General features: G+C 37.0%; 4 protein-coding genes across 6 annotated transcripts; 3 read left to right on the top strand and 1 right to left on the bottom strand.

Annotated features, from left to right (window-relative positions):
* Positions 1 to 17,957: 17,957 nt before the first annotated feature.
* On the bottom strand, positions 17,958 to 29,415 carry LOC126809884 (glutamyl-tRNA(Gln) amidotransferase subunit A, mitochondrial). The gene is made up of 10 exons (XM_050534748.1): positions 29,314 to 29,415; positions 28,691 to 28,850; positions 27,234 to 27,429; positions 25,972 to 26,166; positions 24,778 to 24,953; positions 23,417 to 23,529; positions 22,395 to 22,587; positions 21,278 to 21,395; positions 19,883 to 20,088; positions 17,958 to 19,085 (listed from the first exon to the last, which is right to left on the bottom strand). Exons 1-10 carry the CDS (start codon positions 29,335 to 29,337, stop codon positions 18,907 to 18,909), a joined length of 1,560 nt encoding a protein of 519 aa, XP_050390705.1. The 5' UTR covers positions 29,338 to 29,415; the 3' UTR covers positions 17,958 to 18,906.
* Positions 29,416 to 30,862: 1,447 nt separating this feature from the next.
* LOC126809889 (transaldolase) lies at positions 30,863 to 49,064 on the top strand. Of its 2 annotated transcripts, none has more exons than XM_050534755.2 (9): positions 30,863 to 31,192; positions 40,198 to 40,321; positions 40,926 to 41,033; positions 42,570 to 42,701; positions 43,216 to 43,276; positions 45,783 to 45,897; positions 47,096 to 47,225; positions 47,655 to 47,722; positions 48,336 to 49,064. In XM_050534755.2, exons 1-9 carry the CDS (start codon positions 31,120 to 31,122, stop codon positions 48,497 to 48,499), a joined length of 975 nt encoding a protein of 324 aa, XP_050390712.1. In that variant the 5' UTR covers positions 30,863 to 31,119; the 3' UTR covers positions 48,500 to 49,064. The 2 variants fall into 2 exon arrangements, with proteins under 2 accessions (XP_050390712.1, XP_050390711.1); XM_050534754.2 differs by lacking the exon at positions 30,863 to 31,192 and adding an exon at positions 34,889 to 35,065.
* Positions 49,065 to 56,542: 7,478 nt separating this feature from the next.
* On the top strand, positions 56,543 to 114,103 carry LOC126809877 (dentin sialophosphoprotein). Its single transcript, XM_050534718.1, has 6 exons — positions 56,543 to 56,965; positions 103,067 to 103,332; positions 105,263 to 106,085; positions 106,985 to 107,185; positions 108,028 to 108,160; positions 109,608 to 114,103. The coding sequence occupies exons 1-6, from the start codon at positions 56,683 to 56,685 to the stop codon at positions 112,705 to 112,707; spliced, it is 4,806 nt and encodes a 1,601-aa protein (XP_050390675.1). The 5' UTR covers positions 56,543 to 56,682; the 3' UTR covers positions 112,708 to 114,103.
* A 20,282-nt stretch (positions 114,104 to 134,385) lies between these two features.
* On the top strand, positions 134,386 to 141,515 carry LOC126809890 (stress-induced-phosphoprotein 1). 2 transcript variants are annotated; one of them, XR_007674974.2, is made up of 3 exons: positions 134,386 to 134,586; positions 138,489 to 139,489; positions 141,036 to 141,515. XR_007674974.2 is itself a non-coding variant. In XM_050534756.2 (2 exons), the coding sequence occupies exons 1-2, from the start codon at positions 134,421 to 134,423 to the stop codon at positions 139,292 to 139,294; spliced, it is 972 nt and encodes a 323-aa protein (XP_050390713.1). In that variant the 5' UTR covers positions 134,386 to 134,420; the 3' UTR covers positions 139,295 to 141,515. The 2 variants fall into 2 exon arrangements, 1 of the variants encoding a protein (XP_050390713.1); XM_050534756.2 differs by having other exon boundaries at positions 138,489 to 141,515.
* Positions 141,516 to 144,179: the final 2,664 nt, after the last annotated feature.

The following is a 144,179-nucleotide window of genomic DNA, read 5'->3' on the forward strand; positions in this document are numbered from 1 at the left end:
GCATCTCTCCTTGTCGAGAAATAACCAATGTTTAGGATTTTTTTACCTTTTAATTCCAGTTTATAGACTCTAGGTTAATTATTTATTGCTCGATATGAATAATACAAAGTTCATATGTTTTATGGTGCAAATTCTCAACTTTTTGTTGCCAATGAAATATTAATTTTTACAAATCTTATAGATCAAGAAGAATGCCCCTGTGACAGGCGAAAAAATGTCGAACTCAATTTTTTTAATTTTGATTCTGTGTTTGCGCCATTTCGATTTAAAGGGGAAAAAGAGTGTAAAATTAAGCAATTTACAACCCATTCAGGCTTTTCATATTTTTAATTATTTCTATGTAATGTTCATACTTCAGAAACTTGTAGCATATATCTGTACGAAGACAATCTATGCCGAAATTAGTTTGTAATATGAGCAGTTGCCGAGAAATGGGCAATTTGGCATGAGACACTTTTCACGTTATTTCGCCTGTAAAAGGGTCAATTATTAATGGCTTTCCATAAAAGTTATGTCATTTGATGCATAAAGCAAACGTACGTTAAATCAAATTGATTAGAATTTATAATTGACACCGCAAGTGACACCATTTTGTCCCAAATTGAATTTTAACCTTTAAAATCATTTTTTTTTTTTTAAATGATAATTTCTTGCTACGTATTGAAAATTTTAACTTTTAGTTTAAATCAACATATCAAATAAAGGGATACGGTCATATAGATATCACAAAATGGTTTCTACTTTCCAAAATTTTCACCCTGTAATGCTTATGCCATTTACGATCACATTACATAAATCCAAGATTATCATTATTACCGGCAGCAATGTCATTTTGGCAAAAACTGTATTATTAGCCTTAAAAACCAATCTTTGTTTGAAGTAAGAGATATTCATGATGATATTTGATTTCAATAGACAAACAGTATGAATCGATACGATCATATAGACATCAAAAAAGTGTTACCACACATTTCTTGTGGCACGAATGCAGACCGCAATTATGAACCGATATCCACGAAACTTACAAAATATGATAACATTAATAATATCTCAGAGTAGCCAAACTTTCGACCACTTGCGGTTAGCGGTTTCCGAGATATCAGCTTGACACACATTTCATGTGGCACGACGTGACTGTATTGTAATCATAATCTGCAAGTTTAATGGATATCGGTTGATAATTGCGGTCTACAGCCGTGGTCGAAACTTTGCCTAGTCTGAGATATTATTAATGTAATTGAAATGGGTTGATAATTGCGGCCTGCAGTCATGCAGCATGAAATGTGTGGTAAACTGACATCTCGGAAAACTGCTAACAGGAAGTGGTCAAAAATTTGGCAACTCTGAGATCTTATTATTGTAATCATAATTTGTAAGTTTCATTAAAATGGGTTGGTAATTGCGGTCCGTAGACGTGCCACATGAATTGTGTGGTAACCTGACATCTCGGAAACCGCTAACCGGAAGTTGTCGAAATATAGCTACTCTGGGATATTATTAATGTTATCATATTCAGTCAGTTTCATAGACATCGGCTGATAATTGCGGTCTGCAGTCGTGCCACATGAAACGTGTGGTTACTTGATACCTCGGAAACCGCTAACCGAAAGTGGTCGAACTTTTAAATATTATTAATGTTATTATAATCTGTGAGTTTATTGACATTATTTGATCATCAAGGACTGTAGCCATACCACATGAAATGTGTGGTAACCCGATATCATAATCTGTAAGTTTCATTAAAATCGGGTAATAATTGCAGTCTGTAGTCGTAAAGCTATTTTGAAATTCTTGCTTACGACATGTAGCAAATAGCCACTTCCTTTCCAAGTGTGAACGGTTTCTTCGGTATTTGTTTGTGGATTTGATCCCAAACAACTTGAAAACCAGTGAATTTAGTGAGGTAAATGTATTTGTTAATGTGCGGTTAGATACGGAAAGCTAACCCCATTTAGTATATATATGTAAGGGATAAAGGCCGAAAACTGTACTTTCTGTCAACAGAAGAAACAACTGAGGGGTGTTAACCCCGAAGTTGTTTTTTCTGTTGACAGAAAGTACAGTTTGTGGCCTTTATCTGTCTTAAAACATAGTATCTGCATTAAATGAGCATGCACACAGCTCACTACTGAATGTTGTTTTAAGACAGTTGTTACTTTAAGAATGTACACTTTTAAACATTCATGCATTCATTCATTGAATAGTTGATGCTTCAAGTGTCAAGATGTCAGGTTCTAGTGATGATGAAATATTTATTACCCAAACAAAGACTTGTGAAATAGATGATTATAATTTAGAAACGGATACTGTTCTTAGTGATGCTCTGAATTTGGAGGAAAATTATGTAAAAGAAGCCAAACAGTTACCAAACTTTGATTTGAACTACTCGGATATAAGCGATGTTCAAACATCAAATTTGCCAGAAAATGCCAAGACTTCACTGAGGTTTTCCAAGCCCCTGGACGATTCTGATCTAAAGAATTTGGTTAAAAGTGGTCTTAGTATTAAAACTGAAAATAAAACTAGATGGGCAGTTAATTTATTTAGTATGTGGAAGAAACACAGAAACAATAATAACTCTGAAGAAAAAGGTTTATTAAATCTTTCCAGTCAAGAATTGAATGAGGCACTTTCCTTTTTTATAGCCTGAAGTGCGTAAGAAATCCGGTGATAATTATAAACCAAATACTTTGTATGAGATTATTATATCTATACAGCACTACCTTCGTCAGAATGGACGTTTAATAGCCTTTATGGATGATCAAGAATATCAGGGTTTAAGAAGTGTTCTGAACAGTAAAATGAAGGAGTTGTCGAGACTTGGACTGGGTATTATAACAAGAAGTCAGAAGTTATTACAATAGAACAAGAAGAGATTTTATGGAGTAAAGGCTTGTTAGGTGAAAGTAACCCACAGCAGTTATTGGATACTCTTGTTTTCTTGTTTGGATTACATTTTGCACTGCGAGCTGCTCAAGAACACCGGAATTTAAGGTTTGGTATGAACACTCAATTGTCTGTTATGTATGACTTAGAAGGTAAAAAATATCTGCAGTTCATAGAAGATGTTTCAAAGACAAACCAAGGTGGTTTAGATCACAGGAAAGTCAGTCCTAAAATGACAAGAGCTTATGAAAATTCTAACCCATTAAGATGTCCAGTTAGATTATATGAAAAGTATATAGCTCTGCGTCCAAAAAACGGTACAGTAGATGCATTTTATCTGCGTCCCAAGAAGATGCCATGCTCTGATGTTTGGTACTGTGATTCTCCTGTAGGAATTCATACCATACAGTCCACTGTTAAACGTTTATGTCAGTCGGCTGGTATAATTGGATACTTTACTAATCATTCCCTTCGTGCCACAGCTGCTACTCGTTTATATCAAGCTGGAGTGGACGAGCAATTGATCACTGAAACGACTGGACACCGATCTAATGCTGTACGAGCATATAAAAGAACAAGTGATGCCCAGCAAGCCTCTGTGAGTTCAGTATTGCATAGTGGTTCCAAAAAACATAAATTGGAAGAATTGGTGGATACAAGCCCAACTAAATTTAAGCAAGAACGTTGCGTTAATGAGGAAACCAGTGACAAAGAACATAAGGAACTCAGAGAGTTCAAACTTTCAATGCCAGGAATGAACTTGTCCATGAAATTTTGATTCATTTGACTGTAGTATTGCTTCAAAAATTGCAATAAATATGTTTGTTCTAGTTATCTGAAAATCTGTTCTTTCTTAAGTTTAATAATGTACTATTTTTTCCAAAAACTGTACATTCTTAGGTCAAAGAAAGTACAGTTTTTGGAAGTTGTGAGTAGGTGTTCACAAAAACAGTACATTCTTTGAAATAATGGCCTAAAACAACAAAGGACTACTGTCTAACTATGTTTTAATGGTTGACTGTTTGAATTTCACTGTGTTTCATATATGAGATTGCGACCACCAGTTATTTTTAAAAACTTTGTTTTGACTTTAAATATACATGTACTGTGCAATTGGCACAAATGTATTTGGGAATAAATTTTAAGGGTATGGGAATATATGCGCGCATATATATTTCCAATTTCTAGATAAGTATGACAGTTATATAAATCGTTGTGTTGTTGAGGGTGGGGTCGATTACACAAAACACTGAGTTGTGTAATAAAGCAATTGTAAATTTTTCGTGATCATTTCGTCGGTGTCATCACTAAACCCAGAAATGATATAATTATTCATGACGTATTCAGAATTATTTATTCATAATGTCAATAAATAATCTAGTAAAAAAATGGCTGCTTTGTTGGACAATGTAAGAACGTTAGAAATGAAATGAAATGAAATGGGGTTTAACGTCCTACTGTTCTGCTCCTAAACTTGGCTGATGAAGACGGGCATACGCCATACAATGTGTTATGAGGGAAATTTTGCCCGGGCAGCGGCGCTACGGCCTACTCTTATATCGAATTCCATCTGCCAAGGGATCTTTTACGTGAATACATAATCATATTCATTTCAATCATTTGTGTTTAGCCAAGAATTTTATGCGATAGTTTTAAAGTCGAAAATGTAATGTAAATTTATCATATCATTATATCAATACATCAACTGTATGATCGAGAGACATACTAATAATATAGACTGATATTGGACTACCCCTCGCTGACGTTTACACCATTTATTTCATTATAAAAGGTCTTGTTTATTAATCAAATAGTTGTACGAGCCGGCAGTGGGGGGGAGGGCAGATGGTCCCCTATCTTTCGGGCAATCTGACTTTTCGGGTAAACGGGTAAAGTGAAAAAAATTATTTCATCTAGTTGGCAAAATAAGATGCCCGAAGTCTAAAAAAAACCTCTCATTTTACTTTTCTTTTAATTGAATACCACGGATTTGTACTGAGTTGTCTATGGATTAAAACATTTTGCCTGGCGCCACTCTACTTGTGCGTCTTAAAGAGCGTGATCGTATCTTAAGACGCCTTGAGAATCACCCTTCTATGGAGAATATTGCAGCATACCAAATGGTCCGGGCGAAGGCTCGTAGAACCATACGCCAAGCAAAGAAGTCTTCATGGCAATGTTATGTCTCAAGGATCAATTCCCGTACCACTTCCAAATCGGTATGGGATAGGATTCGTAGGATTAAAGGTAAAAGTAGTGCATTATAAGTTAACCATCTAAATGTTGATAATACCACCCTAACAAGATTTCCTGATATTGCTAATTCTCTGGCCAGTACTTTCTCATTCAATTCATCATCCAATTTCTCCTCGGATGCCTTTCGGGCCATTAAACATCAACAGGAGAAAAGGCGACTTAATTTCAAGTCCCGTAATGATGAATGTTATAATGACAAGTTTTCTATTACAGAACTTCGGGATTCGCTAAAGCGAGCTCGAGATACTGCAACTGGTCCAGATGAAATACACTACCAAATTCTAAAACATTTACCTTTTTCTACCCTCTTAATATTATTAGATCATTACAATCGGATTTGGGTTGATGGGATTTTCCCCCCTTCGTGTCATGAAGCCACCATAATTCCCATCCCTAAACCTGGTAAAGATTCTACGAATCCTACCAATTATCGCCCGATCGCTTTAACTAGCTGCATTTTCAAAACCATGGAGAGATTGATCAATCGAAGGCTTGTTTGGTACCTTGAGTCCAACAACCTCATTACAGATCTCCAATGTGGATTTCGGTCCCAAAGGAGCACTCTTGATCATCTCGTTAGATTTGAAACGTTTGTCAGGGATGCTTTCATCCAGAAACAACATTTAGTTGCTATATTTTTTGATCTGGAGAAAGCATAAGATACCACATGGAAATATGGTATCATGCGCGACCTGCATAACCTCGGTCTGCGGGGTCGCTTACCTATCTTCATTAAAAACTTCTTAGAAGATAGGTCGTTTAAGGTACGTTTGGGATCAATATTCTCTGACCCATTTCCCGAGGAAATGGGAGTTCCCCAGGGAAGTATATTGTCTCCCACACTTTTTTCTATCAAAATAAATACGATACCGACGTGCCTTAAACGCGGGGTCGACGGCTCTCATTATGTTGATGACTTTCAGATGTGTTACGGATCGACAAGCATGCAGACAATCGAACGTCAGACAATCACACCATCTGGAATCATTTCTGTAAGACTTCCACCTGCTGCTTCCATATTTACTGCTGAACTTCAGGCCATCTTTCAGGCTTTGGAGTTCATTCAATCATCTTCTATTTTAAAACACGTTATATTTACTGATCCTCTGTCCTCTTTACAAGCAATAAACAATAAACAGCTTGTACACCCATTAGTAGCAGACATTTATCGTCTGCTACTATCACACGAGTTTATCGGCAAGGACACAGTTCTTTGCTGGCTGCCCAGTCACGTTGATATTAAAGGGAATGATCAGGCAGACTTAGCTGCCAAGTCTGCTTTAGATCTCCCCATATCAAAATTCCTTTTATCATTCACCGATTTTAAATCCCTCATTAATTCTTTTATATATGGCCACTGGCAACGGTCTTGGGATCTTGCAGGCACAAACAAACTTCATCACATTAAGCCTCTCCTAGGAGACTGGCCCAACTCCTATAGAACCAACAGGAGGGATGAAGTTGTTTTGTGTCGTTCTCGCATTGGTCATACCTTTTTAACACACATTTTCATTTTGAAGCGAGAGCCTCAACCGGAATGTGTTCACTGTCATGTTCCTTTGACTGTGAAGCACATTTTGATTGAGTGCAATCATCTCAGGAACATAAGATCGAAATATTACCGTTGTCAGTCTCTATGTCATCTATTTGCCCAACCGGGTTTATATTGTAACATACTAGACTTTTTAAAGGAGACAGAATTTTATCATAAATTTTAATTGTGTATATATATATATATATATATCATTTCATTTTTGTATTTAATATTTATATGCATAAAAGTTGTATTTTATTTTTAATTTTACTAACTGTGATATTGTTTTTTTGGGGGTTTTTTTTGGTTTTTTTTTAAAAAAATCTTTATTTCAAATAATCAAATAACAGCATAGTACATAGTTCACATATTACAATCACAGTGTGTAGCATCATACAGATAGCGTCGGTTTAATGTTGAAGGCTATACTATATTACATTGAGTAGAACAAATATATTCACAAAGAAAATAAAATCTAATAAAAAAACTAAACAAAAAAAAACAAAAAAATACAAAGATAGCAACAGGTATTAAGGGGTTGGAATACTAGGAATGGAATACTAGAGGTATGCATAATATTCATATGGTATAATCCCATTTATTTACTAAGGTTTCGTTTAATTCATTTTCTATCTGTTGTTTACCTTTCAGGTAGTTTCGATAATTAATAATTGTCGGTCTGATATTTTCTATTTTCGATTTGTAGAGGTAGTATTTTGTTAAAAATATTAAATGATTTACAAATAAGAATTCACGATATGATTTAAAAACTGTTTCTTTCAGAAAACCGAAATGAATGTTCGTAAGTTGTAATTGTAATGAAATGTCATTAGTTGAGAAGATTTCATGTAAATCATTCCATATTACCTGGGCGTAATTGCAGTATATAAAAAGGTGTTCCGGGGTTTCTATATTTGAATAACAAAAATCGCACAATGAAGACTCCTTTAATTGGACTTTAAATAAACGGTCGTTTGTATATATAATTTTATGGAGGTATTTAAATTGAAAATTTTGTAATCTAGTATCAGTGCTCGTTTTATAGACCAAATTGAATATACATGAGGTTTCACGTTCTTCAAGTATAAAACTATTCTCTTCTTCCCATTTACTTATTGCTAATGGTTTACTGTATTTAGAATCTACTCGTATTGAGTAAATGTCTTTTGTTTTTATTTATGCATATAATGTTTTTCTGTGATATAATGTAGCCTGTCTTGTAATATTCACCATATGTTTGGCGCATATAGCCCGGTTGGAGCTGACGTGCCATAAAACCACATTTCATTTCATTTCTACTTGTGCGACATTTTTTCGGGCATCGGTTATTATTTGTGACTGCAGCTGCAGCAGTGTGATTGGGTAGATGGAATTCAGGTCGGATACAAGCCATTAGAGAACTTTACAGTTGCTTAACTCACGGAATAGAGGAGCAGAAAAACGCATTTGCTCCGGGAGGACGAGGCCCCCATACCACAAGACGATTGATTTGTTGTTTTTCAGCTATGTGATTTAACAAGTCGACAGTGAGGTTGATGTCCCCCGCCGAAATACTAAAATAAATAGATGACATTCTACTCAATTAAAAGCAGAGTTTTTATGTTCCAAAGTCTTAACCAATCAAATTGCTTATCGCTCCTTAGTCTAAACAGAAAATTCTCACCATCGAACTTAGTCAAGGTAATGATATAATGGATCCATATTCAGAGTTTCATCATTATAACCAAAGTTATCGTGCCTCAAAGCATCAACCAATTAGGTTTCTTATCTCTGCTTACCGTAAGCAGACAGTGTTCATCATCGGACTCCATTAAGGCATTCACCTAATGAACGCCTACACCAAGTTTGAACATTCTACCTCATTTAGATAGAGACGAGAGTTATTGCGTTCTAAAGTTTCAGCCAATCAAAAGGCTTATCGCTCTGTTTACCATCAGCAGAAAATGTTCATTATCGAGTAACTCGGAATTCAGTCTTGTCACAGTTCTGTCAGTCCCGACCACGGATGAGGTGTGAGTAGAATCGTGACGTAATTAAACACAACGAATATGTTTCGGCTGCATGTTTGGTTGAGATATTTACTTATTATGTCGACGCATGCGTTGTAGCCCGAAATCCCTCTACTTGGGGTGTCACTTTTGCATCCACATCAGATGAGCCACAGGAGCAAGTTTACCGGTTGTAATATTCTCAATTTAGTGTCCTTAACCCAACAATACAATTCCGGATCAAGTTCCGGCGGATCTTCCAATGAACGCCACACAATAGCATGGTGGTGACATCTTTTTACATTCCCTGCAAATGCACGACTACATGCTTTAGGTGGGGTGATGACGATATATTTTCAGTTTTGGATGCCTATACCCCCAGCGTTTTGCAAGAGCTCTGTCCATAACAAGCTGACAAGAATCGCGTTACAATGGAATCATCTATCAAAGAAAGAACAACTGTTGACATTGAAATCCTGTCAACTTATACACTTAGTCGATATAACACGATTACATGCTGATACGTTGTTGGGAACGGAACAGCTTTGGAAGTGGCGAGAGCTTGATTGTATTCTCTCTCACTCGTCGGAGTAGTAGAATCAGTGCTTACACGCCCGACTGTATTTATGTCAGCTTGTTATGGACAGGGTTCTGGCAAATCGATATATGGACATCCATAACTGGAAATGTATCGTCATCATCCCACCATAGCCATGTAGGCTTGCTCAATGAATGATGCATTTGCAGGGAACGTAAAGGGAGCTCATCACCGAGCTATTGGGTGTTGTTCACTGGAAGATCGTAATCCATCGGAACTGTATTGCTGAGTGAAGGATACTAAATTGAGAACATTACAACAGGACAATTCCTCCGGAGTCTGCCATGTGGCTCATCAGATGCAGATGCAAGAGTGACACCCCATGCAGTACGCTTGCTTGTAGATGCACTAGGGGTGGCTTAGAATGTACAGTCGTTTGGGCGTGTGCTGCCGTAGGTTGCAGCAGAAACATGCCCAAAGGATTAAACTGAACATTGCTAGTTTTGTGGGGTTATTTTCGTGCTTTGTGGATCGAATTTGCTTTTTTAAAACAGCTTGTACCCCCCTTTTCAGGGCCGGCCCATGTGGCCCCGGAGCCCCTGAGAGGCATGTATGGGATGTTATCGTATCACTCATGTTCCTATGTCCATAAATATATAGTTTGTCTCTACATATAGTATGGTTTGGTGAAACAATGGCCCTCAACCGACAATAAAGGGCCATATTGTCTGGAATTTTTTTTTTACTATCATCTAATCACCCCACGACATAATGAATGATTTCAGCGAATTCCTTGGCCCCCAGAACATACGGTTAGACACCAAAATTATCATCCTAGACAAAATACTATGGGAGTTATAGAGGATTATATGAAAGGGTGAGCGTATCTTGAATTTCTCAAAGCGCTAAAGGGTGACCGAGGTTCAACCGGCAGATTCTGAAAGAGGACGCCATAGGCTACTAAAATCAATCATAAAAAAAACTTTGTAGACAATTTCCAGGTTCACTCGAACTGTTGGGTTTGGTGACTTGAATATGAGGCTAAGGAGCGATAAGCAATTTAATCGGTCAAGACTTTGGAACATAACAACTCTGCTTTTAATTGAGGTGTAATATTTCCCGCGAGAGCGAAGCAGAGCTAAGCAATTTCTTTGATTTTGATTCTATCTGACAGAGAGTGGGGAAACTTAGTGTATAGTTGATAATCAGTTTGATTGCTCGATACTTTGAAAAAGATAAACGTGCGTCACTGTTGACTTGTTATTATTACTTAGTCGTTTGTGAATCAGCCATTAATAATAATTTCCGCATTGTCTTGTAGGACGTGTTTGTCTTTGTTCAACACAAATTATGATTATTATGAGTCAAGTAGGGTACTAACCCCTGCGTCTCCACCATTATATGTCCCCATTCAATGATATGAATCACTGCTTTCCATTATTTATCCATTCATTTATTCATTGATTTATTTATTTCAGATAACCACCACAACAGCACCACAGACAACAACACCACAGACAACCACCACAACAGCACCACAGACAACCACCACAACAGCAACAACAACAGCAGCAACAACAGCACCACAGACAACAACCACAACAGCAACAGCAGTAACACCACAGACAACAGCCACAGCAGCAACAACTTGTATTCAATTTAAAAAAAAAAGGTTTAAATATATCACCGTTACACATCAATGAATGTTGAGTTCAAATTTCGTAAAAATCTGACCAAACTGTCGGACAAAATGGTCGCTCCTTATCCATCGTCTGGTACGGCGAGTTCTAGGCCTTCGATTCACAAAACTGTGGGTAAACTACTAGAAACGTCAACGCTGATTGATTAATCAATTTCTGACGTCATAGGGTCAAAAACCGCTCGTAAGACCCCTGACGCGACCTTCCAGTACAACCGGTTAGATCTTCATGTAGTGTAGGCCATCGAAAAAGCTATATCTAGTAGGGTAGAAAAAGGGATGAATGGAGTTTAATGTCTCGTAAACATAATACATGTACTTCAGAAGGAACCCTTGACAGTTGGAATTCGATACAAGAATAGATCATAGTGCCACTGTCCGAGCAAAATTCCCCTTATAGCACACTGTATGGTGTATGCCTTTCTTTATTAGACCAGTTGGTGCAGAGCAGTAGGACGTTAAACCCCATTTCATTTTTATACGCCCACATTTTCATGTGGACGTATATTGTCGTCCCTCTGTCCGCCAACAATTGTTTTTGAACACTCTAAAGGTCACAATTTTTATCCGATTTCAATGAAACTTGACATATAGGTTTATCACCCTAAGTTGTCGGTTCCTTTCGATATTTGCATGTATCGGACTGTAATTTCATGGATTATGGCCCCTGGTTGTACGAAAAATCACGGTTTTAGCTTGTGAACACTGTAGAGGTCACAATTTTTTGATCCGATTTGGTTTAAACTTGAAATGTATGTTTATAACCCACAGATATCGGTTCCTGAATTATGGCCCCTGATTGTACGAAAAATCGCGTTTTTAGCGTGTGGACCCCATAGAGGTCACAATTTTTATCTGATTTAAAAAAAAGCGTTTGAATATATCACCGTTACACCCTTTAAGGATGGTTGAGTTCCAATTTCGTAAAAATCAGACCCAAACTGACGGACAAAATGGCCGCCCCTCATTCGCAAATAGTGTCACAATATTGTGTATCAGGGTTTTGTGGACCCTCTGGGGGTCACAATTTTCATCTGATTTTGATGAAACTTGAAATGCATGTTTATAACCCATTTATCTTTATATCAAAACGATCTCGGTTCCTTTCGATATTCGCGCATATCGGGCCATCACTTGCTGAATTATGGCCCTTGGTTGTACGAAAAATAACTTTTTTAGCTTGTGGACCCCAAAGAGGTCACAATTTTTATCAGATTGAAACGAACGTTTGAATATATCACCGTTACACCCTAGGGATGGTTGAGTTCGAATTTCGTAAAGACCGGTCCCAAACTGACGGACAAAATGGCCGCCCCTCATTCGCAAATAGTGCAAACCACTGGTATATCAAAGTTGTGGGCCCTCTAGAGGCCACAATTTTGAACCCATTTTGATGAAACTTGAAATGCAAGTTTACAACCCAAAGATCTCGTTTCTTTCAATATTCGCGCATATCGGATCGTAACTTCCTGAATTATGGCCTCTGATTGTACGCAAAATCGCGTTTTGGGCTTATGGTCCTTCCAGGGGTCAAAATTATTATTCGATTTAAAAAAAAACCTTCGAATATATCACCGTTACACTGTAATGTTTGTTGAGTTCAAATTTCGTGAAAATCGGGCCAAAACTGTCGGACAAAATGGCCGCCCCTCGTACGCAAATAATGTAAACATCTGGTAAATCAAGGTTGTGGCCCCCCTAGAGGTCACAATTTTGATCCGATTTTTATCCGTTTTTAGCGTGTGACAATTTTTATCCGATTTAAAAAAGAAACATGTGAATATATATTTATTACACACTAAGATCTTGCTTCCTTTTGATAATAGCGGATACCCGAACTTAACTTTCAGGATTATGGCCCCTGATTGTTCGAAAAATCGCATTTTTAGCTTGCGGATTCTCTAGAGTCACAATTTTTTTCCAATTTTAAAAACCGTTTAAATACATCACCATTACACCATAATGAAGTTTGGATTTGTATTTCGGTAAAATCGAAATGAAACTTCCGACAAAATGGCCGCTCTTTGTATTCAAATTGTGTAAAGTGTGTAATACGAAGGTTGTGGGCCCTCTAGAGGTCACAATTTTTATCGGATTTTGATCAAACTTAAAACATATCTTTATATCGAAAAGATCTCTGTCCCTTTTCATATGTGCACATTTCAGGCCATAACTTTCTGGATTATTGCCCCTGATTGTACAAAAATCACGTTTGTTTTTAGCTTGTTCTCTTTCCATCTCTTGCAAAATGTGGGCGTATCCTGCCTGGCAGCCGCTGGTATAATGCTGCAATCATTATCTGGGAACAATCTGGCAATGTTAGGAACGGAGGGGTGATTTTGCCCAGATAATGGCGTTTCGTTTTCTAATTGGCAGGTTGCAACTAAATTAAAACCAAAGTCCACTGGTGTGACAGTAATGAAATGAAATAGTGGCTGGCGTCCCATTTCGCTGCACCATTCAGACTAACAAATACGGACAGTGTGTTATGAAAAGATTTTGTCCTGGCGCTACGGCGTAGTTTTATTTGGAGTTACACCCGCCCCCCTTCCCTACAACCCCGATGGTCTCACATTGGCCTAGGTAGTGTCAATGTTCTTTTTTTTCTTCTGATTTTCCAAATATATATATTTTAAAATCATTTTCATGTCAATTTTGTTTTTATTTATTTGCTAAATAATCAATTTGACACCTTTTTCAGATACTTCCACTCTTTTGATACCCACAACTCGGATTTTTCCTATCAACATGATAATTTTTCGATCTTGATAAAGTATAAAGTTTACTGGGAATGCATCCTGACCATTAAAGAATTAAAGAAATACTGAAGAACTGGATAGAAACCAATTGAACGAGAATCATTTATTTAAATCTATGTGTAATCCTAGTAACTGTCAATGTAAACGCATAATATTTAATAAGTTATGAGCAGCTATTTTACAAAACAAAAAGCCCAAAACATGTGGGCCAAACTTTGGTATATCAATGTTAAGAGATTTTGGAGTGATAACTTGTGCTAATTCATTGATCTTTTGTGGAATTCGGTTTTTAAAGGCTCAATACCACTCTTGTTGTAACTGAATAATATGTCCCAATCTTTATTCTGGTCAACAAATTGTAATATTATACAATATTCCAATTAATTGATGACACAAATTTCATCTTAACACACCTCATTTGAAAAAAAAATGGAAAAATTCAACTAAATGATTTGAAAAGCCTGACTTAAAGCTTTTCAAATGTGACTTGGATTTTAAAATATTTTTGAACCCTCTGGACAAGTAAAATAGGATTTAATGGATAATTACACAACAGGTAAGACAGTAACCCATCTAGTACTTAAAATAAGGCTATTTTTTATTTCCCTTTAAAGATTTAAATATTTTAGATTTTCTCGGGATATCAGCTTTATATTAAAGATGCCTTCCTGCGAACAAACTGTGTGATTTGATGATATATTTGGACTGACAACATATTCAAACTAATTTATCCATCAAAAATTTGCTTCAAATCCCTCTGAAACATTTTAATCGGAAGGAAAGTACCCCAATCTATTTTAAGTAATCGCGTGTCACGTGACGTGACTTGGAGAGAATCCATTTTCGTGGGAAGGTATCTTTCAAGTCTTATGTGATACTTTTATTTATATCTGTGCTTTTAATTAAACAATGCTGCAGTATTTTAAATTTAAAGTTGCTGACCGTCATTTGCACATTTCAACCAAAAATAATATGTCGCCGCTTAAATACACGGTAACATGTACTCAATTTGATCATTCTTAAACCTAACCTACAATCTCGTCAAAAATCACGTGCCCTAACTTTATTTACATCTCAACGACCATTACAAAAATTGAGCTGGTCTTAACAAGAAGAGTTAGCCTATCTTATAGATCAGCTGGCCTTAACAAGTAGATATAGCCTATCTTATAGATCAGCTGGCCTTAACAAGTAGATATAGCCTATCTTATAGATCAGCTGGCCTTAACAAGTAGATATAGGCTATCTTATAGATCAGCTGATATGGATGTCGAATGTTGACAATTTTCACAATACCAAATGACGATCAGAGACCTTACTTTTTACACTGTTCTTTTTTTCTTTTTTTTTTGGGGGGGGGGGGGGTATCTCGTAAAATCAAATGTTTCCCAGGCCATTGAAGGAGTTATAATACGCCTGCAGCATTATTGAATTATTGTGCCTAGAAAAAAAAACAATTATGCATATGTGTGTGGGTTTTTTTTGTTTTTTGTTGTTTTTTTTAAATGCTCAATTTCAAAATCCAGCCATTATTGATTCAATCTGATTAAAACACAGATCCTTTTTCGTTTCGTTTTTTAAAGTTCAACATTGCGTTTTACTTGTCTTGACTACACTAGGATCTGGAAGAGTTGTTATTTTACCGGTGTTTTGGGTGAAGTGAGGGATACGCGAATGAAACAGTCTGTTAGGGTGACTTCTTGGCGTGCGAGCACGGAACTGTGGGTAAATCACTAGAAACGCCAATGTTGATCGATTAATCAATGTCTGACGTCATAGGGTCAAAAGCCGCTCGTACGTTCCCTGACATGACCTTCGAGTACAACTTGTCAGTTCTTCATGTAAGTGTAGGCCATCGAAAGTATAAAAAAAAACGAAACAAAATATAGATCTGTATTTTAATTAAATTGTTATTGATCCATTAAAAAAATTAAAATTATTTTATGCACAACAACAAATTTTCGAGAGGCTCAAACTTCTTGTTTTCACTCGCTTTTGTAGTTCCAAATGTTGAAATCAATGAGAGATTTCTGTTTTTAGAAATTTCTCTAAAATGGCTTATTATGACGAAACAAACACATCATGGGTTTGTTTTAGGGGCTTTTATGATGAAACAAATTCATAATTTCTCGAATTATTCTTCTATTCGGACATTTGAAATTTTTCTGAAGAGATTTCAATGCTCGACATAAAATTTGCTGAGTAGAGGTAGGTAAAGTTTTTGCCTCATGAAAAGAAAGTTTATAGTGTTTGGGGTTTTTTTGTTTAGGTATATTTTTTTAAAATAAAAGAGGGATAATGAATTTGATAAGTTTATCTTGTTTACTTGTTTAAAGCATATTTATATCCTTGTGTGTGGGTTACTATATAATAAACTATAATATTTATGTGTGTGTTTGTTTTTTTGGGGTTTTTTTAATTCGGAATCGGTTATTGCCTGGATTGTGGAAAGCCATAAACCGAGTGAAAGGCGGATCGGGGTGGGGGGGGGGGGGGTCTTAAAGAAACCTTGTGGGTTAAGGTGACAAATCCCTTGGACGATGCTAATGCTAGAGATGAACCAAACCGATCTATTACAAAGTTACGAGGAAAACATTCCTGGAGACTTGGTTATTACCCGAGTGACAACGCCTTCCTTGTATTTATAGCTATGGTGACAATGCCTACATTCAATAACCCTTTGACCCACTTGATAGCTTACAACGATTGCCATACCCCCAACTTGTACTTTTTTATGATTCCCTCCGTGCCCTCGGACAGGTTGCAGTGAAGAATACGTGGTATGATGAGAAATCAAAACTAGCTTGATTCACGTTACCCGTGCCCCACTCATAGACTATTTTTTCAACTTCACAATTGCAGAACATACAGACCTACATATTACTAAATCAACGACCTCGAAATTTACAATATCCAGCTTGAGTTAAAGCAAGATCAGACCTTCTGTTGAATATGATAGACATGGGGCCTTATTCACTAAAAGAATTTAAGAATACAGTATTTGCATTGGTCAAGAACTATCAGACACTATCCTTGTCTGGCTCTCCTCCCTGCACCGCAGAAAAGGTGAAACAGGAAAGAAATCCCGAGGAGCTATCTCGGCCAACACCGGAAGCGAACCCCGAGACCTCCTGGTTAGAGAGCCAGTGTCTTACTCAATGAGCCACCGTGGCTTGAACAGGGGAGAATTATCAGTGTTCACAGTAGAAAAGCGATTACTCTTACAACAACAAAAATCAACAAATTTTAAGGCATTTAAATGACCTAAAATAATTTACCATATAAGGAATTTTGAAAAGTTGCAAAGTTCAAGTGAACCCTCCACGATCAGCTTGATGAACTAATAAGAAGTAGGTCTAGATAAAGCACAAGATTTCTTCCACTTAGTTTAGAACCAATTGAACTTCTGTACGTGAGGACTGCGCTATCTGGACTGCTTGGAATTCTCTACATAAAGATTCGCCCTCTTTATATCCTGGACGGCCTAGTGTGTTGCACTTCTAGCGTTATCTGGCCGTTCACCTTGCGATCGTGGTTTCTAGCGTATGTGGAATCTTCTCAATCTCATGAGTTTACTCTGAATACTTCGGTTTCCTCCCAAAGAAAAGACCCTTGCACCTGTTCTACGATAACAAGCCAACAGTGAGGCTGGTGTCCCCCTCCGAAATCCCCAAATAAATAGATGACACATATTAATCGCAAATCTATTTTTTTCAAAAGTATCGAGCAATCAAACTGATTATCAACTATACACTAGCTCGATATGTTAATCATTGAACTCATATCTACATAAATTTTAAACATTCTACCGCAATTAGAAGCAGAGTTGTTATGTTCCAAAGTTTTGACCAATCAAAATGCTTATTGCTCCTTAGCCTAAGCAGACAATTCCCATTATCGAACTTCGTCAAGGTATTGATGTAATGAAGCTATACACCAAGTTTCATCAATCTCACTTAATCGGAAATAAAGTTATAGTGTCCCAAAGCATCAACCAATCAAATTGCTTATCTCTGCTTACCCTGCGCAGAAAATGCTCATCTTCAAACTCCATCAAGGCATTGACCTAATAAACACCTACACCAAGTTTGAACATTCTAGGTCAATTAGAAGGAGAGTTATTGTGTCCCAAAAAGTGTGACGGACAGACATGAACGGACGGACAGACAGACATTTGGAATAAAATCTGTTGAAACCGATAGATTCTTATCGTGTTCACACAGTTTACGGCAAATGAAGACAAATTTTCGGCAAAGGGGGGAATAACCCCAATACTTCAAGACAAATATGAAAAAGATCCATTAAAAACTAGTCTTTATTGCGTTCACAAGGTACAGAAGGTTTTTCGAGCATTACTCCTGAACGGAAAATCGAAGGATGCTTAATATCGATAGGGTCCATCCTCTCATTGCCTAAGTTCACATTAATATTTTATCTGCAAGGGATTCCTCAATGACATTCACAGAATTAAAATGTAAAAATTTGATTTGGCATTGATAATATCATTGTGACATCAAAATCTCTTTTTAAAAGTGGCTCCAAATCTGAAATTGTTCAGGCATAATTTGCAATGCGATTTTAACGAGACACACTAGTGTACTCAAGTACCACAGTTCCCCAAAAAGCAGGTGTTATAAATAAAGTGATTGTATCCATAACACAAAAAAAATTTGCAAATCAAATTAATATTTCATGTTTTATATTTATGGTACCCTATTCTGAATTCATCTGTCTTTACCACTTAACGCAGAAAAAATATTCTAGAATTAAATTAACAATCACATTTGCTAATTAAAATGACTCTCAAAAAGTCCTAAAACTGTTCTCATGATAACTGTTCTCATAATAGCTGCTCATCATCCATAATAACTGCTCATCATCTAAAACTATTCTCATAATAGCTGCTCATCATCCATAATAACTGCTCATCATCTAAAACTATTCTCATAATAGTTGCTCATCATCCAAAACTATTCTCATAATAGCTGCTCATCATCCAAAACTTTTATCATAATAACTGCTCATCATGCATAATAACTGCTCATCATGCATAATGACTGCTCATCACGTAAAACTTTTATCATAATAACTGCTCATCATGCATAATGACTGCTCATCACGTAAAACTTTTATCATAATAACTGCTCATAATCCATAATATACTAACTGCTCATCATCTAAAACTGTTCTCATAATAACTGCTCATTTTCCATAATATAATAACTGCTCATCATCTAAAACTTTTATCATAATAACTGCTCATTATCTAAAAAATCTAGATTTAAATAGGGAAAGTTGACTTGTTGTTCTATCCACTTTCCTAAACTGAGAATAGATTGTTCGTGTAGATGTGGACCTAGTATCTGTAATCCTATTGGTAAACAATCTCTAGACAAACCCGCAGGTACTGTTAATGCAGGAATACCTGAAAGAAACAAAAATGAAATGAAATGGGGTTTAACGTTCTACTGTTCTGCTCCGAACTGGGCTAATGAAGACGGGCATAAGCCACACAGTGTGCTATGAGGGAAATTTTGCCCGGACAGTGGCACAACTGCCTACTTTTATATCGAATTTAAACTGTCAAGGGATCTTTTACGTGCATGCCAATGTGTACACGGGACCTCGGTTTTTCGTCCCACCCGAACGACTAGACAGCTGTCCTTGTCAGGCCCTCCGTCCTGTATCACTGACAAGGGAGAACCACGGCGGAAAATCTGGATGAACTTTCTCGGCCACTGCAGGGATTGAACACCCGACCTCCAGGCTATAGCGGGCCAGCGTCTTACCCACTTAGCCACCGTGATACCCCTGACGATAAATAATTGGATGGGCCGACATCTTTTTATTTTGAAGATGGTGGGTCGGTCCTGTGAGCCGACTTTGTTTGTGGCATGGATATTTTGTTCATGGTTCTATCAAAATGACTGTAGAAGACACATACGGAACTTCGAAATTTAAGGCATTTTGGGTGGGGTAGTGTGTGTGTTTTGTTAATATTTATTGGGCCCACAAGTTAATGTTAAGACCTACAACTTTCATGAATGGCGTCTACCAGCAGGTCCTGTTGGCTTGCAACTTTTCCTGTCGAATTTTAAACACTGTGAATGTTCCTTTTTCATAAGTCTGACTGGTGCTTTTTTTTTTTAACCCCTTTTCGCTTCTAGCCATGAGATCTATTCCTTACCACTCAACCACGCACACACACTTCCGAGTACTTACCTACTAAATTAGAGGGTTGGGTATATACATCGAATTCAATGGAGCGTGACTGATTATCAGCCTTCGTAAAGTCCTCATATGTTACGGCTGGACCAATGGTGGTCGGCGTTAGAAGTAAATCAACACCAGAAGAAAAAACTCGGTTAAAATCGTCACTGATTAGTCGTCTGACTTTCTGAGCTTTGATAAAATAACGTTCATAATTCCTGAAATTATATAAAATGAGATGAAATGAAATGAAATAGGGGTTTATCGATATGACCAGCTGAACCACAAGATGTAGTTCATTGTTCAGTCCTCCATTCGAGAAAAGGCGATAAAGTAAGGGAATTTTAACGTGCTTCCAATGGTATAGACCGGACCATCCTAGAAAGGGAAATCCTGTAAGGGTATCAATAACGTGCTGCCAATCGTATAGACCGGACCATCCTAGAAAGGGAAATCCAGTAAGGGAATAATTAACGTGCTTCCAATGGTATAGATCGGACCATCCTAGAAAGGGAAATCCTGTAAGGGAATCAATAACCTGCTGCGAATCGTATAGACCGGACCATCCTAGAAAGGGAAATCCAGTAAGGGAATTATTAACGTGCTTCCAATGGTATAGACAGGACCATCCTAGAAAGGGAAATCCAGTAAGGGAATTATTAACGTGCTTCTAATGGTATAGACCATCCTAGAAAGGGAAATCCAGTAAAGGGAATTGTTAACGTGCTTCCAATGGTATAGACCGGACCATCCTAGAAAGGGAAATCCTGTAAGGGGATTGTTAACGTGCTTCCAATGATATAGACAGGACCATCCTAGAAAGGAAAATCCAGTAAGGGAAATATTAACGTGCTTCCAATGATATAGACAGGACCATCCTAGAAAGGGAAATCCAGTAAAGGGAATTATTAACGTGCTTCTAATGGTATATACAGGACCATCCTAGAAAGGGAAATCCAGTAAAGAGAATTATTAACGTGCTTCTAATGGTATAGACCGGACCATCCTAGAAAGGGAAATCCAGTAAGTGAATTATTAACGTGCTTCTAATGGTATAGACCGGACCATCCTAGAAAGGGAAATCCAGTAAGGGAATTATTAACGTGCTTCTAATGGTATAGACCGGACCATCCTAAAAAGGGAAATCCAGTAAGGGAATTATTAACGTGCTTCCAATGGTATAGACCGGACCATCCTAGAAAGGGAAATCCAGTAAAGAGAATTGTTAACGTGCTTCTAATGGTATAGACAGGACCATCCTAGAAAGGGAAATCAAGCTGGGAAATCTGGAGGTACTTTCTCCGCCAACACCCCAGGAACAAGCCCAGGACCTTACTCACTGAGCCCCTGTGACTTCACGGTGACAAGCTTCAAGGTTTTATCTCCCCTACCTACAGATCTACTTACTCTTTTAAAAGGTAATAATTTCCAGCCATTATTCTACTACGAACAACATCGTTAAAACCATGATGCCTCGTGCCAGCAAACATCTCTTCTGTAGACACATCATTGTTGTCACGGTAACCTGGAAAACGTTAAATGGCGTTTGTTATTTTGTTGATTGACAAAGTAAAATACTTACTCTTTGAGACACTTCTGATCAGGGCTCGATATTAATGGTTGCCCAGAGGAACAAACACTTATTTTCAGACAAGTTGTTTTCTTTCATGCCACTCCATGGGTAATACACATACTCAAATTATCTACCCTTGATATCGTGCTATTTTTATCGACCAATCAAAAAAATCGTTAAATACACAAGAACTGACATAAAAACATCTGTCCCATCAAAAAGATGTTTTAGGACATCTTTTTGTGTGCATGTCACTTCTGTTATACTAAATTTCTTGCAAACTTTCTCACAATCAAGAGAACAAGCCGCCATATTGTTGTGAATATAGAATCAGATTTGATCAAGGGCAGTTAATTTGAATATGTGAATGATGAATCCAGGGGTTAGTGGAGTGGAATAGAATGAGAACACTGGGGATACCGAGGATGGCCAACCATATATATACATAGGACCTCAGTTATCTGTTCCATCTACCAACTGAATGCTTTTCTTGCCCTGTACCACTGACCAGTAGAAACCAAGCTGAACAAGCGGTTGCCAGGCAAGACACGCCCACATTTTGCACGAGATGCTCAGAGAACAAACTAAAAAAAAGCAATTTTTCAGACAATCAGCGGCCATTCACTAGTGAGTTACAGTCCCATATGCGCAAATAATGAAAGGGACCTAGGTCTTTGGGATATAAATATATATTTTTTAAGTTTCATCAAAATTGGATCAAAACTGTGACCACTAGAGGGTGCACAACCTTGGTATTACATACTTTTACACGGATGGACAGGGGTGACAACATATACGTCCACATGAAAACTAGCACAGGCATCGAAGCTGGGACCAGTGCCATGCCACAGGCTTTAAAAGAAGTTTATTGAAAGTGCAACAGTATTTGAATCTATATATCTAAATGGGAAAAACATTAAAAATTTTATGAGAATTTCTGAAGAAACTTACCAAATTCGATTCCATCATATCTGGCCATATTGGACGCTACTTCGCAACAACATAAAACAGAGTACACTAATATAGAATACTGGGTATGAGGTAACGATACAGATGTCACTTTCGCTCCAGCATCATCTAACATGTCTGCTACTTGCTGCCATGTCTCTGTGACATCTTTTGTTGTTCCTGGAGCAAGATATTCCTGAAATACAGAGTAAATAGCAGTTTGACATCAAGGATGTTCCAAAGGGCTAATGAAGACAAGCATATGTCATACAGTGTGTTATGAAGACAATTTTGCCAGGACAGTGGCACTACGGCCTACTCCTATTTCGAACTCCAACTGTGAAGGATGTTTTTACGAGCATACCAATGTGCACACGGGCCCTTGGTTTTTCGTCCCATCTGAATGACTATATTTTGTTCCTTGCTCTCTGTCCTGCACCATCAACAAGGCAGAACCACACAGGAAAAAGAGAAATATACATATTTGTGTACTACTTATAATCTGTGGAAGATCCACAAGTATTAATGATTACCTGTGATAGAGCTAATCAGTATTAATTATTACCTGAGTGGTTGACCTATATAAGTATTAATCATTACCTGTGGCAGACCTATATCATTATTACCCATGGTAGACCTATATTAATTATTACCTGTGATAGAGCTAATTAGTATTAATTATTACCCGAGTGGTAGACCTATATAAATATTAATTATTACCTGTGGTAGACCTATATAATTATTACTTGTGGTAGACCTATATAAGTATTAATTATTGCCCATGATAGACCTATATATGTATTATTACCTGTGGTAGACCTATATAAGTATTATTTTTATCTGTAGTAGACATATATAATTATTACTTGTGGTAGACCTATATAAGTATTAATTATTACCCTTGATAGACCTATATATGTTATTACCTGTGGTAGACCTATATAAATATGAATTATTGCCCGTGGTAGACCTATATAAGTATGAATTATTACCTGTGGTAGACCTATGTAAGTATTAATTATTACCTGTGGTATTCCTATATGTAAATGTTTTACATCAGGTCTATCTGGTAGATTTATAGGTTTATGAGGACCAGGTAACGTTGTAGAATCTTTCATATCAAAACCTGACACACCATCTAAATATATAAATAAACAGAAATGAAATGTAATGTGGTTTAACTTCCTACTTTTCTGCACCGCCTGGGTTAATGAAGACAAGCATGCAGTGTGCAATGAAGGAAATTGTGTCTGGACAGTAGCATTACGGCTTACTCTTATATCGAATATCAAATGTCATAGGTTCTTTTACATGTACTCAAATGTGTACACAGGACCTTGATTTTTTATCCCATCCGGACGACTAGACAGCTGTCAAAAAAACACTACTTGCAAGGGGAAATCCCCGGAAAATCCTGAGGAACTTTCTCAGCCAACTCCGAGAGTTTTCTATGATTACGTGTGCAATGCTATGGAGGAGAATTTTGCCCAACTGTACTTAAAGATGGGTTCCCGCGTACAAACTGGGCGATTTAATGGTATATATGGACTAAAAGCATATTCAAACTAATTAATTTGTCATAATTATGCTTCAAATCCTTCTCAAACATTGTAATTGCCAAGGAATGTCCTGCTATAAAATTCGATCAAAGCAGGTCATGTTTACGTCACGTCCTGGAAATCAGAGGAGAATTCATTGCATAAATAAGACGATGTTGTCTTTAATCGCTTACTATTTATTACAAATATTGAATCCTAATTAAATTCTCGGATTATCCACTACCCGCGTCTTTTTCTGTCATTTTTTATCTCAGAAAGTGTTGTACGTCTAACTCTTCATAAAGTTTATCAACTTGTACATCAAGCGCTCAATGTTTGCGTGTGACCTTTGACATTATGCGTGCAGAAATTCTTAATCGTCAGGCTGTTGATTAGGTTAACCCTTACATTTTTTTTCTGTATACGCTCAATGAGTGTTTTTCGGGGAATCCAATATTTTTCTAGTAAGGTTGGATATCTCTACTTTTCATATATACCAAAATTGCCATACTTTTATTGGAAATAACCACCCGATAAATACTTTTCTGGGAACACATCTTTAAGACATTACTCTGTAATCAAAACATGCTTCAGTTTTTGCCTTGATGCATACAGAAAGGATTCAATCTCTGCCAAAAATCGACTGATGAGAGAGAAATAGGCTTTAACATCCACTCAACACAAACTAGGTCATTTTGGGACTAACATATGGTTCAATTTTTTTTCAATAATTTGCATGTGCGTAGGGATCTTTAGCAGTGGGAGGAAACCGGAGGACCCGACGAAAACCCACGAGGTTGGACAGTGGACCCTACTTGGGCAAAATATAACAAAGACTGATAACTTACTAAGTATGACAGCAACATCGTCTGTTGTTTTACCCATAATTCCTGGTACATCCATAGAATTAACCAATGGTATCAACCCATGACGAGACAGACGACCATACGTTGGTTTCAATCCAGCCACACCACAAAATGCTGCTGGGATACGAGTAGAGCCACCTGTATCAGAGCCAAATGCACTACGGAATAGAAACATTTATAAATACTAAACATATGAGAGAGAGAGAGAGAGAGAGAGAGAGAGAGAGAGATGGGGTTTAAAGTCCACTCCACACAAACTAGGTCATTTCGGGACTAACATATGGATCAATTTTTTTTCAACAATTCGCTTGCGTGCAGGGTCTTTAGCAGTGGGAGGAAACCGGTGGACCCGGAGAAAACCCAGGAGGTTGGACAGGCGACCCTACTTTTTGTCACGTACAACCAGAGAATCAAAACCACGTCAGTTGACTCAATGACTGACCTTATGGCACAACACGCACACGCTAACCATTCGCACACGCTAACCATTCAGCCACCCTTCTTCCCCCCCCCCCCCCTAAAAATATAAACAGGCTGATGAAGATGGGCATACTCCAGTCAGCAACCTATGAGGGAAATGTTGTTGTTTGGACAATGGTGCTGCAGCCTACTCTATTTCAGATTCCTACTGTCAAGGGGGGGGGGGGGGTCGGAATGGTTAGCATGTGCGTGCTGTATCATAATGTCTGTCATTGAGTCAACTGCCACGGTTTTGATTCCCAGGTTATATACGTGACAAGGAGTAGGATCGCTTGTCCGATCTTGTGGGTTTTCTTCTTCTTCTCCAGATTCCTCCCACTGCTAAAGAACCCTACGCGCAAGTGAATTACTGAAATAAAATAGAACCATAGTTTAGTCCCAAAACGACCTAGTTTGTGTCGAGTGGACCTTAAACCCCATCTCTCTCTCTCTCCTGTCAAGGAGGGTTTGTTTAGGTGCACACCAACATATAGATAGCACCTTGTTTTTTCATCCCATCTGAAAAACTAGACACTGTTCCTTGCCAGGCCCTCTATCATGCTCCACTGACAACAGGAAACCAACACTGAAAAATCCTGACATACTTTTTTGGTCAACACATGGATTGAATCCTGGATTAAAGCGTTGGTTATTTATTTGAAAGTATTTACTTAAAACAATCTATTGTCAGGTTTGGTAAATTACAGTAAAACCTACCCAAAACATGCACCTGTTGCTATGGCAGCAGCACTACCACCAGAACTTCCACCAGTAATAAACCAATCATTGTAGTTATTGTCAGTCACATGACTCTCACTTCTCTCTGATTGGTTAGATTTCTTATTTGATTTTTTAAATTTGTATCTCCAAGGATTTCGAACTGGACCAGCAGCACTGTCCACACTCCCCGCTCTAAAAAAAAAAATTCAAATCAAAATCATAGGATAAAATTATGTTATGCAGTTGTAATAAGTAGGTTGCCATTCTTGCCTGCCAGATAATTTTACATAAATGAAATCCCACTGGCATTGTTTCGATTCCCCACTTAAACGTAACAAAGAGTAGGGTCACTTGTTCATACTGATGGGTTTTTTCTGGGTCCTTAGGTTTCCTCCCACTGCTAAAGATCCCTATGCGCAAACAAATTAGTGAAATAAAATTGAACCATATGTTAGTCCCGAAATGACCTAGTTTGTGTTGAGTTGAAGTTAAACCCCATTTTGCTCTCCCTCCCTCCAACCGGGTTACTGGCAGACCTTATGAAACAGTGCGCATGTGCCAACTATTCAGCCATCCAACCCCCCCCTGTGTTATTACCAATTTTAATATACATGTTCTTCCTATTGACATCATCATGGGGAATCCCCTTTTGTTCACTCTATAGAAAAAAAGAAAATAACTTGTCATTTGACAAGATAACAAATGCAAAAAGGGGAGCAACTCTTGTTTTGGGTCTTTTATTTAAAGGCAAACCAATGGTTGAAATGAAATGAAATGAAATGAAATGGGGTTTAACGTCCTACTGTTCTGCTCCTAAACTGGGCTAATGAAGACGGGCATACACCATACAGTGTGCTATGATGGAAATTTTGCCCGGGCAGCGGCACTATCGCCTACTCTTATATCGAATTCCAACTGCCAAGGGATCTTTTACGTGCATTCCAATGTATACACGGGACCTCGGTTTTTCGTCCCATCCGAAGGACTAGACAGCTCTCCTTGTCAGGCCCTCCGTCCTGCATCACTGACAAGGGTGAACCACGCCGGAAAATCTGGATGAACTTTCTCAGCCAATGCAGGGATCGATCCAATGGTTGAATGAATGGATGAAATAGTTTTAACTTCCTATATGAAGACACAGATGTACCATACAGTGTGCACACCAACAAATACATGGATAGAACTCATTTCTTTTTTTTGTCCCATCCAAATGACTAGATCCTTTTTCTAAATTTCTTCTCAAATATACATGCCATTACCCCATAGCAAATTCATCCATATTGGCTTTCCCCATTAGAACTCCACCATGTTGCAATATTTTTTCCACCATTGTAGCGTTGTAAGGTGGTTGAAAGTTTGCCAGCATTCTTGACCCACATGTTGTCTTTACAGCAGTTGTACAAAAATTATCTTTAAATGCAACAGGAATTCCTTCTAATAGTCTCTGCTCTTCTCCTAAAGATCATAATAATAAAAAAAAATTAATAATAATAATAATACATTTGATAGCGCCTCATAAAATCCAACTACTTTTCGTTGCTTGGTGGTGAGATTAAAATATACATATTACAACATACCACAGTTAGAACTAGGTAATTTCGGGACTAACATATGGTTTAATATTATTTTAACAATTCGCTTGCGTGTAGGGGTCTTTAGCGAGGGAGGAAACCGGAGGACCTGAAGAAAACCCACAAGGTTATACAGGCAACCTTACTCCTTGTCACGTACAATCAGGATTTCGAAACCCTGCCAGTTGACTCAATGACAGGCCGTATGATACAGCACGCACGTGCTAATCATTCGGCCATCCACCCCCACCCCTTTTTTAGCAGAGGGAGGAAACAGGAGGACCCGAAGAAAACCCACAAGGTTGGATAAGAAACCTTACTCCTTGTCACGTACAACCAGGGAATCAAAACCATGAAAAACAATTGAGGCATAAATCTGACCGATTCACATTTTAGAAATATACAGAGAGAGAGAGAAAGGTGGTTTAACGGATACTTGACACTCGGGGCTAATATATGGTGAAATTTTAGGTCAATAATTCCATTTGCACGTACAGGTCTTTAAGTCTTTAGCTTTAGCAGTGGGAGGAAATCAGAGGACCCACGTAAAACCCATGAGGTTGGACAGGCGACCCTACTCCATGTCATTTGACTCAATGACAGACCTTATGGTTCCACATGCATGCGTTAAACCAATAGACCCCCACCCCACCATTTATAATCTACTTTCACTTTACTAAAAAAGAAAAACTTTGATAAATAAAGAAAAATATGCAATTCAGTGCAACAAATACCTATTAAACAAACATAAGGCAAGAGATAACTCTGCCTAATGCAGGTCTTTCTTTAGGCCTGAAATGTTATCTAAATTATTAAGAAGTATCAAGACCATAATAATCAACTCTCCATGTCATCACTATCCTGCGATATTTTAATACTGGATTAGTATCCGATTTGCTGCTCAACTTTCATTCGTGATTAAATCATGAAATGGATAAATGAGACTTGGTTTTTTATTGTACCGACTTTAGTAATGATGATGGAGGCTAGGCCGAAAATTCAATCTCTAAATTCTCGGTTCAGAGTGGATCAATTTGATTGAAATTTTCAGCAAATTCCCTTAACATTATTTAGTTTTTAACTATTATAGTGAGAACTTCCAGCTCTTTATCTAATCTCCCATAATGTATCTTTAATATCATCACCTTGTTTCGTTCTGTTTGTTGAGATTTCAGCCAACTGTTGGGAATATTCTGGTGTTTCACTGATATAAATATTCAAGTCTTTCAACCTTTTTGCTCGTTTAATACTAAGATTACACAATTCTGACGCAGTTATCTTTCCTTCTTTTAAATGTTTTAAAACCTGAAAACAGCAAAAATAATAGATACCGGTACTGATGTGTTTATAATTTGGGGGATACAAGTAAAATGTTCTGTAGTCCTTCGGATGAAAAGAAAAACAAAAGTTCACTCGACTAAGGTTTAATATACATTCAACCCTTCTGTTGTTATTATTTTTGTAGCCAAATACTTCCAATGAAATCACGGCCTACCAAAGCAAAGAAAACTATATGTAATGCAGTATCTGTACAGACAAAATAAACATGAATATATTGGAAAATCATGGTAATAATTATATCGGTAATGGTTAGGAATATATATGGTGATGTTGTGCATGATTGCATGGCATGTGCCATGTAGACTGATAATAATTGTAATCCGAATGATATGCCTCGGGTGATAAACGTAAGTACAATTCGTAATCATATAATCAAATCAACTGACAAACACATAACAATAAAAACATGTCAAAACTATTAAATCACCTCTCTGATCTGCAATGAAAGCATGACTAGTTTAGAAGAAAGGTCATAGTTAAAGGGTCAATTAAGGTCAATTATTTAGAGTTATCTCCCCTATTTATCAAATCGGTCTGTAGAGTTAATTTTTGTGCCTCGAAACTATTCAAAAACGCCCGAAGCTAGACTTGTACTCGGATAAAGATGTCTATTTTAATGTTTGCGTTGATTGTCGAGAAAGGGGTATAAACTCAGCTGCTTGTATAAAGAACTTCCAAGTCCTCTGGTTCTTCTAGATATTCCAGCGTGGTTTCTCCTTGTCAGTGGTGCTGGACGGAGGGCCTTAGAAGCTCGGATGGGAAGAAAACAGAAGTTTCGTGTACATTGTCCAGTAAAAATTTCCCTCATTGCACACTGCATGTAGTGCAGGAAATTAGGGCATTAAACCCCATTTCGTTTCATTTCACATAAGAAAAACTCAAACAGTTCAGAGACTTGAAAGATTAGTGACATATCAATTCAGTTGAGTTGAGACAGGGTGCCCTGTTCGCGTGGTCTAATATCTAGGCCTACATCACACTACACTTAAAAAAGTTGTTGATCCTAAAAGAAAGGAATTTATATAGGCGATGAAGAAAATTGTGGGTAGCATAAATAAGGAACTCATTAAAATATACATATTATGTAAAACGTGAATGGATTATGTTGTTTTGTTTGGGGTTTTTTAATCAGCATTAAACCAAAAGTTAAATATATGAATTGGATCAGCGTACAATATATTAAATAAGGCTAGAGCTAAATTTGCCTATTTCAGGTCTTTCTTTTGGCCTCAATTGTTACATAAGTTATTGATTGGACATTATTAATCAACTCTCTAGAACAATGGATGGTTTTGATTTTGAACGGCTTAACACACGACCGCCACTTTTAAATTTAATTTAAAAATCTATAATCGATACTTTATTTATTATCGTAACAACATTAGCAATGAAAATCAAGGGGTGTCGTTAGTGGGATATCCTTGGGCCTCTCTTCATCAAAATCTGGCCCTTCACGTTAAAATTGTAATACACGCGACATGTACAGTTTTCCGACGTGGATTCCCCTTGTAAGTGGTGCAGGAAGGAGGGTCTGACAAGGACAGCTCTCTAGTCATTCGGATGGGACGAAAAACCCAGGCCCCGTGTACACATTGGATTGCACGTAAAAGATCTCTTGGCAGTTGGCCATAGTGCCGCTGCCCGGGCAAAATTTCCCTCATAGAACACTGTATGGCTTATGCTCGTCTTCATTAGCCCAGTCGGAGCAAAACAGTAGGACGTTAAACCCCATTCCATTTCATTTATATTGTAACGTCTTGTAAATGTTCGATTTTGGGGTAGAAAATGGTCCCCAGGCGCTCCTCATCTTGTTCTTGGGAGTGTCCGGGCAAAATTTCCCTCATATAGAACACTTTATGGTGAATGCCCGTGTCTTCATCAGCCCAAACACCGCCTCTTTAAATCAGCATGCAACGAGCACGCTTGAAACTCATTTGCGTTGTTATAATAATGATGATATAGTTTGTAGATTTCATTCGGTCTCAGCCAGTGTATAGACAGTTGTGTTATCACCCTGCCTGATCATTTTGTTGTTTCCGCCAGACGACCCGGTCGCTGTGTGTAGTGGGTTTTTGATCGCCAATTTGTGCTACATCATTCATATCGGCCGACACGTTTACATACTGCGTATAATATAGGATTAACACGAGCTAGTAATAGCATATTCAAACAAACAGGCAAACAGTGGAGAGATCAATTTTCCTACACAGGACATATTATTTCATCATACAAGATGGCAGGGAAGAGTGTTTTGGATCAGCTGAAGGATGTCACGGTGGTCGTGGCGGATACTGGTGATTTTGAAGGTAAATAATCCATAGTGGGATGAGGGCACGGTCGAATCACTTTCATGTCCTAGGTTTCTATGGCAATGTTATTCTAATGTCGGACATTTCTTGTCGGAGGGCTGGGGTAAAGTTCAATCTATTCACAGCCTATACCGATATATATCTATGAATCAATTGGTGTTTAAATGGCGTGTCAGCTCCAACTGGGCCCTCAAACTAAGTCTAGGAACCCAATGTTTCACGGGGTCGTCTTTGTTCATTGCGTGTCCTCTTTGGTCATTGCGTGGTTTCCCCTTGTCAGTGGTGCAGAACGGAGGACTGACAAGGACAGCTGTCTAGTCCTTCGGATGAGACGAAAAACTCAGGTCCCGTGTATATATTGGAATGCACTAAAAGATCCCTTAATTGGCAGTTGGAATTCGATATAAGAGTAGGCGATAGTGCCGCTGCCCGGGCAAAATTTCCCTCATAGCACACTGTATAGGCGTATGCCCGTCTTCATTAGCCCAGTATAGGAGCAGAACAGTAGGACGTTAAACCCCATTTCATTTCATATCTTTGGTCATTGCAGATATATCATTGTCACTTTTGTCGACTATATCGCTTCTGCACGTGACATGTGTAAAATACTCGACAAGAGACTTGACCTTAACACATTTATCATATCAGTTCCTGATCAACTCAACATCTGTGACAAGGTTATATTATAATTTATAACGATATTAGACTATTCAGGTCCCGGTTGGTTGGATGGCCGAATGGTTAGCACGTGCGTGCGCTGTATCATAATAAGGCCTGTCATTGAGTCAACTGGCGTGGTTTCGAATCCCAAATTGTACGTGACAAGGAGTAGGGTTGCCTGTCCAACCTCGTGGTTTTTTTCCGGGTCCTCCGGTTTCCTCCCACTGCTAAAGACCCCTACGCGCAAGCGAATTATTGAAATAAAATTAAACCATATGTTAGTCCCGAAATGACCCCATTTCTCTCTCTCTCTCTCTCTCTCTCTCTCTCTCTATTCTGGCCCCGTCGTGGATGAGCAAAACCCTGTCAATGGTGCAGGACGGGGGGCTAGCAAGGAGCAGCGTCTAGTCGTTCGGATGGAACGTACAAACTGAGGTCCCATGACAGTTGGAATTCAATTGCAAAATTTCCTTTACAGCACACTGAATGTCGCATGTCCGTCTCATTTGCCGGGTAGACGCAGAAATGCAGGACGTTAAACCCTATTTCATTCCTTTTTTACAAGAAAAATCTTCACTTATTGTAATGTGGCGACTGTGGAGGTGACAAAGGTGGGACGAAAAACTGTGCATGTGTTTGTCGCTTTTTCGCCGTATACGCCAGAAGGGCGTTTTGTATTTAAATGTTCTTAATTGCGTAATGACATCAAAACTATATTGACCGATCGAACTTGTTGTGCCTTTTAAAACATTTTATCCAAAAGATTGGCAATTATCCCAGTACTGTTATAATTAATCGATCATATTGATAATGAAGTGGTGTACATTGGTCATATAAAGTAGCTGATTATAACAGAATAAGTCAGCAACCTCTAGCCCTTCCTCTATATCCGTGGAAATGAAATGAAATAAAAGGGGGTTTAACGTCCTACTTTCCTGCACCAACCCGGCAAATGAAGACGGGCATTCCCCAGAGAGTGTGCTATAGGGGTAAATTGAATGGACCGCGTTTTCGCCGACTCTCTGTAGAATTCTATCACGACCTCGGCTTTTCTTCCTTTCCTGTAAATGACAAGGAACAGGGTCTAGTCGAAAAGATGTTAAGAAGTGAAATGAAATGGGGTTTAACGTCCTACTGTTCTGCTCCGAATTAAATGAAATAAAATTGGGTTTAACGTCCTACTGTTTTGCTCCTAATTGGGATAATGAAGACGGGCATACGCCATACAGTGTGCTGTGAGGGAAATTTTGCCCGGACAGCCGCACTACGCCTACTCTTATATCGAATTCCATCTGTCAAGGGATCTTTTACGTGCACGCCAATGTGTACACGGGACCTCGGTTTTTCGTCCCATCCGAAAGACTAGACAGCTGTCCTTGTCAGACCCTCCTTCCTGCATCACTGTTAAAGGCGAACCACGCCGGAAAATCTGGATGAACTTTCTCGGCCAATGCCGGGATCGAACATGTGCATGGCAGTCTGAATTCGACAAAAAGTAGGCAATTTCCCTCTCATCTATTTAGCACAACGTGGCGTTAGCCCGTCTTCATTTTCCCGTTTGATACAGAAGGGTGGACAGTTACAACTTTATTTAATCAACTATTAAGTAGGTCGCATGCATCGATGATTGACAATACGTACATAATACAATGTTATGATATGTCTGAATAAATATTATTTCTGCAGATTATTTTATTAGCGCGACTGCAATAAAAAAAAAAAAAATCTATTATTTATTAGAATTTACTCTCTATATTTTGTTCTCAACACAAAAGCGAAATGATATTAAACGTCTCACAACAAATCGCTGCACCAATGGTTAGCGCGTGCGCGCTGTATCATAAGGTCTGTCATGAGTCAACTGGCGTGGTTCCGATTCCCGGGTTGTACGGGACAAGGAGTAGGATCGCCTGTCCAACCTCGTGAGTTTTGTCCGGGTCCTACAGTTTCCTCCCATGGCTAAAGACCCCTACGCGCAAGCGAATTATTGAAATAGAATTGAACCACATTAGTCCCGAAATGACCTAGTGTGTGTGGAGTGGACGTTAAACTCTCTCTCTCTCCCTCTCTCTCTGCACCAACTGTTCTATAGGATAATTTTGACCAGCATGGGAAATGAAATGAAATGGGGTTTAAAGTCCTACTGTTCTGCTCCTAACCTGGGCTAATGAAGACGGGACTAGCATGGGGATCTCGGTTTTCGTCTCTCCGTCCTGCACCCCTGCCAGGAAGTCAGTCTAGATATGCAATGGTGTTTAGCGTCCTTTTTTCTGCACGCCATGTAGTGTGCTATGAGGGATATTTTTTTCCAGGAAAGTGGCATTACGGCTTCCTCATATTTCGAATTTCGACCGCCAAGGGTTCGTTTACATTCACGCCAATGGGTTAAATGGTAAATTGAGGGTTTTCTTGCAGTGAAGATCCACATGTTTTATAAAACTGGACAATTTTTCAATCGAGAAACACGCGTCAGTAATGGGAGTTGCTAAACGGTGCATCGCACGAAAATTTGTGTTTTTGAAAGAAATTTAAAATACTAAAACAATATTAGGACACGTGCCAAAATCGTAACTCGCAATGGTAGGCTTACGTGTCTCATGCTTAACCTTATGGTTTTTCTCCGGTTCCCTGCTAAAGACCCCGACATGCAAGCGAATTATTTAAATAAATTTGAACAATATGTTAGTCCTGAAATAATCCTATTATAGTCCTAAATCTAATTCTGTTTATCAGAATCTATCTCCTAAGGCTTTCAAGTGATATAGAGATTAATTAATTGTTATTGGTCTAATGTTCCGTCGGTCACGAGGGAAACCTCTATCCACTTTTAATCAGCTATGACTTTTTTGGTAGTGAATCCCGTCTATATTGCCCCAATCGATTCCGAAAAGTAGGACGTAAAACCCTATTGCATTGCCATTGGGTAGCAACAAAAGTTGTCCTATTTACTAAACGCCCGATGGTTACCCGATGACTGCCACTGGTTAAAAGTAACTGTAGTTTGTCCAATCACAATGCGTATGTATGGCCGGATATAGTAATTCACAACTTGCAAGAAATTTGCGAACCGACAAGGCAACAGGAAAGTGTTATTGAAAGTAAAATACTTATATAATTTCAAAATGTCTGATGCCAAAAAGCTGGCGAGGTCTGCATTAGACCAACTGAAAGACGTGACGACTGTTGTCGCGGATACGGGAGATTTTGAAGGTAGAAAAACTTAATCATTTCGTTTGGCTTTTCCACAAATTTTCTAATACTATGTTTGCCAAGTTCTTTTTGATCTATGCCGGCAGTTTGTAGTCTTGATTATCAAAAGTGACTATTTATTGCGATAAGACAGGGTTTATGTACAATGTATGTCTGGATGAATATGAATATGAATATGCAAGTAGATTATCTAAAAGTGTATTTTGTAGAACAAAACTAAAGTGAATAAAAAAAAAGTCATGTCTTTTCTATAATAGATCTGACAATTGTGCACATAATGGTATTTTTAAATAGACTGACCATTTATTATTCAATTGTCACTAATGTCACTGTCAGTGTGACTGTTGCAGAAAAGGTCCGGCAAGGGACAATGTATATCTATTTATTTTATGATCAATAGTGGAATACCGCGTTTTATCAGTGAAATAAAAGTGTTGTTTTTACCTAAAATGATTGTAAAATCATAAAATAAATAGAACATTTGTCGTTTTGTCGTGAATAACATATTTTATTTCATTTCTAAGCAAGAAAACGTAATAGTTATTCACTCTTAAACGACAAATATCCTCTATATAGTCGTTCGGATGGAACAAAAAATACGAGGTCCTGTTTACACATTGGCATGCACATGAAAGATCCCTTGACAGCTGAAATTCGATATAAATATAAGAGTAGGCAGTAGCGCTGGGCAAAATTTCCCCCATAGCACACTTTATGGCGCATGCCCATCTTCATTAGCGTAGGACATGATTTCATTTCTGTTGCTTACAATGAAAGGTTAGAGACGAGTGAGAGTAAAGGATTATGAAATTCCATGATAACTGAAATATTTGACAGTTATTTTTTCACCTAGTTTTTTTATAATAGTGGTTACATAAATATTATTGCTGTGTCATTATGACTATATACATATTAGAAGCACTGAACATTTTTAAATCAATATTTTTGTGGGTGGAATAGGGAAATGCATTAATTAAAGATTACATAAAACTAAAATCAATGTTTTGCTTATTATGTTAGTTTAAAGGGTAGTGGCATTAAAGGGCATATATAGCTCTATTCTTTAAAAAATTATAGTAGACAAAATGCATAATTAAAAATAATTGAGCTTTTCCTCGCGAATGATCCTGATAGTGACAGTGACAGCATGATGCCATAAGAAATGTCTTTGAATTCAAATGGATTCACACTCTAATAATAAACTTTCATTTAATGATAAGATTGAGTTGAAAAGGTACACTTTGACTTTCACAATACAAATACACAGCTCTCTCTCTCTCTCTCTCAAATACAATTACTGAGTGACCTTTCAACCAGCATTCATTATGACTTGTCTTTATCAAGATTTCTAAATCCTAGTCAAAACATGACTCACTAATAAAACAGTAAGTCTGTTTGATAGAACCATGTCCTCCATTTTTCCATTTCAATTACTCAATACCATTGAAACAAAATACATATCCTCTTTCTCAGTCATCTGGAACTTAAACTCGCGTAAATAGAGAACCTGTTAAATGAACAAAGGATTAGTTTTATCTCTTTGTCATCCTAATCCTGCTGTAAAGTATACAGATCTCAATCGTCAAAAATATTAATAAAGTCACATCCTGCTGTTATTAATATTATAGATATCCCTAAAATCTTTACCTGAATAATTTAGGGTTATATCTTCCTTCTTTTCGCAACCAAAACAAATAATAGTTGTCACATCCTGCTATTAGCAATATTGTCCTTTAAAGATACATTAGCCTCGCTTGAATGGCCTTTCATCACCAGTTTCCGGTAGTGACATCAGCGACTAACGGTAAACATTAGCTTGTTCCACCATTTATTGATTTAATTTTAAATGAACAACTGTTTAAATCCAAATTGTATCCTACCCATTGAGCTTGTCGTGTAAATAAAGGTCTAATAAATCATTTCTATAACATCTGAAGTCTAAATAAAGACTTGCAATAGGCAGATTTAGCTCTTGCATAATGTAGGTTTAAATCTGTGTTACTTAAAACTTGACCCACAAAACCTCAGTTTTTTTTGTAGAATGCAGTTCGACATTTTTTACTTAAATATCTGTGTTACCATTTAAAATGTGACCCACAAAACCTGATATATTGATGGGTTTTACTATCTTTACTACATGTAACATGTCCTGTGTCAATTATGATTAAAGAAGACATGTCTTTAACTCAATATCGTCCAAAGTCTTCGACATTGCAAACACGACTTGTTGGTAAATATAAATCAACATTGATGTTGTTATCTTACCGTGTGAAGATGGGCTTCTGATATCCAATATTTAAGACAAAATGAAAATTTTAAAATTGGCACATAAATCGCGTGCCAGAATGCTTTTGACCGCCATTTGTAATGAAGCGACTCAATGAACGTGGCTAAACATGTCCCACACAAGAATACTATCAGTGTAGACAGGAATAACCAGACGCCAAAGACTGCCATTCAATTTGGACACTAAGGATATTTCGCCGAATATAACAGATTAGAAATTTCTAGGTGCCAAAGAATAGCAATTTATCTCCATTAAAATTATGCTATCAAGTATACAGGAATAACATGTGCACCTCAGTCTTACTTAAATCTGTGTTACTTAAAGTTTGACCCACAAAACCTCAGTTTTTAATAACACATACCGTAGTTCAACTTTTTTTACTTACATTGGCTCACTAGCCTGGAGGTGTCAGGTTTGCCGCCGGTGTTAGGCTGTTGGGCAAGAAAGATCATCTGGATTTTCCGGCATGATTTCCCCTTCTCAGTGGTTCAGGGCGGACAAGGACAGCTGTCATGTCATTCAGATGATATGAAAAAACCGAGGTCACGTGTACACATTGAAAAAAAAAAACCTTGGCCGTTAAAATTGGATATACATGTAGTGCTGCTGTCCGGGCAAAATTTCCCATCTTTATTATCCCAGTCAGTGCAGAACAGTAGAACATTAAACCCCATTTCATTTCATTTCTCTGGCTGTAAAACTGGTTTGGAAATGAAATGAAATGAAATGGGATTTAACATCCTACTGTTTACTCTGACTGGGCTAATGAAAATGGGTATACGCCATACCATGTACTATGAGGGAGATTTTGCCCAGACAGCGGCACTATGGCCTACTCTTATATCGAATTCCAACTGCCAGTGGATCTTTTACATGCACACTAATGTATACACGGGTCCTCAGGTTTTTCATTCCCTCCAAACAACTAGACATCTGTCCTTGTCAGTCCCTCCATCCTGCACCCCTGGCAAGGGGGAAACCACACCGGAAAATTCTGATGAACTTTCTCGGCCAATCCAGGGATTGAACATGCAACCTCCAGGCTAGCGAGCCATTTAGCCACCGTGGCTCCCAAAATGGTTTGGAACCCTGAACAAAATGTTATATCTTCTGTATGAGAAACCGATCATCGTAAATAACTGTAGTATTTCTTCAAGTATTTCTGTTCACGGTTCAGATACCGTGGCTCCCAAAATGGTTTGGAACCCTGAACAAAATGTTATATCTTCTGTATGAGAAACCGATCATCGTAAATAACTGTAGTATTTCTTCAAGTATTTCTGTTCACGGTTCAGATAAACATTTCATGGTTGGATAACTACAGACAGATTCAATCCACCAAATCAATAAAGACTTTTCCTGTGGACTTGTGATTTGATCTGCATCGATAAATAAAAAGATAATCAATTCATGTCACATTTCGATTTATTCGCTCATCTGAAATAATGGAGACCAAAACTTAAAGATAAATTATAGAAGATTTTTACAGAGAATTGGCCATTCTTGCTATAGCAGTTCAAAATTAGATGATGAAAGAAGAATATTTTGAAAATTTCAGTCAAATTACTTTATTCTGAACATAGTTATCATCGTTGTAATATTTGACTAGAAATGGTAGTGAAATGTGCCTTCACCGTGGCTGATCGTTTGATTGACAGGCGTTAACTCCACCTACATATCTCGATTATCAAGTAAAGTTTTCAATGGCATGCGGAAACGCTCTACAGCGGCCTCACTAAGTACACTCTATCATTTAGCCTCAATCTAACTGACGTATTCTCATCAGGATGCGCCATATTTGAATTAATTGATAAGTGAAATCCTATTTAAATCCGAGCTGTAGCCGAGCCATCCGTGGGTCTACAGAGTTGATTTTGGGCTTGTTGTTTAAATAAAGATCTAATTTATAATTTCTATAACATCTGAAACCTAAATTAAGACTTGCAATAATTAGATTTTGCTCTTGCATATTGTATGTTTAATAAGTTGCTCTTAGTTTATAGCTGGGTTATGCGACTAGCGGGGAAACCCACTGTCATCGATTTCGCACATAATTTGTTCATGGAAGTGTTGCTTTATGAAATGTCTCGATCCCAAATATTTTCCAAAAATTCTGACTATTAAAGATTTTGTAGACATTTTTCCGAAGTTGGGTGTTTCTAAACCGGTGCACCCAGAAAAATGAAAAAATGTCAACAATTTCCAAATTACTTAAAGTATCAAGTTGAAATTTGGTACTTATATGTAAACCTATAAGCTGTCAAGTCATTCGGATGTGACGAAAAACTGAGGTTCTGTGTAAACATTGGCATGCACGTAAAAGATCACTTGGCAGTTGGAATTCGATACAAGAGTAGGTGATGGGGTCGCTGCCCGGGCAAAATTTTCCTCATAGCAAACTGTATGGCATATACCAGTCTTTATTAGCCCAGTATAGGAGCAGAACAGTCGGACGTTAAACCCCATTTCATTTTCATTTCATTTCGTACATCGCATGTTGTCCATGGTCCTATAATGGCAGGGAGGTTGGATTGGATGGTCGAATAGTTAGCACGTGCACGCTGTGTCATAAGGCCTGTCATTGAGTCAACTGGCGTGGTTTCGAATCCCCGATTGTACGTGACAAGGAGTAGGGTCGCCTGTCCAACCTTGTGGGTTTTCTCCGGGTCCTCCCACTGCTAAAGACCCCTACACGCAAGCGAATTATTGAAATAAAATTAAACCATATGTAAGTCCTGAAATGACCTCGTTTGTGGACGTTAAACCCCATTTCTCTCTCTCCTATTATGGCAATTAATATCATAATTCTTGTAAGGTGATTGATTAATAACATTTTATGTTTCAGCAATGGTTAAATTTAAACCAACTGATGCAACCACCAACCCATCCCTGATTCTGGCAGCTGCTTCCATGCCTGCCTACCAATCTCTGATAGATGAAGCTGTGTCTTACGGCAAAGAAAATGGAAAGTAGGTTGTTCTATTTGCCTGGGACAATGTATTTAAATTTTGATTAAATGAGAAAAATTTTTAATAATTTTTCTAGAGCCTATACAAGTTAGGAAGTCAAGTGGGAGGGCTTTAACTCTGTCCAAACTTATGTAACATATCTGTTAAAATTTACTGCTATGTATCATAGTAACTCAAACCATGTCTCTCAATTCTATACGCAAATTGTGAGAAGGTGATTAGTAATTGTTCCTCCATAATGAATTGTTATATTTTTTTGCTCTATCCCATCCATTACTAAATAAATAGAAATCGTTCTCCTATTAGTAGGGGGATGCAGAATGGTTAATACACTGTATCATTAGGTCTGTCATTGAGTCAAGTAGCGTGGTTTCAATTCCCCATTTGTACGTGACAAGGAGTAGGGTTGCCTGTCCAACCGCGCAAGCTTTTCTGTCCCACTGCTAAAGACTCCTACATGCAAGCGAATGATTGAAATGAAATTTGACTATATTATGTTAGTCCTGCAATGACCTAGTTTGTGTCGAGTGGACATTAAACCCCATTTGTTAGATGCAACTTTCCGTATTCTAGTTAATTTTAAATGGATATTTGATTTTTAAAGAACAACCGAAGAACAACTGAATACCGCTATGGATAAAGTTTGTATAAATTTTGGAATGGAAATATTGAAGATAATTCCTGGTCGAGTTTCAACAGAGGTAGACGCTAGGTAAGGGGAAAAAAAACATTTTGCTTGCAGAAAACAAAACGTCAATCTGGTTAAAACACAGATCCTATTTCGTTACGTTTTTATAGTTCAAAATTTCGTTTTACTTGTCTTTACTACACTAGGATCTGGGAGAGTTGTTATCATTGACGTCTTCTGAATGGTGTGAGGACTTAGCCAATGAAACGGTCTTTTACGGCTAGCTTTAGGCAAGTTTTGCACAGAACTGTGGGTAACCCACTAGTAACATAAATGCTGATTCGTTAATCAAATGTCTGACATCATAGGGCCAAAAGCCGCTGGTATGACCTCAGGGCGACCTATCACTACAACTGGTCAGATCTTCATGTAGTGTAGGCCATCAAAAGTATAAAAAAATGAAACGAAATATAGATCTGTATTTTAATCAGATTGACAAAACGTTAGAGTTTGTGATGGTGTGATTCCCGTGCACGCCTGCTAAGCCTGTAACAATATTCCAAAGTCCAAACATGTAATTTCTGAATGGCATTTTGTTGTGCAGGGCTGGAGTAAAACCTTGGGGAGCGCTCCAGATCACTTCCAAGTTCAGGGGCCCCTCAGCATCGAAATGAAATTACATGATGACTAAAAAAAAGGTGAACTCAAATGTATGATTAGCTGCAATTGTTCGAGGAAAAAATTACATGTTCAGCTCTGAAGAAGACGTCATATTTTATTTTTCTTATTTTTATAAAGAAGGACTTTGAGCCCCTCTTCGAATTCTTTAGAATGTACGAAAAACCATGTTCCAGCAACAATATGCTAAATGAACTTGTCCCAACACGACTGGAAATAACACATCTGGCCCCGAGTTCACAAGCATTCCCAAACTTAAGTTAAGAATTTACTCAAAATTGTTCACCTTATTTTAACTAAAATATACCCCTTTATAAAACTTTTGTTGTTTTAATGTATCAAATACATCAATACGAAACTATGTACAAAGTTTTATGTTTCTGGATCAAAGATATTTCCCATAAACAGTGATTGAAAGTTGAGTAAATTCTTAAGTCTAAGAATACTTTGTGAACTCAGGGCCAGAGCTCCCAATTCATAAATTTATATTGACGTAAATCAAATCGGTAATATGTCGTCAATTACTTACACTAAGAAGTCATTGATTTACTATTTTGGGGGGATCACGGTGGCTGAGGGGGCAAGATGCTGGCTCGTTAGCCTGGAGGCCGGGTGTTTGATCCCTACATTGGCCGAGAAAGTTCACCAGGATTTTCCGTCATGGTTCCCCCTTGTCAGTGATGCTAGACGGAGGGCCTGACAAGGACAGCTGTCTAGTCATTCGGATGGGCCAAAAAGTTGAGGTCCCGTGTACACATTTGCATGCACGTAAAAGAAATCTTGACGTTGGAATTCGATATAAGAGTAGGCCGTAGTGCCGCTGTCAGGCAAAATTTCTCTCATACCATACTGTATGGTGTATGCCCATCTTCATTAGCCAAGTTCAGAGCAGAACAGTTGGACGTTAAATCCCATTTCATTTCATTTCTATTATTTTTTCAGATTATCGTTTGATAAGAATGCAATGGTGGATAAAGCAAAGCAATTGATTGCCTTATATAAAGCTAATGGAATCAGTAAAGACAGAATTTTAATCAAATTATCATCAACATGGGAAGGTATTCAAGCCGCCAAGTAAGATATTTTTGTTTTACCCCCTAGCACCTAGACCATCTCCTCCGAGGAGTGTCTCAAACAGCCTGATCACATGAATAGCTGTGAACTATTTGAATGAAATTTTCAAATTATTCATTCTACATGATCTATTTTCGAATTATTATAGCAAGAATGGCTAGCTCTTTATCTAAATATCAAAAAAGAGAATCCCCAGCAACAGACTTCACAACACTGTGTAGATGGTTTTTAAAAATTATATTCTAAGTCCAAACATGTACTGGACTTAGAATATAATTTTTAAAAACCATCTACACAGTGTTGTGAAGTCTGTTGCTGGGGATTCTCTTTTTTGATATATTTCACGGCTTGGTTCCTGCTCCTCCCCGGATGCATCACTGAGATCCAGACTTGCCTGCACTGTTCTAGGGAATCTTCCGCCCTCCTTAATTATCGAGTGTGGGGCTTTTATCGTCCTCTACTTGGATTTTCTTTATCTAAATCTTACATAATGTATCTTTAATATTTGTTTCAGGATTCTAGAAGCTGAATACGGTATCCATGTTAATATGACTTTAATATTCAATTTCTATCAGGTTAGTATTCATGTAATCCATCGAGAGGGGGGTTGGATGGCTGAATGGTTAGCGGCCGCGCGCTGTATCATAAAGTGTGTCATTGAGTCGACTGGCGTGGTTTCGAATCCCTGGTTGTCCACGCGACACAGACTAGGTCACCCAGGGATCAACACATAGTTCAATCTTATTCAATAATTCGCTTGCGGGTACGGGTCTTTAGAAGTGGGAGGAAACCGGAGGAACCGGAGAAAACCCACGAGGTTGAACAGGCGATCCTACTCTTTGTCATGTACAACCAGGAGTCGAAACCACGCCAGTTGACTCAATGACAGACCTTATGATAAAGCACGCACACCCTAACCATTCGGCCATCTAATCCACTGAAGAATACAGTATTTATCTTTTTTTTTTATTATTCCACCCATAGCGAATCTTGGTGGCTTGATTAACTTGGCGCTGTAGTCAAGTGGTTAGGGTATTGGACCATCAAGCAGAATGTTCTGGATTCAAATCTGGAAATTAAAGCTGGAAACTGACGATTTGGTAGTCACAGGGCTCTATAAAAGTTGAGTGTGCCTGCGCACACACTTGAAAATGTGCCTGCAGGGTCATACTGAAACACAGGGATGTAGCCAGGATTTGGTGAGTGGTGTAAAAATATATTTGGCGAGCGGAGCGAGGCAAAAAACAATTTGGGAGGGGGCGTGGTCTTTTATGAAAATAAAACCCTTCTTGGTGTATTTTCAGAGCATCTGCTGCCTTTTGTATTTGGTTCAGTGCAAATCAAATTTCCATTGATATATTCAAATTTTACCAAATTCACTTAATTTTCATCAATGATACAGGGATCTAAAAACTTTTTGACACCACCCGACCGAGCATAAAATTGTCCCGCCTCACTCTGTTTCTCTGGATAGATAAGTTGAGGACCTTTCGGTATTTGTTGTTTTGTTGGGGTTTTTTCAAATATTACTTTATAACTTTGAGATTAGAAATTAAAACGATTCTTAAAACGATGTTTTATTTGAGTACAACGAATTATGACAACAGGTAGATATTTATAATTAAAACACGTTGTATTATTTGACTTGTTTCAATGTCTGTAAAGTTGTTGTACGTGTCTCACGAATATTATTATTATTATGGTGGAATGAGAATCAGGTCAGGCAGAAACTGAGAAAGCTCTCATCGTCCTCCTAGTCCTACTCTCGGGCAGTAGCAAATCCACGGTCAACACAGGTAAGAAATAAAATAAGAAACATCGTGAAAATTTGCAGGCACGTGTTGGACAATTACGACATTCAAACCTTTAACATTGGAGTGCGGTAAATTGGTCTGGGTGACCTAATTACGGCAAATAAACAAATATAAAGACCGTAGAATAAATGTAAAATGAATAGACCTAGGCCTACACATCTTCTAAGTATAAATAAACAAAATACCAATACATCTTTCTTTAAACTAATTTGGGATGATAGGGTCTACTACGGCACACAAAAATAAATTATGCCGTGACAGACATGGTTTGCGTACGTTGGCTTTTACCATGGCTTTGCCGTTTAATTGCCGTGGTAAATTTCGAGTGCCAAGTTTGTGTACAGAGAAGGACGAAGGGGTTTAAATACGACTGGGCGGCTTCCTTCGATTTTTTCTTTGTGCTGGGCGGCAAAAAATAGTGCCGGGCGCAGGTGCCACCTGGCGTGGCTACATCTTTTAAAATGTGCCTGCAAAAAAGTTTTTTAAAGCAAATGTGCCTGCGCATGTGCGCGGAAATGTCGATGCCTGGGTAGTCACACTGCTGTTCAGGCAAAATTCTCATTGAGTCAAGTGGCGTGGTTTCGATTCTCCGCTTGTATGTGACATGGAGTAGGGTTGCCTGCCCAAACTCATGGGTTTTCTCCGTGTTCTTCAGTTTCCTCCCACTGTTAATGATTCGTACCCACAAGCGAATTATTGAAATAAAATGGAACCATGTGTTAATCCCGAAATGACCTAGTTTGTATCTGTAGACATTAAAACCCATTCCTCTCTCTCTCTCTCTCTCTCTATCTCTATCTCTCTCTCTCTTACCTTTCATCCAGCATAATCACAGAAATGTAAATGACCATATGTTAGTCTCAAAGTGACCTACGTATTCTCTTGACAAAGAGTTTAATCTGCATTCCATTCCTGATCCACCCCTGTTTCTATTGTTATAGAACCAGCTCAATGATACATATGTATATTATTATTGAAACAGACTATAGCATGTGGTGATTATTTTATTTTTGTTATTGAAACAGACTATAGCATTTTATTTTTATTATTGAAACAGACTATAGCATGTGGTGATTATTTTATTTTTGTTATTGAAACAGACTATAGCATGTGATTATTTTATTTTTGTTATTGAAACAAACTATAGCATGTGGTGATTATTTTATTTTTGTTATTGAAAAAGTCTATAACATGTGATTATTTTATTTTTGTTATTGAAACGAGCTATATCTTGAGGTGATGTATTTTATTTTTGTTATTGAAACAGGCTATAGCATGTGGTGACGTAAAAGCAACTTTAATCTCACCATTTGTTGGTAGAATATTTGATTGGTTCGTCAAAAATACAGATAAAAAAACATATGAACCTCTTGAAGATCCAGGTTAGTAGACCTCTGATACGCGACGTCCCCATTAACTAGGAGGTTCTGATACGCGACGTCCCCATTAACTAGGAGGTTCTGATATGCGACGTCCCCATTAACTAGGAGGTTCTGATACGCGACGTCCCATTAACTAGGAGGTTCTGATACGCGACGTCCCCATTAACTAGGAGGTTCTGATACGCGACGTCCCATTAACTAGGAGGTTCTGATACGCGACGTCCCCATTAGCTAGGAGATTCTGGGTTCAATCCCACTGTTGTCCAAGATAGTTTTGGGGAATTTTAAAGTCCTCTTTCCCATCTCAGTGGTGCAGGATTGAATGCCCAGCAAGGCCCAGAATATAGTGAAATGATCATAGCACATTAAAGATGCTGTGACTGTTGGAAATCGATATAAGAGTAGGCTTGACACCTTGTCTGGTCAAAATGTTCCCCATCGTTACTCCATGACATATGTCCATATTCATTAGCCTAGTTGATGGAGAAAAAGATCAACACCATTTCATTTATAGCTTAGGGGGTGTCACGGTGGCTAAGTGGGTAAGACGCAGGCTCGCTAACCTGGAGGTCTGGTGTTCGATCTCTGCATTGGTCGAGAAAGTTTTCCAGATTTTTCGGCGTGGTTCCCCCTTGTTAGTGATGGCCTCACAAGGACAGCTGTCTAGATGTTCAGATGGGATGAAAAACCGAGGTCCTATGTACACATTGACGTGCACATTAAAGATCCTTCGACAGTTGGAATTCAATATAAGAGTAGGACATAGTGTCGGTACCCGGGCAAAATTTCTAATATAGCACACTGTATGGCGTATGCCTGTCTTCATTAGCCCAGTCGGAGATGAACAGTAGGATGTTAAGCCCCATTTCATTTGATTTCAACTCCTGTTAATTTTTATATTGTGTTACTATTGATTTTCAGCGATTTTCGATAATTACTGCCAGAGTTATGGCCCTTGATCACTTCAAAAAATCTTGTTACATTTTGTTAGTGGACAACTCTTGTTATTTCTTTCATTTTGTTGGTGACTTATTCTTGTTGACCAATTCTTGTTAATTCTTTCATTTTTTTGGTGACCAACTCTTGTTAATTCTTACATTTTGTTAGTGACCAACTCCTGGTTTTGTATTGTGTTAATGACCGGCTCCTGGTTTTGTATTGTGTTAGCGACCAACTCCTGTTAATTTTGTATTTATAGGTGTTAAGAGTGTAACAAGTATTTATAATTATTATAAGAAATATGACTATAAGACAGTTGTAATGGGTGCATCATTCCGAAACACAGGTCAGATTACTGGATTGGCTGGTTGCGATCTTCTCACCATATCGTAAGTTGGTAACAAATTTTATATTTACTCACATGTCCTAGTCAACTGACATGGTTACGATTCCCTAGTTGTATGTGACTAGGAGTATGGGTTTTCTCCGGGTCCTCCGGTTTCCTCCAACTACTGAAGACCAATATGCGCACGCCAATTATTGAAATAAAATTAAACCATATGTTAGTCCCAAAATAACCTAGCCTGTGTCAAGTGTACGTTAAACCCCATTTCTCTCTCTCTTGTGTCAAGTGGACATTAAACCCCATTTCACTCTCTCTCTCTCTCTCTCTCTCAAACATAATGTAGATGTTCATTAGGTGAATGTCTTTGAATGAGTTTGGTGATGATTGTTTTCTGCTAAGAAAAAGCTAAGATGCTTTTAAATTTGCAATGTCGCTTATGATTGGTTTAATTGATTATTTTCTTAATTTTCAGGCCAGGTTTATTAGATCAACTGTCGAAATCCACTGATACGTTAAAAACACAGCTAGATGTTGAAGCTGGTACGTAGAATACAACTTTCTCGGTCCATATTAAGTCAAGAGATCAGGGACCATAATCTTTTTAGGATTTCTAACAAATAATGGTGCCAAGTCAAACGTCTATGTCATTTTTTGTCTCCCAGGTTACGTGTGCAAGTAGAACAAACCTTCCCCCAGGTTAAATCATGCCTTTAGAACACACTTTCCCCAGGATAAGTCTGACAGAAAAACTTCCCCCAGGTTAAGTCTGAAAGAAAAACTTCCCCCAGGTTAAGTCTAACAGTAGAACAAACTTCACCCAGGTTAAGTCTGACAAAACAAACTAACCCTAGGTTAAGTCTGGCAGTAGAACAAACTTCACCCAGGTTAGGTCTGGCAGTAGAACAAACTTCCCCCAAGTTAAGTCTGACTGTAGAACAAACTTCCCCCAGGTTAAGTCTAACAGTAGAACAAACTTTCCCCAGGTTAAGTCTGACAGAAAAACTTCACCCAGGTTAAGTCTAACAGTAGTACAAACTTCACCCAGGTTAAGTCTGACAAAACAAACTAATCCCAGGTTAAGTCTGGCAATAGAACAAAACCTCATTTCATTTCTTTTTGTTTATTATAAAAGATTGTCTTTATCCATTTTCAGCTAAAGGACTGGATATCCCTAAAGTCACCGTTGATGAAAATACATTCAGATGGCAAATGAATGAAGATGCTATGGCAACAGAAAAGTTAGCAGAGGGTATTCGTAAATTTGGAATTGATGCTGTCAAACTTGAAAATCTTCTGCGTGAAAGATTACTGAATTAGAATGTCTCTAATTATCTCCCTTGCTTTCTATAACAAGATGACTCAGCATTTAATGAAAAAAATGAAGAAATATGTTTATTTTAATATATTAATAAAAATATAATTTAATACGAATAATATCTATGGTGATCATTTTAATGTTGTTACGTATATTTTGTTGATAAGGTCGTATATTTGTTTGTTTTTGTGAAATCGTGGGTCTCTTTCTTTTTTTGTTATTGTTAATGATATTTCAAATTATGCAAAGTCATTAAGAAAATGAAATGAAATGGGGTTTAACATCCTACTCGGTTAATGAAGACGGCCATACACCACACAGTGTGCTATGAGGGAAATTCTGCCTTAACAGCGCCACTACAGCCTGCTCTCTAATGAACAGGAAATGGAAGTGCCAATGTCCGAGAAAGTATTTTCCCCTTGTATTTCACACATAACCATTCAAATTAAAATTGAAAATTAACTACAGCAATAATTTTTTCCATGAAAGAGGATTTTTTTACATAAAATGTTTTTTTTGTTATTTTCTGCTGATAATAAATGACAAAATAAACAAAAATAATGTCAATTTTTCTGTTGCTTATTGTAAGTGGAGTTTGTTTTTCTTCTTTTAAGTGCTGGGGGGGGGGGGGGCGGCGAATGGGTAGAATGTGCGCGCTGTATCATAAGGTCTGTCATTGAGTCAGTTGGGGTGGTTTCGATTCCCTGGTTGTACATGACAAGGAGTAGGGTCATCTGTCCAACCTTGTGGGTTTTCTCTGGGTCTTCCGATTTCCTCCCATTGCTAAAGACCCTTACACGCAAGCAAATTATTGAAATAAAATTGAACCATGTGTTAGTCCCGAAATGACTGGTTTCTGACATTTTGAGTGGATGGAGTAGAAGTAGTAGGACTGAAATGAAATGGGGTACATGCATAATGTCCTACTCCACTGGACTAATGAAGACACGATTACACCATACAGTGTGCTACAAGGGAAATTCTGCTTGGACAGCGGTGCAATGACGTACACAGGAGCGTGGTTTTTCTATCCCATTGGAACGACTATACATTGTCCTTTGCGAGGCCCCCTGTCCTGCACCACTTAAGTTGGGGAACTATAAACTTTCTCAGCCATCACTGGGAATGGAACACGGGACCTCCAGGTTAGCATGCCAATGTCTTAACTCAATGAGCCAATGCAGCTGCTTAAAATAAAATGGTCTAAAGACGGACATCGCAGTGAGCTATAAGAGAATTTTGGTGTGTCTCTTATTTATGTTTCAAACCATGAGGGGATCTAACATGCTGTCATCCAAATGACTCGATGTTTTTCTTTCATATGCTGCCATTACAATGATTAGACATTTTCCTTGCCAGCTTGGTTTTCCCCCCTTACCACTGATAAGGGGAAACCTAACTGGAAAATCTTAAGGAAATCATATGACTATAAAAGGGGAGGTCCCAGTTTTTACTCAGTTACCAAACAAATAGTTTGTAGAAATTTGCAAAGAACCAGTGAGAGGGATTGGGTTTAACATGCATTCGTCACAAACTAGATCATTTTTGGACTCACATATGATACATTTATATTTCAATAATTTGCTTGTCCATAGAGGATCTTTAGCCGTTGTGGAAAACCTACAAGGTTTGTCAGACGACCTTATTCCTTGTCAATTACAAGTGTGGATATAAACATCCCAAAACACGCCCCTGAAATCCATAGAAATGAAATGAAATGGGGTTTAACGTCCTACTGTTCTGTCCGAACTGGGCTTATGAAGACGGGCATACGCCATACAGTGTGCTTTGAGGGACATTTTGCCCCGACAGCGGCACTACGGCCTACTCTTATATAGAATTCCAACTGTCAAGGGATCTTTTACGTGCATGCCAATGTGTACATGGGACCTTGTGTTTCATCCCATCTGAACGACTAGACACCTGTCCTTGTCAGACCCTTTGTCCTGCATCACTGACAAGGGGGAACCACGCCAGAAAATCTGGATGAACTTTCATGACCAATGCAGGGATGAACACCCGACTTCCAGGTTAGCGAGCCAGCGTCTTACCCACTTAGCCACCGTGACCGCTCCGAAAACCATAGAGTAGCCACAACTAAATAAGTACAACAGTACTAGAACCATTCTCCTTTTTTTTCAAACAAAAAAAAACAATTTCAATAAGTTTATTTCATGAAAGAAAAAAAAACAACATAATATGATAATATGTATTTAATAAAAGTATAAAAGATAATTTTAATTTCAGTCCAGGATTCTTCTTTGTGACCAGTATTGCTAGTAATGAAGCTCTATACCTTGTCTCTTCTAAGCCTGTACTTCAATTTTCATAAAATAATTTCATTTTGCAGAATGATCATTTGAGATTTTAATATTGTAGAGATTGTCTTAACATTCACAGAAAGTTCATCATCGTGGCTAACATACAATAAATAGTACACCATATACCGATCATCCCTGACACTAACTAGATTTATCCCACATTCCACTGAAAGAAAGAAATAAAATAGGATAAATTAAAGATACATTATGTAAGATTTAGATAAAGAGCTGGCGGTTCTGGCTATCATAGTTCAAAAATAGATAATGCAAAATAAATAAATCGAAAATTTTATTCAAATGACTGTATTCTGAGCCAAGTTATCAATGTTTGTAGTTTTGACCAGAGATGGAAACAAGTCACGGGAGTCTTGAGTCGAGTCCAAAGTTGCTGCACCTCGAGTAAGAGTCCAGTCCCCAAGTCACTGACTTGAGTGTCGACTAAGTCCCAAGTCTACACAATGCCCAAGTCCGGTTCAAGTCGCCAGTTCATTAAATAGTCAGCAATTCATGGTGAATAAGGTAATTAAGAGTTATGCCCCCTGCCACGACTTGATTTCTAAGCTCTTTCAAGTCACCAGTTATCAAGTCACAAGTCGGGTCATTGGTGTAACTTAAAGATACATTATGGGAGATTCGATAACGAATTGGCAGTTCTCACTATAATAATTAAAAACTAGATAACGTAAAGGCAATTTGCTGAAAATTTCATTCAAATTGATCCACTATGAACCGAGAACTAAGCGAATGAAATTTCTGCCTATCCTCGGTCATCATTACTAAAGTCAGTACGATAAATGTCATAGTCTCGATTATCCATTTAATTGTTTAATCGAGAAGGAAAGTTATGCAGTAAATCGGCTCACAATCCACTTAAGATCGCAGGCTAGCGATGCCATCTAGAGTTGATTATGGTCTGGATAAGTTAATTAATGTCTAATTAATAATTTAGATAACATTTCAGGCCTAAAGAAAGACCTGCAATAGGCAGATTTAGCTCTTGCATAATGTATTAGGCAGATTTAGCTCTTGCATAATGTATGTTTAAGTCACATTGATTTTTTATTATCATTTGTTATCGTTTTGTTTAATCTCTCTTCTCCATTTTTAAATTATATCATTAAATGGCCGAATCGTTCTAATTGAGTTAAATACTGAAGCATGTGATGGCATCAAGGGTTGATTATAGTCTTGTTATGTTTATAAATGTTTAATTAATAATTTATATAACACTTAAGGCAGATTTAGCTTTTGCATAATGCATGTTTAATACATGAAATGAAATTTGGGTATAAGGCTCAGTGTGTATGTATGCCTACATGATGGCATTATGTATTGTCAACTGTCAAATTTCTTTAACAGGAACCTGGCAAACCCCCTTCTGCAAAAATTCCCGGATCCGCCCCTGTAGTGAGCTAGCACCTGACTCACTGAGTCACCGTGGTTCCCTGTATAGATGTATGAATAATTAAAGAGATGTTCACCTTTAACCCCTCTCCACCACCTCCACTACGTTCCTGTAGTGCTGCCTCGGTTTCAAGCTTTTCTCTTTCTTGTTGTTTACGTTTCAAAGCTTCTGGATTCTTCACTCCTCGACCTTCCTCGGCTTTCACCCTTTTTTCCGCAGCAGCAGCCTGTTGTCGCCTTCTTTCTTCCTAAAAACAATTTTAAAAACAAGAATAAGAGAGAGAGAGAGAGAAATGGGGTTTAACGTCCACTCAACATAAACTAGGTTGTTTCAGGACTAACATATGGTTCAATTTTATTTCAATAATTCGCTTGTGCATAGGGGTCTTTAGCAGTGGGAGGAAACCGGAAGGACCCGGAGAAAACCTACGAGTTTGGACAGACGACCCTACTCCTTGTCACGTACAACCAGGGAATCGAAACCCTGCCAGTTGACTCAATGACAGACCTTATGATACAGCGCGCACGTGCTAACTATTCGGCCATCCAACCCCCCAAAAAGAGAATAAAGGAGGTTATACATCATGTCTGGCAATAAAGCACCTGGTGAAGATTTCGAATAAAAATTATTATTATTATTATGTCACAGATGTAATCTGGTTTTGAGTGGCACAAGTTAGTGTGCCACATACATCTGTCAAATTTAGTGTAACACTGTATGCTAATATCTTTTAATAAAACAGTAAATACATGTCTAAACCCATAATTAGGTGTGTAATCACCCAATATCTCACAGTCCATATACCTCTACTACCTAAACTTTATAACACACAATATCTCACAAGTCAAAAATATCTACTACCCATATAGTCAACTGTATAATACACAATATCTCACAGTAAACATACCAACTATAGCATAATACATAATATTTCACAGTCTGTATGCCCATAAAGTCAACTGTACAATACACAATATCTCACAGTCCATACACCTACTACCCATAATACACAATATCTCACAGTCAATATACCAACTACCCATAAAGTCAACTGTATGATACACAATATCTCACAGTCCATACTGTAGAATACACAATATCTCACAGTAAATACATCTATACTGTATAATACACAATATCTCACAGTAAATACATCTATACTGTAGAATATACAATATCTCACAGTAAATCTACCTATACCGTAGAATATACAATATCGTACAGTAAATATACTGTATAATACACAAATACAATATGCCTATACTGTATTGTATAATACATAATATCGCACAGTAAATATACATCATTATTATACTTTATAAAATTGATACAGATCTTCTGTTACTATTCGAATGATTCTGTTTTATGCATAAACAAATACTTAGCTGGCTTTAGGAAATAATATAATAATATATAGTGATTCATTATAGTGGTCCAATGGGCAGATTTGGATTAATGGCTCAATACCACGTACTCTTGTTGTAACTGAATAATATATCCCAATCTTTATTCTGGTCAACAAATTGTACTATTTTACAATATTCCAATTAATTGATGATACAAATTTCATCTTAACACACCTAATTTAAAAAAATGGAAAAATTCAACTAAATGATTTGAAAAGCCTGACGTAAAGCTTTTCAAATGTGACTTGGATTTAAAAATATTTTTGAACCCTCTGGACAAGTAAAATAGGATTTAATCTATAATTTACACAACAGGTAGGACACTAACACATCTAGTACTTAGAATAAGGCTATTTTTTTATTTTCTGCAGCTGTCAAGCCAGCAAGAGTGTTATTGTCCCTTTAAGACCAACAGAGGCCCTAAGCATATAAAAGATTTTTGTGTCCCATATATGTACATGTAATTCAAAATATAAACCAATAAACCACAAACAAACACCAAGCATGTGATTAAAGTTTTTCTGGGATTTTATACACATTAATTATTGATATTAATTGCCACAAAACAGGTAACAGTATAAAAAGATAAAAGATTGAAAGTTCTTAAATATTTTAAATTTGACATCTAACACAGCAGACATTCTGTGGTGCACCGTCCCCTTTACCACGACGCCCTATAAGCACAAGCTTTTAATCCAGCACTGTCCAGCGACAGCGGTGACTAACCTATGACAGAATTAATTAAGTGCCACATATTTGACCGTTCATGATTTACATCACCATTGACAAAGTGAGATTTTATCAAATTCAAGGTCAGTATTTACCGGATCAGGCTGTTCAAGGTCTTCTTCGGGTCCATTTAAACAAGGCAAACACAACCCCATATTTTATAACCACACCTGTTAACACAGGGTGACAGTTCCTTTATTCTTCTTCCAGCAAGATTGAAGACCAGTCTTGTTGCTTTTGGTTCTAGTTTTACTTTAGCGTTACTCAAGGTCATGGTCGTTTACCATTCGAAACTATTCCGGGTTTTTTTTTGTATATCGTGATAGTTTCTAGCGTTACACGAAACCTTTGACCAGAATATTCGAAAATTAAATGAAATGAAATGGGCTTTAATGTCCTAATTTTCAGCACTAATTTTCTGGGCTAATCTAGACGGACATACGCCATACAGTGTGCTGTGAGAAATTTTATCCGATTTGGCCGAGAAAGTTCGTCGGTATTTTCGACGCGTGGTTGACCCTTTATTCCCTTTTCACTGTTGATACAAGGGTCCAAGTGACATTTTCAGTCAGAAGCTCCATTAAAGCTTAGTCAAGTCGTGGTTGTTCGTTACGAACCTTCATTAACGATCGAACGCTGAGTCTCAATTTGTTGAACTTTCCAGGGTAGGGTTTTTAAACAGAGTTATCTCCCTTCACGAACAAATCCTTTCAACGCGGAAAGCATAGCGTACAACTTTTGTTTCCGGGGTTAATCCTATCGCCTATCCTATCGCATGTAATTTTTATTCGATTGAGAGCTTGCCATATTCAAGCTCCGTGGGCCAATGTTCTACGTTTTGATTGCAAGGAACAGTGCGGCGTCTAGTCATTCGGATGGAACAAAAAATCGAGGTCCCATGTACACATTCGTTTGCACTTAAAAGAACTCTTGGACAGTTGGCCGTAGCGACACTGTCCAGGCAAAATTATCCTCGTACGTAGGACACTGAATGACGTTTTCTCGTCTGCATTATCCCGGGTGGAGCAGAAATCCCATTTCCTTTTTGATCGATGCTAAGATTGTGGGAGGGGGGGGGGCCTCCCTTCAGGGAAATCCTGGTGCCACCATCGCTACCTTAACCAAATTCACCGCACACACTACAGCTGATGTGGATTGTCCAACCCCGTGGGTTTTCTATGAGCCCTCCGGTTTCCTTCCACTGCTAAAGACATCTACCCTCAGGCGATTATTGAAATAAAATTGAACCATATGTTAGTCCCGAAATGTCGAAATGACCTAGTTTGTGTCGAGTGGACGTTAAACCCCATTTCTCTCTCTGATGTTGATTGTTGTCATTCTGATACGATTTTCCATTTTTTTTTGGTTTTCATTTGTGAACTGCAGACCTTATCATCTGAAAAAGCGCACGCGTTATACCCCCAGCAACTCTTGATGAATAAATCTATTATATCAATTTATTTGAGCCCATTTACGTTTATTTTAAAGAAATTGGTCAATTTGGGATCAATTACATATCATTTTGTAGTAATGACCACAAATGACTCGATTTCTTGTACGCACCCAAGCACGGGAATCTTATTGTTTAAAGTGAATTTTGAAATATTGCGCCAAATATTATCCTACTCATTTGCGTAATTAATTAATGAAGGGTGATAGCGCGGGAAAGATAAAAGGACAGAAAATCGAGATGTTTTTAATACCAAATAACTGAATTTTGTGACACGTGCTGTATCATTATTTCATATAAGAACGTAAAGGTACAAAATGGAGTCATGGAGAACAAAATATTCGGGTGAAAATCTGCTTATTTTGAAATTTTAAATAGCGATCCGATAATCTCAATGATAGCCTTTCTAATCATACACGGTTTATCGATTTCTTGCTTGGCGTTCTGATTGGTCAAATCTAACAAGAAGCCAACGAGGCGTTTCATATACCTGGCTGTTCCGTTATGGCTACTTTTAAAATTAAATTAACAAAGGGTGATAATTAAAAGTGACGCTCGGCCCTTTGTTTCATTCGCACCTCCTTAACACTACAAAAATCAGGGATAGACGCGGAATCTTTATACACGCTATACACGGGACATGTGGAATATTCGCGCGTGCCTCCCGAGAAACACGGTAAATCAGTGCTTAACAGAGGGAGTGAGTTTATTTACTATAACGGTAGATACCTGTACAACACTGTCAAACGCGTGTGTGTGTGTGTTTGTGAATGATCATGGAGTAATAAGCGGTTAACCCGAGGGTTCAAAGTTTCCCGGTTTTTTACTGGAATATTTTAGCAGAAACATGTGAGAATAGTGAAATTAAGGAATTATGCCACTTGGGATGCGAATTGTTGAGCCTTTTCGGCTCGGTAGAAAACCTTTACGACCCGAGGAGAGGGACGAGGGGCCGAATGCCGAAAGGGCTGTCATTCATAATGCGGTATTAGGGGCTATGTTACAACTAGCCAGTTTAATTCGACATGCAGATGATATATTTTGTGATTTAGCAGAAGAGTGTCAGAAAATTTGTGAAAAATCCGAAAAAATCTCAAGGAAAGTTGCACATATAGAAGACCTAACTCGAAAATTAGACTCGAAGAAAGTTCAAATCCGTAAGTTAAAATTTTTCACTCTATAGCTGGGTCTTGTTTACTTTTGAAATGTTTACTTGGCGTTCCCAAACCTTGGTTGAAGATTATTTCAATAAACCCCAGTTCAATGTATGCCAAGTATTTTGCTTGCTTTACAGTTTGATCCAGTGAAAGGGAAATTTGAAGCACAAATTAGTACAGCGAGTCTCCCCCTACACTTAAAATCACTGTGTCGAAAATACATTGTAGCGAACTTTTCGATCAGATTTATTTGTATCTTGAATTGATAGGTAGGCCTGCTGTTTATCAATAAGACATGGTCTTTATTGTTTTCCTACCATGGGTGCCTATTTATTTTTTTTATACAGAAGACAATGTACCCATTTTAAAAATTAATAGGTACATTTCTGGGCTGTTACATTTCCTTCCTACCAATTAATTGTACGTATATAATTTGATTAATTCCATTAAAAACAGGAATTCTTTTATAAATCTGGATATGATTTATTTCGGCAACAAAAGCATACATGTAACAAGAATTTCAATGTAATGTTTGGTTATAATATCACAATGATTTTCCCCATCTCTCCCCCCCCCCCCCACTCCCCCTCCCCCTCCCCCTCCACTCCACTCCACTCATATATAAAATGTATCACTGCATCGATCAACATTGGAAATCACAATTATCTTTGTCATGATTAGTTATAATCTGTACTGAAAAACAACCAAAGTCTAGATTCAAACTTTTTTTTAAAATTGGAATTATTATTATGTTATAGTTTTAGTGTTGATACAACCCAAACTTATTTTCATTCTTTAGCAAATTTCCTTGAAAATTTCTTATACATGTACTTCTAGAATAATACCCCTGTCAACATTTTGACTAAGTTTTTTTCTTAGGGGAATTATTATTTTATGATATTTTTAGGGTAAGATATTTAATATAACCCAAAATTAATTTCATTCCTTAGAAAATATCTTATACATGTACCTTTAGAATAATACTCCTGTCAACAATTTGACAGACAAGGTTTTTTAACGGGAATTATATGATATTTTTAGTGTAATACCGTTACCCAAAACTAATTTCATTCCTAAAAAAATATGTTGAAAAACTTTGTGTACTTGTAGAGTAACTACTCATGTCAACATTTTGACAGACAAGTTACGAAATAATCCTAGAAGTAAAAACTGACAATTAATTTCTAAATATAATCTTTAACTTGTCAAGCTGCCGTAATGAAAATTGTCATTGTGTAATATTTTTAGCCACACAGTTTCACTCAAGCCTGAAGAGTTCACAAATAAGAACGAAACTAGTAGCTTTAATGAGAGAAATCTGGGACGGCTACCCTCCACTTAAACATACATTATGCAAGAGCTATTTCTGCCTATTGCAGGTCTTTCTTTAGGCCTGAAATGTTATCTAAATTATTAATTAGACATTAATTGACTTATCCATACCTTAATCAACCTTCGATGTCATCGCTAGACTGCGTTATTTACTGGATTTGAATCCGGTCTGCTGCTCAATGCTCATTGATGATTAAATCCAAAATTGGATAATCGAGACTTTGTTTTTTATCGGACCGATTTTAGTAATTACGATCAAGGCTACGTCTAAAATTCAATTGCTAAATTCTTGGTTCAGAGTGGATCTGTTTGACTTAAATTTTCAGCAAATTCCCTATACATTATCTAGTTTTTAATTCTTATAATGAGAACTGCCAGCTCTTTATCTAATCTCTCATAATGCCACTTTAAATAGATTTCCAATTGTAATACATGTATATTTAATTTAACCCAAAACTAATTTCATTCCTGAAAGAATTCAGAGACAGAAAAGTTCTTGTACTTCTGTCAACATTTTGACGGACAAGTTACAAAAAAATCCTAACAATGAATTACTAAATATAATCTTTAACTTGTCAAGCTGCTGTGATGGAAATTATCATTATGTAATATTTTAGCGTAATATATTTAATTTAACCCAAGAGTAATTTCATTCCTTTAAAATTCCCTGAAACTTTCTTGAACTTCTTGAATTACTAAATATAATCTTTAACTTGTCAAGCTGCTGTGATGGGAATGATCATTATGTAATATTTTAGCGTAATATATTTAATTTAAACCCAAAATTAATTTCATTCCTTAAAAAATTCCCTGAAAATTTCTTGTACTTCTATCAACACGACAGGTTACGAAATAATCCTGACAATTAATTTCTAAGTGAAATCTTCAGCTTGTCAAACTGCTGTAACTACTGTCCACCCAAATATTTACCTGTTTGGATGTGGAGGAAAGTTAATCTAACATGGTGTTAGGCCAAAGCAATTTATTTCTTAGTTCACCAGGGCTCCTGATAAATAAAAAGTCACTCGATTCTCGTAAAAAATTATTTCTTTTGAATTTCGAAACTTGAAAATGTGGAACTAAGAGCTGTTGAGAATGGTTTTTAAATTATAATTTTTTCCCCCCAAAATAGAGGACATTGAATTTTAATAAATGTTCCTGAAGAACAACAGTTGAAATTGATGTGGCCTTAATGTGACATTAGTGGGGGATAGGGCCCTATATTTATGATCACCCATTACATAATACCTGGTTAATATATTACAACATTGTATAACATTGTATAAGTTTATTAAATATACCACACTTTGATAATATACAGTATACAGAAGATGATTTACAATACATCAGAGTCAAGCGATTATTTAATTGTAAATGGTAATAATCTCTTTGATGCTACCATATTATGTACTTACAGTGACAGTGATTAGTGCTAAATGACAAGGCCAGCTCAATTTTTCGTCATAGGTCACGAGATTTAAACAGGGCTAGCGCTAATCCCAAACTTAACCCTGGACCTAGTCCTAATGCTTACCAACCCTAACTTACAGTCTCGCCAACAATCACATGCCCAAAGCTTATTTACATCTTAGCGACCGTGACAAAAATTGAGCTGGCCTTAACAAATAGATTTAGCCCTAATTTAGCTTGGAAATAAGGGCAATAAGTCCATTTCATTTCTGGAGCGCTTGTTGCACATGTACATGTATGTATTGTTGAGCAGTTGTCCATTATTGTCTTGGGTGCCACGTGGGTAAGATGTTGGGTTGCTATCCTGGAGGTCCCTTGTTTGAACCTTGCGTTGGCCAGATTGTTCATCAGGATTTTCTAGCGTGGTTCCAACTAGTCAGTGGTGTAGGATGGAGGGCCTGGCAAAGGACAAGTAATATAGTCATTCGGATGGGACGAAAAACTGAGGTCTGGTGTACACATTGACAGCTGGAATTCGAAATAAGAATAGGCCATACCGCTGCTGTCTGGGCAATATTTCCCTCTTAGCACACTGCCCGTCTTCATTAGCCCAATATGAACAGAACAGTAGGATGTTAAACCCCATTTCATTTCATTTCATTATTGTCTTGATTCATTTTGTTCATTAGTTGAGATTGCACAAGATTGTATAATATTATATAAAGTTATATATCTCTTCCAGCTCCACTTACATTTCTTCAGACAACATCTTTAGTTCTCTTTCAACAAATCTCTTCACTTCAATGAAATTCTAAGCATCAAATATTTGTTTGGCCTATTTATACAAAAGGTGAAACTTTCACACCGATTTCTTTCAATTTAACAAAAGTTAAAACGACTAGCTGCTGGCTATGTAACAGTTCTAAACAATTGGATTTTAATATGAACATGTACATTAAGACCTTCACGCTACATTTGTTTAAACCGAAAGCCGTTCTTTTACTTTCAAAGGATTGTACTTGTTAGCTGTGTTATGTGAAGATCAAAATGATACAATTGGTTTATTATTAAAAGTCTTTCATCTTTTTTGGAGATAGTTTTTTTTTGGAGAAATTGTTTGTGATATTGATGTTTTCTTTATCTGAAAATGTGATTACAGGTATACGGTGTATTTAGATACATTCTTACATGTACTTTAAAGTTGTAAAAGTTCACCTTTTGGAGCACACTTACGTGTAAATAATTACCGTCGGACACACTCATATTCTTTTTGCCTATATTCAACACAGACAAAAATTGTTTGTAGACAACAAAAAAGATTCACATACAGTTTCAAAAGAAGAGAGAGAGAGAAAGAGAGAGAGAGAGAGAAATGGGGTTTAATATATAACCACTCAACACAAACTAGGTCATTTCGGGACTAACATATGGTTCAATTTTATTTCAATAATTCGCTTGCGCATAGGGGTCTTTAGCAGTGGGAGGAAACCAAAGGACCCAGAGAAGACCCACGAGGTTGGACAGGCGACCTTACTCCTCGTCACTTTTAATACAACTGGTGTATTGAAAGTTGGTGTGCACGTAAAAGAACCCTTGAAAGTTGCAATTCATCCCACATATCATACTTTGTGGGGGCATATGCCCGTCACATGTCTTCATTACCCCTGGTTGGTGCAGAATAGTAGGACGCTAAGTCGCATTTCATTTCGAAAAACATTGGGTTAGGTTAAGTTTACATGCATGGTTTCCCCCTTCTCAGTGCTGCAGGATGGGACGAAAAACCGAGGTCCCGTGTACACATTGGCGTGCACATAAAAGATCCCTTGGCAGTTGGAATTCGATATAAGAGTAGGCCGTAGCGCTGCTGTCCGGGCAAAATTTCCCTCATAGCTCACTGTATGGCGTATGCCCGTCTTCAATTAGCCCGGGTTAGGTGCAGAAGCGTAGGACGTTAAACCCCATTTCATTTCATTTCCCCTTCTCAGTGCTGCGGGACGGAGGGCCTGACAAGGACAGGTGTCTGGTCATTTGGATGGGACAAAAAACCAAGGTCTCATGTGCATACTGACATGCACATAAAAGATCCCTTGACAGTTAGAATTCGATATAAGGGTAGGCAATAGCGCCGCTGTCTGGGCCAAAATTACCTGTATGGTGAGTCAGAGCAGAACAGTATGACATTAAACCCCATTTCATTTTTTTTCGCAAACACTGGGTTGGGTTAAGGTTAAACATGCAGTTAAAATTTGTCCGATTCTGAAATCACCAGAGGAAATTAATAGAGATTGATTTTGAGATAGGGTATTATTTTTATCAGCTGATTGAAAGTGTCAGCTAGATAGTGTCGTGTGTCAATCAAAAACATGTCATGTGACATTTGACATGTCGCAAAGATCTTTACGATATCAAAATAATTTAGTTACATGTACATGTACTAGGACATACCTGTATCAAAAACATGAAATGCCCAAATAGTTACTTAATGAATGTAGGAATTCCGATAGGGTGGGGTGGACATAAAATTATGTAATTACAGAAATTGTTTGTACGGTGTCTGATTTCATAGCAGAATTTTTTAAAATATGCCTTGCAGGGTTTGTTTACAGTGATTTTAGAGATACTTGGGAGTTGTTGGTGCTAGGGGCATGTTAGAGTCCCTAACAAGTCCCTGTCTATGTTTCAAATTCCCCCAAAAGATCAGCATTTGGTTGATGAATGTGTCTGTTGGAATTAATTTCTGCAACAGAAAAAAAACATATCTTTACCCTGCATAGCTATAGAGGGGGTCACGGTGGCTAAATGGGTAAGACGCTGGCTCATTATCATGGAGTTCGGGTGTTTTCGATCCCTGACAAGGACAGCTGTCTAGTCATTCGGATGGGATGAAAAACTGAGGTCTCTGTACACATTGACAAGAATGCAAAAGATCCCTTGGCAGTTGGAATTTGATATACATGTAAGAGTTGGCCGTAGTGCCACTGTCAGGGCAAAATTTACCTCAAAGCACACTGTATGGCATATGCCCTGTTCGTAGCAGGACGTAAAACCCCATTTCATTTCAACATACATGTACCTATAGAGTATGTTTGGAAACAGATGTTAAATAACCCTGTGATGTGTAATGTATATTAATTTGTAATTACAAGCAGTTCAACTTTACACACCCAAGTTATATTGATTCTTCAACATTCACTTATTTTTGAATTTGACAATCTACATGTAGTACCAGTAGGTTTTTATGTGTTTTGTTATAGAGTTGACACTGCTTAATGTATAGTGTGTAGTTTATGCTATAAACAGTGCTTATACATGTACAATTGACATTAACTAAAGCATACTAAACTAAAATCGACATTGGTCTCTTATAAAATTTTAAATTTGGCACTGGAAAAAAATATTTGGTGCCAGATCACCCACCTTCCCTTGGTATCCCCCACCTTTCCTTGGTGTCCCCCAACCCTCCCTTTGGTGCCCTCTCCTTTTGGTGCCTACCCTTTCTGTGGCATCCCTCACCTTTTCTTGGTGTCTCCCAACCCTCCCGTGGTCTCCCAACTTCCCTTGGTGTCCCCAACTCTCCCTTTTTGTGCCCATCTTTCCCTTTGGTGCCCCACCTTCCGCTGGTGTACATGTACCACACCTACATGAACCTCCCCTTGGAATCTCCCACCTTTCCTTGGTGCTCTCTTCCCTTGGCATCACCAACCTTCCTTTGGTGCTCCCTCCCCTTGGCATTGCCCACCTTCCCTTGGTGCTCCCTCCCCTTAGCATCCGCCATCTTCCCTTGGTGTATCCCCACCTTAGTGCCCCCTTCACTTGGTACCCCAACCTAGTTTGGTTATTTCGATTAATCTGGTTACTGATTAATTCACGGCCGTGTATACACTTACATATATACATGTACGTCACTTTTTATGTACCGTACATGTGATTTTCTATTATCCATTCAATAAAAAAACAAACACATGGATAAAATATTTAATTGATCTTATATCAAACTGTATTAACTTTATTTAACCTTTAATACAACTAAATCAACTTCAACACCACAAATTATTAAATTTATTCAGGTAGATATTGATATTAGACAAGTTGAACACATTGACAGAATAAAATAAGTGATTTTTTATTGATCGGATGATATAAGCTGTAGCCAGCCTTCTGGGGTTTTAGTCTTCATCTGTAACCAAGAACCTGTATTAATCTTTCCAAGACGATTATATAAAATAAAGACATTAAGATACCGTACCCTCGGAGGTGAGAATGGCTATATTGCTTGTTGGCTATTGCCAAAGGATATTAGACTGACTCACCAGACTAAAACTATTTTATTAAATTATCTGGAATTTTCTTAATATGATCCAGATTATGACATAATTAAAGTACAGTGGCTAATTAAGTCTCTAACTCAAATATCATCTACAGTCTTCGACATTGACAATCTGATTATAAAATACAGATCTATATTTCGTTTGGGTTTTTTTTTTATACTTTCGATGGCCTCTACTACACAAAGATCTGACTGGTTGTAGTGGAAGGTGGTGTCAGAGGTCATACAAGTGACTTTTGACCCTATGGCATCAAACATTCGATTAACCAATCAGCGTTGATGTTTCTAGTGGGTTACTCGCTGTAGCTGACCGTTAATGTTTCTAGTGGGTTAATCGCTGTAGCTGATCGTTTCATTGCGCTCCGTCCTGCATCACTGACAAGGGGGAAACACGCTGGAAAATCTGGATGAACTTTCTCAACCAATGCAGGGTATTAGACACCCGACCTCCAGACTTGCGAGCCAGCGAATTAGCCGCTTAGCCGCCATAAAAGAATTTAGTTGACAGTATATTGAGTCATATTCTGTTTGACGCGTGGAGATACTGTGGTATATAACTTTTAATATCCATGTGTAATTTTATTGTCTAGTGTGGGTAGATTATATATCAATATGTCTGGAACGTGAAATAGATTATTATATAGGATAATAATATACACCATTGTCCCGTGTTATAGTTTATTTATTCTATGAATAAAAGTCAATAATAATTAACCTACCTGGTCTAATAGGTAAATAGGTAAATATAGAAATGAATGAATGAATGAAAGGTGTGCTATGTGTTATATATATATGTGTGTATGTAGGTAGGTGTATAAGTGATTTGTGTAATTGTTATTAAATTGGTTTACACCACTACAATGTATATTCTCTAAGGTTAGAAGTACAATTATAGTTGATTAGTCTATATTTGGGTGCGAGGGCAATAAAATGAAATGAAATGAAATAAAATAAATCAACTACGCTAAAGAAGACAGGCATACACCATGCAGTGTGCTATGAATAAAAATTTTTCCTGGACAGCAGTGTTATGACCTACTTTTATTTCAAATTCCAACTGGTTTGTCGGGGACGGGTCCAGAGAGGGGGAAGCCACGGTCATCGGCGTACGAGCTGGGGGGGGGGGTGGAGGAGGCGGCCGTCCCCCCATTTCGGGCACCAAATGCTGGGAAAATTTGGGCACACAATTGTACTTTGTACAAAATATTGCATTCTTGAATGTGTCCAATTTAACAGCGGATTTATTATTATTATGTAACATACTAAGAACCTAACTACATTTTTTGGGCACCAACCACCACCGCCTCCCCCCCAGTCAAAAATTTCCCTGTACGCCTATGGCCAAAATTATGTGTACCTGTACATGTCACAGGAGCATGTACATGTATAAATAAGGCTTGTTTTCCTGGTTGATATATAGATATACTATATAGTTTATGAATCATTGACGAATGTGAATGATTTAGTTGCATCCTCTTTCCTGTCTTGAAGAAGATAAATACAGGTATCTGTCATTCTCATCTTTTTTATTGTTTATCATGTCCGTGAGTCTGCATTAATTAATCTTCTTTCAATTTATCTAAATGTCAGTTTAGTTTGCATAATACGTGACAAAATATGCTCAAAATGAACGGAAATGAAAATCCTAGGGAAGTGAAAATGAAATGAGGATAAAATGGAATGGAGTTCAATACCCTACTTTTTTGCACCAATCGATTCGATGACAGAAATATTTTATGTCCATGAAAGCTAGTAATATTATAGAACTGTAATAGCAAAACAGGTTCAAAATCGCAAAAATTTTCACTTCGCGGCTTTACAATGCTTCCCAGACCCCAGCTGGTTCACATGCTTGAAATGGCACTTCCTGAACCAATCGATCACAGAGACATTATTGGATGATTTTTATACAGTTGGTAAATAGAAATTATCAATATTGAAAGATTTGACTGCATGAAATTCAGTTGTCTTGAAGTACAAGCAGTCAGCCCTAGTTTCCACATTGCCACTTCAAGGTTTTAAGACAACAAATTTCAAGATTTTTACGACAATTTGTAGAGTTTCCACATTGTCACTTCAATGTTTCAGGACAAATTGTAGAGTTTCTATATTGCTGTTTCTGCAGGGTTTTACAACAAATTGTAGAGTTTCCACATTGCCATTTCAATGTTTTAGCATGAATAAATTGTAGAGTTTCCACATAACCATTTCAGGGGTTTTACAACAAATTGTAGAGTTTCCACATTGCAATTTCAGGGGTTTAGGATGAATTGTAGAGTTTCTACCCCCTGTGTTGTTTAAAGAATGTAATGACCTTTGTGTAACCTGACTCTGTGTGTAGTTTTTGTATTGTAATAATTACATCCCGCTGATCTACTAGAAACAGTTATTAACATAATAACATCCATATTGTTGAATTCATTGTCATCTTCCATTAGGTTCATCACTACATGTAAAAACTATTTGGGGAAGTACGTACCATATTGTTGAATTCACTGTCATCTTCCATTAGATTCATATGTAAATACGTTTTGGGGAAGTACGTACCATATTGTTGAATTCACAGTCTTCTTCCATTAGGTTCATCACTACATGTAAATACGTTAGGTTCACCACTACATGTAAATATGTTTTGGGGAAGTACATACATGTACCATATTGTTGAATTCACTGTCATCTTCCATTAGATTCATCACTACATGTAAAATGTAAAAACTTTTTGGGGAAGTACATGTACAATGTACGTACTGTAAAATTAGAAGAATTGTTAGTTAATAACTACATCTATATTGCATCAATTATCCAGAGTTGTGCACTAGGCAGTGTATTTACTATTGCTACACTGTAATACAATGTACATGCTACCAGTGTAAGGGGGTTTGGATGGCCGAATGTTAGCATGTGTGCGCTGGTGTGATTTCAATTCCCTGGTTGTACGTGACAAGGAGTTGGGTCGCCTGTCTAACCTCATGGGTTTTCTCCAGGTCCTCCAATTTCCTCCCACTGCTAAAGACCCCTACACGCCAACAAATTATTGAAATAAAATTGAAACATACATGTATGCTAGTACCAAAATGACCTAGTTTGTGTCAAGTCGAGGTTAAACCCATCTCTCTCTCTCTCTCTCTCTCTCTCTCAGTGTAATGTCAATCAGTTAGTACCAAACCAGAAAAAAAAATATGAAATGCAATACATGTGCCTACATGTATCAAACATGTACATGCACATGCACTTTCCAACAGTAAACAGTGGTTTCATGGTAAAATAACATGTGTGTCTGGTGGCTGTGTATTCATCTGTTTTTCAATAGATCAAAGTGCCCCCCCCCCCTACACTCCCCCTCCCCACACCCCACCTCTCATCTACGCTGCTGAATATTGGAAAATATCCATGTATGATTTATTACGAACCAATTTGATTATTCATGACGGTAATCTGTTATACACCACCTGTGCCCATGTCAAAGGCATAAACCTGTTTACCTGTTCTTAACGAGTTTAACTCTACAGGTAGCTCGTTAATTCTCCTTCCTACCTGTAAATAATGACAAATATTAATTAACAATGAAATATGAAAAGGTACATTGAGTTATTTAGAACAATAAAATCAATGGGAGACGTTGTTAAATGTTAATACAATATATTTTATTGACTGTGTTTTCTGGTTTCAGAATTCAATATGTATAATATTTATTCCACTAATTCAACATTGTTTTTTTTCCTCAATATTTACAGAGTTGTGATGATAAAACATGCAATTTTTATTCTATTTCAAGCTGTTTTCTTGTCAGTACGCAATTCTTTTATAACTCTTTAACATGAAATAAAAATGAATTTGACAACAGTAGTGCACCTATTTGGATGTCATGATGGTGGTGGTGGGGGGGGGGACTTTTGATCTACTGCGTGGGTAAAAGAAAAGTTGTTTTTCTGTCAGGACAGTAAAAGGATAATTTTTATTTTATCGTGGTCCTCTTTGCTGTTCCACGGATTCCCATAATGCTGTTGATATACTTGTCTGTATTTTACTTACTTGTAGTAATGAACACTTGCTTGTTGTTAGAGAGAGAAAGATGGGGTTTATTGTCTACTCGACACAAACTAGGTGATTCCGGGACTAACATATGGTCCAATTTAATAAGGGGTCTATAGCAGTGAACAGTCGACCCTACTCCTTGTCATATACAAGCTAAGCTGGGAATCAAGGTTTAACAGCCTACTGTTCTGCTCCAACTGGGCTAATGAAGACGGCATTCGCCATATAGTGTACTGCAGCCTACTCTTATATCAAATTCAAACTGCCAAGGGTTCTTTTACGTGCACACCAATGTTTCTCGTCCCATCCCAATGACTATATGTTGTCTCTCGTATTCAATGATAGACCTTACATGGACATGTAGGATCTAAAATGGATGCATTAGATCATCCCCCCCCCCTTTCATCCCCCAGTTTGACTGAATAATGTATACTAGCTTGTTTTAAGAGTAGTTGATACAACAGGATATATTTAATGATATAAACAATTCAATTTATTAGTCGTGTCAAATGTCTCCATGGATGACTCTGAGGTAAAAAATTACAGGTGTCTTCTGCTCGTGAAATTGATTATAGTACACTGTCCTAGGTTTAACTCTTGGTCTAATAATTTTTAAATTTATCTGACTAGAATCCATCTACTGTACATGTATATGTATATATTTGTGACTATCATTTGTCTGTTTGGGCTTGGCAGCTACACTAAGCCCCTAGAGCTGTCCTAAGGCTGAAATTTGAGGTATACTGTAAGGGCAGCTCGAGCAAGGAAGTGACAAGGGCCTGGTGGCGTTGCACTACCATTTCTGATTTCAGAATTATATTAAGGGCAGCTCAAGCAGGGAAGTGACAAGGGCCTGGTGGCGTTGCACTACCATTTCTGATTTCAGAATTATATTAAGGGAAGCTCGTGCAGGAGAGTTACAAAGGCCTGTCTGGTTTCAAAATTACATGTGTACTACATCTGGTTCAGGGCTCTATCACTACAACTCCGGGTAAATCGCTAGTTATTACTATTAGTCTCTAATCTTAAGATTAAACCAGAGTTCAGTCGAGTCTAATAAAAGGTGTAAAACCAATAAACTGTGACCTAGAGTAGGACAGTTAAACCCATTCATTCATTATTACCACCTTTATTATAATCCTTTATAAAACTAGGTCTACTTTTGTTAAAGAGACATTATAAACAATATTAATATATGTTATACAAATCTAACAGGATGTATCATCAGGTCTGTCATTGAGTCAACTGGCATGGTTTCAAATCCCCGGTTGTACGTGACCAGGAGTAGGGTCACCTGTCCAACCTCGTGGGTTTTCTGAAGGTCCTCAGGTTTATCCCACTGCTAGAGACCCCTACGCACAAGCGAATTATTGAAATAAAATTGAACCATATGTTAGTCCGGAAACGGTTTGGATCAAGTGGAAGTTAAACTCTCTCTCTCTCTCTCTCTCTCTAACAGGATGTTTGTTCTCAGTAATCCAAAACGAAACCATGCTCCCAGTCCTCCTGCTCAACAACATTTCGTTGAGATGAAAACCTGATGAAAAGTAAGCGTACATATTTCTCTTCTCTGAAGAAGATCAAGTCCACCCAGTCATGTGCATGCTTATATTGTTGAAAGTGATATCTGATGGTCTGAAGATCCAAGTCCACCCAGTCTTGTACATGTACATCCCAGTAGAACTGTTGTTAAAAGTGATATCTGATGGTCTGAAAATTAATCACATCCATCCTTCCTATTTATAAATGAATTGTCCCTTGAAGTCGTATAATATTTTTATAGTGGCTAGCTGACATAATGACAGCGGAAATAGCCATAGGATTACACAGCTGATAAAAAGAAAAGCTAAATACACCCCTAACGTCAACTAGTCCTCGTGTGAATATCCTTGCGTTAAATCCATGAGTATTTTTATAGTAACCTTATGAAAAGAGGTGAAATAATTACATTTTTTTATTTCGCCCGGTAAGAAAAGACTTGGTGACCCATGGCGTATTATTACACATCCATTCACCACATAGTTATATCCATCAACCAATTATATCTAAATCTTCGGCGGATCAAAGATATTTTTTTAAATAAATAAAACCACTTGAGCCATGTATTTGCTGACTCATTTATTGTACATACACCTTTAGTGGGTCGCGTCCTGCGTGTACCAAAGTTTACTTACAGTAACTTGATAATCATGACATAAACTTTTAAAAAAAGAACCACTATTTAAGACCTGGGCTTGAGGTCATAAATTGTTTTTTGGCTTGAATTTCAATTGAGAGAGTGAGAGATAGAGAGAGGGAGTCCACAGAGAGAGAGAGAGAGAGAGAGAGAGAGAGAGGGGATCCTGAAAAGAGAGAGAGAGCCTCCAGAGAGTAAGAGAGAGTCCAGGGTTTGAATCTTGATGTACATGTACCTGTAGGCTGAATTAATTTCAGGCAAAATTCTAATCCCTGGCTTTTCACATATCAAATAACTGCATGTGAGGCTCAAAATGACCAAGATATTGTGTTAAATTCCTTTACTTCAGCAATTTAAAAATATTGTGTTAAATTCCTTTAAAGGAGCTAAATCGCTAACATTTGGGACCTAGAAATTGACACAAGTGGGTCGCAACTCATATAATACTGTAATATGAATGTTTATAAACTGATATACATTCAATGGTTTCCGTTTTTACTCTAATTTCAAATCAATTATGTTCCACGAAATAAGCCAGCAGTCTCAATCGAATGCAAATTTCTAGCGCCTGGTTATTCCAGTCTCCATATACGCAGTTTGGTTTGGTGCAATATGTCTAGCCTCGTTCCTCAAGTCTCTTGCTAGAACTGGGGCTGAAACGCAATATGGTACACGATTCGTGTACCAATGTTAAAATATTTATTTTGTCTTAAATATTGGATATCAGAAGCCCATCTTTTTCCGGTAAGATCACAGCATCAATGTTGATTTAAATTGACAAATAATTTGTGTTTTCAATGTTGAAGATTTTGGATGATATTGAGTTAGAGACTTAGCTACTTTAATATCAACTTTAGCAATTTAAAAATATTGTGTTAAATTCCTTTAATATCAACTTAATCAATTTAAAAAATGTGTGCCCCCATCTACTTCCCCTATTTGGAACCCTGCATAAAGCATTCATTTACCTCAGCCTCAAGAGCAATGTACAAGTAAAGATACATTCAAATTCATTTTCAAAAGATTCACAAATTAGTCCTCATTCAAAGTCCTACACGCATTCCACAAATTATTGAAATGAATTGAATCAAATCTTGGTTTGTAAGAAGTGAAAAGTAAATAAAAGGGATCATGACCGTCTCGTTAGAAAGTTTGAATCAACTCTCACATCTGTACATGTATATATTTGTACTATATTAGATTATCCGTGCTAAATGTGATTAAAGCCACTTATTGCCATTGTCATTTCTCGGACAAGATGCTAAATTTTCAGAGTGTAATCAATTGTAGTCTCCTCTATAATGTACTCAAACTGATTACGCGTATTTAACAAATTTATTAAGAAAACAAAATCAAAATATTGATGGCACATGTAGATGTACATGTAGTCGATGGATTATTAAGAGGCCTATCAAAATATTGATGGTAGATAGTCGATGGATTATTAAGAGGCCCGTCAAAATATTGATGGTAGATGGTCGATGGATTATTAAGAGGCCCATCAAAAAATTTTAGCCAACATTTAATGCATGGATGTGACGCTGGTTTGTTTAAGAGAGAGAGAAATGGGGTTTAACGCCCACTCGACACAACTAGGTCATTTCGGGACTAACATAACATAATTCACCTGCGCATAGGGGTCTTTAGCAGTGGGAGGAAACCGGAGGACCCGGAGAAAACCCACGAGGTTGGACAGGCAATCCTACTCCTTGTCACGTACAACCAGGGATTCAAAACCACGCCAGTCGACTCAATGACAGACTTTATGATACAGCGCGCGCACGCACGCTAACCATTCAGCCATCCAAACCCCCCTCTATTAAAAGAGATGTTTTTGTACATTTATTAGACTATAAAAGTAAATTTATTTGTGTAACAGTCAAAATATGCCTACATACATGTACAAACCAGTCTGCACAAAGAATTTGTTTGAACCAAATGTAATAAAACTATTTAAAAACATGTCAGATAAAACCTATTCAAAATTTAAAAATTTACATATACAATTTTACATCCGTATTACCAAACATAAGAGGCCCTGTTATGTAAAAAGACTGGGGTTTATTTTACCTGTACAGTATGTAGGCGTTAAATATTTGCGATTTAATCTAGAAGGATTTACGAGGATTACCTGCGTACGATTGTGCGTGAGGTAACCAGGAAACAGGATACCATAGAATTAAACTATAAATCATGATTATCTTGTCTTGTATTTCACAGGAAATTAAATTTTATTGCGTTGTGCATTGTGTTTTATATTAAAGCTAGGTTTATTGGGTTGTAAGGGGGGGGGGGGTGTACTCTTTACAAGGTTTGTCATTGAGTCAAGAGAGAGAGAGAGAGAGAGAGAGAGAGATGGGGTTTAAGGTCCACTCGACACAAACTAGGTCATTTCGGGACTAACACATGGTTTAATTTAATTTCAATAATTCACTTGCACGTAGGGGTCTTTAGCAGTGGGAGGAAACCGGAGGACCCGGAGAAAACCCACCATTGAGTCAAGTGGCATGGTTTCCACTCAATGCTAAAGAACCCTAGGCTCGGGTGAATTGTTGAAGTAAATGTGGTTTAATGTCCTAATGATCATCACTGAATGGACTTATGAAGATGAGCATGTGCCATACAGTGTGCTATGGGGGCAATTTTGCCCGGACGGCGGCACTACATGTACATGATACTCTCAAAGGTTCTTTTACGTGCACGTCAATGTATACACAGTACATGCACCTCAGTTTTTCCAGGACAGTTGGAATTTAAAGAGGTATAGATCAAACCTTTTCTGTACGGACAAAATTCTCTGACATGTACATGTCATGCAGATTGGACATTAAACTCCCATTTTCACAGAAGGACTAGCTAGTAGATACACCATTTTTTCTGATCATGGGTGGCCCTTGAGTTTTATCCAAAATAAGGGTGTGTCTTTTTTTGATGGTGTTAGACATGTTTATTTCAAAATATAACTGACATAGACTGATAAGATCCAGTTTGAATGGCCTACAAATAATTTGAAGCTGTCTGTCCAGATCCTACACGTTGATAAATCTCTCCTCAACAAATTATAAATTAAAATGTCATTTTATGAGAATAATGTGAAAGATTTTAACATACAATCATTTATCATCTTGTCACCTAGCAACATAAAAAAAATTCATAGTCCAGCTCAAAACAGGTAGTTTGACCACCGGAATACTGGAATATTTAAACCCTTAAAGATGGTTCAAATAAATCAAAACAAAATGAGATATTCATAAAATGAGGATGAATATAAAAAGGTCTGACCACCGGAATACTGCAATATTTAAAACCCGTATTAATGGTTCAATTAAATCAAAACAAAATGAGATAGTCATAAAATTAGGATGGATATAAAAAGGTCTGACCACCGGAATACTGGAAAATTTAAAACCCTTAATAATAGTTCAAATAAATGAAAACAAAATGAAATATTCAGGATGAATATAAAAAGGTCTATGGATTCTCGGCAGATTATACTCAAGGTGAATATAAAAAGGAAATAAAGATTGAAATGAAATGTGGTTTAACAACCTACTTTTCTGCAATAACTTTGCTAATGAAGATGGGATATGGATATATAAATGACATAAACCCTTTATGGAGTGCCAAATTTACCTAGGGCCTTTAAGACCTAGGGGGTGGCCTCCGACCAAGGTGCGTAATATTTTTAAAACTGTCATAAACCTTATTCTTAAAATCCCATGATCCTCAGCTTTACTTTATTGTGTTTAAAACACACATTCATCTTCGTGTAGACGTAAGGGTGGGGGATTGGGAAGGGCCTCTCTTCGTGGCACTAACTTTATGATTATCTACCCAAATCTTTATTCAAATTACTTGAGTTCCTAAAAGATCAGACAGTGGTAATGATACAAGCTTTATAAGATCCTGTGTGTTGTTTATTTTGTAAAGCTTTATAAGTTCATATATGTATTTTATAAAAGATGAGAAAGTTGTAACAATACAAGCTTTATATGTATTTAATAAAAGATCAGACAGTCATAATGATATGAGCTTTATAAGATCCTACATGTATTTTATTTTGTATAAGATCAGGTGGTCGTAATGATACGAGTTTTATCAGATCCTGGTGTAGGTCCAGTAATTATAGTAAATATAAGCTTTCACATACTTGTGGGTTTTATGTAGCGTGAGATAGCCACAGATCTGGAGATTGACTTTTTCTCTCCGACAAGCCCTCGTGAAGGTTAAGTAGAAAAGAGACGAGAATTAAGATATGATCCTATCCCAGTTGGAAGCCAGTCAGCACACATTCGACCATGTTTACAATACAATCCAACGTACAATAGACCCGAACGGACCCAAGAGTCCCTTTTTCACTGACCATTCAAGCCTTTCAAATAAAGACATAGAGATCGTTATTGTTTACGGGAGTCTGTCCATTAAGGGTTTATAATATAAAAGGGCTGTATTTCATCCTTGATATATCACGTATTAGTTTTATAGAGTTGTTCGTCTTCATTCAGTCGACATGATCTTTTATTTATGTGTAAGAATAAAAAGATAATTAACATTATTGACATTTTATTCAAACCCCACAAACTGTCAAGTACCTTTTATAAATTTGACTGGTCAGATATACCATACATGTACATGTACAATCATGTGGTTGATGTCCTTTTATATTGAAGTTCCGCAGGATTTTCCCACGTAGTTTCCCCCTTGTCATTGGAAGAAATGAAATGAAATGGGGTTTAACGTCCTACTGTTCTGCTCGAACGCCATACAGTGTACTATGAGGCAAATTTTGCCTGGACAGCGGCACTACGGCCTACTCTTATATCAAATTCCTACTGTCAAGGGATCTTTTACATGCATACCAATGTGTACATGGGATCTCTGTTTTTCATCCCATCCGAATGACTAGACAGCTGTCCTTGTCAGTCCCTCTGTCCTGAATCACTGACAAGGGGGGGGAACCATGTCAGAAAATCTGGATGAACTTTCTCGGCCAATGCAGGGATCGAGCACCCGACCTCCAGGCTGGTGAGCCAGCGTCTTACCCACTAAGCCACCGTGACCCCCACCTTGTCATTGGTACAGGACGGGATGTTGTGGCAAAGACATGGCCTAGTTGTTTGGATGATATGAAAAACCAAGTTCCTGTGAACATATTGGCTTGCACATAATATGGCATAATATGCTTGTCTTTATTAGCCCCATTGGGGGGATCACCTTTAACATATGAGGCCCTTAGCTGCAGCTAAGTTAGCCCAAACCCCCTTTTAATCTGACCCTTGGGTTAACACAGTAAACAATATACATAAACACATCATTTCTCATTTTTGTAGTTTTTACCAAAGTCAACAAAACTCTCGTCAAGTGTTTTTTTTTCTTAAATTTTTGTGGCTTTTAACAAAAGTAAATAAATCTCTTCAAGGGATTTCTGTAATCTGATGTAACACGGGTAAACCCTTAGATCTAGTCTCAGATTTCTCCCGACCCTGCGTTTTTTAAACACACCATGTTACTATGGTGATAACATGTTGTGTAAATCACCACAGAAGTACATGTAAACCAAACTTAGAGGTGTTAATTCAACTCTGACATGAAAGCATGACCCCCGGGTGTTTCAACAGATTCAGTTCTTATACGTACAATGCACAACTGTTGTATGTTTCTTGTTGTCTGGGTAGATTTTGATTAAGATTTAACTTACATAAGGTTGTTAGATCTGTGAACTAGTTCCAAAATTCACGTAGGGAGATCTGTGAGGGTGTCGGAGAGGGGTGGGTAGAATCGGGGAAAACAGTATAGCCAACTATTTCGTTTCATTTTTTTATACTTTCGATGGCCTACACTGCATGTAGATCTGACAAGTCATAGCGATAGGTCACGTCAGGGGTCAAAAGACCGACTTATGACCCTATGACGTCAGATATTTGATTAACCAATCAGCATTGATGTTACTAGTGGATTACCCACAGTTCCGTGAAAAATAAGCCTAAAGCTCGCCGTAACAGACCGTTTCATTGGCTTATCTCGGACACTATTCAGAACACGAGTTAAATAACAACTCTTCCAGATCCAAGTGTAGTAAAGACAAGTAAAACGAAATTTTGTACTGTAAAAACGAAACGAAATAGGATCTGTGTTTTAACCAGATTGGCCAACTATGTAATTTAGTAGATAATTAGATATTACATAGATTTATGCCAAGTCCCCACTATCACGATTCGTGCTGCAACTGAAATCATGGTTTAATCGTGAAGTTATCTTGGTGATCCTATCAGGTCTTACATTATCATACATTGAGGTCAGTTGTAGCATTAGGGAGATGTGAGGGTGTCGCAAGGGGGGTGGGTAGGATCAGTGAAAAACAGAATAGCCAACTATGAAATTCAGCATGCTGGCATTGCACAATGGGTTCTTTGGGTTGTATTCCTAATTGTTTTTAAATTTGAGTGAAGTCTGTGTCACTACAGACCTGGGACTGTACAGCGCAGTCGACGCTTACGGCTAGCCCCCGGATCCATTCACTTTTTTTGAATTGTCTCTATGTTTGTGTTTTCCGGAGTATGATGTCCTGTCCATGTATTTGTTTTTATGTAAATTTTGTGTGGTGCAGTCCCCCTGCACTTACTATTAGATATTAGATAGATTTATTTCATAAAACACCCTTTTTGGGCAGCATGTAAATTATACATTACGGTATACATGATAAATACATTAAAGGAATTAGATGAAAAATCAATAAAAAATGGATAAAAAATACAAAAAAAAGATGGATGAAAAATATATAAAAAGTGGATGAAAATTATATAAAAAGTGGATGAAATGTACATTAATATATGGAATTGAATTGTTGGTATTCGTACATTGAATTGCAGATGCTTTAATCAGAGTCACATCGTGCTGTATCCACTTGATATTTGTTTGTAATGGAAAAGGGATTTCCTTTGAAAATCAAGGATACATGTAGGCAAGATTTATATTGTAAATGTAGGCTTCTTTAGCTGAAATGCACATCTCATGAACCTTAACCCTCCATGACTGGGAAATATTGCATCTGGGGTGGTCTCTTTTTTCCAATAAAAGTATGGCATATTTAGTATATAGAGAAAGTAGAGACACCTAATCTTATACTAGAAAAATGCTGGATTCCCTGGAAAACACCCATGGGGTGTGGGCAAGACAAAAATGTGAGGATATCTCTAAAGGCATCTTTGAGGTATTTGTGACAACTGCTGTACATAATACAGTTGTTATGGTATTATGTTGATGGTGGTACAGCTTTCTTTGTTGATATATAAGATAACGTTCAGTGGCTGTCAAGGTATTTTTTTGTCTGATATTAAGACATCAATGATTGTTTGTACGGGTATTATGAATATTTATCGCTGGGAACTGTCACACATTGATCATTGTCCAAGTTGGTTTTTTTTATTATGATGTATCGTATTAAAGAGATGTACTGTAACTCCGGAGGGTTCTCCTTGTATTGAAATAGAAAAACATTTATTTGTCCAAGATTTCATAGAGTGAAAGAGAAGAGAAATGGGGTTTAAAATCCACTTGACAGAAACCAGTTCATTTCGGGACTAACATATGGTTCTATTTTATTTCAATAAATTGCTTGTGTGTAAAGGTCTTTAGCAGTGGGAGGAACCCGGAGAAAACTCACGAGATTGGACAGGCGGCCCTAATCCTTGTCACGTACAACCGGGGAATCAAAATCACGCCAGTTGACTCAATGACAGACCTTATGATACAACGTGCACACGCTAACCATTCGGCCATCCAACCCTCTATTTCATAGAGTATCTGTTGATAAGTGTGTTTTAATTAAGGGATCAAAAATATATTATGTAAGAGCTAAATCTGCCTATTGCAAGGTTGTTTTTTTTTTAAATTCAAATGTTATATAAATTATTATATACATGTAGACATTAATTCACATAAAAAGCCCATAATCAACTCTCCAGATCATCAGATGGCCGTGATTTTGAATGGATTGAAACATGATCGCCATTTAATAATTTGAATTAAAAAAGGATAATCGAGACTTTGTTTTTTATCGTTAAAAATGGTAATTGACAATCAAGACTATATCGTGAATCTTTCACTCAGAATAAGGTAATTTGACTGATTTAGATAAAGAGTTGACAGTTCTCACTATAATAGTTGAAAAATAGATAATGAAAAGGGAATATGTTGAACATTTCAGTCAAATACTTCATTCTGAGCAGTGTTGTGGTCATTTGAAGAACATTGTACTCTTGATTGTCATTGCTACTGTTGTTACCATAAAAAACAAAGTCTTGATTATCCAGTTTTTAATTAAATTGTAACTGCCAATCGTGTTTAAATACGTGGAAAATCAAAACCATCCGATGATTTAGAGAGTTGATTATGGGCTTGGCATATGAATAAATGTCTAATTAATGATTTGTACAATATTTGAGGCCAATCGAAAGATCTGCTTTAAGTTGTGTGGTTTTGATTCCCGAGTTGTACATGTACATGACAGCCAGTAGGGGTGCCAAGTGAATTATTGAAATTAAATTGAACCATGTGTTCGTCTCAAAAAGACCTATGTAGTTCTCTCTCTTCTCTCTCTCAACACACACCAAGTTATTTGTAAATTAAAATCAATGTCCCTTTAATGAAAAACATTTGAATATTTATGGTGTCAAGATACTTTGATAAGAAAGGATTATAGAAACGTCAATATTGAGAGAGAGGAAACAGGTGATGAATATTAATATTATAAAAAGGAAATAAATCTGATAATATTAGCATAACTATAGTATTGATAAAGCCTGGACAACTGTAGCTATATCCCCTCATTAATAAATCATACCATAGTCAACCAAACAAAATAAACACCAAATGTCAGAGTCAACCACAAAAGAAAAAACAAATGTCAGAATCAATCAAAAAAGCAAAAACAAATGTCAGAGTCAACCAAAAAAAAAAAAAAAATGTCAGAGTCAACCAAAAAAGCAAAAACAAATGTCAGAGTCAGCCAAAAAAGAAAAAACAAATGTCAGATTTAACTAAACAAAATAAACACTAAATGTTGCCCCCATAGACAGACCCCCCGTCTTCATTAGCCCAGTTCAGAGTAGAACAGTAGGACATTAAACCCCATTTCATTTTCATTTCATATACAGATCCATGGACACTGCAAGGAGCAGAGCAAACATTGGATCCAATTTCAACCATCTGTTGCATTAAAATCATTAAAAATAACAACAAATTTTTAGTGTCCAAGGGTTCTGTAAGAACCAGTTAGATTTCTTGAGACCCAAGTACATGTATGTCCACTGAGATAATACGGTAAATATTTATAGTAGACAGTAGCTAGACAATGTACATGTGTGTGCACTTATTTAGTACAATATGGTAAATGTTTATAGTGGACAATAGGTAGACAATGAAAGGATAATAAAATAATATAACAGATTGAGATAATATAAAAGATTAAAACCAATAAAATATGGAAATATGACCATGGTTGATTTAATCTCTACTATAAAACTTGTTATCAATGGTGAAACATTTGTTGTAGATAATCTGATACTGACCACATGATTATACCTGTACAGGTACATAACCATAGGATCATCTCAGGTACATGACCACACAGGTACATGTACATGTACATATACTTGACCACAACATATATGTATGTACAGATACAAAGCACATATAATGTACCTTAAAGGCTGTTTCTAGAACACCTGGTAACACTTCACATACGGTGAATGATTTTACTATCTAGAACATATGATACCATTTCTCATATGGCTAATGATTTTACTGTCTAGAACACCTGATACCATTTCTCATATGGCTAATAATTTTACTACTGTATCTAGAACATCTGACATCACTTCCCATATGGCTAATGGTTTTACTGTCTAGAACATCTGACACGACTTCTCATATAGCTAATGGTTTTACCATCTAGAACATATGATACCATTTCTCATATGGCTAATGGTTTTACTGTCTAGAACATCTGACACGACTTCTCATATAGCTAATGGTTTTACTGTCTAGAACATCTGATACCATTTCTCATATGGCTAATGATTTTATTATCTAGAACATCTGACATCACTTCTCTAGCGATTTTTGTTTTGCTTTTATGTATCTTGATGGAGATCAATTAACATGTGTAGAATATAACATTACAATGTTAATTACTACCAATAGCCTGAAGTGACAGGTAACGTGTGATCAACCAGGTCTTCATACCTGGATAAATATCACATCACATCCAGGTGAGATAAAGAGATACACAGGTACCATAGGTCAGTCAGGGGTCAGTAAATATCAATTATCGCACTAAGAGAAACATTGATTTATTTAACTTGATGGAGAAGAAAATTATTTTTTTTCGACTGATTGATATATTATGTTGAAACATAATGAAAATCAGAAAAGAAATAATGATTTATTTAACTTGATGGAGGGGATTTTTTTTTTCTTTTTCGACTGGTTGATAGATTGTTGAAGACTTGGGATGGAAATTAAGAGAATAATTAGTGATTCAGGGTTAGCAAGAGTTGTAATATTGTGTTGATAAACAAACATTGGGGCCTGAGTTCACAAAGTATTCTCAGACTTAAGTTAAGAATTTGCTCAACTTTCAATCACTGTTTATGAGAAATATCTTTGATCCAGAATCAAAAAACTTTACACATAGTTTCTTATTGATGTATTTATATAATAAAATAACAAAAGTTTTATAAAAGGCTGTATTTTAGTTAAAATAAGGTGAACAATTTTGAGTAAATTCATAACTTAAGTCTGAGAATGCTTTGTGAACTTTGGGCCTAGTTAATTAAGTTGTTTACATGGTATTTAGTAATTGACTAGCATAAATAAATAACTCCATCTATATGGAATAACAATTACTTAGTTTCAGCTTGGCTTCTCAAGTCTTCATTCACCTAGTTATTTGTATTTATTTACAGGTAATTGAGCATTTCATTATCAGATTACTTACATGTATATCAATATAGACTTTACTACTGTACATATTTAGTTAAGAGATGTCTCTTGTAGGCGTTGATAATAGTGATATAAAGCCTTAGTTAATTTAGTTCTAGTGGTAATAGTGATATAAAACGTTGGTTAATTTAGTTCTAGTTGTAGCGATAATAGTGATATAAAACGTTGGTTAATTTAGTTCTAGTTGTAGTGGTAATAGTGATATAAAACGTTGGTTTAGTTCTACTTGTACCGATAATAGTGATATAAAATGTTGGTTAATTTGGTTCTAGTTGTAGCAGTAATAGTGATATAAAACGTTAATGTACCGGTAATAAGGCTGTCCACACCAAGAGCAGATCCATGGGAGTCATTTCTGGAGTAAGATGAAGAGAGGCCATAGACTATTCCATATATGAGAAACCTCCCAATCACCAACCTCACGACTTGAAGAAGATGAAAGTGTATTTTAAACGATAATGACTGACACCAATATTGTCCTTTAGACACAATTGAGCAAAGCCAGTGATGAAGACTAGAGTACAGTATGTGTAAGAAAGGCTTAGGACAGTATCAGAAATAAAAAATAAGAAGTCCCTACATCTTGAGGCCATAGGTTTCAGCCTGCCACCCTTGTATGTAAATCTGTTTCTGGCAAGATAGCACCATAATAAAATTCATGTATTCCATATAATACCAGTTGTTGAAAAGAAGCAGCAATGTCAACAAAAAAAAAATAATAATAAGCTGTCCTATACAATTAGCTCTGGTCCCCCATTTCTGTCCCCTGGTCCCTCTTTCCTGTCCTCTGGCTCCCCATATCTGTCTTCTAGTCCCTCATCCCTGTCCTCTGGTCTCCCATCTCTGTCCACTGGTCCCTCATCCCTGTCCTGATTTCCCATCCCTGTCCTCTGGTCCCCCATCTCTGTCCACTGGTCCCTCATCCCTGTCCTCTGATTCCCCATCCCTGTCCTCTGATTCCCCATCCCTGTCCTCTGGTCCCCTGATTCCCCATCCCTGTCCTCTGGTCCCCATCTATGTCCACTGGTCCCTCATCCCTGTCCTCTGATTCCCCATCCCTGTCCTCTGGTCCCCATCCCTGTACTCTGGTCCCTCATCTCTGTCCACTGGTCCCTCATCCCTGTCCTCTGGTCCCACATCCCTGTCCTCTGGTCCCTCATCCCTGTTCTCCGGTCCCCCATCTCTGTTCTCTGGTCCCCTTGTCCCTGTTCTCTGGTCCACCATCCATCTACTCTCTATATTCCTTACAGTTTATCATCAAAACATTTTATCCTTTTTTCGGAAATTGGATTTTTATATTCCCATCACTGATCAATACACATAGTTCTATCTTTATATTTGTTTAAATAATTGAGTTGCTCTCGAAGTGGTTTGTGATTTATGAAAAGCCATTAGACGAAGGAGAAGTGGACAATAAAGTGTTGACAATGGTCATTTACTCAGATAAAGTGTGGAAAATGGTCAGATAAAGCTGACCATCAATAAATATGGAGGATCAATGAAATTAATGTATCGTAAAATTGTAGAGTTACCGGATACTCCTACGTGGGTCGTAAAAATGAAGATTTTGAATTTATCTCTTCTGACCTGGCGTGTGGCAGGCTGTCTATAATAATAACAGCTGACACAAATAGATTAAGTATTATTCACTCTGGTCGACACAAGCCCCGTAATAAAAAAAGGGATAGACCGATGTTTTCGGTATAAAAAAGGGGGTAGACCGATGTTTTCGTTTTTTCCACTTTTATATACAAGAACCTTTTTGTTATTTTAAAAAAAAAATTTATTACCTTTTCATATGTAAATAACTTAATTAAATCAACCTGTCACTAATATCATGTATAATGCATTGGATGTTAAATTGGTAATAAACAACAACATGTTTCAGTCATGGAGGTTAAATAGGTGTTAATTGAAGCTACAGGTACATACTGTATATCCATCCATAATAAAATTCAACCATTGGCATATTGAAATACACATACCTGTAATTAATTTAATTTGTGCAGCATATATACATGAACAGTGTATGATATGAAGAGATATACATCATGTGCCCTGCCCCTTTCAACAAATGACATGGTTTACACCCATGTCAGGGGTGCAGGATGATGGGCCTGACAAGGACAGCTGTCTAGTCGTTCGGATGGAACGAAAAACCAAGGTCCTGTGTTCACATTGGCATGCACATAAAAGATCCCTTGGTAGTTGGAATTCGGTATAAGAGTAGACCATAGTGGCGCTGCCCTGGTAAAATCTGTATGGTATATGGTCAACTTCATTAGCCCAGTCGCAGCAAAACAGTAGGGCGTTAAACCCCATTTCATTTCATTTCCTTTCAACAAATGGACTGAAAGCCTCTTATTTACTTACAAGTACATGTATTTTAATAATAGATTAATTAAATTCTATAATTACAGGTAATGAACAATAAATATTTCTAGCCCACCTGTAATTTCTAAAAACAATAGACTTGTCAAACATGATTACAGATCTTTCAGAAAAATAAAAACTCCTAATGATGGATTGAGTTATTGTGTTAACTTCCTACCTGTAGCAGAACCTTTAATTAATGTTAGTTTTGTAGCCCACCTGTAATTAACAAAGACAATAGACCTGTCAACACCTGACAGGTTAACAACAGAATCAAGTTGAGTCCTGCTTTTTAAATTGTATTACTTCATTTATGGAGAGTAAATATTTCCAAAAATTTGAAATCATAACTTTCTATGTCTACATTTTGCACACAACCCAGGTTTTAGTAAAATCCAGTTGGATGTCATTAATGATTACCGGAAGCAACCATTTAACCATAGTATTGGAGACAGATTAATATAAACTTTATAGCTTGTTTCCCAAACTCTCTATGTCTACATTTTGCACTCAACCCAGGTTTTAGAAAAATCCAGTTGGATGTCATTAATCATTACCGGAAGCAACCATTTAACCATGGTATTGCAGACAGATTAATATAAGCTTTATAGCTTGTTTCCCAATCCAAATAAATTATTATATATTGTATATGATATTTAATTATATGTTAAATACTGTTTAAATCAACCATGGTATTTGGTTCCCTTTTCCCCACTTTTAAGAACAAGAAATTTGACTTGTGTAGTATGATATTGGCTAAAAGCGTGGAGATCTTTCTTAAACCTCATTACAAGTAACCTTTCTAAATTGCAATTATTCAGTATTATCCTTTAGGGCAAAGTATTTTCAAATGTTAACCATTTTTTAAAAACCAGAATTCAAGTGTGAAATACACAAATTCACTGCCCTGACAATTGTATGTTTGTGACAATTTGAAATATTGTTTTGAGCAATTTGAAAATTTGAAATATTGTTTTGGACAGTTTGAAAATTTAAAATGATTTTTTGGACAGTTTGAAAATTTAAAATGATTTTTTGGACAATTTGAAATTTTATTTTTTGACAATTTGAAACATTTGTTTTGTGACATTTTGTGACAATTTCAATTAGTACAGGGTGACAATTCTAGTGTTTCAGATTATGGCAGATAAAATCCCCCATACCTGGGCACCTGTTAATAAGGTAATTAACTTGGGTGTTAAACCAGTCATTATTTTATGACAGGTAACTTACCTGATTATAAACCCTTTGATGTTCAATAAACAGGTAAATCCACATTGTTTACATTGCTTTGTTTTAATTAGCCTGTAGTCACCTACACAGGTAGACACCTTGGTAGTTGATGGTGACTGGCAGACAAATGAGGTAAATCATAGTCAAGGTTATTGGAAGTCGAAGGATTTACAGATACACTCAATGCAGACATTCGTTTTTATGCAGGAGGAATACTGAAAGAAGGCAATCATATCTTGATCACTGATTAATTCGATAGTTTTAATTACATGTTCAGGTATAGGTGAACAGATTTGAAAGATATTGTTGCCTGTAGAAAAACAATGATGTGAAAGTACATGTACCTGTATAATGCGGTACACCTCAAAAGATAATTAAAGAAGAAGTGAACTAATGTAAGAAGGTGTACTGAGAAAAATACCTGTAATTAGGTGGACTGGTTGAACTTGGATCACCTGGCTGTATTGTACCTGTAATTAACACATGACACAATTTTCTGGTATAGGAATTACTTACAACTTTATTTCTGGCGACGTTTTGAAGACGGTTCTAAGATATTTATCTTTTAAAATTATATGGAACGATGTGCATTGTAGATAGTTTCAGATGAGGCCATTTTCCCAACAGTGATGTGAAAAGTCTGCTGTTTTGTGTTAATTTCTAGTGACTATAAACTGTTTCTGAATTCTGTTTGTAAACCATAAATACTGGATATCGACCATGTCTGGAAGGATGATGTATCTATGACATTTATTTTGGATTTTATTTCCCAAAAGCATTTCTCTAAAAGTTTTACAAGGATAGTAAATGAGCCTGATCCTATTATATATGTGTATTGAGTAATGGGGAAGACCCTTAGAAAACCTGCTTGTTTAGGGAGGTGAAAGAAAATACCCTCCTCAGTCAGCTGATTATGAATCTCTGTGATAATAATTAAGCAAAACCTGCCAAATAAATCAATAATTTCTTAAAATTTGATTAGAAGAAAGAAGATATTGAATTTCAAAATGTCTCTTGTTGAAACAGGTAAGAAAACAAATAGGTAGATTGCATATGTACATCAAAAATGAAGGGGTTTGGATGGTCGATTGATGAGCATGTGTGCGTTGTATCATTAGGTCTGTCATTGAGTCAACTGACATGGTTTTGATTCCCTGGTTGTACGTGACAAGGAGTAGGGTCGTCTGTCCAACATCGTTGGTTTTCTCCTGTTTTCTTCCACTGCTAAAGACCCCCTATGCGCAAGCGAATTATTGAAATAAAATTGAACCATATGTTATTCCCAAAATGACCTAGTTGTGTCGAGTGGATGTGAAACCCTATTTTTCTCTCTCTCTCAAAAATGAAATGAAATGGGATTTAATGTCCTATTTTACTGCACCGACTGGGCTAATGAAGACCACCATATGCCATACACTGTGCTACATGGACATGTGTGGGAGAAACTTTGCCCGGACAATAGAGCTGCAACCCACTCTTATTTCAAATTCCAACTGCTAGGGGTTCTTTTACGTGCACGCCAACAGGTTTTACTTCATATACCATCCGAACAACTACACACTGTCCTTGTACATAAGAAAGAGCACTTGTAAGCTTGGTATAAAGTTGATCACACTTAGTTGAAATTATGTCCACCATGAAAATCAGTGGACCATTTGATTGTCATGGGTGACTTGGAGTCACACTAAGAATGAAATAACTTTTCCCATTTCCTACTTCATTAATTAAAATTTTCATAAGTTATACAATTTAGAATTAGGAGATTTTGTGAAACGAAACCAATTAAATTTTTTGTTTTTTAATTATTTTTTTTTTTTTTGTTCAAGCAGAAGGAAACAAAATTTATCAGGTGTTCCTGAAGAACTAACATTCAAATGGGTGTGGTTATTTTTTTTAAAAAAAAAAATTTTTTTTTTTTTTTAAAAATTCCCCACAAAAATACAATTCAATCAAATTTAAATCAAATATAGTAGAAGAAGGATGTAGTCTAAGCTTAGAACATGATTTGTTTAAAGCAATTTTAATCGTTTGTATTTTTTACAATAAATTGTTCAAAATAAACAAACTGACTATCAAAAGTCTAATGTTTTCCTCATATAACATTGAAAGTGCAGGTCTAGAAAATTTGAAAAGGTGAGCATACATCCTATAGGCAGTGGTGTGACTAAGGTGAGCTCCTGGGCCCATGTGAGCACATTTTTAATCGGGAACTGGTTCCATACTCATGGTAATCTTCTTCTTGAGGGCGTGACTTTTCAAAATAAACTCAAAGGCTTCACCAGTACGATCAATATAAAACTTGACATGTTTGTTTTTTAGACAATTCCAGGACGTCCCTTGTTCTTTAGACAATTCCAGGATGTCCCTTGTTCTTTAAACAATTCCAGGATATCCCTTGTTCTTTAGACAATTCCAGGACGTCCCTATTTCATATACATGTACACTGCACCTTAGTAAGCAGATTCTTGTTCAAAAGTGATTCCTTTTTTACAATCTATTTATCACTTTAGTTAACTTGTGTGATAAAAATTGATTTTCACCCTTTTAAATTGTTTTTATTCAGGTATTCAGCATGTGTATGGCACCTTATTTATTTGTTCACTCACCATATTTTTAGAACTTGGTTACGTCCCTGCCTATTATAAACCAGTTGAAGTATGATTTTACTTTGTCCCCTTGAAAACAATATAACGAGAAAAGGGACCAAATAGTGTGTAGCCAACAATTTCTTTTGGAAAGCTTTGAATTTTTTTCCAAAAAAAACCAACAACAATATAACCAGAAAAGGGACCAAATACAGAGTAGCCAACAATTTCTTTCGGGAAAACTTTGAAAATCTTTCAAAAAATCCATAGATTGTACATGTACATACAATGGATGGAGATTGATTTCTGTTTGATTAATGAATGAGCTTTTAATATATCTGCATTTTAAATTCTATAAAATATTTAATTGTCCATATGTTGAGTTTTAGTTTAGAAATTTTATACACAGCATCATTGAGTAGGTTTTATTGACAGCCATTGTGAGTTTTGGGTGACGGTCATTTATTAATCCTTTGTCAATCATTGAGGATGGTTTGGGCTATTGTTTTGGTTATTTTGAGCACGTGTAAAGGTCCAGTCATTGTCCATCTGTTGGCTGATGACCGATAGATGACCGCTCATCTCGTTATCTCACCTGAGATCTGTGGCTCGTTTGTCCAGGTGTGTGTAAACTTGATGTATCGTCTTTGTTTATTGTTTATCTTTGTGCACAGATAATGATAGTAATGAATCAATACTTTCAAATATAGGTGTGTTTCATTTCCTAAAAGGATGCAAGGATATTGAAAAATTCAGTACCTCATAGATTTAATTTTAAACAAAAATATTAACCTGATATTTGCCACTTAAAGTAGCTAAGTCTCTAACTCAATATCATCCAAAATCTTCAACATTGAAAACACAAATTATTTGTCAATTTAAATCAACATTGATGCTGTGATCTTATCGAAAAAAAAAATGGGTTTCTGATATCCAATATTTAAGACAAAATAAACATTTTACCATTGGTACACGAATCGTGTACCATAATGCGTTTCAGCTCCAGTTCTAGCAAGAGACTCGAGGAACGAGGCTAGACATATTGCGCCAAACCAAACGGCGTATGTAGACTGGAATAACCAGGCGCTAGAAATTTGCATTCGATTGAGACTGCTGGCTTATTTCGCGGAACATAACTGATTTGAAATTAGAGTAAAAACGGAAACCATTGAATGTATATCAGTTTATATACATTCATATTACAGTATTATATGAGTTGTGACCCACTTGTGTCAATTCCTAGGTCCCAAATGTTAGCGATTTAGCTCCTTTAAGAAAATGGAATTGATAACATTACCCTGTTGCATTTCAACGGACAGGGTAGGGATATGAGCCAACGCATGTCCAGAATCTGGTTATTCCAGTCTACGGCGATAGTATTTATTGTGCATGCTCTCCAGATAAGAATATGGCGTCACCGTTTGACATTACTTGTGGAATATGTTTAGCCTCATTCTTCAAGGTCCTTGTTACAAATGGCGCTGAAACGCATTATGGTACCAATGGTAAAATGTTTATTTTATCTTAAATATTGGATATCAGAAGCCCATCTTTTCCTGGTAAGCTCACAACATCAATGTTGTTTTAAATTGATTAATAATTCCTTTTTATTCAATGTCAAAGACTTTGGATGATATTGAGTTTGAGACTTTGCTACTTTAACTGAGTGTTATTTCACATATATTGTACAATGAATGAGAAAAATGAGTTTGCAATAAATGAATGGCTTCCAATCGTAGCTGAAAACAAACACATCCAATAGATTTGCATCTTCGACAAATCTTCATGGCTAATATATGAACATAGCAATATATCATTCAAAATCTATTCAGATTTGACATTCCTTAAATAGTGCGACAATATTTACATCCAATACAATGCTTGTTTACATTGATCAGCTGGCTTGTAGAAAAATATAAAACAAGTACTTACATTGGTTAATTTACCGTATATCCACATGTTACAAGTGTTTACATTGGTTGATTTTTTATAATAGAATAGTGTATCTTACAAGTGTTTGCAGTGGTCGGTATGAAACTTAGTCAATGTAACAAATGTTTGTATTGGTTCATTGGATATATTTTTGTTTGTGTAGCCTCTGGACACTGGTCAAGAATAAACACATCTGTCAATATTTGATGAGTTGTCGAGCGGTCAACCTGGCTAGTGTCATTTCACTGGCTTTCAATTCAACATTCCATCGTTAAATAGAATTCTAAGATTCTGTTTGATCTGTGCATGTATAGGTGTAGTAAATTATCTGCTTGACCAAACACAATAGTGGGGGGGGGGCTTGAATGGCCGAATGGTTAGTGCGTGCACATTGTATCATAATTGCGTAAACTGGCGTGGTTTTGATTCCCTGGTTGTATGTAAGAAGGAGTAGGGTCACCTATCCAACCTCATGGGTTTTCGCCAGGTTCTCCGGTTTCCTCCCACTGCGAATTATTGAAATATAATTGAACCATATGTATACATGTAGTGCAGGACGGAGGGCATGGCAAGAAACAGTATCAGGTTTTACAGATGGGATGAAAATCTGAGGTACATTGTACATGTACATGTTGGCGGTTACAGAAATCTTAACATTTGAAATTCAAAATACATGTAAGAAAAGGATGTAGCACCGTAATCCAGCAAGATTTCCCTCGTATATGTAGCAACCTGCATGTATGCCAATGAAGAACAGTAGGACATAAACTCCATCCATTTTATTTCATTTTGATCCAATATAATAGAAAATACATGTATATAGATAATTCTGTATACCCTGATGTAAGAGACTAGAAATACTCATAGCTGATGTAATAAATGATCTTGGTTTGGAATTTAGTGTTTGAATGGCATCCATAACTTCCTGGACAGTTCTGGCTTTGTGACTGTTCTTAATAAGTTTAGTTTATATAAGGTTTTGTTATGATCTCTAGAATATGGTCCTTCATTGTATATTATTAATAGTGTCAGTGGATTAAAGCTACAATTTCATATTTTTAAGTTATATTTTTAAAATTTATTAAAATAAAGCCTTAAAAAAGATAGTATCCATAAACCGTCCTACCTTGTTAAAGAATAATCCTATTAATCCTATAATTCACTATTGCCAGCTGAGAAATTGGCAAAAATATCATTTTCAACATCAAATTCCGACATTTGAAGGTAGCTAATGCATGGAGGCAATAGGAAAACATGGGAGGTAATTGTGTTATTATTTCCTGTGTCAATGATTTTTAAGGGTGGGAAATAATGCCCATGGTCGTATAATAGTGAGTTGATAACCTATTGAGCAAAAGACATAGAAATAATTATGTTTTGACTTTCTTAGAAAATATGAAATTCTCGCTTTAAGCTTCAGACAGTTGAACCTAAACGTACAACGTTTACGTATAATTTTGTTAATCCGGCTCTATTAATCCAACTCTGTTGATCACGTAAAACCTGGATTTTGTTGATCCAACCATCGATATTACTGATGTTGGAACGTATTATATAGAGTTTGGGATCTCAGTCAGTGGGCTAAACTTTAGACAACAGATGAGTTGAACCTAAATGTACTAAGTTAACATATAATTTTGTTAATCCGAGTCTATTGTTCATATAAAACCTACACCTATAGTTTGGTTGGGAAATCTGTGGGAAACATATAATATTGTGTTTAGGATCTTTCCACAAAGCGTTAGCACATCTTGTCTTGTACCTATTAAATATGTCAGTGGGTTAGGTTAAACTTTAGAGGGATGAGTTAAACCTAAATGTTCTATGTTAAGGTATAATTTGGTTAATCTGAGTCTATTGTTCGGGTAAGAGCAAGAGACCTACTGGTAGTAATATAATGATATCAGATAGGTGTAGCTTTAATTTGTTTAAATCTCTAGTTTCTGATTTATAGACTATAGACGTCACTTAGACAGTCCGTGTCAGGGTTTATATCACTCCCTTAATTACATATCAAGGTCATAGTAGGTTGGCGTTGGTCAATATTGAAAAGAGAGGTGGTTGCCTAATTTCTATACAGTAATAGAGAGAGAGAAGTGGGTTTAAAGGCCACTCTCCACAAACTAGGTCATTTTGGGACTAACATGGCCAACCCCTATAGTACTAAATGAAATGAAATGAAATGGGGTTTAACGTCCTACTGTTCTGCTCCTAAACTGGGTTAATGGAGACGGGCATATGCCATACAGTGTGCTTTTAGGGAAATTTTGCCAGAGTTACGGCCTACTGCCAAGGGATCTTTTACGTGCACGCCAATATGTACACGGGATCTAGGTTTTTTGTCCCATCCGAATGACTAGACAGCTTTCCTTGTAAGGCCCTCCGTCCATCCTGCATCACTGACAAGGGAGAACCACACCGGAAAATCTGGATGAACTTTCTCGGCCAATGCAGGGATCGAACACCCGACCTCCAGGCTAGCGAGCCAGCGTCTTACCCACTTAGCCACGTGATACCCCCCCCCCCTATAGTACTGGTAGCCTACTATCAATAGGTAAACCATTCGGCCAACCCCTATACTGGTACTATCAATAGGTAAACCATTTGGCCACCCTCCTGTCCTATACTGGTACTATCAATAGGTAAACCATTCAGCCGCCTCCTATACTAGTACTGTCAATAGGTAAACCATTCGACCACCCTCTATACTGGTACTATCAATAGGTAAACCATTCGGCCAACCTCTATACTGGTACTATCAATAGGTAAACAAGTAATAAAACGTATGATTTATCGTCTGATTGACAGATAACAAAGATATTATAATAAATAGACAATATGGCTGTATTCACCTCTCTTTAACTTACCATATTATATATAATAATTGCATATCTCAAAGTTATATCTCCCATAGTAAGTATTGTTGTTTTAACATCTCTATTCATTATATATACGTGTAGCAGGGGGGGGGGGGGGTGGATGGCTGAATGGTTGGCACATGCTTGCTGTATCATAAAGTCTGTCATTGAGTCAGCTGGTGTGGTTTCGATTCCCCGGTTGTACGTGACAAGGAGTAGGGTTGCCTGTCCAACCTTGTGGGTTTTCTCCGGGTACTCCGGTTTCCTCCCACTGCTAAAGAGCCCTATGCGCAAGCGATTTAAAATTGAACCATATGTTAAGTCTCGAAATGACCTAATTTGTGTCGAGTGGACATTAAACCCCATTTCTCTCTCTCTCATTATATATACATTGTAATAATTATACATCTCAAAGTTATATCTACAACAGTAACTGTTTATGTTTTAAGGTCTCTATTCCCCATTTCAACCTTCTAGTGGGGCTGCTTACATGTAAGTGCATAAAGCTTTCAAACCTGGATACAAGTACTAAACTTAATTTGCTTGGATTTCCGTCGTTATTTATTAAGAAAATAGGGGGGTTGGATGGCCGAATGGTTAGCACGTGCACGCTGTATCATACGGCCTGTCATTGAGTCAACTGGCGTGGTTTCGAATCCCTGGTTGTACGTGACAAGGAGTAGGGTTGCCTGTCCAACCTCATGGGGTCCTCCGGTTTCCTCCCACTGCTATAAAGACCCCTACGTGCAAGCGAATTATTGAAATGAAATTAAACCTTATGTTAGTCCCGAAATGACCTAGTTTGGGTCGAGTGGATGTTAAACCCCATCTGAGAGGAAACCGGAGGACCGAGAGAAAACCCACAAGGTACATGTAAAGCAGGTGACCCTACCTGTCACGTACAAGCATGAGATCGAAACCACACCATTTGACACATTGACAGACCATACTGTCTAAAGTGCACTACTCAACCACTCAATCAATAACTCATACATTATTTATACATAAGTCTAAAACCGTTACAGTTCGTGAGAAAGCGTTTTTGTGTGTTTTTTGTTTTATTCAGTGAAAACTGTCAGTTAGTAAGTTGTTAAACAAGCAAGAGATATGTTTTATTACAATATATACATCGTACGTACGGCCTCCGGCACATCAAACTTTACGACAACCTGTCTCTCACATATCACAAAACTTTCTTCATTTTAACATAATTTTCTGCCACTTATCAACGTTACATCGTCATGAATGGAGTTTTATTGTCTGTTTGTTGTTAATTCTTGGATTCTTTAAAATGCTGAAAAAGCATAAAAAAGGTAAAATATGGATATTATATGCATATTGTTTTGTCTGGGTGTGATGTTTAGTGTCTTGTACGAAGTTGTCAAAATTAAAGCCTTGAGTGACGTTACTGTAAATATTTGAATTTTTAGACAATTGTGCACGTCAGCCATGTAATTTCATGTTGTTAAATGTTTACATTTATATACAGAGAGAGAGAAATGGGGTTTAACATCCACTCGACACAAACTAGGTCATTTCGGGACTAACATATGGTTTAATTTTTATTTCAATAATTCACTTGCGTGTTGGGGTCTTTAGCAGTGGGAGTAAACCGGATGACCCGGAGAAAACCCATGAGGTTGGACAGGCGACCCTACTCCATGTCACGTACAACCGGAGATTCAAAACCACGCCAGTTGACTCATTTATATGTACATGCGGAAGAATGTACATGTATGTACATGTTTAGACTTTGTCTTGGATTGTGCCAGAATTTCTTTTTTGATTGGCATTTAGTAATTGAACATATTAACACACTTAGGTACTATTTTATGGATACACAATTACTGAGTTTAATACTAAGTGACGTTTCGACGAGGTACTTGATTGTTATTTTTGTTGCATATTCTGTATATATATTTGCCTACTATTCACATACCAGTATCATTTGCTTGATAAGACGAGAGTATCGTCGTCGAAACGTCGCTTAGTATTAAACTCAGTAATTGTGTATCCATAAAATTGTACCCTGTGTGCAAGAATTTGATTGTTAAGGCTCTTCACTGCCTTCAATATGATCTGTCTGAGCTAGTGGCTACAATATTAGCCATTGTCTTTCACTTGTTCAAAAAAAAAACTCTTGTATGTCTTTTCATTGATTTTGTTTGACATTACTGTCACTGTTACTTGAATTTTTAGTCATTTTTTGTCAACTCATGTTGAATACATGTACATGTACCTGTATTTTGTGCAGAATTCCATTGTCAGACTTTTTGCTAAGAATTGATTGAGTTTGGTGTACTATATTAACAACCTTCAATAATAATTGTTCATTGGTTCTGGTGTTCGCAAATCCCCTACATGTACTTCAAGCTCTGAAGCAATTGCAATTCCCCACTTCGAGCTCTGAAGCAATCGCAAGCAAAGTCAGAATATGTATAAAGTTACTAGGAAAAAACATGAATGGTCTGATGCCTGATTGGAATGCATGGCAGTTACCTGTTGATGATGATTGTTAGAGGGCACTCTTATCAGCAGTGAATATTCGCTAGGCTTCTGCAATCACTGAGAGGCATGACATTGGTGGGGGTTAATTCCTCCTGCAAATTAATTTCTAGAACATTCTTTTGAAGTATTAGAAAAATGAAAAAAATATGTTTGAAGTATATCTGGATAAAAACATATTTCCTATTTAGTGTAAATGGGTATATGAAATGAGTAAAAGGAACCAATTTACGCTACGTCTTATGTAAACAGTACATGCACTTTCGAGGCAATTATCAACACCGTATGATGTGACGTCACATGTAGAAGGAATACTTGAACTTATGAACGTCGGTCATGTTATACAGAGGTATAAAAAGGCTTTTGTAATACTTCTGTGAAACAGACTGCTAAGAGGGTTGGTGGGATGGATGGCCGAATGGTTAGCACGTTGTATCATAAGGTCTGTCATTGATTCAACTTTCCTACCTCGTGGGTTTTCTCCGTTCCTCCAATTTCCTCCCACTGCCAAAGACCTCTACACACAAGCGAATTATTGAAATAAAATTGAACCATGTTAGTCCCGAAATGAACTGGTTTGTATCGAGTGATTGTTAAACCCCATTTCACTCTCTCTCTCACTAAGTTGAACTGACGTTCAAAAGTGTTTACTTTCCTTTACATTTTTGGGTCAATATCTAATTTTTCATGTCATAATCCAGACTAAAATATATTTGATTAATTTAATTGGATTAAAAAGAGGCCCATTAAATGGCTTACCTGACATTAGACAGGTGTTTATATCGTTTACAGAAAATGACAAAATTTTAAATTTGTGATTCTAAATAGTAGTTAGAGGAATTTAAAGGAATTATGGTTCGAGGTACGGTGTTGAATAAATTATTAAGCTTTATTTAAAAATTCATCATGTTTCTAATAGAATAATTCCCGTAAGAGGAATTCAAAGGTAATAAATTTCAAGGTACGCGTTGAATAAATAATAGAGTTAAAGTCTATGATGACATAACCTATTATATCCTACGCATGTACGAACGAACGTATATAATGTGTGAATTGTTCAAATCTGAAATCAAACACTCGGATCAAATGACGATGAATTATTCATGACCACCAGGAGAAAGTTTAAATATGTAATGTAAATGTAAATAGTGCATACATTTTATCTGATAAAATAGCACCTTGGTGTGCCGATTTTACAATGAATATATTTATCTGATATAATAGCATCTTGTGTGCCAATTTCACAATGAAAAAATTTTATCTGATAAATTAGTACCTTGGGCGATATTTTTCATTTAAATTCCTGGCCTACATTCATGACATATAGGTCAACTGTTATGTACATTTTACAATAAAAACTTAAATTTAAATAAATGGAAGTACATGTACATGTATGGGTATTGTCCATTGTCAATACTGCACTTGACTTATAATCAATATGCATTATTATGTATTATAAAACAATGTAGACCAGACATCAGTTAGTTTCAATTTCTTCAATTTCTTAAGAATTAGCTGTTGATCATAATTAGGGGACGAATAGATCTAAGGGACAAATTGTCCTAGGGGACGAATTGTCCTCAGGGATGAATTATCTGGGGACGAATAGTCCTAGGACCGAATAGTCCTAGGGGACTAATTATCTGGGGTCGAATTGTCTGTGGACGAATTATTCGGGGATGAATAGTCCTAGGGGACGAATTGTCCGGGAACGAGTTGTCAGGGAACTTGTTGTCCGGGGACAATTGTCCCATACCCGTATGTGTAGATATATAGTTTGAATATAGTCAGAACAGAAAACTTGTTTAACTGCTCTTAGTTCATGTAAAATACATGTAGTTACAGAGGCTGTGCATGGAACAGTGGTGTATGCTTACTTTTTCTATAGAACCTTTTACCACCTCTCAGAAGAGTTCACAAAAACTTTTGTTTTAGATTTGTATTGATATATAAGTTTGTATTTGTAGGTGTAGGCCTATATATTGTATAGCCTTTCTATCGGTCCTTTATATAGTATGGTGCAGGGTGACCATAAAAAAAAACCAGAACCCATAAAATTTTTATTAAATTCTACAAAGGTCCAGCCTTCAACTTCAGTCTGTGCGATCATTCACCAAAGTTTCAGTTATCTTGGTGGCTTTGCATAAAAGGCCACTTGGAGTATATTTTGGAAAGAATATGACATTTATGTAAAGACACCAAGATAACTGAAACTTAGGGGAATGATCATACACAGACAGATGAAATTTGCTGGACGTTTGGAGGATTTAATAAAAATTTTATGTCTTCTGCTTTGTTTTGGGTCAGGCTATAGGGGAATGATCATACACAGACAGATGAAATTTGATGGACGTTTGGAGGATTTAATAAAGATTTTATGTGTTCTGCTTTGTTTTGGGTCAGGCTATATTTGTAGCTTGTCTAGATATAAAGCGTGGGTATATTGCGTAGGCTTTCTATAGACCCTTTATGTAATACAAATGTCAGGTATATTTGATATGAATGTGACCTAAATTACTCACTGAAATGAAGATTTATGTACCTGAAGTGTTTATTATTGACAGGTTTATTGTATAAAGATTCACGTACAGTAGATAATAGAATACTTTACACTTGATTCACCAATATACACCTCTCTTAATTCATGTAAGATTTGGTAGTCATAGGAACCAGATTCAGTGAAACGTCCATTTTTCGGGCAATGTATTTCCATTTTTTTTGCATAAACATCAGAGAATGTGACCATATATCATAGAAATATAATTGTAAAATGAAATTGTTCACACTTTATATTTTGATTACTATAATACTATAATGGTATAATTGTAAAATGAAATCACACACGGTTTATGTTTTGAATACTTTAATACTTTAAGACCTTGTGTAGTAACATTTGTGGAAAACTCGTTTTAGTTAATGATTCATTCATTCTGAAAATTTGTGTGACAAAGAAAATTTTCGGTCAAATATCGTCAGCCCCACCAACTGAGATTGGTCCCCTATACCTAGTAGTGTTGAGACAGAGAGTAAACCTACTGGTATTAATCGTTGAGTTTGGTTGTAATGTTCAGATCTCGGGGTAATAAATAATAACTGAGTGCTATATTTATAGGGCTCGATCCCATATTTATCCTAAAATGTTCTCCAGGATTTTCCAGCGTGGTTCCCCTTGTCAATGTTGCAGGAAGGAAATGAAATGGAATTTAACGTCCTACTGTTATGCTCCAACTGGGCTAATGAAGACGGAAATTGCAGGATGGAAGGCTTAGTCATTTAGATGGGACAAAAAACAAGTCCTGTGTTAAAGATATATTATGGGAGATTCGGTAACGAGTTGGCAGTTCTCACTATAATAGTTAAAAACTAGATAATGTAAAGGCAATTTGGTGAAAATTTCATTCAAATTGATCCACTATGAACCGAGAACTAAGCGACTGAAATTCCCATAAGCCTCGGTCATCAGTACCGATAAACAACATAGTCTCGATTATCCATTTAATCGTTTAATCGAGAAGGAGAGTTATGCAGTAAATCGGCTTACAATCCACTAAAGATCGCAGGCTAGCGCTGCCATCTAGAGTTGATTATGGCCTGGATAGGTTACTTAATGTATAATTAATAATTTAGATAACATCTCAGGCCTAAAGAAAGACCTGAAATAGGCAGATTTAGCTCTTGCATAATGTATGGTTAAGTTGTCATGCTTGTAAAACAACCTTTGACAGTTGGAATCCCAATTGCTGTTGAGGCATAACTTCCCCCATAGCACACAGTATGGTGTATGCCTGTCGTCGTTAGTCTAGTAGACCATTAAACCCCTTTTCATTCGTTATATTTATAACCCCTATCTCTGCCTGCATAAAAAGATATTTACACGTATTACATGATCCCCAAGAAATTGAAAATAGATATAGAGTTTCACCACATCCAATTTTTACCCTATGTTGCAAGCACCATACAGGGTTTAATCACTACACGTATTCATTTATGTAATATGTATATATGTATTGGAGAAGACTTTTACAAGTTGTAAAACTTGTGTCTTATCCAGTTGTTTATTGAACAATAAAATATGTTTAAATTAAATTAAAATCATATTCTCTTCTTGTAGACTGGAATCAATTACTGCAATCCATACTTTCTTTCTCTTTCTAAAGCTTTTATTAATTATTTTGTATTTCTGTTACACTACTGTCTAACAAAATAAAATTACAATTTTCGGGGTGCCTTGAAATAAAAAGTGTCACTATTGAAAGGAAATGGGGTTTAAAATTCTTCTTTTCTGCACCAGTCAGGCTTGTAAAGGGTAAAAATTGCCTTAATAGCAGTGCTACGGATATTGCTTGCTAGAATTGTCTTGGTCAATACAGGATTGAACCAAGTACCTCCTGGTTAGTGAGCAAGAACCTTAATCACTGAGCCACCTCGGCTGCATGTCACTATTAAACGTTCTATTCACTATTCATGGACCATGGAGAGGTTTCTCCACCTCTGCATCCTACCATGGGATCCACCACTGTCATTATTCATGGACTATGGAGGAGTTTCTACACCTCTGCATCCTACCTCGGGATCCACCACTGTCATTTATTACTTAAATTAATTTGACATATCCTATTAGTAACATAATATGCTTTAAACGACCATCTTGTTTTTAATCGCCAATTGAATCTAAAAATAATTTGTTTTGAACATGATCGAAATCAGTCGCAGGACAATGCACAGATAATTAAATGTTATTCGATAAACAAAATATCATTTATAGACGGATGGTAACATTGATTTATTGTCACATGGCACCTGTTGACGAGATAATAATAGAGTTATCTATCCATTAATCTGGATTAGGTCACGACATCCAGTCCAGTATTTCCTATTTATAAAATATAAAGTAATCAATCATTTAGGTCTGGATAATTAGCTATATGAATCTGTAAAGTTATCCAGGGGCTGTAACAGACTCTATTAATAATGAAATGAAATGATTGGGCTAATGAAGACGAGCGTATGTACATGGTGCTATGAGGGAAATTTTGTCTGGATAATAGTACTACAACTTACTTTTATTTCAAAATCCAATTGTCAACGGTTCATTTAAATGTCGGTCAACACATACATGTAGACAGAGGCTCGGTTTATTGTCCCATCTGAATGACTAGACCCTGTCCTTGTCAGGGCCTCCATCCTGCACCACTGACAAATGGAAACCACCCTGCATAAACACAAGAGGACTTTCTTAGCTAGCAGCTGTGCCACCTCACCCACTGAGCCACTGTGCCTCCCCCAAGGTTGCCGTGGAATCCCACTCCCCCTAATACACATCAATATCCTTCCACTGTGTGACTCAACACTAAATCTATTTGTTAAGGCCAGCTCAATTGTCGTCAAGGTTGCTGAGATGTAAATAAGGTTAGGGCTCGTGATTGTTTGTGAGATTGTAGGTTAGGGTTATTGGGAGGTGAGGGTTCTTTACAGATCCCCCCACAGAAAGCACGGGTTAAGGTAAGCATTAGGGCTAGGTCCAGGGTTAGGGTTAGCGCTGTTTACATCTCGTGACCTTTGACCAAACTTACAGTTGGCCTTATCAAATAGATCTAACCCTCTAGCCACATTACTATATAATAATAATAATAATTTGAACTTGTATAGCGAAAAAATCCAGCTTGTAAAGCTGCTCTGTGGCACATGTACAAAAATATATATATGATTACGAGTACACAATGTAATAGAATAAGATATAAAATCATAAAAGAATAAAAATAAACTATTTGGTAAAACAATATAATAGGATTTAAAAATAAACAGATAAAATATAGATAGAAAATCATAACAAATTAAAAATAAACTATTTGGTAAAACAATATAATATGATTTACATACCCCCCAGATAAAATATAGATAGAAAATCATAACAAATTAAAAATAAACTATTTGGTAAAACAATATAATATGATTTACATACCCCCCAGATAAAATATAGAAAGAAAATCATAACAAATTAAAAATAAACTATTTGGTAAAACAATATAATATGATTTACATACCCCCCAGATAAAATATAGATAGAAAATCATAACAAATTAAAAATAAACTATTTGGTAAAACAATATAATATGATTTACATACCCCCCAGATAAAATAGAGATAGAAAATCATAACAAATTAAAAATAAACTATTTGGTAAAACAATATAATAGGATTTACATACCCCCCAGATAAAATATAGATAGAAAATCATAACAAATTAAAATTAAACTATGTGGTAAAACAAATATATAGCAGTCTACAGGTAAAATATAAAACATTATAATAATTGGTAAAAGAGATATTTACAGAGTTGCTCTCTTTAAGTTTATCAGTAAGAAAGACCCCATGATGTCTACCACATAAAATATACATTAGTAAAACTTACTGAACATGTTATAAGTATTTTAATGAAACTTATTCAAGTGTTGAAAATATTTTATACCAGTTTTTTCCACCACACACAGATATTTAAATCGTTTGAATCAGATCACGCATCACTTAACAAATATGAATGGAATTTTTTTTATTTTCGATTTTTACTAACACTCCCATTTTTATTTTTATTGAATTATAAGATTTCTAGATAAATGAAATGAATTAATATTAAAGTTGTTAGGGTTTTAAGTACATATGTCTTTGGTTGAAGACTTTCATAATCAAATTTAAAGTGAATGTAGGAGGGATGTAATAATTAAATAATGAAATAAGGTTTGACGTCATACACTGTAACCCTGGTATCATTTAATCTTGTGTATTTAGCACTAATTTCTTTCACATTCGTTTGATATGAAATCTTTGTTTTAAAATTAAATACTTGTAAATTGGACACTCATTATCAAAATTAATCAGTCGGCTTTAAAGTGGACACAAATACAAATTAGATGAATTTGAGTGATTTTAAACGATTTTTACGAATTTTGAAACAAAGATTTGATATTGAATGAAGGTGAAAGAAATTAGTGCTAGATACACAAAATTAAATGAGACCTGGGTTACAGTGATACTTTTCTACACCAACCAGTCTAATGAAGATCAGTGAAAGCCATGCTGTACGCTATGAGGGAAATTTTGCCCCAGCAGCAGTCCTACAACCTACTCATACTTTGTATACCAACCACCATGACTAGACGCTTTACATATAATGGGAGCCATGGTGGCTAAGTGGGTAAGATGCTGGTTCGCTAGTCTGGAGGTCGCGTGTTTGATCCCTACATTGACCGAGAAAGTTCATCGGGATTTTCCTGTGGGATTTCCCCTTGTCAGTGGTGCAGGACGGAGGGCCTGACATGGACAGCTGTCTAGTCGTTCGGATGGGACAAAAAACTGAGGACCCATGTATACTTTGCCAGTTGAAATTTAATATAAGAGTAGGCCATAGTGCCGCTGCCTGTGCAAAATTTCCCTCATAACACACTGTATGGCGAATGCCTGTCTTCATTAGTCGAGTTGAAGCAGAACAGTAGGACGTTTAACCCCATTTCATTTTAACATATAATTCCTTTGGTTTGTTAGACATATATGTATGTTGCTTATATTTGTGTTAGTTTTATAAAAGGGAGACAAATCCATCTTAAACACAATGTTTTAGTTCTGTTTGAATTTTCTACAATAAAATAGTGGATAACAACAGTCGAGCTAGTGTCTGACTTTTTTGCATCATAGGCAATTCTACTACTTCCACCCCTCCTCAAAAAAACATTAAAAACTTTTATTTTCAAATAACAGTTGTAGAAAAAACCGAAAAACACAAAACGGGAAACTGCTAAATTTATTTTGAATTACAAAATAAGTAACTTTTATTGTTCGTCTTACAAAAACTTTGACCCCCAAATGTCAGTACTAATGTGAAGGGGATACAATGGCATGCTTTGGATTCAGAGTTATGCGCCCCTAGGACTATTTGCCACTCCTTTCCAATAGAAAAAATCATGTATAACCAATGCATTTTCAACGCTATTGGCAGATTCTGATCTTCATTGCCATAAGTCAACTCTAGAATGTTCTAATTAATCGAGGACTCAGAACTAGAAGTGTCACTCCTAATAGTGCAAAACTGTCCTGCCAGAAAGTGAATATGTGTCACATACCAGTTCTGGCATCAGTATTTCAGTGCTAGAAGTGACTACATGTATGTGCCAGATGGTGAGCTTTAATCAAAGTTGGAGATATCCACTTTGATTCTGAGCCCACATAATTGTTTTATAAGCGATACTATTTGCAGATGTTTTTTTTTTTAGGTTACAAAAATAGAAATACATTTGATTGCAACATTTTTAGTTAATTTTATTTGTTTGTGTTTTTCAGCTGTTGGAGATTTAAAGAAGTTTTCCACCGTTGGTGATCATCATACTGCATATCATGGCTTCGACTGTCACATGTTCACAGCGGAATCACGACCACAGTGTGTCAAGGATCAGTACATCCTCTCTGACGTCACACCAGCCAAGATTTTACGTGAGGCAGACGCATATCGTAAAGATGGCCTCTACAGTTCTCTATTGTTTAAACTATGGCCGGTGTTCCACAACGAACCTAAACTCAAAACCCAAGATCTTAATCTGCCAAAGACAGTGAGTTGACTTTGATTTTGAATATGTTTATACACAGGTGGGCTGTCGTCTGCCCAACCTCGTGGGTTTTCTCCAGGTCCTCCGGTTTCCTCCTACCGCTAAAGACCCCTACGCGCAAGCGAATTATTGAAATAAAATTAAAATACATATGTTAGTCCTGAAATGACCTACACGTAGTTTGTGTCGAGTGGACGTTAAACCCCATTTCTCTCTCTCTCTCCTTGGTCGGCTGGGCCACTAGATTGGATATAAATACTGCCGAAAAAAACAAATGAATAATAGACTGACCTAGTAGTCGAAGGATGGATACCCAGGTCAGTTATAAGATCTAGTCCACTATATTGGTTTAATGTCCTACTTCTCTGCCCCATCCGGGGTAATGAAGATGGGAATATGAAGGTCTTGATGATGTTCATGGTGCTTTTCCTTGATAAACAACACGATGACGACATGGGAATAAAATGAAATGAACCAGGGTTTAACAGTTTACCTTTCTGCACCAACCAAAGTCAAGCAGACGGGCATACTCCAGGCATTGAGCTAACAAGGAAATTTTGCCCTGACAGCGGCACTACATCCTACTCTTATTTCGATTTCCAACTGTCAGAGGATCTTTAACATGCACCCAATGGTATACACAGGTCTAACTGTCAGGGGATCTTTAACGTACACCCAATGGTATATACAGGTCCAACTGTCAGGGGATCTTTAACGTGCACCCAGTGGTATACACAGGACCAACTGTCAGGGGATCTTTAACGTACACCCAATGGTATATACAGGTCCAACTGTCAGGGGATCTTTAACGTACACCCAATGGTATATACAGGTCCAACTGTCAGGGGATCTTTAACGTACACCCAATGGTATATACAGGTCCAACTGTCAGGGGATCTTTAACGTACACCCAATGGTATATACAGGACCAACTGTCAGGGGATCTTTAACGTGCTCCCAATGGTATATACAGGTCCAACTGTCAGGGGATCTTTAACGTACACCAATGGTATATACAGGTCCAACTGTCAGGGGATCTTCAACGTACACCAATGGTATATACAGGTCCAACTGTCAGGTCCAACCTCGTGGGTTTTCTCCGGGTCCTCCGGTTTCCTCCCACTGCTAAAGACCCCTACGCGCAAGCGAATTATAGGAATAAAATTTAAAAAAAACATATGTTAGTCCCAAAATGACCTAGTTTGTGTCGAGTGGACGTTAAACCCCATCTCTCTCTCTCTCTCTCTCTCTCTCTCTCTCTCTCTCTCTCTCTCTCTCTCCAACTGTCAGGGGATCTTTAACGTACACCGATGGTATATACACAGGTCCAACTGTCAGGGGATTTTTAACATGCTCCCAATGGTACCTTGATTTGCTCGTCCAATTCAAATGCCTCCCTCCACTGACAAGGGGACTTGAGACAGTGGTGATGCATCCCCCCCCCCCTTGCCCCAACCATTATACACGTGACAAGGAGTAGGGTCGCCTGTCCAACCTCGTGGGTTTTCTCTGGGTCCTCCGGTTTCCTCCCACTACTAAAGACCTCTACGCGCAAGCGAATTATTGAAATAAAATTAAACCATATGTTAGTCCCGAAATGACCTAGTTTGTGTTGAGTGGACGTTAAACCCCATTTCTCTCTCTCTCTCTCCAACCATCATACAGACTTTAAAAATTAAAAATTGATTGTATGTACTATTCATTCAAAGCATGTCATTTCCGAACTTCCATGAACATGTTTTGTGTTCTTTGGCCAGGACATGTAATGTACATGTATATGATGTATACTCCAGATCGTTGGCACTGTATTTCACTAATCTTGGAGAATGCTGATCCTGCCACTGTTGTAAACACCTGTACCGGTGTACAGCTATACAGGTGACCTAATCCCACCTAGTTTATAATAAGATTTTTACGTTCATTTTATTTTTAGATGCAGCCTGTATTATCATTTAAAAAGGATTACAAAAAACTCAAACTTCGTGAACGACCAAAAACTGTGGCACTGGATGATCTACATATTGATGAAAATGCTACAGCAGAAGAAGAGCAGTTAACTCCAAATAAAAAACCAAGCACCGTTGTCATAGATACGTCAGGGTCTGCATTTAACCGCATGTGTTCTTTCCGCGAGTCTTTAAAGTCAGATTCCTCTGGCAAATCCAAACGGCGCCGAACGGTATCTGGGGTTTCGGATAATATCCTGCAAGAGATCAAAGTCTTTGAGAAAGAGAAAAGAATTGGTGGACGAATACAGCCTCGTTCCTACAGCTTCGATGATCTCGATGCCGAGGATGATCCCAAGAAGGATGAGATAATGGCGCAGTATTTTAATGAAATCGACGCCAAATACGAAGAATATATAGAGGATGAAATTGCAGCCAAAGAACCAAGATACATGAAGTTTATTCCGTGCAGAAGAACTCGCTCATTACCTCGAAGCGTGAAATCACGACAGAGATGTTTGTCAACTGAGCATCGTATGAGCACGACCAGCCATAGCTACGCAAGTAGCACAAATTTAAGTCAGAGTGTCGTCTCAATTGCATCCAGTCGATTTTCACGAGCTACCAGACGATCAAGTATCATCGGAAACAAGATCAAATCCATGGTTCAAAATGTTTCCAGCAGTGTTTCTCGATCACGGCCGAAGTCATTAGATCTGGATGCATTAGATTTTGATGCTGCACCAGAACCGTCTCCAGCTCGAGCTAAGAGTACGATGCATATACCCAATGCCAACAGTATGCCTGATGGTATGTCTAGAATAGTTTTTATTAATCTAATTTCAAAAACTAAAAAGATTAATCTCTCTTTGAATTTGAGTAAAAAAATGAATAGATTTGTTTAGATTTATTAAGTGCAATTGCCCGAGGGAGAGGTAAATACATGTTTGTGGTGTGCTGTGTGATTGTTTGTAAATCTGGGGATGCCTATAGATTGTTTTTTCCTGAGGCTTTCCTACTGAATTGGATTGGGGGGCTGAAGGATCTAACACATGCACTTTAGATCATAAGATCTGTCATTGATTCAAGTAGTATGGTTTCAAGTCCCCTTTTGCATGTGACGAGTATGGTCAACTGGCCTGGTTTCTATTCTCTGGTTTTCCGTGACAAGGATTAGCTCTGCCTGTTCAACTTTGTGGGTTTTCTACAGGTCCTCTGGTTTCCTCCCACTGCTAAAGACCCATACGCGCAAGCGAATTAATAAAATAAAACTGAACTATATATTAGTCCCAAAATGACCTAGTTTGTGTCGAGTGGATGTTAAACCCCATGTTCTCTCTCTCATTTGTCAATTACATTGTACCATACTGATCAGCAGTGAATATTTGCTAGCCCGCTACAGTCACTGATAGGAACTTAATGAGACCCAAATATTAACGTTTTTCCTGCTGCAAATTAAATTCTAGAACAATTTTTTTAAGCATTAGAAAAATAAATAAAGGTGTTTCAAGTATATGTAGGTAAACAATATTTCCTATTTAGTGTAAATGGGTATGTACAATGGAGCCGTCAAATGATAAAGCAGTCATCTTTTACAGAGCTATTATAGTCTTCGCAATACCACTGTGAAACAGATTGACATTGTACAACTAAATTCATTGTTTCTAGGACTGCATTTCACATGTTAAATGTTTAAATTATTATTTCAGGAATTATGAGTGGAGCTAGTGGATCAGAAAGTTCAGTTGGACCTGGTTCTTATTATTATTTTGAGAGTAACACCCTACCAAAAGCACAAGCCCAAAAATACGATTTCCCCTGGGAAAGTTTACCCAAAGATTGGACGACAGCCGTTAAACTTCGTGAAATTTCTAAGCGAAGACCAAAAGAAGAAAGGCAATCATCATCAGGTTTGTTTAAAAATTTATTTTATTTAACTTTGAAAAACTTTTGAGGTTGCTAATTTAATAGTTTGAAACCATTGAATCCCCAAATTGAAAGAATACAGGTTATATATACACTTTAAAACCATAGAATTCCCAAATTGGCAGAATACAGGTTGAATAAAGGCTTTATTAAAACTATAGAATCCCCAAATTGGCAGAATACAGGTTATATATACACTTTAAAACCATAGAATTCCCAAATTGGCAGAATACAGGTTGAATAAAGGCTTTAGAACTATAGAATTCCCAAATTGGCAGAATACAGGTTGAATAAAGGCTTTATTAAAACCATAGAATCCCCAAATTGGCAGAATACAGGTTAAATATAGAGTTTAAAACCGTACAGTCCCCAACATAGCAGGATGCAGGTTAAATGTAGAGTCCCAATATGGCAGAATTCCCAAATTGGCAGAATACAGGTTAAATATAGAGTTTTAAGACCATACATGTAGAGTCCCAATATGGAAGGATACAGGTTATGTATATAGAGTTTAAGACCATAGAGTCCCAATATGGCAGGATACAGGTTAAATATAGACTTTAAAACCATACACATTAAAAGTATTGGTACTTTTATTTTAAAAAAAAAAGAAAAACATAACAGTTGTAAACAGTCTGAGAGAAGGTTTCCTCTAACTGCTTAAGTCCCCTACACGCAAGCGAATTTTTGAAATAAAACTGAACCTTATGTTAGTCCAGAAATGAATGTTAAACCACATTTTTCTCTCTCTCTTTCTCTGTTTGCATGTGATTTTTATCAAGTAGATAAGGACATTGTTTATATTTTATGCGTGATATATTTTCAGGTCATTGGAGTGCTAGTAGCTGTAGTAATCGTCAGTCTATGGAATCGGGTAAATCCAGCATGCCATCATCATATTCAGCTATTTCACTTGGTAAAGATTCCGGTCGTGATTCTCCATCACTCAGTGAAGACAGGTAGGTTCTCTCTTAATTGGAATTACCATAATGCGGTAAATGATATCTATCTTTTTGTCAATTTAAAATGGGAAAATGGACACAAAATTGTTGTACATAGAAGTTCTCAAGGGAAGGAATAACATGAGACTTTGCCTCGCTTTCCCATTTTTAAGTTAAATTTTTAAATGGCGAACCGTTGTAATCTATATGTACAGTGGACTCTGTCACATCCGACATCGTGCGGGATTGTTACAATAATTCGGATCACACAGCGTTTCGGAATACCGAGTTTTCTCCAAAACCGGAAATACTGTAACTTCGAAAACCGGAAGAATTTTTATATTGTAGCTTCGAATCACCAGAATGCTATTCCCTTTATAAATGATAAACTTTTCTGTACTTTCAAAATTTTATTATATTAAATAATTAACAATAACAATGCATGCGTACAATATATTCATAAATCGTTTACATGTAATATTAATGCATGCGTACAATATATTTATAAATATCAATGCATGTAATCGTTTAAAGTAGTTTGCTTAGTTAAGATTACCGGAAGCATATCGTAAGGCGGAGTCCTGGGCAACATCTTCTAACAAATGAATTGTTGCGATCATCTTTTCGTCCTTAATCTGTGCGAAGTGTTTAATGTCGTTGAGCATGCGTAGGAATTTTGAATAGGTCAAGTCTGTCGTTAATGTATATTCTTCATCGTCCCCGTCTTCAGTAAATTGTCATTTATAATCTGTCGTTCTATGTCCAGTTTTTCAAGCCAATCAAAGTAAACGGCACCTGTCATCCAAGCTTTGCGATTGGCCGACCAATTGACTGGCAGGTAGATCTTGTCAAATCCCTTAAAACAACTCGGGTTCACTGCTTTACCGATCAAAGTAATCAACACAGTTTTAATCTCACCGATAATTGATTGGTGATTACTTGTTAATCTTTTCTGGTTTCACACCCATCGAGTTTTAATCTCACCGATAATTGGATGCTGCACACCCACCGTTTGAAGTACGGATTATACGGTGTCGATTCAATGGAAATTATGTGACGGGACGGCTGATTGATTTCGGAATCTGGAACATACAGAATTCGGATTTACCAGTGATTTTTTGGCTGAAGTAATAAGGAAATAAATCGGGACATGAAAATCATACCGGATGTCACAGCAATCCGGAGTGATCAGAGATAGGATGTGACAGAGTCCACTGTAGTTAAAATCTCAAGTATCCGATGCCATCGAGAGTTGATTATGTTTTGGATAAGTTAATTCATGTCTATAACATTTGAGGCCTAAAGAAAGACCTGCAATAGGCAGATTTAGCTCTTGAATAATGTATGTTTAATAAATATACAACTAATAGTTTAGAAAGACCTGCAAGATTTAGCTCTTTCATTATGTATGTTTAAATCCCAATTGTTATCTCTCTCAATTTTCTTTTTTTATTGTATTTTTCAGACATGGAACAGACACAACAACATACAAGGAATCCAGTGTGACAGCTGATACTGATAGTGATTGTCGGGACCAATTTACTAAGATGGACACAGATGCATGGTTGAAGAGTCTGGCTATCAGAGCAGCAAGTCGTGAAGAAATATCATCCAGTAGTGCTGATACTCTCAGTTCTTTATCCCGACTGACCCGTCAGAATATTCTCGCTCTCGACCTCATGTCTCCTGATCTGAACAATCAACCAAAACTTGAAGACGAGTTCTCAGAATTTTCCGTTGATCAGGACGGGTTTTACACGTCGTTTCATAACGACAGTGGATTGAGACGTAGCAACGCGAATTTAGCCGAGGAGGACGGAGAACTTTCGCCAACCAAAGAACATTCGACAATATTCAGTATGGGTAGTACAACCACAATTGATAGCGTTATCTTCCGACCAACGTCTGGTCCAGGAGCAACAATTGGAAAAGGAAAAGGAACTGTTTTGAAACGAGTATCTGTGAAGCTTGCACCTCCTCCACCACAAAGAACATGTTCCATGACGAGTATTAGCGTTCCCATATCCAATACAACGTTTGAAATTGGTGAAGCAAGTCCAAGCGTTAGCGACGGAAGTAGTGCAAGTTTAAATGTAACAGATAAATCATTTTCCGAATCGGATCAAGAAACCATCTACGCACGCTTAAAATCAAAAACTCGTATTCCCACGTCATTAGCATATCCATCGTGGTGTTCAGTCTCTCCATCAGACAGTGGGGAGGAAATTCGTCTCTCTCCAAATTCGTCAGGTAACATTTCCAAAACAGCGGATGACGAACTAAAAGAAAAAGAAGAACCGCAACAATATTCCAAGGAGAATCATTCAGGAAATACACTACCCAGAACACGCAAATATCTCAGTAAGAAAAAATGGGATGAAGAAGAGGTCCCAGATTATCCCAATTCATGGCCCAGATCTCAGAAATCTGGTATCCTAAAAACAGACAAGTCTCCTGTTGATGCATCAAAACCATCTAAAACTTTGAACTTTGACCCTGTTGTAAACATGGTCGATCCACTTCCAGATTTATCAGGATCATCGGAAGACAGTTGGTCGTCGGGTCAGGTCAATTCCCCAGCAGATGGCAAAAATCCCAGTTATCGATTGGCTATTCCATTCATTGATGACAGTGCAGATGTATCCAAGGAAACTATTCCTATAAAATATCAACCAATCATAACAGTCACTCCAAAAGGTCGTCCGGGGGACGGAACAAAGTCTCCAATCTGTGATGTTAGTTCTAAAAACTATGTTCGTTCAACATCAACACCGACCAATCATTACGCTGTAGGTAATCTTAAAGGCGTACGAATCACTGCTCCATCAGAAATATCATCCAGTTCTTTATCCATGGATAGGGGAGGATACATGGATATGAGCAGTAACTTAAAAAACAGATCCATGGATAATCTGAGCAGTTGCAGCTCTTTAAATCTGTCGGACATCGATGACAGTATCACATACGTGAGTATGTCCAGCCCCTTTTCAACCCCTAATAACTCCACCCTGACACTGAGCAGAGATGCAAAATCTAGTGAAAGTGCATCAAAACAACATGCACCAAAAATGGATACGTATCGTGTTTCGTCTGCTCTCCTGGAGGCAGCTGGAAAAACCGCTAAAGGTACAGATATCAATAGTAACAGTATTATTTTGAATTCAGCTCACGACGACACCCTGAAGACAACCAGACCCATAAACAAGTTCAGCCGCTCTTCTTCCGTTCAAAACACATCATCACATAAACAAGGTTTAACCCATCAGATGTCAGTCCCCGTAACATATTCTCCAACAGTGGTTGTGATGAACCAGTCTACAGGGTCAGAAGTAGCACTTCATTCTGATACCTGGCCAAGTCGTCACAGCTCTAGCAAAACACATTCTGTCTCAACAATAGAAGAAAGGCCAAGGTCAAGATCTCAAGGTCAAGAAAGGTCATCACCGAATACAAGTCGGACTGATTCTTATCGAGTTGCGATGAGAAACGATGCTAGCGACAGTTCCTCACCATCAACTGCCCGAGCTCCATCGTACAGATATGCTGTCAACAAAGAAAGTGAACATTCAAAATCCAGACGAATGTCTGCTGACTCCAAGAGTTCATCTCCACGGTCACAAGAATCATCTCCATCAACAGCTCGAGCCCCATCCTACAGATTTGCTGTCAACAAAGAAAGTGAAAACTTGAAGAGCAGAAGAAGATCTGCTGGATCTGTTGACTCAAAGAATTCATCTCCACGGACACCAGAAGTGGACATTAATGTGAACCGAGCAGATTCTTACAGAATGGCAGTGAGGCAGACAAATGGCATTGTTTCATCCGCTGATGTGGCTGCTCGTAATTCTTCATATCGAGTGGCAGTTCGAGAAAATGATGACGTGACCGATAACCGAAGTCTTCTACCCATGCCTCAAGATCCAAGTGACAAACGGGACAATCGACGACGCGGAATCACGGACATCGATCAGTTGAAAGAGTTTACGAATGAAAGTTCGCAGCGTAAAGTAGGTTTAAAAAGTGCCAGTAATTTATTCGCGACCATCAATAGCTCGAAAAAGAGAATGAATGTTAAATCAGATATTGAATCGTTATTGAGACCAGCAACAGCGCCATCACCAGAAACTAGTCGATCATCCAAATCATCCAAATCACCCAAATCACCTAAATCACCCAAATCGCCAAAAGCAGATAAAGATAAAAATAAGAATAAGGAACACCGATCTTCCACATATATCCGCTTTGATCCAATATTTGAGGACAAAGAGGATTTTCTTAATTCATCTGCGGAAGCTCTTCGTGCTGCCTCTATATCATCTCTCAATCGTTCCATCCATGATGGCTCTTCCGCTAATTTCGCTGGAGCAGAGGATGATCCATTACTGGGACAAAAACTGTCTCATCCTCTCCCTGTTACCCGAGGAAGTCGCTCCTCGTTACAAGGGCGCAAAGTAGATGAGAAAGCTGTCATGTCTATTTTAGATTCTATAAAATCAACAATCAAATCTATTTCAAATAAGAAAGGTGATAGTGAAGATGAATCTAAGTATGGGACAGGGGTGTGAACGAAGGGATTCAGAGGTGAAATAAGGGACCAATACATGAAATAAGGCACAATTGTGTGAAGGGACTGGATAATGATATAAGAGACAGTTGTGTGAAGGAACTGGATGTGAAAAAAAGGACAAAGATGTGATTGAAGTGATAGTGAGACTCTAACAGGAGTATGGATAAAATGAATAGTTATGTGAAAAGGGGATTTAAAATGTGAAATAGGAACAAAGTGTGAAATAATGGCAGGCTTAAGCCAAGGGTCTCAAGATCTAGTGGGTGTTTAATTATATTTTTGACACTGTCATAACCCTTTCTTATACACACTGTAGTCTTAGACATCTTTCATTATCCTCGGCTTTGTTAAATTATATTTTTGAAACTGTCAAAGCCTTTCTTATACACACTGAAAGTCTTAAACATCCAGTCATCTTCCTCAGCTTTGCTCAATTGTGTTTAAAACACACCTTCATCTTCCTTTAGTCGTGTGAAGATGGGGGATTGGGAGGGGCCTCAATAGTGGAATAGACTAGGACCTATCGTCATCTAATCTGGGACTGTTGGCGCTGAAATGAGAAATAGGGAGCCGAGATATGAAATAAGGAGCTGAGATATGAAATAAGGGATGAGGTGAATCAAGATGTACATGTCCTGTTATAATAATGTCCTATCCTAATTATATTCTAATTTTTATCAACTTTCGCTTATTTTCTATGATAATGATTAGCATTTTATTAACGGTACCATCGCTTAGGATATAGGGTATTTCGAGACTCCTTAATTTAGCTTAGTAGAACCCCTGTATGCAGTGGATAGCAAAAGAAACTGACATAACTCAAAACAGATTGTCTGCTTGCCAAGCTTTAGGCTAACACAATTTAAAATTTTGGGTTTTTTCAGGAACACTTATGAAAAATTTTGCTTCTTGAAAAAATCTAATTTAAAAAAACAGAAAGTTCTGGGTTACGCATTTTGTAATTTTAAACACCCAAGGCTTAAGAGGCTATTTACCTAAGAACTAGAAATTAAATTGGTTAAGCTGTAAATATGCATGCTAATTACTTATAGCCTTTGAGTAGTCTGGTTTAAACCCCATTTCATTTATCACATTCCTTAGTGTTTTAACATTTCGGTCTGAATGTTAAAAAAAAAAAAACATTCACAATTGGAATTCAATGACAAGTATGTGACAAACTGCTGCCTAGGCTAAATTATCATTATCCTCCCTAGCATTGCACACATTTGTATGTTAAGTCTGAATAGAAATGACATGGGATTTAACGACTTACTTTTCTGCCGCATCCGAGCTAGTGAAGACAGGCATACGCCTTGCATACCGTAATATTGTGTTGAAGGGACGATCTTAATGGCTAAGTTTTCCCCTATGCATAGCAATAATTAAGTGCTATTAATATACATGTATTATTGTAAATATGTCAATATAAATGTTGTGAGTTTTGGTTTTCCACTGAAGTGCGGGTAGCTTGCTCGATCGTTAAAAAATAATGTTCTTTGGTTTTTAGTGTTCTTTGGATATGATTTGTTGTCTAAGTAACAAATCTAAATAAAGGATTGTTATAAATATACTTCAATAGAAATGCCGGTAGAGGGTGGTGGGGGATCGTTAGATCATTATGAAATGGTGCACTATTGTTTTGTTAAGCTAGGTTATCATTTCGTTGTCAAAGTAACAAAACTAAATAAAGAATTTGGGATTGTTATGATTGCTAATGGACGCCCAGCCAGCGCTGATGGAGGTACATGAATCATTCTTACGTCCCAAAAATGGTGGATCATCTCATTTAGAATATGGATGGGAGTGATTAAGATTGTGGTCTGAGGCCTGTTATGAGCCTCATCATAGGACTTAAGCCTAGTTCAGTGCTTCCATGGCAGACAGATGTTTCCCATGACACTAGCCAGAAGAGCTAGTTGTGATTTTAATGCTGCACACAGAGATCCATCTACTTTGTACTTCGAGAATAGATCTCTGCTCTAAATGGTCGCCATATCCAACAATTCTCAAAATTCTTGCAATATACTTAGTGTTTTCGACTAAAATCATCGATTTAGGACTTAAAATGGCGACCAACTAGCTTAGTATCTGTTCTCAAGCTGAGCTAACACTGTATGGATGGGAATGGGAGGGCGAGAAAGGAAATTCATCATCTCCATCCTTGGTATTAGCAACATGCTAGACCCTAGCTAACTGTATGGATGGGAATGGGAGGGCGAGAAAGGAAATTCATCATCTCCATCCTTGGTATTAGCAACATGCTAGACCCTAGCTAACTGTATGGGTGGGAATGGGAGGGCGAGAAAGGAAATTCATCATCTCCATCCTTGGTATTAGCAACATGCTAGACCCTTTCATGAATAAGACAGTAGATCTTCTTGCATCTTAGGGCAAGTGCTGGATCACCTTGCGTCATACGCTAAAAACTTTCTTTGTTGCTTTGAACAAGATTTGTTGCTTTGAGCATGATTTATTTATATTTAGTTTAAACTGTTATTGAATTGGTGACGATTTTGTTGTTAAAATATTGTACATTTTTATACTTGTGTGTGTTTAAACAAATTATTTTGTTATTTTTTTTTACTTAGTTTTTATTTTATTATGATAATTGTAAATACTATACAATGTTCGACAGATTTTTAAAATCATTCCTGAAATTTTAATTAAATCATTTTATCATTTCAATCATTTTTTTTATAATCATACGTTGTACAAATTGATCATTTTGTAAATTATTTGTGTTAATTAATTACTTCTCAATTATAAAAACTTTGTATTGTTAGACAGGCAATAATATGAGTTATGTGAGAGCGAGAAAAAGTAGCTCATCAGTAGAGGTGGGAACTCGAGTCCCGCGACTTGGACTCGAGTCCCGCGACTTGGACTCGAGTCCGACTTAAGTCACATCAATGAGCCAACTTGCGACTAGATACTACTTCGAGATTCGGCTGAAGTGACAACTCGCAACTTGAAAGAGCCAAGGACTTAAGTCCGGCGAGAGTGCATAACTTTAACTTACCCTATTCGTCATAAATTGCTGGTTCATTTGATGAACTCGGGCTTTGTGAAGACTTTGGACTCAACTGGACTTGGTACTAAAACCAGCGACTTAGGACTTGACTCAGACTCAGGGTCCCATGATTTGTTCCCACAGAACAAAGCAGATGAACACCTGATAATTGTCTATTTTCAGGTTAGGGAGATCAGGTCAGTTAGGAGGGTTATTTTCATATGGAAAACCCATCTATTGACAATTCTGAGTTCCCTAACCCTCGTGTGGTAGTAGACTGGGTCATAAAACCGACCCATTATTTATTGTTTTGACCAAATGAGTGTATGGACAGTCAGCTCCTGCCCTTTGGGGTATCTGACTTGGTATGGGAATTTCCGACTCCCCAAGAGTAAAGACTCTATCTATTAAACCACTGAGATGATAATTTAAGCTTATTTTATTTCTCAGGACTTTGTTCACTGGATATATACATATAGTTACCTCATTAAGCTGTAAGCTAATTTTCATTTCATATCTGCATATACTAGTGATATGCTTTAAAATATATGCTAATATGCTAAATCAGTTGAAATTATAACGTGTATTCAATCCATTGTAAAAATAGCAATCTGATACAGTTATCTGATTAAAACACAGATCCCATTTCTTTCGTTTTTTTATAGTTAAAAATTTTGTTTTATTTGCCTGTACTACACAAGGATCTGGAAGAGTTGTTATCATTGATCTGTGTTGTGGATGATGTGAGGGATTAGCCAATGAAACGGTCTGTTACGGAGACTTCTTGGCATGCCTTGCACAGAACTGTGGGTAATCAACTAGACACGTCAACTCAACACTGATTGATTAATCAATGTCGGACTCCTGACGCAACCTTCCAGTACAACTAGTCAGATCTTCATGTAGTGTAGGCTATCGAAAGTATAATAAAAATGAAACGAAATTTGGGAAGTTCAAGGAGCACTTGTTACGGGTGGGTGGTCCAAGTGATAAAGATTTACGCCTATGTTTTGCTTAATGTTTGCTTAAGAATTGTGTTACCATGTAATTACTGCTTTCAAAATATAGATACACAACCTTTTTTAACACTCATCATTTCAGAATTTGTTTTGTTAATATTGTAAAACAAATGTGTTCCTTTGTTCCTCATGCTACCATGACTGATTTTAAACAATCACCATTCCAACATACAAACATTCCACAAATCACCCAGATGTAATATATTTTAATTTTATTTCATTTTTTTGTACAAATATATAAATTTATAGAAAAATAAAATCTGAAATATAAAGTGTGTTGTACTTTAATTTTGAGTTGTGAGAAGGTCGAAAATTGCTTCGTTTTGAAATAGGGTAAAGAGAGAGAAATGGGGTTTAATGTCCACTCGACACAAACTAGGTCATTTCGGGATTAACATATGGTTCAATTTTATTTCAGTAATTTGCTTGCATGTAGGGGTCTTTAGCAGTGGGAGCAAACCGGAGGACCTGAAGAAAAGGTTGGGCAAGCAACCCTACTTCTTGCCACGTACAACCGTGGAATCGAAACCACGCCAGTTGCCTCAATGACAGACCTTATGATACAGTGTGCACACGCTAACCATTCGGCCATCTAACCTCACGAAATAGCTTAAAACCCCTGAAGATTCTTTTCAATACAAACCTGAGATATACTAGTCCTGACCCATGATCATCATGGTCCCCATGGCATTTCTCATAGCGGGTCTGACCCACCAAGGCCACGAAAAATGTTATAATATACTGATGTGATCAAGCAGAGCAGGGATGCAAAATGTTTCTGTACTTTATGTGTGTTGTGCTGTCACATATCGACAGGCTTAGACTTTGTAAGGCTTTGAACCCTGAATAATGAGCAAAAAATAGCATCATTTAGTGAAAAGTTAGATAACACTTCACATCTTACTTTTCATCTCGATAAGGTGTTAAACCCCAGGGGCAGGGGCGTAAATGGGGGGGGGGGGTACATCCCCCAGGAAGAAAAATAGTCGGTCGCAAAATCAGTGCAGTCAGTCGCAAAATAAGAGCAGTCGGTATCAAAATAAGTGTTGTGAGTATGTTGGTCTATGAACAAAATTTCCCCCAGGGAGAAATATAGTCGGTCTCAAAATAAGTGCAGTCACTGCAGTCCGTATAAAAATTATGCATTGGTGACTCAATGAATTAATTAGGTAAACAAACAATGCCAGAATAGATCCCAAATACTATGTATTTTTGTGAATCCGTGAACCTAAATTGCATATGTCACACAAAACTATAGTATAAAATAACCATGTCTGCTTGTCATGTTTGAAAAAATGTTTGTCACTCGTATTCTGTTGTGAGTATATTGTTCTATGAAATGTTTTTCCCCCATGGCAAAAAAATAGTCGGTCTCAAAAAAAGTACTCACCGCAGTCGGTCTCAGACTAAATGAATTAATGAGGTAAACAAACAATTACAAAACAGGCGAAATTGACAGATTAGGCCACAAGATTCTGTCTCATTTCTTATCCTCTCGTTAGCGAGAATTTGGTTCCATTTGCCATGACAATGACTAAAATTTTCAGGACCAGTTCCGAAAAATTAAAAGCTCGGTTACTGGTGTACGTGTGGGGCGTGGGGCGTCAGACTATACAAATGTTATGTCAACTCAGGGCCGATGGAAGCAATTTTTGATTGGGGGGGGGGCTACCATCCTAGGCCCCAGAAGCTCTTGGGGATCTAGATTGTCGGAGACGCTTTCTAAGCGATTTCTGGCTAATAAAATTAATCAGCAATGAAGTGAAATTTTATTTCATTTTTAACTCCCTTACCATAAAAACACAATCTATGGTGGTTTAATCTTGTGATGCCGAACTTTACAAATATATGCATAATGCATGATGAAACTTACAATGTACGTTTGTTACCGAAAGATCTCGGTTCCTTTCGATATTGGCGTATATAGGACCGTCACGTCCTGGATTATGGCCCCTGATTTTACGAACCGTGGACCCAGTAGAAGTAACAGTTTTTATTTGATTGTAAAAACCCATTCAATTATAGCAGGTCAAATTTTTTTATCCGAAATTGACGAGACTTGAAATATAGGTCTATCTCCCAAAGATCTCGGTTTCTTTCGAAATTGGCATGTATTGGACCGTAACGTCATGGATTATGACCTCTGAGTGTACGAAAAATGACATATCTGATTATAACTTTCTGGATTATAGCGCCTGATTGTACGAAAAATCGCTTTTTAGCTTGTGGTCAGAGGTTACAATTTTTATCCGATTTAAAAGGCATTCGAATATATCACCGCTACACCATAATTACGGTTGAGTTCACATTTCCTGAAAATGAGACCAAGCTGCCCGACAAAATGGCCGCTCCCCTAAAAGCATATAATATTCAGTTTAGATCTAAATATTAGATCTAAATACCTGCAGATTTCGCCAATGTCACGAGATGTAAACAGGGCTAGCGCAAACTCTAACCAAAGATCTAGCCCTTATCCTAACTCACAACCCTCCAACAATCACTTGCCCTAACCCTGTTTAATTACATGTCGTGACCTTGAAGAAATCTGCCATTCTAGCTTTAACATTAGGATCTAATCGTAATACCCAGGTTGTAGACCATCCAGCGGTTCGAATTTTTTATCCAATTTTTATGAAATTTAAATATATTTATATCCCAAAGATCTGGGTTTCTTCGATATTGGCTCGGATTGGACCGTAACTTTCTGGATTCTGATCCCCTGATTGTAGGAAATATCACGTTTTTAGCTTACGGGCCCTCTAGAGGTCATAATTTGTATCTTATTTTCAAAACTGTTCAAATATATCACCGTTACACAATAATTATTTCCGCAAAATCGGAGCGAAACTTCCCCGTCGAATAGCCACTCCCCTTTTCGAAAATAGTATAATAAAATCATGTAATACCCAGGTTGTGGACCATCTAGAGGTCACAATTTTATCCGATTTAGATGAAACTTAAAAAAAGAGTATCACTCGTTTATGGGTGGGTTCCATTTGCTTGCGCATCTGCCCCTGCCGTTTACACAAAATGTTAAATATGAATGAAGTTTGTGTACCTTTCACTATGAACTTCAACTGTGTGTTAAGGGTCAAAAGTTCTTGGATCAGTTCGACTTTGGTAGCATCAGACCTTGCATTCTAGAGCTGTAGCCCCTGCTTTTCAGGCAAAATCTGAAATATGTACGGATTTTGTAGGCACAACAGGTGTGGGGGGGGGGGGGGCTTCCATTGTTGTCCCATTCTGATGAACCTTAAATATGTTAAGGATCAAATGATAGGATGGCCCTTTTGATTTTACCTCTTCCCCGTCCATTTCTTACAAAATGTGGGTATATCTTGCATGGCAACCGCTTGTTTCAACTGGCCATAGCAGTGAATTATTTGATGGATAAGGGGCACAAGGAAAGAGTATAAATAAAACTCTATCCCGTCGTTTTGCTAATTACCTAATATGTTATAGATACAACAGACATGAGATGGACTTGAAATGAAGATTGACCGTTCAGTTATCTAATCGCGACCCTCGCAACCGCGGGTCTCTTAACCCTGGAAACAGTATGGAGCCCTTTTGTTTTTAATAGAATAGTTACTTGCGTGCAACAACCTGGAGAAAAGGGTACTTGCGCCCCCCCCCCCCCCTTAGCCCCCTACTCCGCCGGGCCTGTTACTCTTGCAAAACCGGCAGATCTCGAGATTCTGTCCCATTGGCTCACATTTATGGTCCTCTCGTCCACAAGACTTTCTCCCAGCAATGACCCCAAATGCTAGGATATTGACTCAATTTTTCAAAATTTTCTCAGGTTGCTCAGTGTTATAGGCACAATCATCATAATATATGACATAAACTTTATGTCAACTTAAATAAAACTGCTTTCCGGTGAGACAACGATCGGCGAACAACTATATAGTTATACAATACTGTCTATGTTCTACTGGGACGCTTAATGTTATAGCCAGTATTTTGTTGACATTCATTGTGGGGTGGGATTGTGGATGGCGCCCTAGATTTGGAACCACCCCCACCCCACCCCCTATTCCCAGCTTCTAGATCCGCTCTGCACATGGCCCCTAGAAAACTCGCACCTGTGGTGCGCGGCTCCTGATTGCGTCACTCGTACTGGGGGTATATGCATCAATCGGTCGCATTTTGGCTCCCCCCCCCCCCCAAACAAAACCGTTATGTACGCCCCTGCCCTGGACCTAGCTTTAACCCGTACCATACGGTACCCCCCTAACCCACAATCTCGTCAACAATCACGTGCCCAAATAAGACATCTCAGCGACCATGACGAAATCTGGAGGTGGCCTTAGAAGTAGATCTAGCCGATATGTCACATGTAGAACTAAGCAACTATGGTGGACAATGTGACCCTAAAAAAGGTCAGTCATCTTGTGTACAGAATTAAAAGAAGGCTTTCACATATGTGAAACTGTTGGCAATCTCTGTGTCGAAAATTAAAAAAATTGGATCTCATTTGGAAATTATCAAATCAATAGCAATCCAGACATTTTTCTGCTCCGAACCATTCGATCTATGCGAGTGATATATTTTTAAAAAAAAATAATTCCTACGAAAGGTTTTCAGGTTTAATTAGACTTATCACTATCAGTAGAAATTAGCATGAACATTATAATATTATGATGTCCATGGAATTATTAAAACTTTGAATGGGGTTATTTTTTGTGGGAGAAGTGAAGCTATAAATAACAGAGGCCCTAGGCCTACTTGGGCTAATTTTACTGAGTTTTATTGTGGGCCCACAAATTAGCTTATGCAGGCGGGTGTGTGTGTGTGTGGCGGGGGGGGGGGGGCTTATATTCATCTGTCCACATGTCCACCATCCAACCCATTGCGAACATTGGCTGTATACTTGTTAGAACTATACGATTGGATATTGAAATTGTATAAGTCACACAAACCATTCATTTATCACACCAGTTTATATACAACAGATATAAGCTGTAATTAGGATTTTTATTACAAAATTCAAAAACATGTGAAAACTATAAACTTGTATAAATTTCCTTGAATACCTGTAAGAGTATTGAAACGTTGCATGTAATAAACCAAGAAGTAGTAAAACATTGCTTGATAAAGATACCTGTAAGATACCTGCATGTAATAAACCAAGAAGTAGTAAATCCATAAAGTTGTGTTATTATGAATATTGTATAAATTTGACCAAAAAAATAATATATATAATACCCGTATATAACCTAAGAATAACTATGTATATTTTTATTACAAGATTCAAAAATTCTTGCATATATGGATTACTGTATAAAAATTAAAATATAACGTATTGTAAATATATTATTCCAAAATGATAAATAACTACATTACCCCCCACCCCCAACTCTCCAACCCTTAATAAGAAAATTTCTCCACTTCGTATCTCTCTCTATTTCAATAATTTAAACCTATTCTTTGCCCATTCATCCCAAACCAGTCGTGACTGATACTTACAATATTAATTCATACCGCACAAACAAGATATATTTGAATTAACACCTAAACAATCTTTCAAACACGCTTATTGGCAAATAGAGCGGTTAAATTAACACTTAATAATAAATTCTTATCCATAAATATATAGATATACACATACACTCACACTTAAAACAACCATAACCCATTCTTATTCACAAACATACTGTTGAATTCACAATTAAATTGAAACAACTCTCGTACAAACATACAGCAGAATTAGCGCTTGATGCAACTCTCTCACAAACATCCTCACAATTAAGTTGAATTCACATACATATTATTCCCAAATAGTAGATAAACCAAATATAACATCAATAAAATATGATTTGGCGTTGATTCTGTGTCTGTTAAAATACAAGTTTCTGTTCATCGCCCATTCCGGTACATCGACAACTTCATCTTCAGAAAGATCCTCAGCCCAATTAACAAAATCTTTTGTCAAGTTTTCTTTAGCATCGCTATCTGAACCTGTTACTCGAGCAGATACTACTTGGCTGGTTTTAGTAGTGACTTTAAATTTAAAATCAGGAATCAAAGCCCAGCTAGGAATGTCTACGGCTCCTTCATACACAGGTTCTTCAGCCCAGTTGATGACAAATTTATGGTTGATTTGGTCAAATTCTCCAACATTTTCTTGGGTGAAAGAATGAATATGGCGGTCGTAATCTAATCCAGGTATCAATGCCCAGCCAGGGACATCTACGGGTCCATCATACACAGGTTCGTCAGCCCAGTTGATAACATATTGATGGTGATTTTGGCGGAAGTCATCAATATTTTCCGTGGTAGCCCATTGTCTTCTAGAACAATCATCTTTATCATGTCGATTAAAATCAAATGCAGGTATCAAAGCCCAGTCAGGGACATCTACGGGTCCATCATGCACGGGTTCTTCGGCCCAGTTGATAACATATTGATGGTGAATTTGGCGGAAGTCATCAATATTTTCTGTGGTAGCCCATTGTCTTCTAGAAAAATCATCTTTATCATGTCGATTAAAATCAAATGCAGGTATCAAAGCCCAGTCAGGGACATCTACGGGTCCATCATGCACAGGTTCTTCGGCCCAGTTGATAACATACTGATGGTGAATTTGATTGAAGTCATCAATATTGTCTGTGGTAGAGTAATCATCTTTAGCATGTCGATCAAAATCTAATCCAGGTATCAATGCCCAATAAGGAATATTTGTTGGTTCTTCATATGAGATTTCGTCAGCCCAGTTGATCACTGAATAATGTTGGTTTTGGTTTAAGTTCAGCTGACAAGTGTCGTCTAATTCTTTGTCCAAATTCTTACTATCTCCATTGGATGATACTGATGATAGTGATGATGATCTTGGAACTCTCATTTCACAAATCTTCTCGTATCCATTGTTTGATTTCTTATAGTAAGATACAACTGAAAAAGTGAAAACATTTTAAGAAATGAAAATAAGAAAGTAAAAGACAAATAAATAACTGACCCTATAAAATAACTAAATGTTCAAATCCACTACAAGTAAAATACGTAAAACAAAGGTCTTCATGCATAATTTGGTATTGCACATTAAAATATTGCTTGGCAGTTGGAATCAAAGAGTAGGCGAAAACGCCGCTTATCCCTTCCCCATCCCCGTATTCCACACGTAAGTATAAATACAAAATACCATATGTTCGTGTCAAGCGATAAGTCGACAACAAATAAATAAATAAATAATTCTAACCATTTTATTTGTGTGATTTAATCAACTGCATGTTGATTTTGATCTTACTGTGAACGGATACCGTAAAAGTGTTCAGGCTTAATAGCAGTAATAACGGTAGGGTTGATTAGTAACGCGTTAGACTTACTAGAAGTATTAACTAGTGTTGACTAGTAAAGTGTTAGACTTACTAAAAGTATTAACTATAGGGTTGACCAAAAGAGTGTTAGACTTACTAGAAGTATTAACTGTAGAGTTGATCAAGTCTTCATCATTTAATGTAACAAACATGTTATTATCAGCATATATCATCTGACTTAATACATCACCATAGTCTAAACTACTATCACTATAGTCTGGCATTTCTCTGGAATAAATATAATACAAAATAAAAGTAGACGTAAGAGAAAGTAAAATACTCTTTAAAGTTCAAACTTCTTTAATTTAAAAAAGCAAAAACCGTATTCAAAACATATAACACAAAAAAACAGTTTATCTATTATTTGTTTTTACCTGTTCTCAACTCGACTACGAAAATATTGAAAAAATATTTGAGATTTTAACGGTTTATTTTTTCTTTTAATTTTTAGAATTCTTTACAATATAATTAAATATACTTACAATACAGTCATAGTTGATGTTATACTTTCCTATCTGGATTCACAATAACGTAGAAAATGTAATTAATTTCAGAGAATTATCACAGAGCGTCTTTCTCTTAGCAGATAAAATAGCTCAATGATAGAACAATAAGATGACGTTTTACCTATTGTGACGTCATAATTAAAAGACGTCATAAGTTTTGTTGAATTTCCCCAAAAAAGAAATCAAGTTCGATTGACCTTTGAAGCTTTTTTCCGAAACTAATCAAAATCTTATTATTTTTTGTCGAAATAACAAAAAAAGGATATTTCCTAACCGATTCATATATTATTGTTTTTCCAATTTCTAAGATTCATTCTCGACCAAAACAGTTAACTCTTAAATACTAAACACTGAAAAAGTGAAACGTATTATAATTTTGGCAGAGAGACTATTCATCAAAAAATTGTATGGATCTCGCCCAAGTAATATTTTGGGGCATAGCAAGGAAAGGATTATGCATAATATTTGGACTAACATTGGAGATTCACAGCCAATCAGTCCTACAAAAATTGGCGAAGCCTCACCAGAACAGGAAAGCCTATACGCTAGAAGATGAAGACCGCAAAGGTTTGGACGGATCTTCCAGTGAAATGAGAGTTAAAGACAACACATGTGAAGAGATTAACCAAAGCAGCGCCAATAGTGCAGCCAATCAATATACTACTCCTAATTTTAAGGATTTATCCGTGGCCAACCAGACCATGTTATACATCTTGTAACAATAAATAGTGAACATGGGCTAGGGCAAGATCTGCCCCGTTTAATAAATACAATTGCTGGACAATCTGAAATCACCCTTTTTGGTGTATAGATAAGGATAAACATTATTGAATTAACTATAAATATTTTGTATGTAGCTATAAAACATCGACTTTGTTGGTTGTATCCCAGAGATAACTAAAGGACTAATCCCTAACCATATTATCATAGTATGCTTATGTTTGGATTTAACTTCAAGAAATAGACAGTATTATTATGAAGATCAGTAGGACGTTCAACCCCATTTCATTTCATTATTATTAGGATAAAATGATGAACTCTGTATTCATTAAGTCGAACTTTGACACTATTACCTTTAAAAATAAATATATCGTGTACGGTAATATAACGCCCCAGGGTTGTTTCCAGGAATTTGGACAGAGGTGAGTAAGGGGTTGAAAAGTCAAGTTTGGGAGAATTACCTGAGAATTTATCCAATGGGAAGCTCTAAGACAAAATTCCTGCTCAATTAGGTGCATTACTTGAATAGGATTAGAGTGGAGTAAGGTTTAAAACAGCAGCAATACTTCTCACGTGTTTGTTCAAGATTATTTAGATGAATGTATTAAGAGAAAAAAATACGCTCTGCACGAGCAGGGAAGGGTAATTCCCACCCCCTTGCCCACCCCCCACACAAACACTACCCCCACCAACACATACACACACACACTCCTTCATTTTGTGGATGTAGAAATAGCTTAGGTATCAACATCTCTTCAATGTACTAATGGTACATTATACTGTTAATTTCAATGCTCTAAACTCTAGCCTATAGAGTTTTCTTTTAACAATTTGCGCCTAAAGATACTGATATGTTCATTTAACGCTATTGGGGATGGGGTTCGTGATTGCAAATCACTATTTTGGTATTTCGATATAGACATGGATATTTTACATACGGTTGTGCTACATAAATCGTTTTCTAGCCATGCTTCCGAAGCTCCGATCCAAGCATTATAAAACTGAAACCGCTACTTTAAAGATAGATTCCCACGAATTTATTTATCGGGAAATTAAATCCAATAAAATAATGGCAATATATCAATTGTAGAGACACCTAATCTTACTAGAAATATACTGGATTCCCTGACAAAAACCTATAGGGCGCGCACAAGACACAAATGTTAGGGTATCCCTCGAATACTGTAAGATGAACTACCTATGTGTTGATTTAACGCGTGTGCCGCGAAATTTTGAACAGCACACTAAGAAAATGCGAAAAACAACGTGATCTCAGTTGAGTATTCACGGGTGTCTTTATTTAGTTTGAGTCATTCTATGTGTCTATGTCTCTATGGTTGTATGCCGTCTGACTTACCATGTTTTTGTTTTGCAAAATTCGAGTATTTTTCATATAAATTTAGCCAGGTGTGCCCCTATTTTTTAATGTGTTTCAAGGTGTGCCGTTGGCAAAAATAGGTTGAGAACCACTGATCTAACGGCTAACGGTTAGTAGAACGTTGAGGGGGTTAAACGTCGGAAAGAGAAGTTGGCTGAAGGTGATCCAGTAATTTACTTAGACTTCCCTGGCTCGCTAGCCTGGAGGTCGGGTGTTCGATCCCTGCATTGGCCGAGAGAGTTCATCTGGATTTTCCGACGTGGTTTCCCCTTGTCAGTGGTGCAGAACGGAGGGCCTGACAAGGACAGCTGTCTAGTCTTTCGGATGAGACGACAAACCGAGGTCCCGTGTATACATTGGAATGCACGTAAAAGATCCCTTGGCAGTTGGAATTCGATATAAGAGTAGGCGATAGTGCAAAATTTCCCTCATAGCACACTGTATGGCGTATACCTGTATTCATTAGCCCAGTATAGGCGCAGAACAGTAGGACGTTAAACCCCATTTCATTTCATTACTTAGGCTTCGATATTTATGGTAAATAGACAGCGACTAACGACAAATATAAGAAAAAGCTCGATTCTCCTCCAATCGAGTCCCGTGATAAAAAAAAAGAATCTCGTGGCAGGGGGTTGGATTATCTTTATTCGATTAAAAAATTTGAATGGTATTTGAAGCAAAATATTAAAATATAAAATAGTTTTAAATTTTTTTTACCCAAATAAATCATCAAATTACACAGTTTGTATGTATCTTTAATGTCACTTAATTACAATGGCGTTATATTACCGTACACGGTATATTTATTTTTAAGGTAATAGTGTCAAAGTTCGACTTAATGAATACAGAGTTCATCATTTTATCCCAATAATAATGAAATGAAATAATTCTTTTTATAATTAAAATGATGTAATTATATTTTAAGGTATAAGTGGCAAAGTTCGAATTAATGAATAGGGCCTACAGAGTTCATCATTTTATCCTAATAATAATGAAATGAAATGGGGTTCAACGTCCTACTGATCTTCATAATAATACTGTCTATTTCTTGAAAGGGGGTTGGATTGCCGAATGGTTAGCGCGAGCGTGCTGTATCATAAGGACTGCCATTGAGTCAACTGGCGTGGTTTCGATTCCCCGGTTGTACGTGACAAGGAGTAGGGTCGCCTGTCCAACTTCGTGGGTTTTCTCCGGGTCCTCCGATTTTCTCCCACCGCTAAACACCCCTACGTGCATGCGAATTATTGAAATAAAATTGAACCATATGTTAGTCCCGAAATGACCTAGTTTGTGTCGAGTGGACGAAACCCTCTCTCTCTCTCTCTCTCTCTCTCTCTCTCTATTTCTTGAAGTTAAATATAAACATACTATGATAATATGGTTAGTGATTAGTCCTTTATTTATCTCTGGGATACAACCAAGAAAGTCAATGTTTTATACCTACATACAAAATATTTATAATTAATTTAATAATGTTTATCCTTATCTATATACCAAAAAGGGGGATTTCAGATTGTCCAGCAATTGTATTTTTTAAAACTGTGCAGATCGGGCCCTAGCCCTTGTTCACTATTTATTGTTACAAGATGTATAACATGGTCTGGTTGGCCACAGATAGATCCTTAAAATTAGGAGTAGTATATTGATTGGCTGCACTATTGGCGCTGCTTTGGTTAATCTCTTCACATGTGTTGTCTTTAACTCTCATTTCACTGGAAGATCCGTCCAAACCTACTGGTAAGGCTTCGTCAATTTTTGTAGGACGGATTGGCTGTGAATCTCCAATGTTAGTCCAAATATTATGCGTAATCCTTTCGATGAACAGTCTCTCTGTCAAAATTATAATACGTTTCACTTTTTCAGTGTTCAGTATTTAAGAGTTTACTGTTTTGGCCGAGAATGAATCTTAGAAATTGGAAAAACAATAATCTATAAATCGGTTAGGAAATATCCCTTTTTTGTGGGGGGGGGGGGGGATTTCAACAAAAAATAATAAGATTTTGATTTGTTTCAGGAAAAAGCTTCAAAGGTCAATCGAACTTGATTTCTTTTTTGAGGAAATTCAACAAAACTTATGACGTCTTTTAATTATGACGTCACAATAGGTAAAACGTCATCTTATTGTTCTATCATTGAGCTATTTTATCTGCTAAGAGAAAGACGCTCTGTGATAATTCTCTGAAATTAATTACATTTTCTACGTTATTGTGAATCCAGATAGGAAAGTATAACATCAACTATGACTGTATTGTAAGTATATTTAATTATATTGTAAACAATTCTAAAAATTGAAAGAAAAAATAAACCGTTAAAATCTCAAATAGGTTTTCAATATTTTCGTAGTCGAGTTGAGAACAGGTAAAAACAAATAATAGATAAACTGATTTTTTGTGTTATATGTTTTGAATACGGTTTTTGCTTTTTTAAATTAAAGAAGTTTGAACTTTAAAGAGTATTTTACTTTTTCTTACGTCTACTTTTATTTTGTATTATATTTATTCCAGAGAGATGCCAGACTATAGTGAAAGTAGTTTAGACTATGATGATGTAGTAAGTCAGATGATATATGCTGATAATAACATGTTTGTTACATTAAATGATGAAGACTTGATCAACTCTACAGTTAATACTTCTAGTAAGTCTAACACTCTTTTGGTCAACCCTATAGTTAATACTTTTAGTAAGTCTAACACTTTACTAGTCAACACTAGTTAATACTTCTAGTAAGTCTAACGCGTTACTAATCAACCCTACCGTTATTACTGCTATTAAGCCTGAACACTTTTACGGTATCCGTTCACAGTAAGATCAAAATCAACATGCAGTTGATTAAATCACACAAATAAAATGGTTAGAATTATTTATTTATTTATTTGTTGTCGACTTGTCGCTTGACACGAACATATGGTATTTTGTATTTATACTTACGTGTGGAATACGGAGATGGGGAAGGGATAAGCGGCGTTTTCGCCTACTCTTTGATTCCAACTGCCAAGCAATATTTTAATGTGCAATACCAAATTATGCATGAAGACCTTTGTTTTACGTATTTTACTTGTAGTGGATTTGAACATTTAGTTATTTTATAGGGTCAGTTATTTATTTGTCTTTTACTTTCTTATTTTCATTTCTTAAAATGTTTTCATTTTTTCAGTTGTATCTTACTATAAGAAATCCAACCATGGATACGAGAAGATTTGTGAACTGAGAGTTCCAAGATCACCATCTCTATCATCAGCATCATCCAATGAAGATAGTAAGAATTTGGACGAAGATTTAGACGACACTTGTCAGCTGAACTTAAACCAAAACCAACATTATTCAGTGATCAACTGGGCTGACGAAATCTCTTATGAAGAACCAACAAATATTCCTTATTGGGCATTGATACCTGGATTAGATTTTGATCGACATGCTAAAGATGATTACTCTACCACAGACAAAATTGATGACTTCAATCAAATTCACCATCAGTATGTTATCAACTGGGCCGAAGAACCTGTGCATGATGGACCCGTAGATGTCCCTGACTGGGCTTTGATACCTGCATTTGATTTTAATCGACATGATAAAGATGATTTTTCTAGAAGACAATGGGCTACCACAGAAAATATTGATGACTTCCGCCAAATTCACCATCAATATGTTATCAACTGGGCTGACGAACCTGTGTATGATGGACCCGTAGATGTCCCTGGCTGGGCATTGATACCTGGATTAGATTACGACCGCCATATCCATTCATTCACCCAAGAAAATGTTGGAGAATTTGACCCAATCAACCATAAATTTGTCATCAACTGGGCTGAAGAACCTGTGTACGAAGGAGCCGTAGACATTCCTAGCTGGGCTTTGATTCCTGATTTTAAATTTAAAGTCACCACCAGCCAAGTAGTATTTGCTCGAGTAACAGGTTCAGATAGCGATGCTAGAGAAAACTTGACAAAAGATTTTGTTAATTGGGCTGAGGATATGTCTGAAGATGAAGTTGTTGATGTACCAGAATGGGCGATGAACAGAAACTTGTATTTTAACAGACACAGAATCAACGCCAAATCATATTTTATCGATGTTGTATTTGGTTTATCTACTATTTGGGAATAATATGTATGTGAGAGTTGCATCAACTGTGAATTCAACTTAATTGTGAAGATATTTGCGAGAGAGTTGCATCAAGCGTGAATTCAAGTTAATTGTGAGGATGTATGCGAGAGTTGCATCAACTGTGAATTCAACTTGTGAGGATGTTTGTGAGAGTTGCATCAGGCGTGAATTCTGCTGTATGTTTGTGTGAGAGTTGTTTCAATTTAATTGTGAATTTAACTGTATGTTTGTGAATAAGAATGGGGTATGGTTGTTTTAAGTGTGATGGTATCGTGCAGTATATCTATATATTTATGAATAAGAATTTATTATTAAGTGTTAATTTAACCGCTATATTTGCCAATAAGCGTGTTTGAAAGATTGTTTAGGTGTTAATAATTATTGAAATAGAGAGGGATACGAAGTGGAGAAATTTTCTTATTAAGGGTTGGAGTGTTGGGGGGGGATGTAGTTATTTTGGAATAATATATTTACAATACGTTATATTTTAATTTAATTTTAATCTTGTAAAAAAAAATACATAGTTATTCTTAGGATATATACGGGTATTATATATATTATTTTTTGGTCAAATTTATACAAGATTATAGTTTTTACATGTTTTTGAATTTTGTAATAAAAATCCTAATTATAATGTGTGTATCTGTTGTATATAAACTGGTGTTATAAATGAATGGTTTGTGTGACTTGTACAATGTCAATATCCAATCGTATAGTTCTAACAAGTCTAGGGGGGGGGGGGTCGAATGGTTAGCACGGGCGCGCTGTATCATAAGGCCTGTCATTGAGTCAACTGGCGTGGTTTCGAATCCCCGGTTGTACGTGACAAGGAGTAGGGTCGTCTGTCCAACCTCGTGGGTTTTCTCCGGGTCCTCCGGTTTCCTCCCACTGCTAAAGACCCCTATGCGTAAGCGAATTATTGAAATAAAATTAAACCATATGTTAGTCTCGAAATGACCTGGTTTGTGTTGAGTGGACGTTAAACCCCATTTCTCTCGCTCTAACAAGTCTACAGCAAATGTTCGCAATACATGGGTTGGATGGTGGACATGTTGTGGCCACTTACTTTACTAAATGGAGAGGCATGCTGATGTAAGCACAAGGATATAGGGTTCAGGGACTGATATTATTTCTGTTAAAGATAAATATAAGCCCCCCCCCCCCACACACACACACCCGCTTGTATAAGCTAATGTGTGGGCCCACAATAAAACTCAGTAAAATTTGCCCAACACTAGGTAATAAATTGTCCTTTTCACATTCATGTCATGCATGAAGTAGGCCTAGGGCCTATGCTATTCATAGCTTCACTTTTCCCACAAAAAATAACACTATTCAAAATTTTAATAATTCCATGGACATTGTAAATATGTAAATAGTTTTCTGGTACAATGGTATTTTCATACTTCAAATCCAAAAAATATCACATTATTAAAGGGGTATTTAAGTAAAAATGCAGGTCTAAATACGAAATTCCAGATACCATGTTACGTATCACTGATTGCTCTTTTCAAATATGCAAATAATTTTCTAGCACATTCATATTTGCTTAACTTTACAAAAAGTTGAAGTGAAGGAAGGGTAGGTGGGGGGGGGGGGCTAAACTAAACTAAAATAAAGATACGGGGCTTAATCAAAAATTCCCTATGTCCATACTAAAAAATGTATAGTCATTCCTCTCTTTAAATATATTATTTATTGGTTGGGCACAATGCTATTGTTGTTTCTTTAATGGATCAAAGTTAATTAGGCTGTACTCAATTCTGTTTATAGAGAGACCAGAAAGAGTGGGGATGTTTAAAATATTAAAATACGGGTATTAATACGAAATTCCAGTTATTGTGTTATAAATTACTGGAAAGTGTGTTTCTTTGGCTGTTTGAATCTATCAATTATTTCCTGGCACATTCATGATTACGCACGGTCGTCTAGATAGTTTCTTATGGTATACCAGCTTGATTTACTGTTATCGTGCGGTGAATATCCTTGTAGTGTGCTGGTTTATAGTGTGCCGGGTTTCCGTATATTAATAAGTCACGTGATATCCTACATTTGCATATGAAAGTTGATGCTGTGCGAAAGTTGCTATGTAGAAAGCGTGAAGGACAAATGGGATCAGTGGCGTCGTGCACATTGGGGCCTGGGGGGGGGGGGGGTGGATACAAATATTTTTATTGATATTATTAAGACAGAAGACCTGTCCGTCTGTTTTAGTCATCACATGGTCTCAGGGATTGTATAATTTGTCATTATCCGTGTTTAGTTTATTGCACTTTAGTTTAGATATCATTTGTTAAGGCCTCGCCATAGAGCTATTTCTATATAACTCGCTTCGTACACTCTATCATTTAGCCTCGATTTAAAATTTCCTGGAGTGTGACGTCAACGTAACGGTTAATCTCCGCTCACGTCGCCATTTAAAAATTTAATCAATCAATGAAATCCTGTTTAAATCCAAGCCGAATCCAAGCCATCCGGGGGTTTACGTACAGAGTTGATTTTGTGCTTGTTGTGTAAATCCCTATTTATGATTGTATGTTGTATTTGATAAAATATCCATATACGGGTGTCAAAAATAAAGACTGAAAGTATTTTTTATTAAAATACAAATACATCTAAATACGTATTTGACCATGCATGAAGTTGTTCGAAATGTCCATTCAATAATTAAATCGAAGTTGAGATGAATAAAATATAATTCAGTTTTCGAGTGATAAATTACAATTATCACTAAAAAAACCGACCATTTTTCAATCATAACTTTATTGTCTCTAATCCATCGAAATGGCGTTTCCCGGCTTCTAATTTTAAAAATTTTCCGTACCCCCCCCCCCCCCTTGCATGCTCATGCCCACTGCATTCGATGTGGGCGGCGCTACCGCCAACACTCTCCGCAGCCAGTAAATTTAATTTACCATGAACACACTTGCAGAAAGTTGGGCCCCCCTAAAAAAATTTTTTGCACGACGCCCCTGAATGGGGTGTGGCAGAGCGCAAATGTAAAATGTAATGAGAGAAATGTAAAATGTAGACACGTCAAAAAAAGCATTTTGCATTTTCCCACAAAACATTTGTCATTTACACTTAACATTTGACGTTTTACATTTAACACTTGCCTTAGAGGTATTTTGACATTATCAATCGGTAGGCCTATTAGGATTTTGTACATTGTACTTTTTACATATAATCAATGGAAACGACATTGTCGCAGAGCATTTAATATTGGCAGCGATACCCTTCCATAGGGCTTAGGTACCGTATGGTACGGGTTAAAGCTAGGTCCAGGGTTAGGGTTAGGCCAATCCATGTAATTTTGTTCTTGCTAAAGTTTCTGCGTGGATTTGGATGGCTTATTCTGTCATTGGCTGTGTTATTATATAAATCTATAGCTGTATTTCGCTGCCTGGCAACCAACATTGATTTTTTCTTTTTAAACATTTTTAAATTTATTAAAACAAAATTGTTTTAATTCGAAATGACCACTGTTTGTAGTCACGTGGATACAATCCGCTTTCTTTAAAAATTTTAACGACACGGGTTTCTAGAAGAAGCGAAAATATTCGTCGTTAATAAAAAAATAAGGGAAACAACTCTCAATAATCTATAAATAGACCCCACGTGTTGCTTCACTCTACACATTTCGAGAAGATTCTGAAAAATGGCGGATAAGAAGACGCAGTCGGAGACAGAAAAACAAAAAGGGAATGATGCCTACAAAAACAAGGAATTTGATACTGCTTTGAAACATTATGATTCGGCCTTTGAACTTGATCCAACCAATATTACAATACTGACCAACAAAGCCTCAGTATATTTAGAAATGGGTGAGTAGATCTAGACAGTTGCCATAATTGAGATTTCGGGGGATAACTTCTGACGTCTATGAAGAGTTGTCTTGATCAGTGATGACTAATAACCTATTAGTATTATTTCTGGAGATATAATCCATTCAGCAGCAGGCATTTTAAGATTTCTTACTATTATAAATTTAAGAGGGAGCTTATAATTAATTTGGATAGATTGGTCAAAATTCGTCCACTCAGAGTTTTGAAGGTGTTCTACTAGGCTACTGGGTACGGCAAATCCACCGTCTTTGGGCCTGCTTGATTTGTCGATATCAATGATATTATCATAAGCTAGTCGGTTTCTATCACTGCATATGCCGGTCATGTGACAGTATCAACCAAATCAAGGATTGAGTCTAAATATTAAGCATACATGTGATTGGCCACAAGTAAAATGTCAGGAGAATTAAGGTCAAAAGAGGGAGACTTTAATCACGCGTTAAAATTACCCACCCACCATGAATAAAAGACAAATTAATTTACACATTTCAATATCATTTTAATATGCATGTAGGCCTACATTAATAAATTTAAAAACTTTTGATTAGCAGTTTTGGTCATTTGAGGTGCAGTTACATATATATATACTCAATATTAATTAAATGTAACAGTTTACTTTTAATTTGCCTTGATAGCCCATTTACATTACGGTAGCTGTGGTTATTGTCATTTTGGAAAATTTTATTCATATTTTGTGCATAACTTGCAAGTTACTGATCTCACACGGTATGAATTGTATTGTTGATGATATTTTCAACACCATTCATGTACGATCCTTTACGTGTGCTAAAAAATTCCAACTGCAGACGACATAATGTTGATGTCACGTGGTCTGAATTACCTTGCTGTCCACATTGGTAACATAACCGTAATGAGTTTAAAATCACACATTACAAATTAAAAATGTATGTAAAAAAAGCCCTATTAATTCATCCTGTTCTGAACATTCACAATACTATTTAATTATGTTTTATTGTACAGAAATTGCCATGAATACGAGACTGACATAAGCGCGCGATGTCAAACTTTCAGTTTTGCAAAGCGGTAGCTTCCGGGGCCCGTAGCTTCCGACTAATTACGTAATATTATGTCAAACTTAGAGCATTGTGTTGGTCATTGTAAAATTTATTCAACATCGAAAATCATGAATATTACGACCAGGACTTTATTAATTTCGTATAAAAACAATAATTATCGTGTTATTTAAATGGTATTGTTCCAAATACGAAAACATCGGAAATGTATTCAGGCCGTCTTACTAATTATAGTAACAACATTCAACACAACATTTAACAAAAAAAAGTCTGTCTCGTTTTATTTCGATGCTATTTGATTACAATTTTGACTCTCAAAAAATAAAATTACAAGAATTGAAAACGCAGGAGTATTTGTCTCCCGATCGGGAGCTCGGGAGATCAGGGGTGAAATCGGGAGACTCCCGCGAATTGCGGGAGGTATCACATGTATGATTAAGACCACATGCAGATTTCACCAAGGTCACAAAATGTACACAGGGCTAGCAGTAGTAGCACTAACCTTATAAGTCAGGGTTTGCACAGCTACTGCCTGAGTTATTGCCCTTGATTACATTGAAAAATCTTGTGCACGCTTTAGAGGATAAAAGTTACCATGCGATTAACTTAACCCCATTTTGACTTGCTACACCCACACAGTGATACACCCCAATAATCATACTCCTCGCAGTGTTTTGTTTGATTAGAGCTAATAATAATCAATACTCTTTAAACAGAGCCCCAAATTGGACCAAATATATTTACATAACGTTACGTCATATGACTCACGATTTTATTATTCCCAATTAACCAGTGCATAGCAGAATATTACAGAAAAACTAATTGCGTGACAAACGATGCTACCAACACGGATACAATGTAAACAATACAGTTCGGAGACGAACACGACTTTTCACCGTTTTTAATACCTTAAATCACTGTTCAAAGTTTTAGGGAAGACCACAGATTAAACGAAGGGCTGTCATGTACTTGGGATAGATTTGATTGAACGGGAAGAATAGACACACTCCCTCAAAAGCTCAAGCCAATCCAGCAATGGCCAGAGAGGGATTTCTCCCTCTCTGGCTATTGCTTCAGGAATATGCCCAATAATATGAATTTCATTTCAATGGGATATTCAAGAAAATAATCACATTACTGTATGTTAAAAAGTGGTTAACAACATCAATTAAACCAAAACTCAGATCACTCCCTTTTTCCACCAAACCAAACCCTCACTCATTTTAGATCTACTACTAACAAAATTAGGAATGCATCTTTCAGATCAACATCAATTTGACTCGGTTCTATAATGAGAATTTTCTGCTTAGGCTAATTATATAAGTAGCAATAAGAAATTTGAATAGTCAAGACTTTGGAACATAACAATTCTGCTTTTGATTGAGGTAGAATGTTTAAACTTGATGATGATGTTGATTAGGTGAATGTCTTGACTGAGTTCAATGATTAACATTTGGAGATGAAGCTAAGCAATTTCATTGGTCGATGCTTTGGGACATAACTGATGTAGAGTTTGATCGTGAACATTTTATACTTAAGCTAAGTACCGGTATAGAAAATCATTTCGATAGCTCGATACTTTTGAAAAAGATAAATGTGCAATTAATCAATATGTACCATCTATTTATGTCCGGATTTAGGCGGCGAACATCAACCTCACTGTCGGCTTGTTTTCCTTGTTTTGGCAAAATTTCCCACATGGGTCCTGTAAAGAATATTTTCTGTTAAATTAATTTGAATTCTCGAGTTCTATACTTGTTTCACTATCTAACTAAGACTGGGACGTCGGGTCTCACTGTTTGAAAAAATGATGGAGAGCCATAAGGAGTCCTCCTAAATATCCTGAGGAGAGTGATTTACTCTCCTGAAATTTAACATAAAGTACATATAAATGGTTGGAAGAATTCCTGGTATAGTGCAGGTAAGATTGGAGCTCAGAGATACCATTAGGGCAGAAATGAAGCTATCCTGTCAGAACAATCCAAGCAACTCAGCTTACAAATATTCTGAGAAACTTTCTGCGTTTATTTCCATTCCCAACATTTATGGGATTAATACTTTTCCAGATTTGAATACTTTTTATTGACCCACATTGAAATGTGGTCATATATTGTTGTCACCCCTGTTCGTCAGTCCGGTGTCCACAATTGCTTGTGGACGCTCTAGAGGCTAAAGTTAATATCAGATACTTTAAATATATACACAGTGTTTAAGGTCATGAGACAAATAAGCATATTGATTTTCAACAATTGCTCATAATTACTGCCGGAGTTGTGGCCTTCGATCACTTTGAAATATCTTGTGGACACTCTTAGATGCTAAAGTTAATATCCAATTGACTTTAAAAGTTATACACAATAATGTTCATGAAATGAAGAAGCCTATCAATTTTCAACAATTTCCGATAATTAGTGCCCGAGTTATGGTCCTTGATCACTTCGAAAAAATCTTGCGGATGATCTACAGGCCAAGGTGATCATTCGATTGACTTAAAATTGATACATAGAGTTTAAGGTCTTGGGACAAACAAATAATTGATTTTCAATGATTTTTGATAACTTGAACAGCTCAATCCAAAATATTAAATTTTTTGTATACTAAACGTTAGACTTGGGTAGAACTAGAGGTCATACAAATTCTAATGATTTTTTGATGTTACTTAATGAGTTGTTATAAATATTTCATTACCGACAAAAGAAAAAAATTATGCTGCTGTGGGCGTATGTTTTGTTGCCTGGCAACCTATCTTTCCATCTTTTGTAAGATAAACCACAGTTATGTCAATCCCCACCATGTGGCTGTAATTTTATGGCACATTATGTAAATAATTGGTTATTTTTATTTCAGGTGAGTTTGATAAATGTCGAGCAGAGTGCGAGAAAGCTGTGGAAGTAGGAAGAGAAAATCGAGTTGACTACAAACTCGTTGCAAAGGCTCTCTGTAGGATCGGCACCTCGTATTTAAAACAGGACGACTTGAAGAACGCTCTTGTTTATTTTAATAAATCGTTGTCTGAACATCGTGCACCAGAAGTAATCAAAAAAGTTACAGAAGTTGAAAAGAAGCTGAAAGAACAGGAACGAAAGGCGTATATAAATCCAGACATCTCCCAGGAAGAGAAGACGAAAGGGAACGCATGTTTCAAAAAAGGGGATTACCCAGAAGCTGTTAAACATTACACAGAAGCCATCAAGAGGAATCCTGATGACGCCAAGATTTACAGTAATCGTGCTGCCTGTTTCACAAAGTTAATGGAGTTTTCTCTGGCGGTGAAAGATAGCAACAAGTGTATTGAATTGGATCCAAAATTTGTGAAGGGTTATTTGCGAAAAGGTACAAGTCTGCTGGCTATGAAAGAACCTACAAAGGCTGCTATGGCTTTTCAAAAGGCGTTGGAGTTGGATCCAGATTGCCAGGAGGCTGTGGAAGGATATCGTAAGGCAACACTTGAAGAGAATAGTGATCCGGAAAGTATCAAACGAAGAGCGATGTCCGATCCAGAAGTACAACAGATCCTCGGGGATCCGGCAATGCAGATGATTTTACAACAGATGAGTAAAGAACCCCAAGCTGTGCGAGAACATTTAAAAAACCCAGAAATAGCCGCTAAAATACAAAAACTCATGGAAATGGGTATTATAGCAATTCACTGATGTGTGTGGAAATAATTTGATCACAGATTTCTTGTTTGTTTGTTATTCAATGTTTATTTGAATTATGGTCATATTATTCGTATTTTGTTTTTGTGAACAAATCAGATACTTCGTTTCATGGATAGATTTGGAAATTATTTTTTTTTTTTTTTTTTTTTTTAAAGGGTAGTGCACACATCAAGGAATTTTATAAAGGTAAGCACTGGCTACATAATGAATATGACTAGTGATGGTCCAATATGACTACTATCAGTGACATTTTTCCGCTCTCTGTCTAAAACTTCTATGCATTGTGACAGCGTGCTGACAATACTAGTAGTGAATTTGATAGAAACAAAGAGAAAAAAATGCCATAACGTAATAAGATTTGGAAATATTTCACGATCAACGTCAGTGATCAAGTAAAGCCAATTTCCCCGAGGTTTTACCAGCATAAAGAATCACACTACATCAAATTTGATGTGCCATCTATGCTCGAACCACAGTAGAATTTGTGGAATTATTTACGATTACATTGTCACTTTGTAAAGTGCCCCTGAACATGTTATTTGAAAGGGCGCACTATAAATATGCTATGATATTAATAATTAATGTCTGTTTGCACATGCGTAGAAATGATATTCCTAAAAAACAAATGCATTGAGAGACCCGAACTGTCAAACAATGTGCTAATAAAAACATACGCAAATAAGGATTCTGCACTGTTTACTCTTTCCTTTTTTGCAGCCTCAATAAGAGTCTGTATTATATCTAAATAGCAACGCACACACACTACTAAAATAAAAGTACAGCGTGTCCAGCAAAATAATGATTTGTTCGCAACTTGAATAATATTTTAAAGGTAATACTAATTACCGAGCCCTTTATATCAGATATCGACGGGTCTTCCAGTAAGACCGAGTCGCGTCCAATACCGATTTCTACCCATGGGTCAATTATCAGCCAGCTATCGATATTGAAACCAATTATCGGACCATCACTAAATATGACACTTGGCAAGGTCTGGGATAGAGGATGTTTTCTGTTCATGTACCGTACCTTTTTTTTATATAGAACTTACACCTTGTCCATCACTTGATACTAAACGATATTTATTTGTCACATCGACAAACTTTAGCGTTAACTTTAACAGTATTATTGATAAGTTTCTTTACGACTGATCTATTAATCCGATACCTTGTGGGTTTATGATATAAATGTTATATATGAATCTACGTGTGTGTAATGCTACAATATACTTGTGGGAATTACAATTTTGCCCAGCCATAGCTGATTTCACCCACTTTATATGCATCAGTCACCTTGCAATTCAGATCACAATATGGCTGCAGTATCGTACATGGAAGGTGTTTCTTATCAACAAGAAATTAGGAAATTACCTGTCTCTGTGTCCAGAAATGAAAAACATTCTGAAAAATGAAGGCCAGTGCAGAACAGTAAGACATTGATTCCCATATCATTTTTCGAGAGTTACTGAAAAAAAAAATTGATCAGACATTTCATTTTAAAAGATGTAAGAGTTTGGATCATCCCTATTTATTTTTTACAATGTGACTATTTGTGATACATTTATAAAGAGATATGTACCCATCCCATCCCATCCCTCTCTGTGTTTATATATGTATAATTACTGGTATTTAGACCCTGGACCATGTATATGTTGTAACAATCATCTACGCTTTCATGTAATCTTGATTTAAACACAGATCCTATTTGATTTCGTTTTTTTTTTTTTTTATAGTTCAAAATTTCGTTTCTACACCGTGCAATCGAAAGTCTGAATAAAAACAAAAACAAACAAAAACAGAACGAAATATAGAGCTGTAGTTTAATCTGATTGAGTTTTCATGTTTATGTGTTTTGAAATTGGTGTGGTTTATAGATTAGAAGGAATCACAGCTGGGTAGTACCACCCACAACTAATGCTCCTTAGCCACCCATGTAATATATTTCAGGATATTGCTTTTCTCTCTTTGTGATTTTCAGGTGACAGCACACCGCATGGCATATTGCGTGTCTCTGTTAGCCCATTTGGCACAGAAAGGCATTAAACCCCATTTCATTTGCAGCCCCAGGTTGTCTAGCTTCTTCATTACCATGAAAACAAGAGAAAGTGTGAAATAATGCTGATTAATAATGAATAACCATGATTTTGTTGTTTCCATTTATTTAATCAATATTACAATTTGTATATAATAAAGTAAGTGCTATTATTAGCAAAGTTTTGTTTTATTATTCCTTACTGTATAAATTGATTACTTGAAATGTCTTGATGGTCCAGGAGCCACGGTGGCTAAGTGGGTAAAACGCTGGCTCGGTAGCCTGGAGTTTGCGTGTTCGATCCCTGCATTGATGGAGAAAGTTCATCAGGATTTTCCGACATGGTTTCACCTTGTCAATGGTGCAGGAATGAGGGCCTGACAAGGACAGCTGTCTAGTCGGTCTAGTCGTTCAGATGGGACAAAAAGTGAGGTCCTGTGTATACATTGGCGTGCATATAAAAGATACCATGGCAGTTGGAATTCGATGTAAGAGTAGGCCGTAGTTTGCTGCACGGGCAAAATATATGTTTTTCAGTGAGACGAAGCCTATTTAATTTCAATAATTTCCATTAATTATTGCTGGAGTTGTGGCCCTTGTTTCACTTTGTTGCACCTTGTGAACGCTCTAACGAGACCTAGTTTGTGTATGGGAACGACAAAATTGAACCCTATGTTAGTCCCGAAATGACCTAGTTTGTGTATGGGAAGAAAAATCAAGGTCCTGTGTACACATTGGCGTACACATAAAAGAACTCTTGACATTTGGATGGCAGTTGGAATTCAATGACAAAGAGTAGAAGTTTCCCTAAAAAAGGAAACTGCATGGCATTTGGCCCCCTTCATTTGGTTCTTGCAGAAAAATAGGACGTTAAAACCCTGTTTCGTTTCATGTTCGTCTCCTTGGTTTAAAGTTAATTGTTAAGTATGTTGTGGGTCGGGCACCAGAGTAATTTAAAGCTTGCATTTAGATCATAAGATCTGCCGTTTAGTCCCCGGTTGTATGTGAGAAGGAGTAGGTTCGCCTGTCCAACCTCGTGGGTTTTCTCCAGGTCCTCCGGTTTCCTCCCACTGCTAAAGACCCTTACGCGGAAGTGAATTAATGAAATAAAATTAACTATATGTTAGTCCCGGAATGACCTAGTTTGTGTCGAGTTGACGTTAAACCCCATTTATCTCTCTGTCGTTTAGTGGTTCTCTGGTTTCCTCCCACTGCCCCTACAAGCAAGCGAATTATTGAAATAAAATTGAACCCTATGTTAGTCCCGAAATTACCTAGTTTGTGTCTCAGTGAATGGCCGAATGTTAGCGCATTTTTGTTGTATCATAAGGTCTGTCATTGAGTCACCTGGCATGGTTTCAATTCAATGGTTGTACGTGACAAGGAGTAGGACTGCCTGTTGAACCTGGTAGGTTTTCTCCCGGTACTCCAGTTTTCTACCATTGCTAAAAAACCCTCTCTCGGCATACTTATTCAACATGGAAGTTACGATAGAAGTAAATGTTAATACAACTGTCTTAAATGCTGGGTTCTCATTATCACAATTCGTGCTAGTTCCTTTTGGAACTGTCTTTGAGCGGACGATGGAACTGTCTTTGAGCGGACGATGGAACTGTCTTTGAGCAGACGATGGTCTTTGAGCGGACGATGGAACTGTCTTTGAGCGGACGATGGAACTGTCTTTGAGCAGACGATGGTCTTTGAGCGGACGATGGAACTGTCTTTGAGCGGACGATGGAACTGTCTTTGATCAGACGATGGAACTGTCTTTGAGCGGACGATGTCCACTGACAGTGGATATCGTCCGCTCAAAGACAGTTCCTAAAGGAACTAAATTCGTGCCAGCTAGGAAAACGCGTTAGCGGCCGTCCACACGGTAATCGCCGCTCCTCCTCTCGCAGAAGACCGGCACCGCCGCCTGTAACCCGAAATTTGCATTCCACCCACCCCGCACCGCCTTCACTACCGGTCAGCCCGAGAACGTCTATATCATCATCATCGGTGAGGCCTTTAGGTAGGTCAGCGACCTTTTGGCCTATCAGTTTTTCTACACGGGGATTCGCGGCATTTATTAGAGCGATACTGTTACATTGTGAATTCAGTGCGGGGCTAAATTAGACTAATAGACTAACAATATGTGCCCATATAGTAATAGATATCACTCATTGTCGAACAAGGGGGATATCGACTATGAAATATGTTTTGTTTAGTGATAAAACGTGGTTTGGTTTCCAGGGGTGAAAATAGGACACTCTTAAAAAAAAAATGGATAGTCAACAATGTCGGATGCCGCTGTGAAAAATGGGCCGTTGTGACACTGATCAGCAGTGAATATTCGCTAGTCCGCTACAACACTGATAAGGATGACATCAATGCGAGTCTCAAATATTAACTTTTTTCCACCGACAAATTAAATTCTAAAACATTTTTTTGATGTATTAGAAAAATAAAGACGTTTGACGTATTTGTAGGTAAAAATTATTTCCTATTTAGTGTAAATGGGTTTTAAAATGACTATGTAAACAATGAACGCACCATTCAGCCAATGATTGACGCCGTGTGCTGTGACGGCACGTGTTAAAGGCAGTCGTCTTTTACAGAGATATTAGAGACGATCTGTGAAACAGATTGGTGACAGCTGTGCATCACTCAGTTTATAAAAAAAAAAACTTTTTGTTCGCAATAAAACAATTTTTAAAAAAATATATATCTTTCAAAATCAATTCTAGCCTCGAGTCGGTGGAGAGTATAGAATCTTGCAAGGCTGTTACATTAACACGCGCGTCACTAAACGTGTTTATAACCCAATTGAAATATTTTTCCCTATGTCTAATGTTACTCTTCT

The sequence above is a fragment of the Patella vulgata genome, chromosome 2 (assembly GCF_932274485.2).
Source record: "Patella vulgata chromosome 2, xgPatVulg1.2, whole genome shotgun sequence".
NCBI classification, from domain to species: domain Eukaryota; kingdom Metazoa; phylum Mollusca; class Gastropoda; family Patellidae; genus Patella; species Patella vulgata.

Bases quoted from the DNA above. Each gene is read 5' to 3' on its own strand.
- LOC126809877 (XM_050534718.1), top strand. From the start codon at position 56,683: ATGCCACTTGGGATGCGAATTGTTGAGCCTTTTCGGCTCGGTAGAAAA. The intron at 106,086-106,984 runs GTATGTCTAGAA...TTATTATTTCAG, and splicing joins TGCCAACAGTATGCCTGATG to GAATTATGAGTGGAGCTAGT. The intron at 108,161-109,607 runs GTAGGTTCTCTC...TGTATTTTTCAG, and splicing joins CCATCACTCAGTGAAGACAG to ACATGGAACAGACACAACAA.
- LOC126809890 (XM_050534756.2), top strand. From the start codon at position 134,421: ATGGCGGATAAGAAGACGCAGTCGGAGACAGAAAAACAAAAAGGGAAT. The intron at 134,587-138,488 runs GTGAGTAGATCT...TTTTTATTTCAG, and splicing joins CTCAGTATATTTAGAAATGG to GTGAGTTTGATAAATGTCGA.
- LOC126809889 (XM_050534754.2), top strand. From the start codon at position 34,978: ATGTCTGATGCCAAAAAGCTGGCGAGGTCTGCATTAGACCAACTGAAA. The intron at 40,322-40,925 runs GTAGGTTGTTCT...TGATTTTTAAAG, and splicing joins TACGGCAAAGAAAATGGAAA to AACAACCGAAGAACAACTGA. The intron at 47,723-48,335 runs GTACGTAGAATA...ATCCATTTTCAG, and splicing joins ACAGCTAGATGTTGAAGCTG to CTAAAGGACTGGATATCCCT.
- LOC126809884 (XM_050534748.1), bottom strand. From the start codon at position 29,337: ATGCTTTCATTGCAGATCAGAGAG. The intron at 23,530-24,777 runs GTAAGTTATCAG...TTATATATTTAG, and splicing joins CGATGTTGCTGTCATACTTA to ATGGTGTGTCAGGTTTTGAT. The intron at 21,396-22,394 runs GTAAGTTTCTTC...AACGTTTTCCAG, and splicing joins ATATGATGGAATCGAATTTG to GTTACCGTGACAACAATGAT.